Source organism: Photinus pyralis, unplaced genomic scaffold (genome assembly GCF_008802855.1).
Source record: "Photinus pyralis isolate 1611_PpyrPB1 unplaced genomic scaffold, Ppyr1.3 Ppyr1.4_LG5, whole genome shotgun sequence".
In the NCBI taxonomy this organism is placed as follows: Eukaryota; Metazoa; Arthropoda; class Insecta; order Coleoptera; family Lampyridae; genus Photinus; species Photinus pyralis.
In genome coordinates, this window is record NW_022170596.1 from 164,847 (window position 1) to 309,025 (window position 144,179).

The 144,179-nt window shown below is 36.3% G+C and overlaps 2 protein-coding genes, 23 long non-coding RNA genes and 1 other non-coding gene across 33 annotated transcripts in view; 9 read left to right on the forward strand and 17 right to left on the reverse strand.

Moving 5' to 3' along the window:
* The window catches only part of LOC116171757, a 1,017-nt gene extending 962 nt beyond the window's left edge, over positions 1–55 (forward strand). The window contains exon 3 of the long non-coding RNA XR_004145509.1: positions 1–55. This exon is cut by the window's left edge and continues 327 nt beyond it. This is a non-coding gene — a long non-coding RNA (uncharacterized LOC116171757).
* Positions 56–799: 744 nt separating this feature from the next.
* Positions 800–1,267, forward strand: LOC116172161. Its single transcript, XR_004145596.1, has 2 exons — positions 800–891; positions 946–1,267. It is a non-coding gene; the product is annotated as an uncharacterized LOC116172161 (long non-coding RNA).
* Positions 1,268–5,424: 4,157 nt separating this feature from the next.
* On the reverse strand, positions 5,425–5,894 carry LOC116172760. The gene is made up of 2 exons (XR_004145748.1): positions 5,774–5,894; positions 5,425–5,709 (listed from the first exon to the last, which is right to left on the reverse strand). It is a non-coding gene; the product is annotated as an uncharacterized LOC116172760 (long non-coding RNA).
* Positions 5,895–9,072: 3,178 nt separating this feature from the next.
* On the reverse strand, positions 9,073–9,590 carry LOC116171728. The gene is made up of 2 exons (XR_004145506.1): positions 9,430–9,590; positions 9,073–9,364 (listed from the first exon to the last, which is right to left on the reverse strand). It is a non-coding gene; the product is annotated as an uncharacterized LOC116171728 (long non-coding RNA).
* Positions 9,591–12,899: 3,309 nt separating this feature from the next.
* Positions 12,900–13,370, reverse strand: LOC116172845. The gene is made up of 2 exons (XR_004145776.1): positions 13,249–13,370; positions 12,900–13,185 (listed from the first exon to the last, which is right to left on the reverse strand). It is a non-coding gene; the product is annotated as an uncharacterized LOC116172845 (long non-coding RNA).
* A 2,401-nt stretch (positions 13,371–15,771) lies between these two features.
* Positions 15,772–16,233, reverse strand: LOC116172844. Its single transcript, XR_004145775.1, has 2 exons — positions 16,124–16,233; positions 15,772–16,063 (listed from the first exon to the last, which is right to left on the reverse strand). It is a non-coding gene; the product is annotated as an uncharacterized LOC116172844 (long non-coding RNA).
* A 2,851-nt stretch (positions 16,234–19,084) lies between these two features.
* On the reverse strand, positions 19,085–19,571 carry LOC116172114. The gene is made up of 2 exons (XR_004145589.1): positions 19,434–19,571; positions 19,085–19,366 (listed from the first exon to the last, which is right to left on the reverse strand). It is a non-coding gene; the product is annotated as an uncharacterized LOC116172114 (long non-coding RNA).
* A 1,975-nt stretch (positions 19,572–21,546) lies between these two features.
* Positions 21,547–22,033, reverse strand: LOC116171396. Its single transcript, XR_004145441.1, has 2 exons — positions 21,896–22,033; positions 21,547–21,828 (listed from the first exon to the last, which is right to left on the reverse strand). It is a non-coding gene; the product is annotated as an uncharacterized LOC116171396 (long non-coding RNA).
* Positions 22,034–24,859: 2,826 nt separating this feature from the next.
* On the reverse strand, positions 24,860–25,320 carry LOC116171397. The gene is made up of 2 exons (XR_004145442.1): positions 25,192–25,320; positions 24,860–25,125 (listed from the first exon to the last, which is right to left on the reverse strand). It is a non-coding gene; the product is annotated as an uncharacterized LOC116171397 (long non-coding RNA).
* Positions 25,321–28,419: 3,099 nt separating this feature from the next.
* On the reverse strand, positions 28,420–28,886 carry LOC116171398. The gene is made up of 2 exons (XR_004145443.1): positions 28,771–28,886; positions 28,420–28,703 (listed from the first exon to the last, which is right to left on the reverse strand). It is a non-coding gene; the product is annotated as an uncharacterized LOC116171398 (long non-coding RNA).
* A 1,239-nt stretch (positions 28,887–30,125) lies between these two features.
* Positions 30,126–30,642, forward strand: LOC116172105. Its single transcript, XR_004145583.1, has 2 exons — positions 30,126–30,257; positions 30,311–30,642. It is a non-coding gene; the product is annotated as an uncharacterized LOC116172105 (long non-coding RNA).
* Positions 30,643–36,403: 5,761 nt separating this feature from the next.
* LOC116171239 lies at positions 36,404–36,870 on the reverse strand. Its single transcript, XR_004145412.1, has 2 exons — positions 36,747–36,870; positions 36,404–36,692 (listed from the first exon to the last, which is right to left on the reverse strand). It is a non-coding gene; the product is annotated as an uncharacterized LOC116171239 (long non-coding RNA).
* A 2,479-nt stretch (positions 36,871–39,349) lies between these two features.
* Positions 39,350–40,058, reverse strand: LOC116171237. The gene is made up of 3 exons (XR_004145409.1): positions 39,992–40,058; positions 39,416–39,926; positions 39,350–39,364 (listed from the first exon to the last, which is right to left on the reverse strand). It is a non-coding gene; the product is annotated as an uncharacterized LOC116171237 (long non-coding RNA).
* A 1,658-nt stretch (positions 40,059–41,716) lies between these two features.
* On the reverse strand, positions 41,717–42,196 carry LOC116171231. The gene is made up of 2 exons (XR_004145404.1): positions 42,037–42,196; positions 41,717–41,981 (listed from the first exon to the last, which is right to left on the reverse strand). It is a non-coding gene; the product is annotated as an uncharacterized LOC116171231 (long non-coding RNA).
* Positions 42,197–44,447: 2,251 nt separating this feature from the next.
* Positions 44,448–44,940, forward strand: LOC116171228. Its single transcript, XR_004145401.1, has 2 exons — positions 44,448–44,600; positions 44,653–44,940. It is a non-coding gene; the product is annotated as an uncharacterized LOC116171228 (long non-coding RNA).
* Positions 44,941–45,872: 932 nt separating this feature from the next.
* On the reverse strand, positions 45,873–46,363 carry LOC116171240. The gene is made up of 2 exons (XR_004145413.1): positions 46,090–46,363; positions 45,873–46,033 (listed from the first exon to the last, which is right to left on the reverse strand). It is a non-coding gene; the product is annotated as an uncharacterized LOC116171240 (long non-coding RNA).
* Positions 46,364–47,126: 763 nt separating this feature from the next.
* LOC116171232 lies at positions 47,127–47,596 on the reverse strand. Its single transcript, XR_004145405.1, has 2 exons — positions 47,471–47,596; positions 47,127–47,413 (listed from the first exon to the last, which is right to left on the reverse strand). It is a non-coding gene; the product is annotated as an uncharacterized LOC116171232 (long non-coding RNA).
* A 5,446-nt stretch (positions 47,597–53,042) lies between these two features.
* LOC116171235 lies at positions 53,043–53,569 on the reverse strand. The gene is made up of 2 exons (XR_004145407.1): positions 53,420–53,569; positions 53,043–53,368 (listed from the first exon to the last, which is right to left on the reverse strand). It is a non-coding gene; the product is annotated as an uncharacterized LOC116171235 (long non-coding RNA).
* Positions 53,570–53,719: 150 nt separating this feature from the next.
* Positions 53,720–54,200, forward strand: LOC116171229. Its single transcript, XR_004145402.1, has 2 exons — positions 53,720–53,856; positions 53,913–54,200. It is a non-coding gene; the product is annotated as an uncharacterized LOC116171229 (long non-coding RNA).
* Positions 54,201–56,861: 2,661 nt separating this feature from the next.
* On the reverse strand, positions 56,862–57,340 carry LOC116171236. The gene is made up of 2 exons (XR_004145408.1): positions 57,196–57,340; positions 56,862–57,138 (listed from the first exon to the last, which is right to left on the reverse strand). It is a non-coding gene; the product is annotated as an uncharacterized LOC116171236 (long non-coding RNA).
* A 1,536-nt stretch (positions 57,341–58,876) lies between these two features.
* LOC116171238 lies at positions 58,877–59,365 on the forward strand. Its single transcript, XR_004145411.1, has 2 exons — positions 58,877–59,014; positions 59,079–59,365. It is a non-coding gene; the product is annotated as an uncharacterized LOC116171238 (long non-coding RNA).
* Positions 59,366–62,359: 2,994 nt separating this feature from the next.
* LOC116171234 lies at positions 62,360–62,838 on the forward strand. The gene is made up of 2 exons (XR_004145406.1): positions 62,360–62,497; positions 62,553–62,838. It is a non-coding gene; the product is annotated as an uncharacterized LOC116171234 (long non-coding RNA).
* Positions 62,839–66,007: 3,169 nt separating this feature from the next.
* Positions 66,008–66,452, forward strand: LOC116171230. Its single transcript, XR_004145403.1, has 2 exons — positions 66,008–66,147; positions 66,202–66,452. It is a non-coding gene; the product is annotated as an uncharacterized LOC116171230 (long non-coding RNA).
* A 40,100-nt stretch (positions 66,453–106,552) lies between these two features.
* Positions 106,553–106,694, reverse strand: LOC116172873. Its single transcript, XR_004145792.1, has one exon. It is a non-coding gene; the product is annotated as a U4 spliceosomal RNA (small nuclear RNA).
* A 1,241-nt stretch (positions 106,695–107,935) lies between these two features.
* LOC116171247 (mediator of RNA polymerase II transcription subunit 11-like) lies at positions 107,936–108,695 on the forward strand. The gene is made up of 2 exons (XM_031487967.1): positions 107,936–108,210; positions 108,258–108,695. Exons 1-2 carry the CDS (start codon positions 108,135–108,137, stop codon positions 108,611–108,613), a joined length of 432 nt encoding a protein of 143 aa, XP_031343827.1. The 5' UTR covers positions 107,936–108,134; the 3' UTR covers positions 108,614–108,695.
* On the reverse strand, positions 108,624–122,708 carry LOC116171246 (homocysteine S-methyltransferase 1-like). Of its 8 annotated transcripts, none has more exons than XM_031487962.1 (6): positions 122,581–122,708; positions 109,734–109,917; positions 109,521–109,682; positions 109,212–109,474; positions 108,948–109,165; positions 108,624–108,904 (listed from the first exon to the last, which is right to left on the reverse strand). In XM_031487962.1, the coding sequence occupies exons 1-6, from the start codon at positions 122,587–122,589 to the stop codon at positions 108,691–108,693; spliced, it is 1,050 nt and encodes a 349-aa protein (XP_031343822.1). In that variant the 5' UTR covers positions 122,590–122,708; the 3' UTR covers positions 108,624–108,690. The 8 variants fall into 8 exon arrangements, with proteins under 8 accessions (XP_031343822.1, XP_031343824.1, XP_031343826.1 ...); XM_031487964.1 differs by lacking the exon at positions 122,581–122,708 and adding an exon at positions 122,440–122,578; XM_031487966.1 differs by lacking the exon at positions 122,581–122,708 and adding an exon at positions 121,887–122,176.
* Between the last annotated feature and the right edge of the window lie 21,471 nt (positions 122,709–144,179).

Below are 144,179 nucleotides of genomic sequence, written 5' to 3' on the forward strand. Positions count from 1 at the left end.
AAAAAGAATTCGCCAACCACTCACGACGAAACTGGGTACATTGATTAGGGCCGCGTTTGTGCCGACAGCAAAAACGTTAAAACCGGATTGGTTTTATCTTTCAGATTTTAAACATGTACGTACGAATATCTCGAGATCTGAGTGTCCGGTGTCGAAGGAGAACGTAAAATGTAAGGTCTGAGGAGACATATCTTTTGAGGAGTGCGAATATCTACAAAACGGAGTGTCGGAGGAGGGTACTCGCAAAGAGCGATTAGAACGTTTATAACATTTTTGTACCAATGATGTGTGTTTGCGCGACCGTTCCTTTATCCTCCTGTCTGTATATCAACGTTTCATTTAAATTGTGGTGAGCGAGTAGCCCAGCGGGAGTATTCTTGACAGCAATTTCCCAAAGGCGAATTTTGTCACAGAACCCAAGAATGACTTCTGATGGCGACCCTCCGGAGGTGAGCGCACCTGAAGACCACTATTCCATGGACAAGTTTTCTTAATCTCGATCCTTTGTGGGGAGAAATAGACTGAGTATGTTCGACGTCCTTAAAATGTTTCTTGAAAAATCATCTTTTGAGATCCATAGAATGAGTACCTAGCGGGATTTACAAACACTTTTAACCACGACTTTTGCAATTCTATTTACGGTACTGCACTTCAATATATGATTGATGATTGAAGATTTCAATAGAGGTACACTACGTACTGCACGTAATATTTTAGTGTTTTATGGATTGGTTACTCTGTTCGCGCACCATTAATACATTTATAAGACTTTAATTGTTGTAAACTTTTATGATATATCTACGTCAAAATTTTGCAATGAGGTAGGTACACACGCCAAATCTTCAGTTTCTTTACTACTGTACGGCAAGCACATCTTACAAAAGTATGAAGGTTTGTTATATACTACTCTTTAAACTAAATCATCAATCCTACATTTTTCTATAGCATCTTTACGTATTATCTTCATTGGTGATGCTGCTGGGATTTACGGTTCACGTAGCCAGTGACCTCGAGGCAGAACTCACTCTGGGGTGTACATTATCTTGCCCTTTATGGGGTATATGCCTAACTGCAGCTTTGATATTAGGAAATGATTGCGGAAACGAGCCTCGCGGTTGTGTGTGCACAAAATTAACAGTGTATCAAAACGAAGAATGAGAAATGCACGAATTATAGGGTGACAGGGTCTCATATCTTCGTCGCTATTCTATTTGGTAGTAATGTAGCTATGCATAAGTGTGTAATTAAATATAAGAAATGCTAAGGATTGCTAACATCTTAACGTAGGCAGGGCCGGACTGGACCTACCAAACGGCCCGGTCGATTTTGGTAAACCGGCCCACTACCACACCAGATCTACCAATATAAGGGAAAAAAATTTCTTTGATTCAAAGTTAAAACTCACAGACAGCGTGTGGCTTTTGTGATACACGCGTTCCGGCTGAGCGGTCCTTCCGGGAATCTACTACCGCGCTGCTTCCCGGTTGTGACACGACGGGCTTGTTGAGCGACAAGACCGCGGCCCCGGGCCTCGAACTAGCACCGGCCCATCGGGCAATTGCCCAGTCTGACCCTGAACGTAGGTATCCATTGCTGTCTAGTGATGAGTCAAATTTCCATTATGGGTGTTGTCAGGGCCGGCTCAAGGCAAAAGTTACGTGTAAGCAAGGTTTTCGCCTCTAAGCGAGTAACTTTAGCGCATTTTCCATGAATTCATCAGTACTTCCGGACAGGTCATACAACGGACTGTTTGTGTGTACAAAGGAAAATAAGTTATGGCATAAATATTCTTGTAAATAAGAAACTTAAGATTGCGTAGTCTGCGCATGCACACACCTGATGTTTAAAGTATGCGATATGCTTGCCTTTAAGCATCTGTGGTTAAAATTTTAAAGAAATATCTCCATAAATAAGAAAATTGACATCGTGAAGTTTTTGTTATACAGGGTGGCAAAGTTTCAATTCTGTTCTCCCTGTTATGTTTTGGGATAATTGTTTCAAATTTGATAGATTAATTATTTTTTAGAATCTCTACAATAAAGTATCAAAATAGTTGGTCGCAATATACAGGGTGTTGCATTTTGCATCTTTGTCACCTTGTATAACGAAAACGACGGCTTTTAGGTCATGCATATACAGGGTGAGTTTTTTTCATTTTAAGCATTAGGATCTCGGAAACCGTAAGACATAGAGATTCGGTTAAATGAGGAAAGAGTTGCAGTTTTAAGAGCATATTCAAGATATGCTTTTGTTTTTTAAAAAAATCCACAGTTTACTAGATATGAGCGAAAAACAGATTTAGTGATTTTTCATTTAACTGTTGTAGAATCATTATATATAGAAATACAGAAATATGCAAAGAACAGAAAGTGTAGATTTTTTTCCGCTTAATAAGATACATTTATTAATATTTATTCTTCTTTTATAATTTTCGAGTTATAAAGCAAACTTACATTTTTTTAAATGGTAATCATAGTTGGCTGTGACATTTTTAAAAAAAGCATTTTTTTTCTGTTTACAATGATATAAGAATCATTGTACTTACTTCGACAAATAAACATGATAAAGAACTGTTTGTATTATTAAGAGTAGTAAAAACAGATTTTGCCATGGTATAACAGTTTGTTTCGTTCCCTATGTTTCTTCCGTATGTATGGTTGGTTGCCTGTTAGAATAGAGTACAGATTCAGTATTTAAATTTTAAAAACCAGTATTGTCCTTGTCCTTGTGATAAAATTCCTTTACCTTTTATCTTCTTTTCCGGTCACTTTTGATTCTGGCATGGTCGTGTCCAGTGTGCCAATCTTCATTTGTGTAAAAATTTCATCTTAATTAATTATAAGGATCTTCACACATTGAAGTAAATATTTTCTAATTGTTACCCAATTTTGGAGACGTTTTTGGTTCTCATGGTAATATTTTTGGAGTTTCGCCAAGCGGATTTTGGAAGCACATTGGTCATCGGCTTGATACTTTGGCTCGTTTACGATCTTTAGAGGTTTGTACATCTTGTTTTGTTATTCCCAGCCCTTATTGGTAAACTATTATTTTTAGCCGATTTTTACTACCTACCAATTTGTACGTTTTTCGTCTCGTCCATCATTGTGAGGGAAACGCATAGCTTTACCATCGACATCAACCCGTATAAGGAGGAGCCCTGCGCCCCATTCATCGCAGAGCCATCACCGAGCATCCCCTACAAGTGCGTCCCTGTCGTTCTCTGCGTGGCGTCACCAACCCCAATTGTGGAACGGTATTCTACAACGAAAGGTCAGCTGTTTATTACTTGAACCTTCCCGACTACTTTGCAACGAACCATCGAATCCTGCATCCACGTAGAGACACCCTTGCCATTTTGTTCCCTTCCTCTCCTTACTTCCTTTCAGTTCCTTTGTTTTGTTGTAATTCGTGTTTTAATTTCAACAATTTATCACTGAACACTGGTCACGTAAAGTAAAATAAAAACATCGTTGTGCTGTTATTGGTTATGTATTACTTTAAAACCGACAACCCTTCTGGTTGGTCGGACGATTAGAACTACTTTTTTTGGTTGTGCCTACTGCACCGAATTATTGTTTTTGGTACGTTTATGATTGTTAGGCAGTTATCAAGGTAGCCTGTTGTTTTCTTTTTGGTTCTTAAAAAGGTAGAATGCCCGAGGTGAGGTACGTTTTTAGTAGCCCGTGAAAGAAAGGCCTTTGTTTTACCCCCGCACTAATTATTTTTGATTTTCATTTTAAACGCTCTTAGACCCCAAGCGTGAGGATCTAGCGGCACTTGCTACTGCAAGAGTTTATTTTATTTTCATTATTTGTACGTTTGGAACTTTAATCTAAAATTTTTATTAACCGTTCAAGATACAGCGATCCCTTGATATTATAGATATACAGATCTTTAAATTCTATGCATATCAGCAACTAATTTAATAAACGACCAGTTCACCCCCAATAGTTCTTTTTTTTTTTGGATTTACAGGTATGTGTTGTTGTGTGTCCTTTTATCTTTCAGGTTCTGCGTTTCCTGTAGGTATCTTCTTGCATTTCCAAACGTAGTGGCGCTACCCTAGTCAATCAGAACCACGCGAATATATCCCTGAAATCTGAACCGCCTCGCTCCTGCATCAGAGCTAGACCGGAGCAATACCGGCATTTCTTTTTGCGCCCAAATGAAACCGTTATAATGGGAAACATTTTTGTTCTCTTAAAATTACTGTCTATTATAATATTTAACTTGCAGTTAGTTGTGAGCAGGGTTGCCATCTCAAAACTCTACCACCTAGGACAGGAAGCGTGAAAACCCCGGATTTAGAGATTATAAACCCGAACATATCAACTGAATTTGATAGAAAATATTTTCTAAAGAAATAAAACAAACAATTAATTTTTCTAAATAAAACAAGGCGTACTCTAACACGAAATTAAATCTTTAACTGTTAGGAATCAGCAACGGCTTATCTTCATTTTTAAATTCTTTAAATGAAGCAATAGTATACTTTTTTAACAAAATAAAATAAATAATAGTTATAAGAAGCTAATAACAATAATTTTTAAATCAAACAAAAATTTGGTCTTTTAAAATACATACATACAAATCCAGGGTAGGTAAGACAATCTTAAGTAAAGGCGTAAGTTGTTATTCCCAATAAAAAGATGTACCTACAGCGTCAGCCTGAAGGTTCTGGTCCACATTGTGTGAGACTCCCCTGAAAGTGCAGACTTTCCACGACGCGCGTTCCATATACCGCATGATATGGTGCAGCTCCAACTGAATCCTCTCGCTTCTACGCGCCCGAGATGGGCAAAAAGTACCATCATCATGACGAAAGTAGAAATCATAACAATACTCGCATCTGTCAATCAAATTAGGAATTTAATCAGGCCAAGAGTGGACTTTCAAAGTTGCTTTTTTCGATTTTAATAACCCTTATGGACATTTCAAGAATACAAATATGAAATAATTTTTAATTTCTGATCGAATGACAATACCAAATCTGTAAGTGGTGTAGTTGCTTTTGTGATTGAAAAATTCATTTCGAACTATCTAACGTTTACCACTTCTTCCCATTTAAAATTTTTCGGGTGTAATTCACCCCCTTCTGAAGGTTAAAGTCGTATTATTTAATTTAGGTGTCCCCTTCAAAACTAAAGTTGACATGTTCAAGCGTTTCAAGTAAAACTGCCGTTAAGTGGACAAAGTTGGCATTGACTGTTTTCAGTGGGCCACCCTGTATTTGTAGAACAAGCTTTTCTGTCTGATTGTTATGAAAAAATTCTCTTCTTTTTCAAACTGTGCAAGATGCTCACAATTTTCCCGCTATAGTGTAATGCCCCTGCCAAGAACTATACTACAGGAGAGTATGTCTTTGCTTTCACGTACACATACAATGTATTCGGACTGAGTAGTGAGGCTATCATAAGTAAAAGCTTAAATCATACATTTTTTATTAAAATAAATAATCTTAAAATACAAATAAATAATGGCTGCACAAATACTGATTTTGCGTTACTCCCAATAAAAAGATGTACAGCGGCAGCCTGAAGGTTCTGGACCACATTGCGTAAGACTTCCAGAAAATGCGGACTTTCCACGGCAAGCGTTCCATATTCCACAGGATATGGTGCAGCCCAAACTAAATCCTCCCGCTTCCACGGTGCCAAGATGAGCGACGAGGACCATCATCATCACGAAAGCCGAAATTACAACAATCTTCTGTTAAAACAAAGTTTTATGTTAATTATAAAAGGTTTAGAACAATTGGGTGTTATCGTCTTACCTTCATGTTGATTGCTAAATGGTGATAGCTCCTTAAACGATTGCGAATAACTGATATTTAGTGTTCAGGATTTGATGCTTTTATATCAAGCAATAAAGTGACGTACTTTGATAATTTGCTAATATAATTTCTCTTTATAAGATGTAAATAAGTACATCCCCGCTATCTTTCGTTTAGTAACGCTATCGCTTGACCTGTTCACTTTTTTAGTTTCACATGTTCTAAAGGTACACGGGGAATTACTTATTCTTATTCAGTATCGACAATTGACACGAAAAGAGGGCTAAATGGATTTTTTAATTACAGGACGGCTGTATAGTCCAGTCAATTTGTACTTTCTGATTACAAAAGTTCCGGCAGAAGTTTTATTTTTCCGACTTGTTTAAATGGTAAAGAGAGAGAACAATCTAAGTTTGCCAATTCGGCTGACGTCGGGAAAAATTTTTGTGGTCAAAAATCTGCAAAAATTTCTGCCCTTTTTAGATTTTTCTCAAATAACCCGCCAACGGCAATACTTAGGTAAAATCATCATTATTAAAAACTGTAGTGTATAAAAGTTTAATTTGATATTTTATTTGGCCCCCTAACATGTGGGTATAGTTTAGGAGATACACTAATTTAAAGTTTCGTGTTTATAGTAATTTTTGAAAATAAACCATCACGATCGAGGAGGAAGACTATGATTGGTAAAAGGTAATTCCTTTTGGGGTGGTAGAGGAGATGAAAACAAGCACTTTTTCCAACGTATCTCGATTGGAAGCAACCTTTAAAAATTTGCAAAAATTTGCATTTTTAAAAAAATTTTTCCAATAGGTTTTTTGATAAGTACGCCGCTTTCGATATAGCAAAAATTTGTGCAAAATCCCTACCACGAATGAGTGCACCCCTAAATAGGGGTGAGAAAAAAATTCTGATTTTGACGAAATTTGGTATCTGGGGGTTTTAAACATGAAAATCACGAATCTGAAATTAGTGTTCTTGGGCGGACCACTAAAATGGAGACAATCATTATGCGGGCCACTCTGTAATTGGGCGCAACCCTGTTGAGGGCCCAGAATAAGAGATGGATAATAAATAAATAATAAATAAATTCGGGTAAAAAATATGCAATAAAAGTGGTGAAGAGAAACTGCTGGAAATTATGCAACAGTCATCACTCATCAGTCATGATCAAATATACAATTTTTATTTTTTTGTCTCCGGATTTTGGTTTATTGGTTTTATCGGCGATTTTTTTATAATATAAAATGATTTTAAGACTTAATATTTATTATATTTCTAAAACGAACGTAAGACTATTTCTCTAATTACTAAAACAATTTTTAGGGCTTGTTAAACTATAACTATTTTTAACACAGTTGAACTCGAAATAAACGCCTTCAAATTTTAAGACATAAAGCGGCGTTCTTTCGAAGTAAATCAAGAGTCTTAGATGTTTCGTTGTGGAACTACTCTCCCAAAGGTCCCAAAATTTACGTTCATTTTTGTTACTAAGAAATTTGGAAAGTAACTGATATTCCAAAAAAAAACATGTTTTACCTTTCCGTCTGATGTGATAACTGCAGTTAAAGAAATAAATAAAAAAACGTAAGTTTTTGTTTTGAGGACCACTTTCCGCAGTCAATCTGTTACCACCAAACAAGCAGTTGATTTAATATCAGAATAAAGTATTTTTCTTATGGAGTGTATTACTTTATTTATTTATTTATTTATTTATTTTGCCTTTATTTTTGAGTGGGCGGGGTTTCAGCCAAGGCTGCTCTACCAACCCAACACACTATACATTTACAAATATCCATGCCCGAACCCGGATTCGAACCAGGGACCCTAGCACCACAGTCCAGCTTCAACTGAACTGCGCCACACGGGCCGGAACTTTTGGGCTCGTAGCTCCCAAACGTTTATATGTCTGTTACTGCTCAACCTTTTTTCTGTATACTTACGCATTAGACTGTTTATAAATATACAAACAAGGTCCCCACTTTAATAAGGTTGACTTTCGCAACTACAGCTATAATTCAGCCCTGCAAAGAAAGTACCACTTGTACATTTACTTTTATCGCGTATAACATTGGGAAAGAACCCAGAAATCAATTGGAAGACAAACGTGGGTATGGTTTTCATTACCGGTTTAGTGAACACAAAAAGCAACAAGTTAAAAAGTAATCGTAAACGATTTACAAAAAGCGCATTTCCACTTGCATTCATTTCCCATTTGTAAGATGCAACTTCTGTTAAAATTGTAAAAATCCGGCCACAAATATGATAGATAGCGTTGCAAATGTGCAATCCATTTTTGACGTGCTACTTCAATTTCAGTTTATAAGAAGAATTTCATTTCAATGCTTTTCTAAATAAGAAAGTTGGAACTGCGCATGGGCAAATCTAAATTTTGAAACAAACGTTAGATTTTCCTTTGTTCCAAGCGCCTATGTATCAAATTTCATTTAAATGCTTCCATAAATAAAAAAGTTTGCACTGCGCATGCGCAAAACCAAATTTTGAAACTGGCGTTAGATTTTCATTTATTCCAAGTGCCTATGTATCAAATTTCATTCAAATACTTTTATAAATAAAAAAGTTTGCAATTCGGTTTATAAATGGTCGAGATGCGAAAAGGGCACTGTGAATTTTGAATCGATTCGACTCAACTTTTGACATTGCGTATTATATGACTAAAGCTATGCCCATATTGAATTTCATGCAATTCAGTTCATAACTAACGGAGATGTCAAGGCGATCGGACATTTCTAACCAAAGTTATCGTTCACACGGACAGATAGAGGGACAGACAGACAAACGAACAGACGGACAGATCAACAGACAGACGACAGACAGCAATACAAAATTATAAACGATCTCTAGGATCGTTAATAAACGGCAAAAGTGTAAAATTATGGAACATGTAAAAAACGGTTTCTGGTTTTTTTACAATAACTTTTTTAGCAATAAACGCAGAAAAAATTCCTTCCTTGGTGCAAGACGGACGGACAAAGTGGGCACCATAGCGCATTTTATTTTTATTTTTGTGGAAATGCGCTAAAAATACAGCTTGTTACAACTTGACGACCCGAGAGTAGGTAGCTCAAAAATAAAAACTGCGCTACATGATCTACACCAAAAATTCTTAAAAAAGGGGAGCATGAAAAACTTTTGGTTCTTAGTATTTTTTATCAAAATCTTACACTTTATCTTGCATTTGAAGCATTTCTGTCAACGTTTTATGAAATAAGTCTTTTTGTTTCTAATCAGTTAAGACGAAATCTTTCAAATTGTGCAGGATTGCTTTCACATAGATATTGTTTGCAAATTGAGAAAATTTTTATTAAAATAAATAATCTTAAATTACAAATAAATAATTGGTACAAAAATGTCGATTTTGCGTTACTCCCAATAAAAAGATGTACAGCGGCAGCCTGAAGGTTCTGGACCACATTGCGTAAGACTTCCAGAAAAAGCGGACTTTCCACGGCAAGCGTTCCATATTCCACAGGATATGGTGCAGCCCAAACTAAATCCTCCCGCTTCCACGGTGCCAAGATGAGCGACGAGGACCATCATCATCACGAAAGCCGAAATTACAACAATATTCTGTCAAGCAAAGATATATATGTTAATAATTATAAAATGTTTACAACAATTAGATATCGTCTTACCTTCATGTTAACTGCTAAATGTTGATAGCTCCTTATAGACGACTGCGAGAGTGATTGATATTTACTGTGCGGGATTCGATGCTTTTATATTAAACAAAGTGACGTAAATTTGATAATTTGATACAGACCCCCAGTTTCTATTTATAAGATAGTAAATAAGTATATCCCCGCTATCTTTCATTGAGTAACGTTTATTATCGAATGACCTGTCAAGTTTTTTAAGTTCATATTGTGCACATGTTCTAAAAGTACACGGGGAATTACTTATTTTACGGGACGGCTGTATAGCCGAGCTTGGGGCAATATCGGTCCTGAGAACACACGATATAATTATAACCATATGTCGGTAGGTTTTTGGAGTGCCATTATCTCTCTATATGAAATTATGAGTTATGACTATTAGAAATAATCAGAAGTTTTTGACCTTGGGGGACGTAGCCGACGAACAAAAGTGTTTTTGGGCTTTCAACTTACTTGTAAAAACGCTTTTTTTTGGCTTTACGTATGTATGTAAAAACCTCTACATCGGTATAGCGTTGGCCACAAGCAAATATTATCTATGAGTAATAACTAATAAGCCTATTGAAAATGGGTCAAATCCAATGATTCCTTGAGGCCATACCTCTCTGACTCTGCTAAACGCTTGACCTATTCGGTTCAAACTTTACGCAGTTGACCTATATCGCACATGTAACAAGCCTATTGAAAATTGGTCAAATCCAATGATCCCGTAAGGTTACACCGTAATAAAAAAAGGTTCCTTAACCCATGTATTTAAATTTTTTAGCTGTTAACTGTACACTTTTAGAGCTCATTGGTTCAATTTCCGCTAAATGGCTCCGTTTATAGGAATTTAAAAATTATGTCCTTGTTTTGTAAAATATATCTGGCATGTGCCTTGTTGAAAAACCTGAATTTTCAATCTGGGCTGGGTCTGACTTTCCTGGCACGATGGTTTCTTTTTCGCATATGTAACTTTTGATCCATAAAGCATCTAACATAATAGTAAACTTTGTTTTACAAAATATTAGCGTGCGTTTAATTTTATAGCGAAAATACATCAATAAATAACCTGGGTTTTGACTTTTTCTTTCGCCTAACTCTCCTTCAAAGACCCACGACCAACCAATTTATGGAAAAGAAGTCTAGTTCCACTTTTGTGCTCTGCCGCTCTTTTAAACCGGCAGTAGGGGCTTATTAAGGATCCTCAGATCCTTTATAGTTTTGTATTGTCGTCCGTCCGTCCGTCCGTCCGTCCGTCCGTCCGTGTGCGCTCTAACTCTTTTTAAAAGTGGCCGATTGTGTTGAAATTTGGTATACGGGAACGTTGGACATTAAGAACGGACGCTATTGATTTTCAGGAAGCTGGTTCAACAGGAACAAAAGTTATACGACTTCGAGTGAATCGGGAACAGGAAAAACTACGAACTCAATATAATAAAAATCAACATATTTCATTCCCTAGGTCATGTATCGAGTTCGGACTTTCGCTAGATTATTCCCTATGACTCTTAGATGTGTAACAATTCAATATAACTCTTCTCTGTGGTCTCGGTCAAAAGTTTTAGAGCAAAATGTACCCAAAATTATTCTTTACACATGAATTTAGAGTTGTAAAAGCTTTCAAACGCATTATCTTGATGCTGAAAGAGTTGATAACGTGTACGTTTGATAACCGCATGTGTGTGATTCAAAAATGTTAAATTATTTTTCTGAGGCCACATGGATTTTGATCAAAATATGTCAAAATCGTTAATTATGCACCAAGATCGTTGGGAAAAGACTAGGCGCATTATCTCAATGCCCAAGACATGAATTTGATGCATTTTTGTTAACTATAAAATGTATTTTGTAAGATTAAAATAAATTGTCGTTAAAAGTGATTGTAATACTGAGGATCCTTCGATATTTCGTTGTATCGGTTTATTATACTTGCAGATGAATAAATTTGCCCCAATTAAATAAAAAAAAAAGTAAGTATAACGTATCAATAAATTACCCTACAGTTTAAAATATTTACTACCAAAAAATTCCCGTAGGGACAATTGGCCGCCGGAACAACCAGGCGCCGGTATATCGTATAAATGAGCATATGGAAACTTGATGCCAACACAATCAGCCATGTGACTTATCAGTAACATCAAACTATTATCTGCCAAACAACGTTATTATGCGTTATTTAGTAAGTATGGCCAAGATAACGTTTTCTACAAATAACCTACACGTTAAGTTTAACGTTAGTGACACATCACAGGAATCAGTCCTGGATTGTGGTCAATTAGTCCATGTAAATCGTGTTCGAAGTTTATTTTAAAACAGATAGGCAGGTTCAACATTTTTTATTTTAACTGAAATCGAGAGATTTTGTTATTAAAAAAGGATTAAAAAAAATTTGGGTGTAAAATATTGGTATTTACGTCCACTGTAAGCACTTTAAAGTCAAGGCCGACGTGAAGCAAGAAAACGTACCTACGCGCAAGACTAGACCCGTGACGTCAGTAGCCAGAAACATTTGCGGCCGTGCTGGTAAAGTATACGAATTCACGTAAACTGGGACCGATTTATTTATTGTCTGCACGATGTTGCAAAGTTGTCAAAAAATGATTCGCGAAATTTACCCCATGTGAATGTGGAAATGGGTTTTTGCAGATGAATATGTCTACTTTAACGCCGATGCTCTGAGGTTCATTTAAAATTGCGTTATTAGGCAAAAACTCCATGTCCACATTCACATGGGGTAAATTTCGCGAATCATTTTTTAGACAATTTTGCAGCATTGTGTACATTTCTTGTTTCGTGCCGATCCTTTATTTTAATGTGGTTACAGCGGAAGTAAATATCATCATCAATATTTTTCACCCAATTTTTTTCTGATCGTTTTTTATAAACAAAATCTCTCGATTTTAGTTAAAATAAAACCAAAAATGTCGAACCTCCCTATTGCATCTGTAGCTTATCTGTAACAGCCACATCAGTTTTGAGCGGATAAATGACAATGTTGAAGGAGCTAATCGACCACCCATTTGAGCGTTACAATTCGCACTCGGAAAATACGCACCTAGTGTGACTGGTCTTGAACATTTTAAAATATTATGCACATTCCCTCGGATGTCACTGCAGAAGTATAGTATGCATCAATCTACGACAATTCCTTGTTATATTTTTCTTTATCTGGCTGTCTCATAAGAACTTTCTGTGCACGTCTCGTCGGGTACATATAGTCGCTTCCAAATCTTCTACGAAATCACGGTCTACGGACTACTATACCTTGTAAAATCTTTTTAGCTCTAACTTTTCTCGTATATGCAATTTCTTTTTTACATTCAGACAAAATCTTTTTGGACAAGTTGTGCAAGATGCCCACAGTTTTGCCACTGAGGCGTGATACCCTTACGAGGGATTTTACTCGAGGAGAGTTATGTCTCCACTTACAACAATGCTTTCGGATTAAGGTTAACACAAGTAAAAACTTAAATCACAACATTTTTATTAAAATAAATATTACTAAACTTAGGAATAAATAACAACTTCAAAAATACTGGTTTTGCATTACTCCCAATAAAAAGAAGTACAGCGGCAGCCTGAAGGTTCTGGACCACACTGCGTAAGACTTCCAGAAAAAGCGGACTTTCCACGGCAAGCGTTCCATATTCCACAGGATATGGTGCAGCCCAAACTAAACCCTCCCGCTTCCACGGTGCCAAGATGAGCGACGAGGACCATCATCATCACGAAAGCCGAAATTACAACAATATTCTGTTAAAACAAAGTTATATGTTAATTATAAAAGGTTTAGAACCATTGGATGTATCGTCTTACCTTCATGTTAGTTGCTAAATGTTGATCGCTCCTTAAACGATGGCGAATAACTGATAGTAACTATTCGGGATTCAATGTATTTATATATCAAGTAAAGTGACGTAAATCTGATAATTTGTTGCAGGCTACCAGTTTCTATTTATAAGATGTAAATAAGTACATCCCCGATATCTTTCAGTGTGTAAGCTATCGGTTGACCTGTCAACTTTTTTAATTTCACTGTGCAAATATTATAAGGGAATACGGGGAATTATTTATTCCTACTCAGTACCTACCTATCGACTCTTGACAAGAAAAGTTACTGAATGGATTTTTTAATTACAGGATGGCTGTAGCAGAGTTTGTGTCATTACCCGTGCCAGGGCCGAATTAAGGTTTGTCAGGGCCCTAGGCACAATGAAATTTTCGAGCCCCTTTTCATAAATTATAATAACTCGTGTTCCAGCACAGTTGTGTACTTTTTCGCATATACGTTACACCGTTCGTAGCTCCTTCTAAATATTAATTCAATTAACCGGGCAAAATTTTTTAATTGCAAATTTGGAGAAATACATAATTGTTAATTGTTTTTCCAATACCTAATTAGAGTTAGTTTCATCATAATCATGTTTTATTGAGGAATAAAGGTTTTTTTCTGTGGATGGTTGATTGTGCATTTGTTTGCCTACATTGCCCTTTTTTTCAGCTTAGTTTGCCCGTTTTGATGCATATAATAAGTGCTTATTTTATAAAAATAAATGCATTTTTATCCGCACTCTAGTCATTATTTAATATAGTATATAAATATAGTGCAAATTTTTAATGTAAAGAAATAAAGCAAAAAGTACCTGTACCTACCCCTACCTATATAGTGTAAAATTGTTGTGTTGTGTACTTTAAAATCTCACACGTTACGTTACGTGTCCTTAATTTTTCCGGGCCCCCATCCTTCCCGGGCCCTAGGCACCTGCCTAGTGTGCCTAATGGGTAATACGGCCCTGACCCGTGCTGAGAACACATTTCGTAGTAAGTAATATACTGGTATATCAAATTTCGTAGATTAGAACCCTTTCGGGGTGGGATTATCTCGGTATAAGAATTTTGAATATTAGAAATAATGCGTATATTTGGACCTCTTGGGCGGAAGCTCTCACCCCCCGCCTTATTTGTAAAAAAAATATGTGCTTGATAATAGAAATTCAAGTCCTTCACTTATGAATTAAGGCTTAGACTTTTTTAAATACAAGTAATAAACCGTCACGTAGGGTTTCAATAGCGGAAAAGTTCTAGTCAATGTAGGTACTAAATGAGGTTTACTATGATGCTTAGGTAGTGTCGTAGTATGTAAAACATTAACATCAATGTTCTCGATGTTTAGATTTGGTTTGAAGATTTCCGAAGAGTGTCATGCTACAGATTTTGGTAACCTAAGTCAGATTTGGACCGCGGATATCTTTGCTTATGAACAACTACATCATAAGCAGATGCTCCATAAACCTATTCAGAAAGTGATGGAGTTTTCCATTCGGTTTGAGAATACAGCGTGTGCTAGAATCTACGGTAGCGAGAGAGACATCGGGTCGCCAGCAGGCGCCATCGAGACGAGTCTATTGAGATTTGTGACCGGCGATAAGGGACGAAAGTGAATGATTTTGCGTTCGTCGCGTCATATAAATCTACGTGTTATAAATTTTAGTACAAGTGAGTGATAAACGATAATGTTCTGTTATAAATTAACTTATTCTCTAAGAGTCCCCAATTTGCGCTCCGTTTCTTGTGTAACTCATTTGCAATCACATTGTTTTGCGCTTACAAAACGCTCATATAGGAGACATATTCATTTTATATGTATTTTTTATATATATATGTAGGTATATTTTGATATATTTATTATTTAAACGTTTTTTTAATTTAACATTAAGTTTCGAAAGATCAAGTGGAGCAGGTTGTCACAAACGAAACGCAGTAAGTTGTCACTAGTAAAATAATCTAAAAGTGCTAAAAATCTGTCTTCTACCCAAAGACTAAGAAAAAAGAAATTTTATCAGATGAGGAAGACTGTCTTATTTGCGGAAAACTCTACAGAGTTTCAGTTGAAAGGTGATTAGGTGTACACCTTGCAAACAATGGGCACATAAAAGCTGTACTGATCTGTTTTATGTATGTCACCATTGTGAGTCAGACAGAAGATGATATGTAGAACTTCTTCGTAACTGTAATTTCTTTTTCTGAAAACAACCCTTTATTGATTTCTTATTTTCTTTATTTTTGTGATACTGTGACAATTTGCCCCAGCTAGGGGCAAGTTCTTACAAGAATTCTACTGAATCGTTGGCATCTAAAATTTCAAAAAATTTTAGGCAGTCTACATACCATCTGAGTATTTAGAGTAATTTTGGTTCAAAAATATTAAAAGGCGTCCGAGTGCAAGATGCTCACAGTTTTACCGCTTTAGCGTAATGCTCGTACCAAGGACTATACCTACTCTAGGAAAGTATGTGTTTACTTTCATGTACAATGTATGCGGATTGAGGCTATCATAAGTGAAAACTTAAATCATAGATTTTTTATTAAAATAAATAGTCTTAAAATACAAATAGATAATGGTTGCAAAAATACTGATTTTGCGTTACTCCCAATAAAAAGAAGTACAGCGACAACCTGAAGGTTCTGGTCCACATTGGGTGAGGCTTCCAGAAAAAGCGGACTTTCCACGGCAAGCGTTCCATATTCCACAGGACATGGTGCAGCCCAAACTAAATCCTCTCGCTTCCACGGTGCCAAGATGAGCGACGAGGACCATCATCATCACGAAAGCCGAAATTACAACAATATTCTGTCAAGCAAAAATATATATTAATTATAACATGTTTAGAACAATTAGATTTCGTCTTACCTTCATGTTAACTGCTAAATGTTGATCGTTCGTTAAAGACGATTGCGAGTGACTGATGTTTAGTGTGCGGGATTCGATGCTTTTATATTAAATAAAGTGACGTAAATTGGAGACGGACCCCCAGTATCTATTTATAAGACAGTAAATAAGTACATCCCCGCTATCTTTCATTGAGAAACGCTTATCGAATGACCTGTCAACTTTTTTAGGTTCATTGTGTAGATGTTCTAAAAGTACACGGGGAATCATTTATTCTTACCCCGTACCGACTATCGAAATAAAAATATTTTAGAGAACGGCTGTATAGCCGAGCTTGGGGCAATATCCGTGGTGAGAAAACGCGCTATAACAATACGTCGGTAGGTACTCCTATATCAAATTTTGTAGGAAACAGGATTTATTGGAGTGTCATTATGAGTTATGACTATTAGAAATAATCAGAATGTTTTGACCTTGGAGGACGTAGCCCACGATCATAGCGTTTTTGGACCCTCAACTTGTAAAAAAATGTTTGTTTGGTAGTAGGGATACGAGTTCTTCATGTATCTATGTACAGTGAGTTTTTTTTAAATGCGAACATAGGAGTTTGCATGCAATGTAATTTCCCTATGTTCGATTTAAAAAAAACACATCAATCTATGAGGTGTGCGCTGTTCACATTCCCAAAACGCACAATTTGTGTGACTATGAACAGCAACTCATAGTCTTTATGATGAAGAGCACTCGGTAAGATTTTTTTAAATAAGCCATGTGAGGCCATAGCAACTTTAGGATAAATTTTTCTTAAACTTACGATAACTTGACTTCACATGGCACGCGCTGACATCACAATTCATTGTAAACCACCTTCAATTATTTGTAGGTCATGTGCACCTGGTATTCTACTAATTTGATTTATTCAATACATAAATTAAGAAAATAAGAAAATAAGTAACGAAAACAATTACAATAGATGTTCGAAGTGTCCTCCTTGACATTCTAAGCAATAACCTAACCGATTTCGTAATTAAATTGGACGGCTGTCAATTGTATCTACTACTCATTTGAACTACTCAATAGATTGATGTGTTTTTTTTTAAATCGAACATAGGGAAATTACATTGCATACAAACTTCTATGTTCGCATTTTAAAAAAATTCACTGTATGTAAACACCTCAAAGGTCGCGAAAATCGGTTTTTAGCAAATATTATCTATAAAAATGATCCGTCTACAACACTGAAGTACCAGCGACTGGATGCAAATAGATAATTATTATTTTTGGAGATGAATAAATTTGCCCCAATTAAATAAAACAAGTATAAATTGTGCACAACTCTTGTGCAGATAAAGCGCATTTTTTAACCGAAATAGCTTTTTGTTTTGACATCACCAATGGATATATTTCTTGCAGACGTCTCAATCGCCTTTTGTGAGTACCCTCTTCCGACAATCCGTTCTTGAGGTATAAGGGAATATACCCGATCACGATAAGAGGCCGAGGAGGAGGGCTATGGTTGGTAGAAATTAATTCCTTTCGTTGAGACCTTTCATTAGGGTACCATGAAGGATAAAACTAGTTCTACTCCCCCCCCCCCCTCCACCCCGTACTTTGATAAGAGGACAGAAAGAAGGGCAGTAGTTGGTAGAAAACAGTTCCTTTCGTTGAGACCTTTAATTAGAATACAATGAGAGATAAAATTAATTTTTAACCCCCCCTCCCCCTCCAGGCTCCGTCGCTCACTGATCGCGTAAAAGAGTCGCACGATAAAGTTATAGTTTGTACAAGCCAATTTATTTCGATGAGATCTTTCATTAGAATACCATGAAGGGTAGAACACATGTTTACCCCCCATTTTCTAAAGTTTAACTAATTGGTACCACTAAAGGCATGCGTATGCAAAATCTGAGACCAATTGGTTGTCGTATGTAAAAATTATGCACGTTTTACTTTCAAAAACAGCATCTTAGGAAATAATTTGTGGGAGGGGGGGGGCCCTTTAGACAGCGAGATTTGATGCCCGTCTGGCACACCTTCAAGGTACAGGCTACCTACTGCAAAAAATTCCAGGACTCTAGGGCCATGCCCCTAGAAGTATTTCGCAACGGCAGAAGTGGGTCCGGACGGACGGACAAAACGCAAACAATAGCACATTTTTTTAATTCTTAAAAAAAGCGCTAAAAACAAATAGGTATATAAGTTTTTCAAATGCGTAGCAGTAACCAATCAATAAATAACCTTACGGTTTATAATATTTACTACAAAAAAATGTCCGCTGGGTGAAGGGACAACTGGGCGCTGCCGAGTAATCGTATAAAAATTTGATACCTATTCGTGATTTTATAATTGAAAATAAACTTGTGTCTTAGACCGCTTTCACAGTACATACCTACCTGTCCTCTGCATCATATTCAGCTTTCTTTTAGTATAAAAACAGTCGCAAGTAGCCGCCCCTTAGAAAACTTATGTCATCTTCTTCGTATGGGTTAGATAGAGACGAAAATATAATGGATTAATTTTTGTGCACCTCACAGGCGGCCAGTGCTACAGTTGGCGGCTACCTGCGATGATTGACTTGAATGTTTTTATACTAGAAGAGCTAATAGGTTAACACTTTGCCGCTTTTACAATAGTGTGGGCAAAGACTTTTTTAAATTGAAGTGCTCTACTGTAATTTCTGATCATCCTATTGCTCATTGAATAACCTCCCTACTTAACCCTTTTCTTTGTGCGAAAGAGGAGGTAGGATGTCTAATCTACGACAATTTCTTGTCATATTTTCCTTTATCTGTGCACATCTCCGATCTCGTCGGTTACAGCTCGTATATGCAATATTTTTTTTACATTCAGACAAAATCTTTTTGGGCAAGTTGTGTATGATGCCCCCAGCTTTACCACTGAGGCGTGATACTCTTATCAAAGATTAATGTCCCAGATTTGACCAATAATGCTATGCGAGTTAAGGGTAACACGAGGAAAAACTTAAATCACACAATTTTTATTAAAATAATTATTAACTAAGAAATAAATAACAGCTTCTAAAATACTGATTTTGCATTACTCCCAATAAAAAGAAGTACAGCGACAGCCCGAAGGTTCTGGTCCACATTGCGTGAGACTTCCAGAAAGAGCAGATTTTCCGCGGCAAGCGTTCCATATTCCACAGGATATGGTGCAGCCCAAACTAAATCCTCCCGCTTCCACGGTGCCAAGATGGGCGACAAGGACCATCATCATCACAAAAGCCGAAATTACAACAATATTCTGTGAAAACAAAATTATATGTTAATTATAAATGGTTTAAAACCATTAGGTGTATATATCGTCTTACCTTCATGTTAGTTGCTAAATGTTGGTCGCTCCTTAAACGATTGCGAATAACTGATAGTTACTGTACGGGATTCAGTGCTTTTATATACCAATCAAAGTGACGTAAATGTTTGCTACAGGCCACCAGTTTCTATATTTTATAAGATGTAAATAAGTACATCCCCGCTATCTTTCATTGTGTAACGTTATCGGTTGACCTATCAACTTTTTAGCGCATTTTTGCAAAAAATTTTTTTTGTAAAAAGTAGCTTTTAATCTCACTTTGGCTGGCTGGCTGGCTGGCTGGCTGGCAGCAAATGTGGGCGCGTAGAAGAACTCTTGTAGAAAGGCAACGGGTGTACGTGTATCTACAGGGCCGTGAAATTTGTCAACCTTAGGGACATGGCTACATGATGTGGGGTTGGCGACATCTGGGCGTCATCCTCGAGCGTAGTATACTAACGTGAAGGTTTTTCAGTTTTTTCCTATCTTCTACTACAGTTTTGGTCCGATTCTTTTGAAATTGGTGTCGTCGGAAAGATGTTGTAAACGCGCACAACTCCTGCGTGGCGGAATTTTGTTTTTTGTCATAGGGGCGAAATTAACGACCTTTTGCGAGGCGGCGCGCGCGTCTTCGAGAAGTAGTCAGGCGCCTTTTACCTTCCGTTGCGAACTCACGCGGTTTAACGTTTCGTGAATCTCGAATCGCTGTCTCTCTTTCTCGTGTCGCCAATAGAAGTGAATTGCGAGTGAACGGGACGTCGGAAGTGGGTACCGTAAAAGAGAATGTGGTAGCCCGCGACACGATCTCACTGATGGTGGAGTCAAATCTTCAAACGCGAATTGCGAGTGAACGGGACGTCGGAAGGGGGTACCGTCAACGGGAATGTGGTAGCCCCCGACACGATCTTCCTGATGGTGGAGTCAAATCTTCAAACGCGAATTGCGGGTGAACGGGACGTCGGAAGTGGGTACCGTAAAAGGGAATGTGGTAGCCCGCGACACGATCTCACTGATGGTGGAGTCAAATCTTCAATCGCGAATTGCGGGTGAACGGGACGTCGGAAGGGGGTACCGTCAAAGGAAATGTGGTAGCCCCCGACACGATCTTCCTGATGGTGGAGTCAAATCTTCAAACGCGAATTGCGGGTGAACGGGACGTCGGAAGGGGGAACCGTCAAAGGAAATGTGGTAGCCCCCGACACGATCTTCCTGATGGTGGAGTCAAATCTTCAAACGCGCGGGTGACGGGACGTTGCGGGTGGCCGTCGTCGAAGTGGGTACCGTAAAAGGGAATGTGGTAGCCCGCGACACGATCTCACTGATGGTGGAGTCAAATCTTCAATCGCGAATTGCGGGTGAACGGGACGTCGGAAGGGGGTACCGTCAAAGGAAATGTGGTAGCCCCCCGACACGATCTTCCTGATGGTGGAGTCAAATCTTCAAACGCGAATTGCGGGTGAACGGGACGTCGGAAGTGGGTACCGTAAAAGGGAATGTGGTAGCCCTCGACACGATCTTCCTGATGGTGGAGTCAAATCTTCAAACGCGAATTGCGGGTGAACGGGACGTCGGAAGGAGGTACCGTCAAAGGGAATGTGGTAGCCGCCGACACGATCTTCCTGATNCTTCGTATGGGTTAGATAGAGACGAAAATATAATGGATTAATTTTTGTGCACCTCACAGGCGGCCAGTGCTACAGTTGGCGGCTACCTGCGATGATTGACTTGAATGTTTTTATACTAGAAGAGCTAATAGGTTAACACTTTGCCGCTTTTACAATAGTGTGGGCAAAGACTTTTTTAAATTGAAGTGCTCTACTGTAATTTCTGATCATCCTATTGCTCATTGAATAACCTCCCTACTTAACCCTTTTCTTTGTGCGAAAGAGGAGGTAGGATGTCTAATCTACGACAATTTCTTGTCATATTTTCCTTTATCTGTGCACATCTCCGATCTCGTCGGTTACAGCTCGTATATGCAATATTTTTTTTACATTCAGACAAAATCTTTTTGGGCAAGTTGTGTATGATGCCCCCAGCTTTACCACTGAGGCGTGATACTCTTATCAAAGATTAATGTCCCAGATTTGACCAATAATGCTATGCGAGTTAAGGGTAACACGAGGAAAAACTTAAATCACACAATTTTTATTAAAATAATTATTAACTAAGAAATAAATAACAGCTTCTAAAATACTGATTTTGCATTACTCCCAATAAAAAGAAGTACAGCGACAGCCCGAAGGTTCTGGTCCACATTGCGTGAGACTTCCAGAAAGAGCAGATTTTCCGCGGCAAGCGTTCCATATTCCACAGGATATGGTGCAGCCCAAACTAAATCCTCCCGCTTCCACGGTGCCAAGATGGGCGACAAGGACCATCATCATCACAAAAGCCGAAATTACAACAATATTCTGTGAAAACAAAATTATATGTTAATTATAAATGGTTTAAAACCATTAGGTGTATATATCGTCTTACCTTCATGTTAGTTGCTAAATGTTGGTCGCTCCTTAAACGATTGCGAATAACTGATAGTTACTGTACGGGATTCAGTGCTTTTATATACCAATCAAAGTGACGTAAATGTTTGCTACAGGCCACCAGTTTCTATATTTTATAAGATGTAAATAAGTACATCCCCGCTATCTTTCATTGTGTAACGTTATCGGTTGACCTATCAACTTTTTTTAATTTCACTGTGCAAATATTATAAGGGAACACGGGGAATTATTTCTTCCTACTGAGTAGGTATCTACTATTGACACGAAAAGTGGCTGAATGGATTTTTTAATTACCTTCGGGATGACTGTAGCTGTAGCCGAAGTTACGTCATTGCCCGTGCTGAGAAACATTTCGTAGTAATGTCGGTACCTATATCAAATTTAGAAGAAATTGAAACTTTTTCGGGTTCGATGACCTTGGTATAAAAAATTTGAATATTAGAAATTATGCGTATATTTGGACGAAGCTCTTTACCCCCAGCTTATTTGTAAACAAGTATAAATTGTGCACAATTCTTATTTTTTTTAACCGAAATAGCTTTTGTTTTGACATCACCAATGGATATATTTCTTCCAGACGTCTCAATCGCCCTTTGTGAGTACCCTCGGCCTCTTCCGACAATCCGTTCTTGAGGTATAAGGAAATATACCCGATCACGATAAGAGGTCGAGGAGGAGGGCTATGGTTGGTAGAAATTAATTCCTTTCGTTGAAACCTTTCATTAGAGTACCATAATAAATAAAATTTTAACTTGGAACCACTAAAGGCATGCGTATGCAAAATCTGAGACCAAATGGTTGTCGTATGTAAAAGTTATGCACGTTTTACTTTCAAAAACAGCATCTGAAGAAATAATTCGTGGGGAGGAGCCCACTTCCCCTAGAAGTACTTTGAAACGGCAGAAGTGGATCCGGACGGACGGACAAAACGCAAACAATAGGACATGTTTTTTAATTCTTAAAAAATGCGCTAAACATTTTTTTTGTTAGATAATACAGATTCAAGTCCTTCACTTATGAAGCTTGAGACCTTTTTAAATACTACAGGGCGTTTTTTTAAAGATGGGCCATAGAATGTACACCCCTAGCATAACGCAATGTAAAGGTGTTGAGTTATTTAAAATGGGCCATAGGGAAATTTATATTGCGCCAATTGTTCTCAGATCTTGGTTATATCACTGACAGTTCGCAATCTCATCTGATCCTTCAAACTGCATCAACGAAGCAGCAACATGTATTCCGCCGCTCGAAAATGTGTTCATGTAGTACAATTTGTACAAGAGTGAGCACAGTAGTAGCAGAGTGGTATGCGATCTATTCAGTGCCGAGTATCGGGCATTGTTTCGTTACCGGTGGAAAACAATTCAAGCACCGATTGTAATTTTATACGTTTATATCTGATTTGAATAAATTTGTTGATTTGGAAACAATGTCTACAGTACTGTGGCAGATGATTCGCGAGGAAGCTATGACTGAAACAATTGATGCAATGTAAATTTATTCCCCAATGTCCCATTTTAAATAACTCAAAGCCTTTACATTGTCGTATGGCCCATCTTTAAAAAAACACCCTGTATGAAAACAGTAACATAGCATAAACAAGATAAACATACTGACACCTTCATATCATGTAGGGTTTCAATTGAGGAAAACTTCCAGTCAGTGTAGGTACTAAAAAATGACCTGTAGGTACTACGATGCATAGGTAGTGTGGTATATAAAACGTTTACATTGATGTTATCGATGTTTAGATTTGTGGCCAACATACTATTTCCTTAAATAAATAAGCAATTAGGTTTGAATATTTCTAAAGAGTATCATACTATAATTTTTGGTCACCTAAATCTGAGTTGCACTGCGGATATTTTTACTTATGAACAACTACATCCTACATCATAAACAGATGCTCCAGAAACCTATTCAGAAAGTGGTGGAGTTTTCCAAATCCATTCGATTTGAGAATACAGGGCGTGCTATATAATGTACTGTAACGAATATAATAGAAATCCAGAGGGACATCGGGTCGCCAGCAGGCGCCATCGAGGCGCGTCTATTGAGATTAGTGACCGGCGATAAGGAACGAAAGCGGATGATTTTGCGTTCATTGCGTTATATAAATCTACATGTTATAAATCACAGTGAGTGATAAAACGATAATTTTCTGTTATAAATCAAATTATTCTCTAAGAGTCCGCAATTTGCGCTGCGTTTCTTGTGTAATTACTTTGTTTTGCGCTTACAAAACGCTAATATAGAGACATATTCATTATTCATTTTTGTTTTTAACAAATATAAAAGTACTTTTTTTTAGAAAACGGTTGATCCTACATAAACAGCTTAAATACTTTTCTGTGTAGAACATATTTAGCTGCATTTTGTGTTTCTCACAACGGTTACTGGTATAAATAGGAAAACGTGTTTGGGATGGTGGCCATTTTGTTTTTTTCCCATAGCACTCAAAGGTACCATTGCCAAGAGTGCCACCATTGAAATTATGTTTCTCCAATGGCAAACTAACAGAATGAGACTACTTCTACATTTCCATCTTCAAGGAGCACATGGAGCCTGTTTTTGTACATTTTAGGATGAGGATGGCGAAAAAAGAAAGCCTCGGATAATAGCCGCTACCTGAGGAACGTTAAGCCACGTTCTGAATACAGGGACCATATACATCACTCCCACTCATCTATAATACGCAAAGAGGTAGAGGACTTTCAGATATAAAACTATTGTACCAAACATAGGTATAATGATATTGCGTCATCTATCTAATACTACACTTTCGTTTTTTTTTTTGTATTCGGTAGCTTATGGCACCGACACTGAGGCTATACTAATTTATGTTAGGTAACTGATGTATCAAACATTTTTTTTCATGAATATAAGCATCATGGAACGTTCAAGTGACCGTAGTCTGATATAGGGTATAGATAAGACAGTCTTAAGTAGAAACGTTTATTAATAAATAAGGCTCTAATTCTAATAAAGTAGATCAATTGGTTATTCCCAATAAAAAGATGTACAGCGACAGCCTGAAGGTTCTGGTCCACATTGTGTGAGACTTCCCGATAGCGCAGACTTTCCACGACATGCATTCCAAATTCCACAAGATATGGTGCAGCCCAAACTGAATCCTCCCGCTTCTACGTTGCCAAGATGGGCGACGAGTAACATCATCACAACGAAAGTAGAAATCATAACAATACTCTGTCAAGCAAATTAGAAATTCAATCAAATTCTTCACAGAAGACTTAGAGCAATCGAGTGTCTTACCTTCATGTTGAACAAGTAGATATCGTGACTGCCAATGGTTAGGTACCTACTGATAGTAAGTGTTTTGGATCCGTTGCTCTTATACTCCAAAAAAGGGTGAGATAAATTGGGTGATTAAACTATAAATTTAAAAAGTACCAATTTCTATTTATAGGTTGTAAAAAAAGTACATCCCCGTTATCTCACTGCCAGCTGTAATTATCGAAATAAATTTCATAATTGTCAGCTGTGTGATACTGGTATTCCTATAATCAGGGGTTTTTAGGTTTACTTATTTGCATATTGCACGCGCACATTATGCTTTTTTTGGCCATTTGTACTGTCTCCATAATGAGAAAGGTCCGCTCCCAGCGTTACCCAAGCCACCACTCGCTTGAGAAAAGCGTTTGTAATCTTGGCCACGTTTGACCAAGATTACCCCAACGTGGATTCTGGACGAGTGCTTGTTATGCACCTCCTTTCAGGAGGGAGTTTCGGCGAAACTCATGCGGCGAGATTGTCCTGCGACGGCCTATTTTACATGCGGCAGTCTGACATCGAATCCCATTTAGCCTGGTGTTTCGGCTGCCCATTTTGAGTTATTCGATTAGTTACAATGGATACTGCAAGTAGGATAACCAATTCTGGCTCACAAAAAGAGTTTTGGGTCATGACGGCTAGTTCAGCTATGACCCGAGTTCAAGGGAGTTGCTGGATGATACTTACTTTAGTAAAGTAGGTCTGCTATCACTGGGTATTGTTATTGTTTTGTTCTCAACACTTTCACTGAGAACCTTACTACTAGCACTTAGCATTATTCCTATCAATTTCGTTTGAAATACGATTGAGAATTTGCCTAGTAGTTGGACAACTTGGAAGGCCAGTTCTTTTGAGCAGATGATCTTTGTGTGCTTTCTGCTACTTTCATCTGTGAAAATAGACAGACACATCAGCTTGGTATGTATCGTTCACACCGACATGAATACAGTAGTTCCTCTCTATAACGAATTGAGGAAGGACAGAGTCTGCTCTGCCTTCCAGTGTGGACTGCCACTCTTGACTGTCGCAAACTCTGAACTGGAATTCGAGAGTGACCTCGTGGAAGGTGGATTTTATCGCGCTCCTGCTTTATAGCCCACTTGATTGCAGATACCATCTTCAAAATGTCTCGATTTTCGTCGCCTACTCCGATATGCACCACGAATGTCTTATTTACTTATGAACAACTACGCCATAATTATATGCACCAGAAGCCTATTCAGAAGGTGCTGGGGTTGCCCAGGTCATTCGGATAGAGAATACACGTAAATAAATTTGGAGGGCGAGAGCAACATTTTTTCTAACACAACAAGGGCGCCAAATACTTAATTTGGAAATTACGTCTTTAAGTTTCTCCAATTTGTGTTGCGTTTCTGCTTCTTTCAGCAAGCATAACACAGAAAATGAAAATAACGTCTTCATTGAAACTTTTGGGTAAGGTTTTTGGCAGAATTTTTGCCCCCTTAAATGAGGACACGGAGAAAATTTGAACTAAACGAAGCCTTAAAACTAACGCTTCGGGGTTTAGTTCTTGAACATTTTACTACAATTCCTGGCGTGGTAAACACACCAGAGACGCCTACATACAAATACAAATTTTCAAGAAGTAATTTTAAATTCGTTATTTTCAATAACCTCCAGACATCAAATTTCCATCCCTTGTCGAGGTGATACCTCCTTAGCAGTCTATTTTACACTTTTGAACCAATGTTGCCCCAAAATCACCAATGTTTAGTGATGTTATTAACCTGCGGACGGATATGTTTTATAGTAGTCAGCCTGCCATATTTGGGTACGAACATATGGTTTTGTAAACTACATGGGGATGTCGTTCCTTTACGTTGGAAAAATGCCGAAGACGAGAACGAGCCACCTTGTAGTGCAGAAATACATTTTGCTAACGTAATTTCGGTCTGAATATCTGAAATAGCATTCATGACATGTTGTATGTAAGATGATTAAAGTTTTTCATAAGATCTGTTGAATTGTTTTTCAAATACACAGAATTGGAAAAATTTGTTGAATTGTCATTTTAGTGTTAGTTTTTTATTGTAAATTAAGTTTGTATGATAAATTTAAAACGGGCTACTAAGGGAACATTTAATCGAAATTTTTACGTCAGTTTAAAGCTTTATTTGGTTGTGATGATAAAAAATTGTTTATGGTATACAGTGTACGTTTGGGTTTCAATAAACGAATATTACAGTTGGCGACGAGGAACCGTGTTAGCAAAACAAAAAGGCCTTAGGGTACCCAAAACAGTGCGTGTGGTTTTTCGACCAACAATGTCACGTGCGAGATAAACGATGCGGATGTTTCATCAGTTTTGGCTACGTAGAGAAATTTCGAGAGTCGTCGGGTTAATCACCTCATTTTAGGATGGGGTAGGCAAACACATAATATAATTTGGTAGGTTTGTCTGTCTAACATCCAGAATTTTGTGAAGAGATTTCAAGAAATGTTGACACTAGATCTTCACAATGGAAGCCTAAATGTTTCTTTTCGGAACTACTAGTCCAAAGGTTCCAAAGTTTGCGTTTATTTTTTGTTGCTAAGAAATTTGGAAAGTAGGCAACTGCCAAAGAAAAAATTAAACTAAATCTCCGTTACTTACTCCATGTCTTTTGTATATTTATGCATTAGACCCTTTCTATTTATACCGTGTGTCCAAGGTTGAACACACCATAGGCCAACAGAATTATGTATCTTTTCGCGAATGATCGACGATGCCTTTGATGTGTACTTGAGGTTAGCGTTCAACGTACTATTGCTCTAGCTAGCCTGATGCTAGAAAGTAGTACCATAATATAACACATATACTATGGTAGTACGTTTGAACGCTAAAAGGCCTGCGCGAAAAAATGTTTTGCCGTTTCCCTATGGTGCGTTGTACCTGAGACACACTGTATAAACTAGGTTATGATAAGTAACCACAATTTATGGTCCCGCTTTAATAAAAATCAACGTTCCCATCATTAATAAATTATGCTGTAGGTAATTGAGCGCTTTTATATTTGTAGATTAATCTGTTCTGGATGTTAATTATTAAATAACTTTTCACAAAATTCTTTTCTTTTTTACATTCAGACAAAACCTTTTTTGACAATTTGTGCAAGATGTCCACAGTTCTGCCGCGGAGGCTGATTTTCTTAACAAGTACTCCAGTATGTCTTTACTTTTGTTTATAATACCTGAGGATTGAGTAAAAACTTAGATTACAAAATTTTTATTAAAATAAATAGTCTTAAATTACAAATAAATAACTGCTGCAAAAATGCTGGTGTTTATTACTCCCAATAAAAAGAAGTACAGCGACAGCCCGAAGGTTCTGGTCCACACTGCGTAAGACTTCCAGAAAAAGCGGACTTTCCACGGCAAGCGTTCCATATTCCACAGGATATGGTGCAGCCCAAACTAAACCCTCCCGCTTCCACGGTGCCAAGATGGGCGACAAGGACCATCATCATCACGAAAGTCGAAATAAGAACAATATTCTGTCAAATCAAAATTATATGGTAATTATAAAAAGTTTAGAACAATAATTGGGTGTTATCGTCTTACCTTCATGTTAATTGCTAAATGCTGATCGCTCCTTAAACGATTGTGAATAACTGATATTTAGTGTTCAGGATTTGATGCTTTTATATTAAACAAAGTGACGTAAATTGGATAATTTGCTACATACCACCAGTTTCTATTTATAAGATGTAAATAAGTACATCCCCGTTATCTTTCGTTCAGTAACGCTTATCGAATGACCTGTCAACTTTATTATTTTCACATATATACCTACACTATGCACATGTTCTAAAAGTGCACGGGGAATTATTTATTCTTACTCAGTATCGACTATTGACCCTAAAAGTGCCGAATGGATTTTTTAGTTACAGGACAGTTGTATAGTCAAGTTTAGGTTAATATCCGAATCAAGAACACACCTTATAGTAATATCTCTGTTCTCTGTATATTATATCAAGTTTGGTAGAGACCAGAACTTTTTTGGGAGTGCCATTAGCTGACCTACACAAAGAGTTTAAATCGCCGGTTTGGAACGGGTCGAGGGTCCCAAAAATGGATGGTTTTTTTTGCAAATATTAGTACCAGTACCAGTAACTATACGCAAATATATGGTGATGAATAAATTTGCCCCAATTAAATACAAAAACAACAAATAGGTACCTATATGGTCAAGTTAGTCAAACGCGTAGTATTAACCTATAAATAAATAAAAAAATTTTCTACTCTCATCTTCCATGAAGTAAGGACCCCATAAACCATTACCTGACATGCACATCAAATCCTTACACGATCACTATGCCCTACGACAAAATCAGGTCGTTCAAATCCAAGATAACGATTTGGAAATCCGCTCACAGGATGTTACATTCGTCCGAAAACCACCACATTTGAAAGGAATAGAGAGGCTGAAGTTGCACTACACGACTTTTGCTTGATTTTCTGTATTATTCAAGCGTTTTCCAATCTGTATTTTATTGGAAAAACCACCAATCCTCGACGTTTCACTGAAATCATTGTTCGAGATGTTCTGGGTTCTGCGAAGACTTCTTTTTAGGGATTCTAACACCTGTTGTAATAACCTTCCTTGGTTTGAGTTAGTTGTAACGCTGACTGGACGACCAGTACTGCAGCCTTTTGCGTTGAGGACAGAGGAACGCTTCCTGTGCGTCGAAACTTCGCAACGGCTCTTACCTGCATTTCTTTATTGCCTAGTCGGTGGCGCCTTATGAAACTTAAACCCTTTTTCCTAGCAATGTTGGTATACCTATAGTACTGATGCAGTTTTATTATTTTCAAGATTTGCATATCCTGGTGCAAATTTATAGAAAATAAGGATATACTTACAGCAAGATAAATTTAAACTACGAATCTGTACTGTAACCACTTATAATCTGACCACATCCATGTCGTGCTACCTAAGAGGATGTGCAATTTTGAATAAAACCATACAGTGGAAATTATTCTACTTCAGTTCGCTCACTGCAATTGTTTAAAGAAGAACGTCCATTTCTACAGCATCGAATATGAAGGTAGGCATACGAAATTGCAGTACACCCTCTAATAACGTTTTTGTTTTTCGTAGAGTATTATGATCACGGTTGTATTGTTGGCGGTGGTTATCTTAGCAATCAACCTTAATTCTGTTGAGGGTGGATTCAGCTTGGGTTGCACGCTGTCCTGTACGATATGGAATGGGTGTCGGGTGCGCGCTGCCATTAATGGTAATCTTAGCGGTTGTGGATCAGAACCTTCGGGTTGCCGCTGTACCCAATTTGCATGGGAGAAGTAACTTGAGTTAAGCTTTTATTGTGCCTGACGAAGACGAAGTTTTATTTTCTTTTGCTTTTGCTATGTCAAAATGCTGCAGTTTTATAGCAGTGTGTTAATAAAGTAGACAATAAAAGTGCAACATTATATGTTTTTTCAAAAATTCCCTTTCGTGCCCAATTTTGGTCATTTTATGGTCAATATCTACCAACGCCGAGAAAAGTACACCACTTTGCATAAGTGGAGGATTACATTTCAGTTACTTGCGCTAGCACGAACCACAAGTACCTACACACTAAAATGTATTTCCATTTATATTCAATGCCTTTGTTGCATGTACTCAATCTTTAAATATCTGGCGAGAAAGAATCCTATTGTAAAAGGTATTTTATGAAACACGTCAAGGTAAAAGTTACTGCCGGGCTATTATAAAATCGTTAATGGAAATGGAGTACCTACCTTGTTTGGCAAAATAGAGCAAATTTACATTGGAAGAAGAGAAGGAATTTGTAGCATTCAATTACTAACCTCGTCACCTCGAAAAAGAATAATCATACAGAGGGATCTAAATTACACTACTGTATTCATAAGAAGGTAGTAGATGGCGCTGTGTTTGAAGATAAACACACACAGGAAAAATATGAAACGGCACCAAATTATTGTAAAGTAGAAATATCCAGCACTGCATACAGAAATAAATCTTTGACATTAGAGTTAATGACACTTCAAGAGTTTAGATGGAAACAGAAACTACCAGCTTGCAAAATTCGCCACTCGTTTTATGTTTCAGTGTAATACTGACTCGTATTTTAACCAATCACACTGAAAGTCAAAGCTTCCCTATGCTTTCTACCGCTACCTTCTTAAAATGAATACAGTATATTGTTATTAACAAATCCACATCTTCCCTTTAATATTTACTAAAAAATCAAAAAAGCAAACAAAACCTTTGGAAGCACGGAAGATTGTACAACAATGGTTCCTGGTATTACTTTTCACATATTCTCTACAATTCGCTATCGAGTGGGTGTCATCTTCGTTACTGAAACTTCACATTTGACATTTTTTTAGGACAACCCGAGAACCCGAGAAGTAAGAGCTCTGTTTTTGTAGTTTAACCTTGCGCAATACAACTGCAGACCATCTATAGCTATACGCATTATGTTTCTAAGTAAGTATATACTTTAGTTGTACAATAACACAACTTTTCCGAAATTTGCTGAATGTGGGTTGAACGTACGAGGGGTGTCTTTTAAGTAAAGACGTTTGAAAATAAAAAGAAAGAACATTTTCATAAAACAAATTTATTTTCTTTTATTTTTCAACATACTTGCCAATTTTATTTAAACACTTCTTATACCTTGCAACTCGATTTTAAACAAAAAAACACACAGAAATTGGCCGTTTGCTCCGTTAACTAAGAGGTCCCGGCCAGACCGAGGGCCAAGCCCTGTGAAAGCTACGCAGAGCGATTAAAAACAAAAGCACCACATGGTGTAATGTAGACCGGAGAGCTTCAAATGGAGTCTTTTCACTGGGAAGTTTTGGACTACTCCCCCCTTCGGCGAAAACTTTGCACCTTTTTCGGTATCGTACACATCATCTCTATTTTTGCCATTATTTTGGGCGGGGTTTCAGCCAAGGCTGCTCTACCAACCCAACCCACTATACATTGACAAAAATCCATGCCCGAACCCGGATTCGAACCACAGGGACCTTTAGTACCGCGCCACACGGGCCGCCTTTGCTTAAATGCAATTTTTATTTGTGGTATCGTTTCTGACATATAGTCCAAGGTGTATAATATTTGTTAAGTCCGGAATCATATCACCTATTTTGAATTCAAATTTAATTTATGAATCCCGCATATCCTATCCCAATCCTGCACGAGGAGAGGGAGTGCCGGAAAGAGGGCAGTGCAGCGCGCGCGCTAGAGCAACAAAGTTGGTGCCAATAAATACTGGTTCTTTTGGGGAATTGGGGTAAGTGCAGGTCCTTTTACTACGCAAACAATATTTTTTTACAAAAAAAATTAGTTACCGGGCGAAACCGGGTTTTTCAGGCAGGTGAAATGAATAGAAATTGGGAAAAAATAATTAAAACAGCTGAATTTTTCCGCGGGTGAAATCACGGGGGTTGAAAGGGGTGGAAAGTGGTGTTTTGCAAATTGTGGCAAAACTATTAATTTTAGACGAAAATGTTCAATGTATAAGTTATAGAAATTAAAAAAATGAGCAACTTTTCTGTCTGCACTATTTTCACATAACCTCCAATTTTCCTAGAAAAACCAGAAAAACTGTTTTTCCTGTTTTTTATTCTTATTTTTGCGAAAAAAAGTTGTAGGGGTTTGAAATTTGAAGGAAACATAGCTTGTTTTATGATAAAAAAGAAGATAATTTTTTGGGCCCTTAAAGTCGAACCCCTGGTCCAACCGTTTCCAAGATCTCACGATTTCTGAAAAAAACCACCTCTTTTTCAAGGGGATGAAAAATTAATTTTTTTTCATCGTACAGAAGTGCGCGGGGTAGCAAAATTTTCGGGAAGACTTATATTTTAATAAAAAAATATTATTCCTATAGCAAAAATTCGAGAAAATCGCCAAAAACTGGTAAAACACTTTTAAGATATACACGGTTTTTGACATGATAAATCAACATGTTGGATGTTAATAAAGATTTTTTCGAAATTTATCTTCTTGCTTCTTTTTAATGTACGCTTAAATATTCTCTTTTGTTATCTTATGCTTAACTGTTTTAGTTAAAATATCTTTATTTTTTTTCCGCATTTTTACCGCAATAAAAGCAATTCGAAATTAAATCGGATTATCTTGCTTCCTGATTCCTGAACAATTTGTTTTTGTTCACTGACTCTTCTTCCTGCCTGTTTTATAGCTGATGCAACTGCGGTGGGCCTGTTCATAAACTTACTTACTTCGAATTGCTTTTATTGCGGTAAAAATGCACAGAAAAAAGAAATAATTAAGATGTTTTAATTAAGGCAGTTGGTCACTGGGAATCAAAAGAAAATATAGCAAAAATAAAAATAAAATAGCAACATTAATAAAGAGGCGAGAGAAAACATATTTCAAGAACTTTCTATTAGCGCGGATCCAATACGTTAATTTTATTTTCCATTGGAATAATATTTTTTATTTTTGATTATTAAAATGTAAATCGTTACGAAAATTTTGCTACCCCGCGCACCTCTTTCTCAAGGTAAGATGAAAAAAAATAGATTTTTCATCCCCTTGAAAAAGAGGTGATTTTTTTCAGAAATCGTGAGATCTTGGAAACGGTTCAACTCACGGTTCAACTTTACGGGCCCAAAAAATTATCTTCTTTTTTATATATGTTCCCTCCAAATTTCAAACCCCTATGACATTTTTTCGCAAAATTAATAAAAAACGAAAAAAACAGTTTTTCCGGTTTTTCTAGGAAAATTAGAAGCTATGTGAAAATAGTGCAGATACAAAATATATGCCCATTTTTTTAATCTCTATAACTTTTACATTGAACATTTTCATCTAAAATGAATAGTTTTGCCACAATTTGCAAAACACCACTTTCCACCCCATTCAACCCCCGGGATTTCATCCGCGGAAAAATTGAGCTGTTTTAATTATTTTTTCCCAATTTCTATTCATTTCACCTGCCTGAAAAACCCGGTTTCGCGCGGAAACTATTTTTTTTTTTAAATAAATTATTTTAGATCTGTTTATCCTGGACTAATATCTACAATTGTTTCTTGGAAGTTTTCTAAAATAAAGCAAACGAGGTCGACAAATTCGTACAAAAGATCAGCAATTTAAAGAAGAAAAACGTGGCTCTTCATAACAAATGGTCGAACTCAAAACCAGACTGAATTCAAGTAAGTTGGAGCTTTTCCATACCCAGTTGATCCGAGGAATCCGTCGAGTAGGAAAACCAGATTAGCGAGAGATTTTCAAGGACATTTCCCGTGGTCATACACATTTTGAATATACGATTAGGGGTGAGGAGGGACCCAGCTTTAGAGACACAGACCGTTATACGTTATTATTGTCAACAACGCCAATGTAGCATTAAAATAAAAAAAATTTCTCATGCCGCAACTGATTGCACAATCCTGTTCATAAAATTTGTTCACTTCGCGGCCCCTAAATTTCCCAATACCCAAAACGCAACTACTGTCTAATTAATTCCAACGCCTAGTTCCATAAAAAAAGTCCCGTCGGATTACGTTATACAGGGTGCCCATTATGTATGAAATATAGTATATATCTCGGTAAATATCGACTGTATACACCATTTTTCTATATGAAAGTTGTTTTAACATTTTATTTCCCATAACAAGACAGCATTTCATTGTTTTTATTTCAGAAAACAAATGAATAACGAAAAACAATTGAATTTTTTTAAATAGCAATGCACACTTTTATTAGGTTCATTTGATAGAGATTTTTTAGCGCATTTTTTAAGAATTAAAAAAAATATGCTATTGTTTGCGTTTTGTTCGTCCGTCCGTTCGTTCGTCCGTCCGTCCGTCCGTTCGTCCGTCCGTCCGTTCGTCCGTTCGTTCGTCCGTCCGGACCCATTTCTGCCGTTTCGAACTACTTCTAGGGGAATGGTCCTAGAGTCCTGGAATTTGTTACACTTCTAAATAGCATTATGCGGGTTACTCTGTAATTGGGCACATGCCTGTTGAGGGCCCAAAACAAGAGAGGGATAAAATTAAATTAAATTAATGTTGTTGCAGTAGGTAGCCTATATCTTGAAGGTGTGCCAGACGGCATCAAATTTCGCTGTCTAAAAGGGGGCTCCCCACGAATTATTTCTTGAGATGCTGTTTTTGAAAACGTGCATAACTTTTACATACAACAACCAATTGGTCTCAGATTTTGCATATGGATTCTCATGCGACTCTTTTTCGAGATCAGTGAGCGACGTGGTCTGAGAGGGGAAGGGGGTTAAAAATTAATTTTATCTCTCATTGGGGGAGGGGGGAACTTTAATTCGCAACTTTGTAGGTACTTGTTAATTAATAATTAAGTAGTAAGGATCTATAACTTTAACTGCAATTTTAAAATAGAAATAACGACTGTATACGCCTGTGTAACTTCGTAGATAGAAGTTATTTATGACACCCATTTATGAGACCCTCGTTTATTACTAATATGCGTAATGTGCATTTTCCAGATTTTTTTAACAAAGAAGAGTTAGTTTCTTACGATCTTAAACACATAAACCAATAATTTATGACATTGGGCATAAACAGAATTCGATTATGAGACTAAATCAATAAAGACGAAAAATTTAAGCGTGGCCAATCGCTTAATATGGGGAATGGTTAGTTTCAGTTTTAACTTGGAAAGAAAGCGTTCGGGAGGTAGTCAAAGACATTTGTAGAAATGTGCAAATTAAAAGAGCAACTTTCTTAGTAACAAAGACGTGGAATGTGAAATGTGATCAGGCATTTTCTTAATTATATTCAGAATTCATCCTAAGAATACTGCAAAGGTAATATCTTTTCATTTCTATTGAATAATTGAATTGAGCCCGCCCGCTTCACGCTAATTGCTTGGCGTTTCTCCTCGAACTTCCCGCTACTTTTCCTTTTTGAGTGACACCCGGCACGCTAATCGTTTCCGTCAATAATAACTAATTCATTGACGGTTATAAATCGACTAATAAATTTTTTTCTTCGAGAAATTCCCCTAAAAACACTAATGACATTCGGAATCAGTAGCAACTTCTACAATTCCGCGATGGATATATTCAAATCAAAACGAAATCCATTCCTACCTACCATTCTAAACACGTGTGTAATTGTCAGTTAGCTACTCTTTAGCCACCCGTCACCTACTGCTATCTTTCAGCAGATTTCTTTTGTGTACCCGTAAGAAGGAAGATTTTGACATTAAAAACCATAATGTATTAAAAAAATGTTTATTAATAGATAAATATAGCACAAATTTATAAATAAGTAATCAATTGAAAAATACTAGTTTAGCTTTACTCCCAATAAAAAGAAGTACAGCGACAGCCTGAAGGTTCTGGTCCACATTGCGTGAGACTTCCAGAAAGAGCGGACTTTCCACGGCAAGCGTTCCATATTCCACAGGATATGGTGCAGCCCAAACTGAATCCTCCCGCTTCCACGCTGCTCAAATGGGCAGTGAGAATCACCATCATCAAGAAAGCGGAAATTACGAGTACGTTCTGTAAAAAATAATGAGAGTTTATTTAATAAAATTAAGAGAAAAAAATGCAAACCTTCATATTGATTGAGGAGGGTATACAAACGTTGCGAATTTACGATTGACTGATACATAAAGTCTAGGTATCTTTGCTCTTATATCAAATGAAGCGATGTAAAATTGGGTAATTTGCTAAAGTTAAAAAACTACCGGATTCTGATTATGGGATGCAGTAAGTATGTGTGTCCCCGTTATCTTTAATTGAACTGCTCATCTTTATTTCACATTACTATATCGTTGATAGTACAAGGTGAATTTTTATCTCCCAAATTATATCGGAGGCGGTTATTGACATGATTATAACTGATGATGGGTTGTGTAACACATTTGAAGGTTAGCAGTTCGTGATGAATTGTATATTGGTATAACCCCAGGTCTCTTTAACGTTTATATATGACGTTAATTACTACGAATATGATTTTGGATTAGCCTTGATGTGACCGTTTACTCCGCAAATAGTCACCTCAATACAGTATAAATCTCTTTAAACTTTTTAATCCTTTAATTTCATTAATTAGTAATTAGTATTTGAAATCAAAAACATTTCCGCATCATACTTACACAGTGTGATACATTGAGAACCGCACAAAGCCATTTCAAATTTCAAACCCACGATGAATGCTGACTATCTATATCTTCAAAAAGAGACCTCGGAATAATAAAATATTTTCAGCTTGGTGGCACTATGGTTATACCGGAAGTTAATGCCAACTTGCTTATTTTAAATTAATAATCCCACATATTATACCATTTGTAGATTTTACGACATTCTATATACATTTCGTGCATGTTTTATACCTAAATTTAGTCCTTTTTGAGATATTTTAATTTTTATGTTAAACATGACGTTTGCAGCCCAAATAATTGCCAAGTTTTCGGAAAAGTTTCTCTTTAGTGGACTGTTGAATCGTTAAGCGTATAGGAGCGCAGATCCTTTAAAATACGAGAGGATAACGAAAATTAAGTATTTATTGAGATTTTTGTTATTGTAGCGAAAGGCGGACACCCTGTATATGAGAAACAATTGAATTTATTAAGTAAATCTGGGGAATTATTTACAAAATAAGCACAGAATTGTTCGGTTCATTTGAATTATGTATCTCAATGTGTTTTTTCCTTTTAGAAATTTTGTAATTTCATAATTTCTGTTGAAATTTGATAGCTTTTGTAAATAATAATAATAATAATAATAATAATAATAATAATAATAAGATGTTAGAAGTAAGACACAATTGGTCATCTGCGATAAGGAGTTTTGTCAGGCGAAAATTAATTAGTGCACGGGTTCTATCACTGTTAAGAGATAACGAAGATGTAGGTGTTTCCAAGATTGCGCGTTTCAAATTGGAGAGGTAGGGACGTTTGGCGGCTTCCGTTGCCATTGACGATTTATTTGAAATTTTTTAAAGGAGCATATTTGAAGGAAAAAGGGTGTACATTTCTTTACGCCAAAAATCGGGCAGTTCATAGGTTTATAATAAGTTTGTGCAGAAGCAAATAACGAAAGTGGTTTAAGAGCGTAACGTTTGTTGTCCGATTATGGAAATGTTTTGTCGATTTTAAAAAGTAAGCATTTGCAGTACACAGCGAGGCCTTTTTTTTAAGGTCTTATTAAAAGTTCCTGCCAGCGAGTGTTTATGTGCCAGTTTTAGTACGCCTAGTATCACAAACCCCACGACCATAAACGACCAAAGTATTTGGATTATTGAGAAAAAAGTGTAACTACTGATAAGATTTTTTAAGTTTTAATTGTCGCCCGACTGCGTGCGGAGTAATATGCCCAAACAAGTTTTGTAAGCATTTCTTTCATTCAGGGATTTGTTTTATTTTTGATGAGTTTCGGAATAAATTTTTGTCATTGTGAATCCATTAATTGCGTGTTTATTCGAATCCATTGTGCGACCCACATAGAGTTTTCATGTGAGATTTTTTTTTTCTGTTCGTGCCCAAGATTTATTTCACGTGTTTTATAGGTAATCATTTTTTTGGAATTTTCGGAAGTTGATCGAGGCTACCTAGTCTGTTGAAGTCAATATTAGGATTATTCTTCTAGCAGATACCGGATGTGTACGAGGAGAGAATATAACATTTAAGTTTCAATTTTGATTTGTTTGAGCTAGCTGGATAGATGTTTTGTGGGTGGTGTAGTGACCGAACATCATTGCACACAGCAGTATATTCATACTAAATTCAAAATATTTGAGCGGAATGTTAGGCTGGCAGCTATTCTTCATATTATCCAAACGCAAACAATCATCTTTCATATTCCAACCGAGGAATTTGTTATCATCAATGGTGCTCTGCTCGCGTAGGTCTGTGGCGTCTCCACTTCTCTCTGTTAGTAGATCTTCGTTTCAAAAGACATTATTCTATTACTGAAGTCAACATTAGGCTACACAGAAAAAGTAATATTGTAATAATCATATTATTTTTATCTGGAGCTTGAGAATTTGCTCCTCTTCAAGTGATGCACTATGCAGGTGGGTAGTGTGAAAATAAGTATCATGATTATCTGTATTTACTAAGCTAGCCACGTTCGCTTACTGGCGCTAACGCCACAGTGTTGTCAGTTCTCTTCTAAAGGCTAGTTTCCACCGGGTAGCACGTATTATTTAGGTGGTGGAAATGATTCAACTAGGAAAATCGATATTAAAGTGAAAAATATAGGCCGACTTGGCGACTCACCTGCGGGGATTTGATTAGACTAGCTGGTAATCAATTCAAAAACGCCCTTTACATTTTAGTATCAGTTTATCCGAGGAACAGTGCAAGTAAATTCGTTTTGTTTTCAAATATTGAACAAATTTGTGTTTCAAACGCAACACTAAACGCACCCAAAAATCAATAAGTAAACACAACTCTTCAAGAAGTGTTTTAATTGAACAGTGTTATAAAGAAATTCAACTGAGTTTTTTTTAAATCAAAGCTGTATTTCACATGTTGAATTTGATTCCGTAGTAAAAATACCATGCGCAGGGTGTTATCAATTTTGTTTTATTTTCTAGCCCCAGTTTACTGTTGCACTACAACCAGTGGGTTTTGGTCCACATTTTGTAACAGCCCCAGGAACAGTCGAGACTGCATGACATTCTTTCCATATTCCACAGTTCAGATCAAAGTTTCTTTTCGCTTCCACGATGCCAAAACTTGCAATTGCAATCACCATCATTACCAATGCAGCAACAATTATAACACGCTGTGTAAAGAATTAGTGTTTAACAATAAACAAAGGGCAAATGTGTACGAGTAATAACGACTTACCTTCATCTTGGTCAAGTAAACAAGGTTTAATAGCGGCGAGTGTCAAGGAACTAATAATTCGTTTGCTATTCCGCGCTTATATGTATATTGAGCAAAAAGGGGTCAAACAGATTATTTACTATCATATAAGTTTAAAAACATGATAAAAGAAATGGAATCCATTTATAGAATTTAAATAATAATACCCCCGTTATGTTGTTTCTTAACTGAAGTCTCTGCTTATTTTAGACAAATGCAATTGATAAGAAGTGTAAAATGTGGTGACGTTGTGAGATGGGTATACTGAAACTTGAAAGCTTATGAGATTTGCTTATTGGTTTCTACAAGAGAAATCATATACATAAGTTTTTGTCTTACGTATGAGAGAAACGTTACGGTAACGGAAGAATGGATTGGGATTATTTAGTACATGATTGACCCGAATCCGCTGCAAACATCTGGTTATAGTATAAGCAATCAGATTCCTAAGGTGTTCATCGTAATGTGGTAATCACATTGCTCATATTAACACTGAAAATTTACTGGGTTCATAAACACACGTGACAAACTTTTTAAAAACACAGAACCAAAATTTAAGGCTAAATTCTGGTCTCAACTGACAGCTGCGGTAAACTTTTTACTACCTAAATCAACACAAATTTCTCTGAGTACTCTATCGTGGAATGATAAAATTAAAATACAAAGTAAAATACAAAATAGAAAAACAAAAGGAAGTAATGAATCCTTTCAACTAAATTGAATATAATTAGCTGCTCATATATTTGGGAAACTTCAATGCTAATTCCAAATAATTGACGTTAGCCGGGCGCATAATTTTGCGCGGCTTAATTTTACCTAATAATAATTAGAGTTGGTCCGGAACATAATTTCGCAAAGACCGAGGCAAAGATTATATGTTAGATTAAACAAAGTAATAACATGGGTGCAAGACATAATTGCGGCAGCTTAAATTTTAATTAAGTCAATGTGTCAATTCAATTAACTATTTGTAAATGAAAAGGAATTACCTTGAAGTATTTTTGTAGTAAATTTGAACTTAATATCATACGAAGGCCTGGCAATCTTGAAGTTTTATGCAATATTTAATTTTTCCTCGACATCTATAGGTACTTTTTGAAAAAGTCACTGAAATTTACCCAGGAATCGAAATATATAATAATAAACAGGGGATTCCATTAAAAAAATGCAATTTTGATATAAACCACCCTGTATAAGAATTGCAATTGAAAATGTTTTTAAGTTGTAGCCTTAAGAATCCCTCAACATGCTCCGACAATGAATTTTAAATATGTGCTGACCCAAATAAACCCACGATCATCCACTAATGCACATGCCTGTTGAGGGCCCAGGACAAGAGAGGGATAATAATAAATAAATAAATAAATAATCGCCCACCCTGTATTCCCTTTTTCTTCTCAACAAATTACATTAATATGCTATTTTTTCTATTTCTTCTTTTTGGCACTTCTGTACTCCTTCCTTACTGTAGTCTTCAAATGTCTCTGAAAAAGGCCGGTTAGGTGTGGGCGTTCCCTTTACTTTTGGAATTTTTAGTGAGTATGTGGATTTTACTATCCAACTCTTTCTATACTCAATGCTTTTTCATTTTATAGATTTATAGTTAAATTGCTAAGAAATTTTGTTTAAATTTGCAAGTCTGCTGCATGCAATTCCGCGGCTACCCGTTGCTATTTTGCATATAGGAAAAGAAATTATTCACAAACATAAATTCTATTGAATGTTTATTAAAATAAATAAGGGCACTTAAAATACTAATTTCTGTTTACTCCCAATAAAACGAATTACACCGACAGCCTGAAGGTTCTGGTCCACATTGTGTGAGACTTCCAGAAAGAGCGGATTTGCCACGGCAAGCGTTCCATATTCCACAGGATATGGTGCAGCCCAAACTAAACCCACCCGCTTCCACGGTGCCAAGATGGGCAATGAGGACCATCATCATCACGACAGCAGAAATCATAATTATATTCTGTGAAAATAATTGAGTTACAAAAGTTAAGCGTGCAGTTTGGCTCGTTACAAACCTTCATGTTGATTGAAATTTGGCGATCGTTGTATAAACGTTTGCAAATGGTAACTGATAAATAATGTTTGGGATTCAATGCTTTTATATCCAGCAAAATGATGAAATTCGATAATTTTCTAAATTGTAAATTTAAAATAACCTACCAGCTTTTATTTTTATAGGATGTAATAAATAAGTAGGTACTTCCCCGTTATTTTTCTTGCGCACCAATCGTAAGATGATCGAAGTCGCCTTTTATCTTAAATTTCCCAAACATACGGCAGCGTTTATAGTATCTGTATAGTAGAAGGGGACTTTGTTACTCCCAAATTTTATCGGTTATTGACTGATTATGTTATGACACATTCATTCAGTAGTCAGATTTAAAAAAAAACAAAACGTTAACGGTGAAAGTACATAATTGAATGAAATTAACAGGGTATTGAATTAAAAAAAATTATTCCGGGGCTGTTCAAAAACTTTTCCTTCCCTCAATTATTCACATTGACCGGTTATTATGAATAATCGCCACATTAATTACTTTGATCGTAAGGCTGTGTATACATTATCCGAACCGAACGTGTAATGTAACACGTAATGTAACAAATTCGTGTAGTTAGGACGGTGCCCCGAGCACGAAACGAGCAGGTTCGCAACCTGCTCGCCCGCTCCACCAAAAGTCGGTTTTTCTGCCTGGTATCTGCATGGGGTAAAATTCATCCCCAAGTAAAACTAGTTATTTGCGTGTTGCAAAAATTTTTGTAGATAGAAGTTAGGAGACTTAAAAAGAGAATGAAGGAAAAGGGAACCTTTCGTCGCGTCAACGGTTAGCAACTAACAAGTAGGAAAAGAGTATATCATGCTCGCCAGGTCACAGAACACCTGATGCCGATGTACGTCCAGTCATCCTATGCCAAAAAAAGGCAAATAGAAAAAAGGTGTGGTTGAAGGTCCGATGATCATTGTGTAATAAAGTCCCGAGCGATTTCGGGGCAGCTGGGGGGAGGCGAGGGAGTTGAAGGTACAGTTTTGCGGTTTTTCGGCTATATTTTGAAAATGGTGGGTTGTAGGACAAATTTTCTTATCAAAATCCAAAGCTGATACAATTTTCTACAACTTTGCTTCAATACTTTTTTTTCCAAAAAAGCCTCGTTTTCCAGCTACGAGCTCTTGAATGTGAGCAATTTTAAAAAAACTCACGTTTTCGGTCCTTCAAGAATCAATGACATGTGTAGGGTTTATGACGGGTGGTGTGGGCTATAGAGCAGTAGTTGCAGTAATGATACTTGATTTGATATACGACATGGGACTGAAGGGATGTAGTGATTTTTTTCTTGAGGTTTGAGAATAGATTTCTGGTGGAATTGTAGGTGGTGGAGATAATTTCACAGTTTACGGTTATTCTAAATTTGTTGGGTGAGTCAATTTACGTTTTTAGGTATTTCTTAGGGTATAGCACCTCCTTGTTCGATCTCTAACAAGTAAAATTTTATTAAAGCATTAAAGCCGTTATTTTGGTATAATGAATGCAGATTCTTCGTGCGCAACTGCGGCTCTGCGATCCTATTCATGCATGTCTTGAAGTCTAGGATGACATTTTTGTTTTGATGTAAGGGATGACTGAAATGATAATTCACATATCGAATCCAGGCCAGTTTAATGATATGTGATAAATCAAATGTCCAGACTCCAGAACGGCAATGTAATTTTCCACATCTATAGTAGTTCAAGTGGAGATGATTGCGGTTTAAATCGATGAAAAGGGTCGTCATAGTTGTAGATAGATTTTTGTGCATACCAAGCAATACGTCGTTGATGTGTTTATGGGTGAAACACAATCCTTTGACTCAATCCAAGAGTTCTAGACCATTGCAGATAATCCAAGGAAAGGTATAGTCACCTAGAACGCTTTCTTTCATTCATTATTTTTGTTTTTCGCTTATAAATCAAAAACCATTAGCCCTACAAAAATACTCCTTCCTAGTATTCTTCTGAAAATGACAAATATTTTCGGGTCCCAGGAACATCTTTTCACAATACAAATTTCATCATCTAAGTGTTCATTATAATTGACCTGCTATCTTTATTTAGAAATTTCCATTATTAATTGTATTGCCACCATTGCTCTTTGGCATGGTTAAACCGTCCTGTTTCGACATTACAAAGGTGGGAGATATGAGCCATCTTCATCATCACTGAAGCAGATATCATGATTGTCAAACCAATAACGTTGTCTAACTAATACCTTCATCTCAGAGATTGTATGCTACGCGTGAATGATGACTCTCTATTTAATTATAGGTTGAGAATAAGTAAATCCCCATTATCTGTTACTATAATTGAATTAAGATAAATCAATCTCCTTTTATCTTGTATGAGTTTTTGTTATTTATATTTTGTTATTTATAACTTAAACAGCAAAGATAAAGGGGATATACTTTTTTACACTATCCAATCACGCCTACCACTTATAGTAACAAGGGCACACAGTTTAATATAAAAGGATTAAATCACGAACATTGAATATCAGTTTACTGTTTACCCACGAGATCTGCACCTCTATCCTCTACACCAAATATGAAGGTAAGATAATTAGTTACTTGCTAACAAGATCGCATAATTTTTTATTTCCTAGAACATTGTTGTGATTTCTGCATTGGTGATGGCCATGGTCCTCATCGCCCACTTTAACAACGTAGAGGCAGGAGGATTCAGTTTAGGTTGCACCATATCTTGTGGAATCTGGAACGCATGCCGTGGCAAGTCCGCTTTTTCCGGTAGTCTTACACAATGTGGACCTGAGCCCTCAGGTTGCCGCTGTACATCATTCGCTTGGGAATAGCTAAAGAATGACTAGAGTTTTATATTTATTGTTGGATTAGTAAATTATTTTTGTAAAATAAAGAAAATATTTTAAAAATTATCTATTCTGTTATACTTACCTACTTCTCGGTCAGCAGTAACAAAAAAAGATGTTATAGTTATACACTTCAAGAGTACTTCCAGCATCGAACGCGGTGTACTTGTATGATGTTTAAATTTAATAGTTTGCTATCCGAATTGTCAAGTGTTTTGACAAAGAATTATTTTACACTGTACACTTACAAACATGTATCCACTGACTCGGATCCGAACCGGAGGCCTTCCGTGTTGTAGTAATCGCCTCCACTTCTTTAAGCGAGCGTGAAAAGCAGTTACGAATTTTAAATGAAGGTGTCATACAGTCAAGCCAAGTAAACAAGTCCGTCAAGAAGGCGATGGTTTGGTGTCGCTGTATTTTAGAAGTACAGTCTGTGTCAATAGTGTTTGGCGGGAAACTTGTTCTATTTTGGCATTTTTTTTAATGCAGCTACGTTTGAAAACTGGAGAAAGAAATTTAGTACAATAATTACAACCCAAAATAACAAAATTTACCTAAGTACTACCTTAGTGTAATTCTATTCTTTACACTATGGTACTACTAATGACAAAGCAGTGTGTATTTAAAACTAATTAAACAGTATCATCCGTCACTTTCCTCTTCACTGATTTTAGAACCTTCGCCTGACGTGCCAGTGATTACCGTGAAAGATAAACTTTTTACAGCTTCATCTAACAATCCATGGCGTTGCCACATTTATTCTTCCAATCTCTTAATGTGGATTATGTCGTATCCAGACTTATACTTTTCGAATTGATGATGAGATGCGCATTTTCAATTCATTTCAATTGATTTCATCCTGCTTCAGTCAGTTTTATATACACCAGGTTCATCTTTTGTTAGCAAGCATTCCATAAAATGGATGGATATAGGTTTCGTCAAAAAATGTGATCTTTACTTTCAATGCGGCCAATCTTCTTCTTCATTTTAGTAACTAAATTATTGATTGTAGAGACTTTGTTATGGATCATGTAAATTTCATTCTTCAAGACGCGTAAATCAGAATTATCCAATGTTATTTTGTAGGAAGTTGCACTTCCTTGCTTCTTTGATGGAAATTTCCATGTCCTATATCATCGGCAAGTTTGACTTCGATCTACAGGATAACAATACGTATTTATTTCAGACGAATATTAATGAAATGCACATTACCTAATCTGGGTTATGAATTTTGTTGGTTTGCCGGGAGCAGAGCTGTCGCAGCAGCAGCTAGCTCTGCTCCCTTTCCCAAAGGAAATATCTACACACCGGCAGCTTTCTCTTTTCCAAAGAATTCCACGACCCTTTTAATAACATTTCTGGCTTCGGAATGCACAATTGCAGAGGTTTGCTTCTCTTTTCTTGCCGTACGGATAAAATTGGTGCAACAAGCGCATTTTATAAACATTTAATATATAAATGTGTCACTGTCACATTTTTTATGGACTGTACACGCCTGCGTTGTTGGTATTGGCTTAACGTTTTCCCGCCACGAAATTTCTAAATTAGTTCGCATATTTTCCGAGGGACTTGTTTGCTTGGTGGAGCTGTATGTTAGGAGATGTGCTTTCGTCCAAACCAATGCTTTTCATTCAGCCATTTCAATGTCAGCCTTTGGATCAATTTAATTCGATTTATTCAAGAATAAGGTAAAACGCAATATAAACACCGTCTCAGTCTCTTGTTCTATGATGCTAATTTGGCGGCACTTCTGATGGCTTCTTTAATAGATGAATTCAGATGTGGGAGTGCTACAGTGTCCACGGAGGTCGACTCCCAGACTACGGTTCTTCCTTTCTTCTAAGGTATTGCCATCCTCGTAAAAAATCCCGGGGATTCCAGAGTAGAAGATAAGCCGACATTAAATTGTGAAGGGCAAAGTGTCGGCGGTGTCATCCTGCGCTTTTTGAGCTTAAGATAGAACACGATTACTCGAAGAGTCTACTTCAAGTTAGACGTGTAGGGTTTAGATAGATCATTTCCAAAATAAGTCACGTCACCAAATGACGACTCAGGTTATTTGAGTTCCCGAAACCCCATCTAATTCAGCAGGGCGCGCTCAATCGAATTGGGAAACGTAAACTATGGCAATCCCCCCCATTTTATACTGAAGGCTAACAAATTAGCTCCGTACTTTGGTGCCGGAAGTACTCCTGAAGTGTATGTATAACATCTTTTTTTGTTACTGCTGACCGAGAAGTAGGTACTAATTTCGAAGGTATATTTTTTATTTTGCAAAAATAATTTACTTATCTATAACAATAAATATAAAATTGTAGTCATTCTTTTGCTATTCCCAAGCGAATGATGTACAGCGGCAACCTGAGGGCTCGGGTCCACATTGTGTAAGACTACCGGAAAGAGCGGACTTGCCACGGCATGCGTTCCAGATTCCACAAGATATGGTGCAACCTAAACTGAATCCTCCCGCCTCTACGTTGTTAAAGTGGGCGATGAGGACCATGGCCATTACCAACGCAGAAATCACAACAATGTTCTATGAAAAAAGTAATTATGCTACCTATCTTGTTAGTAATAATGAATTATAACTTACCTTCATATTTGGTATAGAAGACTGGCGTACTTAGCAGATATGCAGACCGTTGTGGATGAACAGTAACTGATATTCATTGCTCGTGATTTTATCCTTTTATATTAAACTGTGTGACTTCGTTACTAAGATAATTTGGTGGATAATGTAAGTCCCGAGGTAAGTCCCCTTTATCGTTGGCTCTCAGCATTGCATAATAGTAACATGTTGCCTGAACTCGTAAAGCTTTATTAAATAAAAAGATATAATCGGCAGGTCGAAAAACCCAAACAAGATAAATAAAAAAGTTTGTCATCTTAATCGAATTATAGTAAAAGATAATGGGGATTCACTTACTCCCAATAATTCATTCCATTCACGTATGACCATTCCATAAACGCTACCAATCTCAAAGATAAAATTATTAGTACTTTCGTTCGATTAAAGAACGATAATACTTCTATTGTTTATAGACATGAAGGGAAGTATTTGATTGCAATACTACTTTTGGCAGAAAGTTACCTCCCAACAAATTTGTTCGAAACCCGTTTTTACGAATATACTATTTAAGGGCATGCTGGTTTTTTAACATCATAGAACCTCTTAGTAAAAAAATTGCCTACCGAAAGCAATAGATGGGTTTCAAAACCCTATGGTCGATTCTTAATGTCCAGAGGTTTACTTCCTTAATTATTTTCAATTGTTCAAGAATACACTCTCAACAAAAATCAGTTTCCCTTCCAGGCTTCCAGTGGTGTTGAATTGTGGTAAACGGAAATGTAAATAATCCACACCTGGTGTGCCATTTCTCCAAAAAGCTAATAATTAATTAGTTTATGTCATACTTGATCATTATTCAGTTATAATAATCCTAAATCAAGATACATTAAATGACAAATAAGGCACTCCACCATGACAACCCCAATTATGCGTAGCAACGGGCGTTATTTTTATAACGCCCAAGGGCGTTATTTCTGTAAATCCTATAAATATGGAATAATGAATCTGTACGAACTTTTGTATTTTCACCTAAATAAAAAGAACTGTGTTGATGTCGCATTATCCTACTACTATTCTTTGAAGTAAAAAGAACAATTCTGGAACTGTCCAGAAAACACCGCACCAGCTTGGCCCAGACCCATAAATTTTCTCTCCTCAACCGATTCGTTTCTTTTGGGTGACGTATCTTTTTCCATGATCGACATTGCTTTCGTTTCAGTATAGGTGCTTGTATGCACGCCAGCTACGAGACAAGCATTGTTCTGCTTCAAGCGATGACTGTCATCTATATAATCCTTTGCCACTGATTGGCTCTGCCACCCTCCCAATTTCATCAAGTTGGTCATACTACCTCCAGCATCAGAATGGAGAGTGGCACTTGTACGTCGTAGGCAATGTCCTGTAAAACCTTTAGCTTCGGGCAACCCCAAATATGTTGCAATTTTGCAAGGAATGCTTCCAAGTGTGTTTTTGCCCACAGGCTGAGACGTGCAAAGATTTCCCCGCAGGCTTAGGAAGAATCTTTCATCAGACACACCTTCAGGTCGGAGAGATATGTAATTCCGTATTAACTGCAATGCTTTCATTTCAGATTCCTCAATAATAATGAAACTTCGTCCCTTATCAGTTTTAGCACAGATCTACACATACACAGATTGCTAACCTTATACATTTTTTGGGAATAGTAGATTACATACCGAGCTGGGAGGTGGTTCATTACCTACCCCGAGGGCTTAAGGCTTATAAGCGCGAGGCGTTGGTTATGAACCACTGACCAGCGAGGTTTGTATACTATTTTACTCACAATCGATCATTTAAGGTAAAGTATATAATTCAACAAGGTGTTACTTTAACTGTCAATAATAGTGACACCGCCAATGTAACCATTAATGTTTACAACAATAGCAAATAGTTTCGTTCTTCTTCGTAATTTGCTATTGTTGTAAACATTAATGGTTACATTGGCGTGTCACTATTAGTATAAGTTTCATATAAGGATAATATGAATAGCATTTGCAGGTAAGGAAAGTGACAGATGCTAGCCGGGAAAGTGACAGCTAGCCGGGAAAGTTACTTTCCCGGCTAAGGTGAGTAATGAGTCGCTTCGCAACCGCTATGAAGGTTAGGAATTCAGATAATACTAACCGATTGTGAGTAAACAAATTTAGGTATACTTAAAAGCGCCCTCTATTGCGGAGCAGTATAATCATGTACCGTTTAAAACTGTAATATGACGCTTATGGATTTACGCATTAGATGTCGCTGCAAAAAATTTAAAGCGGTAAAGTGTGCATATAATCCAGTTTAATTGTATTTTTACCAGGAAAGTTGTGGGGTAGTTTTGATTTCTTTGATTCTATATGTTTTTTGGGGTGCTGAATCCGAATCTGAGGTTTGCTAACAAAATTTCATGACGCAACATTGAAAAAAATACAAAAAAAGTTGAATAAGATATTTTTTTAGCAGTTTTGTGCTTACAACTCGAAAACTATCAACTTTTCGAAAATAACCTCCCTATCTTATATCTTATCGGCGTGGTAAAGAGTGTAACGTTAATGATGGCAGAGATATACATAGTTTGTAAGTATGCCTTTGCGGTTAGCAATTTGTCAAGACCTTTAAAGCCGCAAATAGTGTCCGCCAACTTCAAAAAACCTTCACGATTCTTTAAGAACCTGCCCTATGTTCGTGTGTATCTGTGACCACAGGGACCCGCTTTTAATAACTTCCTTACGACGAATGAGTAGCTTCAGTGTTAAATTAAAACAATTATGGCTCAACGTACCTCCTATCATATCATACCACTGTAATAATACGAATATTAAGGAATTCGAATTGTGCAAACTTTAGCGCTTTAATTTTGTTTCAGCGACATCTAACGCATAAATCCATAAGCGTCATATTACAGTTTTAAACGATACATGTTTATACTGCTCCGCAATAGAGGGCGCTTTTAAGTATACCTAAATTTGTTTCCCAAAAAATGCATAAGGTTAGCAATCTGTGTATGTGTAGATCTGTGGTTTTAGTAATAGGAATGTCAACAATTATGTGCGTTCCCACATCTCGTACATCTGTAAACTTCATTTTCAAAAGCTCATCTCTTCTGCATGCGCCAAATATCCCCATTAATAATGCAGCCTGTAAATACACGAAGTCTATACCTATATGCAAATCTTATAAAAATAATACACCATACTTTGTACATCAGATACTGCGGATCGGGTGCTATGGCTTCATTCGCTTTTGCGGCTCGCGCAAGAACGTGTGCAGGTAAATGAGACGCGTCGTCTGCCATTTTTCAGAAAGTTTTTAGTATGTTTGACAAATATAATATCTATCTCCATAGTTACGACCATGGATAACTTAATTTTGATGATTCTCATTATCTTCTCTTTCTACCATCTGTCACCGCTAATTCTTGGAAAATCATCAAGTATGACATAAAACGTTGAAGGCACCACGGGCGTTATGAACACAACGCCCACGGTCAACGCTCCCGTCCGAAGGTAAAACCTAGTAAGTCAATTTTTGCTTAAAATTAGACTTTGAGACGATCTGAAAGTACTACTTTTTTCCTTTGTAGAGGTATAAACTTTGTAGATCACTTCCAACTAATAAGCATTCTACATTCAATGGAATTTTCTAGTAAGTGTCATAATCTATATCTTTTCAAAGCAAGAATATAGTAAATCCGATTTGCAGTGGAAGAACCTATCATTTCACTTAAACTATGGCATTTACTGAATAAACAACCTCACCTCCAAATGGAAAAACACAGCATTCATTCTTACTACTTATTTCAATAGCGTTTAATTAAATTGAAGTTATTTTGATTTCTGCCGTTCAATGGAAGAACCTAGCAAAGCAATCTACCGATGGTCTTGCTTCCCGCCAAAAAGTGTAAGAACATAGTAAAGTCATATATTTACCAGAAATTAAAACCACCAGTAAGCATGATACCATTGGAAATAGCTAGCAAAGTACCTTACTAAATTTTTCATGGCTTATAGTGCAACATTTTCAATATTAATAAAACCGTAACTTGACATACTACATATTGGTGTAGTAAAAGCATCATAATTCCTGTTAAAAAACATCGTATGTTCAATATTTTGCAAAATACTAAATATATTATAAAAACAATATAATAATCACAAACATAGCGACCTAAAACACCATAATGCCCATACTACAATTGTCAACTTTAATTGTCAACGTTATGTCAATACATTGTACTATTAATTGCTCTCTTGAAAAGTTCATAAAAATGAGTTACTGGGTTTTACCTTTTTACGGGAGAACGTATAACCCTCGGGCCGGAGGCCCTCGGGTTCTACACTGTTGACCTGGGGCGTTATTTAGTTCATAACGCCCTTGATACCTTAATAACTATAAGAAATTTTGAATCTTCCTTGCTAATGTTTTGTATGGTTTAGAATGATTTTATCTGTATTGTTTCATATTGAATCTACGTGCTATTTCGCTCCATAAATCCAATAATTCCAGCTATCTGTAACGATCCAGTCACTTTTTTTATCGTCACGTTTTATTAACGATCCTCGAGATTATATATAGTTTTGTATTGCTGTCTATCTGTCCGCCTGTCTGTGTGTCTGCCCGTGTGCACGATAACTTTGTGTAGAAACGTCCGATCAGTTTGAAAATTGATACACATGTTCTTCAGGAGATAAGAAAGGTCGCTATTGTTTTTTGGCTACGTAGACCAACGGGCCAACAAGTTACAGCCCAAACACTGCCTAAACCTCCAAAAAGGGTACAATTCTTGTTACAAAGAACATAATGAATGTCCGGTTTTCTGTGTTAGTGGTGACTATTCAGATGAATAAAACAAAATTGCGCATGCGCACCCCAACTTTTGTATTTGTGCAATCCCAATTTTGTTATCTGTTAAGATATTTAAATGCAATTTGGTATGTAGGCATCTCAAATAAAAGTAAAACTAATACCAATTCAAAAAATTTGTTTTACAAGCTACGCTGATCTGGTGGGATACAATCAACCCCTTAAGGGGTATTGTAACAATGATGTATGCGTGAAGATCTCGAGGATCGTTCGGTATTCAGTTGTATCGGATTTTTTCGGTTGTAACTTTATTATTATTATGTACTCTTCTATAGATATAGTCAGCAAAGTTCGCACTTTTTCTGAATCTAAATTTCTTTACGAAATTCTATATTCTTTCAAAAGTTTAGCGCCCTCCCTTATTAAACTTTGCATTGTTTTGAGTATCGATCCGATACCCTCTTGGAAATTTAGAACCCTCCTTTGTTAAAAATTACATTAATTAAGGAGAGACAACCGATTTTTAACAGATTGTCGAGGAGTCCAGTCTGGGGGGATAGCTGCTCTAAGTACCCTAAAGTAAATATATTTAAGCACTTGTCCACCGACCATTTAACATCTTCGCTTTTGAACGTCGCCAATTGCATACTTTTTGGATTTCATGTACAACATTCCACACCTTTCCTTTTTGACCGTTGATGCGAACAGGAAACTTCCACCGAGCTCTAAGCCCTAATGTTTTTGAGTGTGTAAAACCAGCCACGTAAGTTATATTAAAAGTAGAACACAACTCCATTCATCTCTTCAGTTTATTACAAAATATTCTCAAGAATCACAGTATTTTGGCGAAAAAAATAAATAAAACATTCAATAATAAATTATTAGGGCAACTGGTTCAAAAACTGGAACTTATTCCCAGTAAAACGATGTACAGCGACATCCCGAAGGCTCGGGTCCACACTGCTCCAGACTTCCGGAAAGGGCAGATTTTCCTCGACACGCATTCCATATTCCGCACGAAATTGTGCATCCTAAACTGAACCCTCCTGCTTCGACGTTACCAAGGTGGACGATAAGAACCATCGTCATCACCAAAGCGGATACCATAATAATATTCTGCAAGGGAAGCAAAGTTAGTGTGAAAATATATTGCAATTAAAGACTTACCTTCATGTCTTTAAACTTGGTCTCCTTCTTCAAGTGAGTGAAAGTATTTGAACTATAATAACGTAGTCTCTGGGACTAGATGCTTTTATATTGAACGGTCGCGTGGAGAATGGAGATTATTTGCAATTTAATTATAGATTGAGAATAAGTAAATCCCCAGTATCTCTTACTATAATTGGATTAAGATAAATGAATCTCCTTTTATTTTGTATGGGTTTCGTTATTTCGGTACAGACCACGTATTTTGTAACATGAAAGGCACAGATAAAGGGGATGTACCTTTTCACATTATCCAATCACGCCTAACACTTATAATATCAACGTCACACAGTTTGATATAAAAGGATTAAATCACGGACACTGAATATCAGTTTACTGTTTACTCTCAAAGTCTGCACATCTGTTACGAACATCAATCCTCTACACCAAATATGAAGGTAAGATAACCCGTTAGTTACTTACTAACAAGATCGCATAATTGTTTATTTCGTAGAACATTGTTGTGATATCTGCATTGGTGATGGCCATGATCCTCATCGCCCACTTTAACAACGTAGAGGCGGGAGGATTCAGTTTAGGTTGCACCATATCTTGTGGAATCTGGAACGCATGCCGTGGCAAGTCCGCTTTTTCCGGTAGTCTTACACAATGTGGACCTGAGCCCTCAGGTTGCCGCTGTACATCATTCGCTTGGGAATAGCTAAAGAATTACTAGAGTTTTATATTTATTGTTGGATTAGTAAATTATTTTTGTAAAATAAAAAAAATATTTTAAAAATTATCTATTCTGTTATACTTACCTACTTCTCGGTGAGCAATAACAAAAAAAGATGTTATAGTTATACAATTCAAGAGTACTTCCAGCATCGAACGCGGTGTACTTGTATGTATTGTATAATTTAATAGTTTGCTATCCGAATTGTCAAGTGTTTTGACAACGAATTATTTTACGTCAGCCTTTGGATCAATTTAATTCGATTTATTTAAGAATAAGGTAAACGGCAATATAAACACCGTCTCAGTCTCTTGCTCTATGATGCTATTTTGGCGGCACTTCTGATGGCTTCTTTAATTACCCATCCATACATTCCCGTTCTCTGGCCGAAAAGGATCAAGAAACCCTGAGCCAGCCCGCCTCCGGTATCCCTCGGGGTTTCGAAGGAATGAAACACGTTGGCTTTTTCCTTTTTTCCTAATCTGTCAGTCTGCTTTTAATCCTGATGCAAGAATGTCAAGGTTAAAAGGAATAAAGTTGGTATACATCCCCTTAATCGTTAAAAAATGATAGTGACCGCTTTTTTCAGTACCTATGTAATTTATTTCGATTATCCTTTATAGAGGTTTTCTCAAACACTGTGTTTATAAGAGCTTCTTTATCCAAAACTCGTGCGAGAGTCGGCAGAAAATAGTTATTTGTTTCATTAGTACAAAAAATGTCAGTTTTCGGGACGAGGAAGATAGTTGCTGGACGACGCGTTAGCGGAGTCCAGCAACCTTCCGAGTCCCGAAACCGCATTTTTTGTACGAATAAAACATAAAATTTTTTCTCCAACCCCCTTTACTTCAAATTATATTCGAATTTAGATTCAGTCACAGTTTCACTACTAGTATAAGAACTTCTGCTTTCTTGTCCTCAAGTGTCATGCCACTCTAGTTTTTAGGTTAACTTATAACCTATTCGTTCTTACTTCTTACTTCTCACCTCTCGCGACTTTGTAGGGAGCAAATCTTGAGGTAGCATGTTCTGCCGTTTCTATAATCTCTGGCGGAGTGCAATCCATGTCGCTATCAGTTTCAGTCATTTTATTGTATACACAATTTTATTAATATTGTTATATTTTGTATTGAAATAAAAAACTTACCATACAGTTTTTTAATTAAAATTAATTGCAATTAACTTTTTCAAATTTTGAATTCAAAATGACAGATAATAGTGCAATGGGTCTGAAGTAGATGGCGTTACGCGCGACGGCGGGTTGTATACGTATTAAAATTACGTTCACGGAATATGTAAATTACGTTACACATCACACATGGTTTAAATAAAAATAGCGAGCGTAAATCATTTTCAATACATGTACATACGTATAGGTAACATCATTATGCAAAAATATTTGATTTGTATGTATAGGTAGAAATATCTTACAACCTGCAATGTAAAACGATGTCAATGTGACATATCTCCGTGATTGTAATTTTTTAATTGGCCAACTTTCAAGGTCAATTTCTTTTTGGTACTAGGACCAAAAGTATCCACTTTTTGTACAGTTGCCATGGTGAAAGTGATTAATCCGCAAAACGTCAATTTTAGGCTCAAAAAATAGCGTCTTATTCAGGTGATTGGAGAAAAAACTAAATTTTTATTCCGACAAAATCGTGGATGCAGGCGACTGGCGGCGCCGACAAGTCTTTCACTCCGTACACGCTAATTTGAAAACATTATATAATTTCCAAAGCGAGAAGCGCGAGTCGGCGCTGGTAACCGGTAAGCGAGAAACCTGCCTTCACTCTGTTCGTAACCCTAAGATAGAACACGAGTACCCGAAGAGTCTACTTCAAGTTAGACGTGTAGGGTTTAGATAGATCATTTCCAAAATAAGTCACGTCACCAAATGACGACTCAGGTTATTTGACTTCCCGAAACCCCATCTAATTCAGCAGGGCGCGCTCAATCGAATTGGAAAACGTAAACTATGGCATAGATAGGTAAATGTCGTGAGTTTGTAGGTGTTCGGATATATTCGGTGAAGCGGTGCACTGAATAAGGATGGGGTTCGGAAATTCGCGGCCGGGCTGTCTTGCTTCAATGAGGGTGTTCTCAAATTGACTAAGCGCGAGGTTATAATTAAAGTTACAATGAAGTCCCACGTATACTGTAAAAGTGTAAAGTGTGGCAACGAAAACGGGTAACGTCTAATTTGATTCAAAGACGAAAAAGGAAAGGAATGGAACTAACTGAATGTTCAAAATGTAGTCAAGACGGTGGTAGTTTTTGTATTGTGGAAGAACGATTTCTGCGCTTGAAAAGAGGAGCACATACAGTGTCGTACATGTGGATGTAAATTCTTGGTTCAATAAGAAAATAATCTTGCTCTTCTAGAGTAGAATGATTTTGCTATGCTGTCTTTCAAGATGAATTAGGCATATTTACTTTGGTCAAGTAAGCATCGGACAGAACAGATCGCAGCTTCAGCTGTTACTTTTAGCGACAAAAACTTAGTTAGGTATAGGTTAGGTATAAAGGCGGCAATAGTTTTCCCGTTTCTTGCACATAGTTTGGATGTCATGGATCGAAAGAGTATAACTCACATTAATAGAGACAATCCCCCCCAACTTATACTGAAGGCTAACAAATTAGCTCCGTACTTTGGTGCCGGAAGCACTCCTGAAGTGTATGTATAACATCTTTTTTTGTTACTGCTGACCGAGAAGTAGGTACTAATTTCGAAGGTATATTTTTTATTTTGCAAAAATAATTTACTTATCTATAACAATAAATATAAAATTCTAGTCTATTCCCAAGCGAATGATGTACAGCGGCAACCTGAAGGCTCGGGTCCACATTGTGTAAGACTGCCGGAAAGAGCGGACTTGCCACGGCATGCGTTCCAAATTCCACAAGATATGGTGCAACCTAAACTGAATCCTCCTGCCTCTACGTTGTTAATGTGGGCGATGAGGACCATTGCCATCACCAACGCAGAAATCACAACAATGTTCTATGAAAGAAGTAATTATGCTACCTATCTTGTTAGTAATAATAAATTATAACTTACCTTCATATTTGGTATAGAAGACTGGCGTACTTAGCAGATATGCAGACCGTTGTGGATGAACAGTAACTGATATTCATTGCTCGTGATTTTATCCTTTTATATTAAACTGTGTGACTTCGTTACTAAGATAATTTGGTGGATAATGTAAGTCCCGAGGTAAGTCCCCTTTATCGTTGGCTCTGAGCATTGCATAATAGTAACATGTTGCCTGAACTCGTAAAGCTTTATTAAATAAAAACATATAATCGGCAGGTCGAAAAACCCAAACAAGATAAATAAACAAGTTAAAAAGTAATCGTAAACGATTTACATAAAGCGCATTTCCACTTGCATTCATTTCCCATTTGTAAGATGCAACTTCTATTAAAATTGTAAAAATCCGGCCACAAATATGAAAGATAGCGATGCACATGCGCAATCCATTTTTGACGTGCTACTTCAATTTCAGTTTATGAGAAGAATTTCATTTCAATGCTTTTCTAAATAAGAAAGTTGGAACTGCGCATGCGCAAACCTAAATTTTGAAACTAATGTTAGATTTTTCTTTGTTCCAAGCGCCTAAGTATCAAATTTCATTCAAATACTTTTATAAGTAAAAAAGTTTGCAATTCGGTTTACAAATGGTCGAGATGCGAAAAGGGCACTGTGAATTTTGAATCGATTCGACTCAACTTTTGGCATTGCGTATTATTATGGCTAAATCTATGCCCATATTGAATTTCATGCAATTCAGTTCATAACTAATGGAAATGTAAAAGCGGTCGAACATTTCTAAACAAAGTTATCGTTCACACGGACAGATAGATGGACAGACAGACAAAGGAACAGACGGAGAGACCAACCGGCAGGCGACAGATAGCAATGCAAAATTATTAACGATCTCTAGGATCGTTAATAAACGGCAAAAGTGTAAAATTATGGAACATGTAAAAAACGGTTTTTTGTTTTTTTTACAGTAACTTTTTTTGTAAGCGGTACAGAAAAAATTCCTTCCTTGGTACAAGACTCGACACCATAACGAACCAAATAGCGAAAAAGTAGAACAATAGCTCTTAAGATAAAAAACTAGTAGCGTCGCAAAGTTAGCGGACGGACGGACGGACAAAGTGGCCACAATAGCGCATTTTTTTTTTATTTTTGTGGAAATGCGCTAAAAACCGAGAGAAGAGGATTACCACTTTTGCAGTTGAGACTCTTGGGCATTTCAGTGACACTGCCAAGCGATTAGGCAAATGCACATAAAGCTTTTAGGTGCCCCAAAAATCCAAACCTTCCTCAGTCATCGGATCAGCTTAGAAATTACACCTAAGCTGTCAGCATGAAGAGAACCACCCCTTCCATGGGTTCCCGTGAACAATTTTCTATTATAACATAAATCTTAATTTTATAATAATTCATTATTAAATAAACTTATAACAGTTCGTAAAGGTAAAAATTAAATGTTCTTATTGCACTTCACATATTATTTTTGAATAAACTGAACTAAATTGATTTAAAGAACGACACGGGCGGGATGATGAATGCGACCGAAAATTTCCAAAAGTAAAAAGGTTTTTATAAGAATAAATAATTCCCCGTGTTCCCTTAGAATTTGTGCACAATGAAATTAAAAAAGTTGACAGGTCAACCGATAGCGTTACTCAATGAAAGATAGCGGGGATGTATTTATTTACATCTTATAAATAGAAACTGGTAGCCTGCAACAAATTATCAGATTTACGTCACGTTACTTGTTATAAAAGAATCGAATCCCGAACACTAAATATCAGTTATTCGCAATCGTTTAAGGAGCGATCAGAATTGAGCAATCAACATGAAGGTAAGACAATAACACCCAATTGTTCTAAACCTTTTATAATTAACATATAACTTTGTTTTAACAGAATATTGTTGTAATTTCGGCTTTCGTGATGATGATGGTCCTTGTCGCCCATCTTGGTACCGTGGAAGCGGGAGGGTTTAGTTTGGGCTGTACCATATCCTGCGGAATATGGAACGCTTGCCGTGGAAAGTCCGCTTTTTCTGGAAGCCTCACCCAATGTGGACCAGAACCTTCAGGCTGTCGCTGTACTTCTTTTTATTGGGAATAACCCAAAATCAGTATTTTGCAGAAAATATTTATTTCTAATTTAAGATTATGTATTTTTTTAATAAAAATTGTTTGATTTAAGTTTTGTTTATATACCTATCGTCAATTCGCAATCATTAGGTAGACATAGAACTTTCTTTGAATAGACACAAATGTGGCCTTCATTAATGTGATCAATGTCTTCACGATGTTCTTTAGTCCCTTTTTAGCGCATTTCCACAAAAATAAAAAAAAAATGCGCTATTGTGGCCACTTTGTCCGTCCGTCCGTCCCGTCCCGTCCGCTGTCCGTCTCCGTCCGTCCGTCGTCCGCTCTTTTGCGACGCTACTAGTTCTTTATCTTAAGAGCTATTGTTCTACTTTTTTCGCTATTTGGTTCGTTATGGTGTCGAGTCTTGTACCAAGGAAGGAATTTTTTCTGTACCGCTTACAAAAAAAGTTATTGTAAAAAAAACAAAAAACCGTTTTTTACATGTTCCATAATTTTACACTTTTGCCGTTTATTAACGATCCTAGAGATCGTTTATAATTTTGCATTGCTATCTGTCGCCTGCCGGTTGGTCTCTCCGTTTGTTCCTTTGTCTGTCTGTCCATCTATCTGTCCGTGTGAACGATAACTTTGTTTAGAAATGTTCGATCGCTTTTACATCTCCGTTAGTTATGAACTGAATTGCATGAAATTCAATATTGACATAGCTTTAGCCATATAATACGCAATGCCAAAAGTTGAATCGAATCGATTCAAAATTCACAGTGCCCTTTTCGCATCTCGACCATTTATAAACTGAATTGCAAACTTTTTTACTTATAAAAGTATTTGAATGAAATTTGATACATAGGCACTTGGAATAAAGGAAAATCAAACGCCAATTTCAAAATTTGGTTTTGCGCATGCGCAGTGCCAACTTTTTATTTATGGAAGAATTTAAACGAAATTTGATACATAGGCACTTCGAATAAAGGAAAATCAAACGCCAATTTCAAAATTTGGTTTTGCGCATGCGCAGTGCCAACTTTTTTATTTATGGAAGAATTTAAACGAAATTTGATACATAGGCACTTGGGATAAAGGAAAATCAAACGCCAATTTCAAAATTTGGTTTTGCGCATGCGCAGTGCCAACTTTTTTATTTATGGAAGAATTTAAACGAAATTTGATACATAGGCACTTGGGATAAAGGAAAATCAAACGCCAATTTCAAAATTTGGTTTTGCGCATGCGCAGTGCCAACTTTTTTATTTATGGAAGAATTTAAACGAAATTTGATACATAGGCACTTGGATAAAGGAAAATCAAACGCCAATTTCAAAATTTGGTTTTGCGCATGCGCAGTGCCAACTTTTTTATTTATGGAAGAATTTAAACGAAATTTGATACATAGGCACTTGGGATAAAGGAAAATCAAACGCCAATTTCAAAATTTGGTTTTGCGCATGCGCAGTGCCAACTTTTTTATTTATGGAAGAATTTAAATGAAATGTGATACATAGGCACTTGGAATAAAGGAAAATCTAGCGCCAGTTTCAAAATTTTATTTTGCGCATGCGCCGTGCCAACCTTTTTTATCTATGGAACTATTTAAGTGAAATTTGATACTTAGGCGCTTGGAACAAAGGAAAATCTAACATTAGTTTTAAAATTTAGGTTTGCGCATGCGCAGTTCCAACTTTCTTATTTAGAAAAGCATTGAAATGAAATTCTTCTCATAAACTGAAATTGAAGTAGCACGTCAACAATGGATTGCCCATGTGCAACGCTATCTTTCATATTTGTGGCCGGATTTTTACGATTTTAACAGAAGTTGCACTTACAAATGGGAAATGAATGCAAGTGGAAATGCGCTTTATGTAAATCGTTTACGATTACTTTTTAACTTGTTCAAGTATTGACGGGTAGTTGTGGTAGTAATGATACTTTATATGATATACGACATGAGTCTGAAAGAATGTATACTGATTTTGTTCTTGAGTTTTGAGAAGAGGTTTGTGGTGGAATTCTAGGTGGTAATTTCACAGTTTACGGGTTCTTTAAATTTGTTGGGTGAGTGCAATTTACGTTGGTACTTTTTAGGTATTTCTTAGGGTATAGCACCTCCTCGTTCGATCTCTAACAAGTTACGCTGGTGTTAAGCATAGTATTAAAGCATTAAAGTCGTTATTTTGGTATAATGAATGCAGATTCTTCGTGTGCAACTGCGGCTCTGCGATTTTATTTATTCTTGTCTTGAACTCTATGATGACATTTTTGTTTTGATGTAAGGGATGACTGAAATGATAATTCACATATAGAATTCAGGCCAGATTAATGATCTGTCATAAATCAGATTTCCGTTCTATAGTAGCTTTTTGTGGATTCGCAATCCTTTGATACAATCCAAACGTTCTAGACCATAGCAGATAATCCAAGCAAAGGTAGGCACCTAGAACGCTTTCTTTTATTCATCATTTGTGTTTTACTACTACAAAACACCCCTTCCTAGTATTCTTCTGAAAATCGCCCATATTTCCGTGTCCCAGGAACTTCTTTCCACAAAATTTCATCATCTAAGTGTTTATTATAATTGACCTGCCACTTTTATTTAATAATTTCCATGCTTAATTGCATTACCGCCAAATTCCTTAGCCAACCCAGATACACGTAAAGCGTATATCTGGGGTACCAATATCTACAGTGCCCTGTGGTATGGTTGAACCCTCCTGTTTCGACATTACCAAGGTAGATCGTAAGAACCATCACCATGGGTGTCTATTCACAAAAAAAATCTGGATCGTTCTTTAAGCGAGTGAAAGAATTCGAACTAATAACGTTGTCTAAATAATTTTTTCGGTTTTGAGCTTTGAATATAAAATATATTCAAAGGTTTTGAGGTTGTACGCTTCGCGTGAATAATGATTCTCAATACAATTATAAAATGACAAAAAATAAGTCCCCATTATCTCTTACTATAATTGGATTAAAATGAATCAATCGTATTTTATCTTATATGGGTTTTTGTTATTTATGTATAGCAAAGATAAAGAGGGGATATACTTTTTTCAATGAACTCTAAAAACTTTTTTACACCATTCAATCACACCGACGAGATAGTAACAACGTCACACAGATTGATATAAAAGGATAAAATCACAGACACTGAATATCAGTTTACTGTTTACCCACGAGATCTACACATCTGTTAAGTACCTACATCAATCCTCTACACCAAATATGAAGGTAAGATAACCAGTTACTTACTAATAACATCGCATAATTATTGTTTATTTCGTAGAACATTTTTATGATGTCTGCATTGGTGATGGCCATGGTCCTCATCGCCCACTTTAACAACGTAGAGGCAGGAGGATTCAGTTTGGGTTGTACCATATCTTGTGGAATCTGGAACGCATGCCGTGGAAAGTCCGCTCTTTCCGGTAGTCTTACACAATGTGGACCTGAGCCCTCAGGTTGCCGCTGTACATCATTCGCTTGGGAATAGCTAAAGAATTACTAGAGTTTTACATTTATTGTTAGTTTAGTAAATTATTTTTGTAAAATAAAAAATATCTTTTAAATTATCTATTCTAGTACCTACTTCTCGGTCAGCAGTAACAAACAAAAAGAAATTATTCCTTCAAGAACGCTTCCGGCAGCAAAGGCGATATACATGTGTGCACGATGTTTAAATTATTTGCTATCCAAATGTTACAAATGTTTTGACACTAGGTATACACTTAAAAAATACATGTACCACAGACCCGGCTTCTAACCGGAAACTCTCATACATACGAATTTTTAGTGAAAGTGTCATATGTCAGACATGTTCTTTCGTATACATTACATTAGGTGTAGACGAAAATCAAAACAATATACATACGTAAAGACAGGCTACATTTTGCAGCACCTCACAGATTAAGTAAAAAAAATTCACAGATTTCGCAATCCATGCAACCATCGGAGACATTGCAAATAATAATCGTATCCAGGAGTGGATGGGGAACCATAAATCGGTCCGTGAAATATACCTACTCAACGCGCCCTAACTGTTGATAATTATTTTACAACAACATAAATGCTTCTAGATTATTGTTACACAATCTGTTCCTTAATCGATTTTTTATACATTTCAGAATTGCGAAAGAATAAGTTAACAGGTAGGTACTGATGATGGGCATAAGTGAGTGCCGTATATTAGAACGTAAATTTAAGTACGTAATTTATTTATTCACAATTAATTATTTAATCAATTAATTAATTTATGTCTTAAAATGGATTAATTTATAACAGTAATTATAACCGCGAACTATTCATTACTTTGGCGTTGAAATTGGAACTGACCGATACGCATTCAATTTGCTTATGTAGCAAACGCCGCTCTTTCTCGAAGGCTCCCGAGTATTCTAGAATGTTCTTGAACAAACACGTCGTATTTCCCGGAAAGATTGCGTCACATCTGTCTTCACTCTTTATCGCCGATTCATCTTCTTTCATGGCGCCTGGGGATTTCTAGAATATTCGCTACAATGTTTCTTGATATAAATTCTACTGGTAGTCGCATCTAGAACAGTTATGACAACTATCACAATCGGGCATTTTTAGAGAAATCATCTACATTTTGTTTTTTTATCTGTATCGTTCGAAAGCAATGTGGTCGACAATTTTTATACATTTTTTTTCAACAAAATCCGACAGGATCTTAAAATTTCTTCTCGTAATCGAACAGGTGTTGCAAGATCATCCAGTAGATGATTGGGTAATACTTCATTTTTAATATCAGGGTTAAAAAGGAAAGATCCATACATAAATCTGTATTCTTTGTGAAAGTCTACCTTTAATAGATTCAATGGCTTGATTTTAAGAGTCTGAACATAGCAAGATCAATTATCTTCCAATTTATTATTTATTAATATCTTTATTAGTTATTTCATCTTTAGCGCATCTTTGCAAATTTATGTGTAAAAGGTAGCTTTTAATCTCACTTGAGCCACCTGGCTCGCTGGCTGGCAACAAATGCGGGTCTGTCGAAAAACGCTTGGAGGAAGACGAGGAATGTACATACATGTACCTACCGGCGGCGTAGTGTAATTAACAACTTAATGGACGGGGCTACATGATATGCGGTCGGCGACATTTGGGCGCCATTCCCGAGCCTGTTGTACTAACGTGGTGATTTTTCCTATCTTCTCCTACAGTTTTGGTCCGATTGCTTTGCAAGGCCCCTGCCTTCGAGGGATAGTCGACTTTGGGCACCCAAAAGTTTCTTAAGAGCTCGAATCGCGGTCTCTCTTTCTCTCATGTCGCCAATAGAAGCTGTAACTATAAGAAGTGCCCCTAAAATTGAATACTATTTTGTGGGGGATTTTTCGTAAAATCCACCAAAATGTGAATTGCGGGTGAAGGGGACGTCGGAGATGGGTACCGACAAAGGGAATGTGGTTGCCTTCAACAAGATCTTATTGATCGACACGAGGACTTTGATAACTTTTAATTCGCAGGGATCTTCCTACGAATACCCTGGTGTTACTGAATATTATAACGATCTCGACAACATTTAGAAAACACGTGACGCTGTCCTTCTTCGTCCCGAATCATGAACTTGGTTAAACGCACTCCCGCTTGCTGAACTAGGAACTATATTAGACATCAAGTCTACCTTCCGGATAGTGGTCTCCTTGATGGGATGGGAAATGCCTTTTCTAAACCCCACGGCTAACTGCGGACTTGAAGTAGATTCTTCGGGTATTCCTGACCTATCTTGGTCGAAAAATGCAGGATGACATCGCCGACACCTAGCCATTTGCTAATTTACCAAAAACTATGGCATTAAAAAACAACGAAAAATATAGCAGGAGAACATTTGCAAGTTCGATTCTGGAAAAATTACGTTTACCCAAAATCGTCATGCAACCAGGGAGAGTTTAGATTTCATGACATAAGCAAACCAGATTGCTTTTTCTGCCGCCTGTCACTTTACCGGCCGCACCTGTCACTTTTCCGTCCCCACCTGTCACATTGCTAAATTTCTGTAATTATTTATTTTATATATTTATTTATTATCTCTCTCTTCTTCTGGGCCCTCAACAGGCTTGTGCCCTACTACAGCATAATGCTATTTAGATGTGCCTCTGCAGAAGGTCTTAAGTTGTTCTATACTACTCCGGTATTTACCTTACGAATTAGGGAAACTGCAGGAAAACCTAATTCGGAGTAGCTGGCAGAATGCTCGAAACTGGTCTAAGGTAATTCCCATCTCTGCCACAGATGAAAAATTCACCTCAACCCAGGTTCGAACACCCGACCTCCGGATTTATAGTCCAACGCTCTACCACTGAACCATAAAGCCGGATAAATAAGTGACTCCTGTCATCACTGACAGATTGACATTAATCAAATGTTCTGTAAGTATGAAAATATTATAATATTAAAATACGATTTCGGGTAAAATTGAATACAAAACTCGTCAGTAAAATGACATTACTTTACTCGGAAATTTAATATTTCCTCAGTAATGTGTCATTTTCCTGACTTTTATGTAAATAACTATTAAATTTGGGCAGTAATTACAAATTACTTACCGGCCGATAAAAAATTTTTTCATGCGTTTATACTACAGCAGTTCACGTGCAAATGGTTTAACTTCTGCAATGAAGTTCTCGAATTTTTGTCATGTAAGGAACAAAATCTACACGAAATCGTTATCTTAGTTGCTCACTAATCGCTCGTTAAATAAATAATAAGTTGCAAAAGAATAATGGCTTAAGTTAGTGGTTTTTCGTGACGAACGTAACAGGAATTGACCTCTAACGTTTTAAATATAAAAGCGCCCTCGAACAAAAAAACTTGTCATAGTGTGTCAATGTACTGGAGTGAAAGAATAAGCAATGAAGGTTTAAAATGTAAATCAAAGTGATAAACATCCCTTAATCCTTTATGTTTTACAGAATTTTGTAATGGTTGCCGTATTGGCGATGGTGGTGCTTTGCATTGTTCATCTTGAAAAGGTGGAAGCAGGCGGAGCATTTAGTTTAGGCTGCACTATGTCTTGTGGAGTATGGCACGCGTGTCGAGTACAATCAGTGTCCTCAGGAAATTTGGAAAATTGCGGAAAAGAGCCCTCAGGTTGTAACTGCAACTCATTCTATTTCGACAACTAAAGTATGAAAGATTAATAAAGTTTGCACATCCAGCTTAATTTGTTTACCTATGCTTTTGCAATATTTTTGTTTCTATACAGAATCGCCTGTTTGAATAGTTCGAGGGTAGCAGCAGGGAACATAGAAAAACACAAAAACACCTAAGTATTGCTTTGAACCAATAGAATATCGATTCAGTGCGACAAAAAGAAGAGAAGAAACACAAAAGAATTATGTAAATTGTGGAAGTAACTAGTTCTCTATTTTGGGGTCTGTAGGGTTCAAAATCTCCAAAAAACGCAATATTGGCATATAGAACATTTATCGCGATTACAATACTTTCCTTTATACCCACTTTGTAATATAGTCCTTGGGTTTCTCCGGTAGTCCTAGTGAAGGAGAAATACAGCTCCATCAGATCTTGTGTAGATTATCGTCAGATCAACAACGTGACTAAGAAGGACAGCTATCCGTTACAGTGAATTGACGACACATTAGATACTGTTGTTGGATCAAAAATATTCACAACGTTAGATTCACAAAGTGGTTCTTAGGATGTGGAGTTAGCTCCAGAAGATAAGGGAAGACGGCCTATAGCCTTGGATCAGTATTATGGCAATTCACCGTCATGCCATTAGGATTGTGCAATGCGCAAGTCACTTTTAAGCGACAAACCGAATCGGTTCTTAAGGGATTATCCTGGAAGACTTGCTTGGGATGAGGCCCAAAATGTGCAATCTCTTCCGACGCCGCGTGTTATATTTGGAGCAAATTGTATCTTGCGAAGGAGTATATGTTGACTCGGTAAAGACAGTAGCGATCCAAGATTGGTCTGAATAAACACCAACTGAGAAGCTTCCTGGGTTTATGTACGTTACAGAAGACGTTTTATATGGGGATTTGCAAACATCGCGGAGCAGTTTCAAGTGGAACAACAATACTTTAGAGTTATAGGCAATAGTCAAGTCTGTGCAGAAATTCTTGCTAAGGACCGATCATACCGTTTTGAAATGGCTACTGATTCAAGAATCCCGCAGGTCAGGTAGCAAAATGGATTGAACGTCTGCAAAAGTCTGACTTTGACATCGACAGGATGGAAATGTTGATGCTCTTTCAAAATGACCGTGTGCAGAAAATTGTGGACATTGTCGACGAGCCAAGGAGAGACGAGTTGGTCCAAACAACTCAGGTGGCAGATGAAAAACGCGAACCCGCGGAACTAGCTAAAGACCAACCAGAAGAGCCTGACTTAAAATTGTTCGCGGAATGTAAAGCAGCCGGGGAATAACCTTTATGGGACCAGGTGGCATGTAGAAACCATCTCTCAAATCTTATTGGGCGCAATGGGGTTCTATTATTAGGGACAATGATGGCCTTCTCAAGCAAAATCTACAAAGCGAAGATGGTCGCGAGGAAATAAAACAGCTCTTGGTTCCTAGATAGAAAGTTTAACAGAACTCTGGAAAAAGTGTGAGTAAGAGTTTACTAGGCCAATCTGAAAGATGATGTAGCAGAATGGTGTCGCAAGTGTGTTGTTGGCGCTGTTTGGTCCGCAGAGGCGCCCTAAAGCACCCATGTAATAATACAATGTTGGAAGTCCCTTCGAAAGAGTTGTAATAGCCACAGCGGGACCATTTTCAAAAACTGATGGAGGAAACAAGTACATTATGGTTGTGATGGACTGCTTCAGCGAATGGGTGGAGGTCTACGCTTTGCCAAACCAAGAAGCGGTCACCGCAAACGATTTTGTGAGATAATGGATTTGAGGATTTGGAGCTCCTCATGAAATTCATTCGGACCAAGGTAGGAATTTCGAGTCTCTGTTATTCCAGAAGGTCTTCAAGGCTATGGGTATCCGAAAAAAAACAGGACAACTCCATTACATCAACAATCCGATGGATTGGCGGAGAGAATGATCAGAACAATTAATAGACATCTTTCCCAAGTTATCGCTGACCCTGTCTCTGACCGTCAACAAGACTGGAATCAACATCTACAATTATTCCTTACAGCTTATCGTTCTTGGGTGCCCGAAACTACCGGACAGACTCCTTCAAATATTATATTGTAAGAGAAATAAGGTTTCCAGGTGACCTGATGCAAGTCTGGATTACGTGTCCCCGATTATCCCCGAGTATGTCAGCAACCTCCATTGGAAGATGAATGAAGTTCACGATATGGTACGTAATAACATCGAAACAACCAGTGACTGTATGAAAGAAGAGTATGACGTCCGAGCTAATGCAGGTGGAGCTGGAGATTATGTCTGGTTTTTTAATCCCAAAAGAAGACGTGGGGAGGTATTTTCCAAAGTCACAAAAGTCGTGGGAGGGCCTCTGCGAAGTTATAAAGTGATGTAGTTTACTAGATCCCGAAACCGCCTCGAGTCAAACCAAAGTAGTTCATTTTAAAAGATTGACGTCGTAGATAGGTGTAGTAAGGAAGGGCAAGTAAACAAAATGGAAAGACTACGTATGGGACCGGGCACAAAGCTCGTTTTGGCGTAAAAGAAAGTCTCATCTAACTAAAGATGAGCAAAGGAACTACCACGGTTTTTAAAAAGAGATATGAAAGAGTAGAAGGGTTACGTCGGCAAAATCCTAGAGTTGGAAATGTACTTAGTGTCATAAAAAGGGATCGGTCAATATTTCACTTTGTAACCAAAGAACAATCACATGAGAAGCCAATGTACGAATCAATTTGGTTTGTTCTACAATCACTTAGGAATCAACTTGTAGCTGGGAGGATCCATAAAATTGCGTTGCCTAAGATCGGCTGGATGTTGGAGAATATTAACCCCTGAGGTCTTGTTTCAATCAAGATTGTGTTATTGTATGGAAATCCCGTTTAAAAGGTTGTGGGGGTTGCAACCCCTAGTACAGAGTTATAGTTGCAAAAATTATTTTTGCATAGAAATATACCGTTTTTGAATTCTTTTCAAAACATTTATTTCACAGAATGGAGGGTACAAATTTTCGTTAAAACGTCTGGTATGATATAGTAATTTTTAGAAGTTTGAATACTGAAGGAGTAGATTTCCATGTGGTCTGTGCCCTATCATGTGGAATATGGAATGCTTGCTGTGGAAAGTAGACATTTTTAGAAAGTCGTGGACAATGCGGATCGGAACCCTTGGGCTGTAGCTGTACCTTCTTCCACGCGGATTATGACAGATTATGATTATGATTATAATATTATGGATGATGATTATAATATGATTAGGGATTATGGAATGATAGTATCAAATATTATCGTTCATATTCAGGGTGTCTCAAATAAAATTTGTACTGCTTACTAAATCTATTTTCCGGAAAATATTATGGCCACTGTTCCCTCTACAAGATGCCAGTTTTAAATTTTAAATCCGACGTTTCGTCTCCATTTAAGCATCATGAACTGTCTTATGGAAGTCATTTTTACTTTTTGTGTCATTTGATATTTATTTCGAAATACCTTTTTTAATAACTTGGGTAAAAAATAAAAGTGATTTGCAAAATGTTGTATTTTTCCTGATATCTCCGAAAGTAATCGAAATTTTTTGTTTCAAAACTGCATTTTGTTAAACATCAAAATACGCAACTTTGCCAAATTTAAACTACCAACCTATCTCTTACAGTTTCCGAGATTTTCATGGTGGCCCTAGAATTTGAATGAGCTTGTATAGTTACTAGTCATTTTTAGCGGATTTTTGAAAAAAAATACGCTATTATATTCGGTATGGCTGGCTGGCTGTGCGGCTGAGATCTCAGTAATCACAGTAGGTAGAGACTTCAAATTTTCACTAAAAGCTTTCTGTTATAGTGTAGATGTGTAGGCTCTAGTCTATTATAAGTTAGATTACTTGCGAGATCGATAATTTTAAGCTTTGCTAAAAATAATGATCTGAATTACCAAAAATGCGCTTACATCATGCATATATGCTGATTGACTTGTTTGGTTGTAACTCAATAATTTGCTTAACACCTCACATAACTGTTATGGTACCCCATCGTAAGAAAAGTCAAACATGAGAACTAAGTAGACAATGTAGCTATACTAGCTTGGTTTATCGGCTTGTTGTCAATGCTGAAGAGATTTTATTGGATTAAATTTGTAGTGCCAGTGATATTACTTAATGCATAGATCACTTGTTTACAACTACCGAACCACATATATAAATTTGTACTTACAACTGTAAGGGATGCAACTGGTTGGTGGAATACCTACACGATGATCCTACACGTAAGGGAATTGCTATAAAATCGGCAATTCTCTTGCCCGTTTAGCTACTAATAACGAGGTATTGACGATTAAGCTACATGCAAAGCAGATATGTTAGATCCTTCTATGTAATTCGGACGAACGCGTCAATACCCGATAATGAGAGGTGGAGTAGATTAAATGGCAACGTGCACTAAATAATCCTCACACAAAAAATTACGTTTTCCCTTAAAATAGTGGAATAAATTGGTGAAGGGGGAAATAAACGAAAACCATTTAATAACACGCAAACCCAATAAAAAAGAACAAAAGTTTGAAACAAAAGCTAATCAGGAGTCTTTTGTGCGAGTCGCGAACGCCATTGGTGTTGAGCTTTGGAAGCACAGAGCGTTATTTTGTATACAATATCATCGCTTCCTTATCAAGCTCTCTGCCACGTTGTTAGCGATCCCACAGGACAAATAAACACCATTGTCCTCGTAACCATGGTGAAATCATGCGACAGTTTGGAGCGTTTCAGGAACCTATTATAGTCTCGGGACTTTATTCTTGACTATTCCTATATACTTACATGTTTTATTTTTCATACGTTTTTAACCACTCGCTGTCGACGATCGATGTACTTATATGCGTACGAGGGTTGCATAATGCTTAACTATTTACCTTTAGAAAATGAAGTGGCGCTCGTTGCAGCGCATTATGCAGTTTACGTGTTGCTTTCTCGCAATTTGAAATACAAAATCAATTCACCCTTCAGTGGCATAAGCCGCGTGGCGGGTGGATATGTGATGAGTAATTTTATCCATCATCTTTTAATACGTTACAACCACCAGGTATTCTACCACCCATTTCGCGAAACGTATTTTATTATTGTTCTAAGTCTTAGTAAACTTAAACAAAACTGAAATGTAAACGAAGATAGTATGGCTCACCCAAAATATGGAGATGAAAAATAAATCAGAACTCGGTTCCGATTATAATAGTCGAGGGTATTTACCTCTTGTTCTAAGAGCTTAATTGAGTTTATGGGACGCGGACGTATCGATAGGGTAAACACTTTAAAATCGAATATCTCTCATACGTGTCGGAAGAGGGTACTCTCAAAGTGAAAATGGAATTTCTGAACGAGGCGTATTTGTCGCTGAAGCCAAAGATTCACATCCGAATATCTCGAAGATATATCTAAAGGTGTGGTCAAAACTTCAAATCCGAACATCCCTAAAGGATTGTCGGATGGAAAATGAGAGGTCTGAGCTGCGGGCATCGGTCGGTACAGTCCTAGCTTCAAATTTGAAAACCTCGAAAGCCGAGTGTCGGAAAATGGTAGTCTCAAATGGATAATGGAAGGTCTAAAAGTGACATATCTATATATCGGTGGGGTCTAAACTTAAAATACGAATATCTCGAAAAGGAAGTGCATATTTGAGTACAACTTCCATCTTGCTTTCAGGGAAAAGTCTGTAGAAAAATTAAGAAAAGAAAAGATAGAGAGAGGCGATTTTTCACAAGCGATTTACTAAAGCGTATTTGTAACTTGGCGAATCTCTGCAAAAGAACATTTCTTCACACCAATGATGTTTATAGTAAAAGTACACAAAATGGTTACCAAGATCACAATGATACATAACAGCCTTTCTCTGGCAATTCAATTATGCGTTTTGTTGTTTCACTAACAAAATTGCCAAATAAGCTAAATTTTGCGAAGAGTTCTTTATTTACTTCTGTTATTAGGATCTATTTTGAAAACTGTCACCACGTTATAGGTCACTGAAAATGACTTCAAGAGGCCAAAAAAATGGATTTCATCCCAAAATTTAATTGCTTCACTTTTTAAAAATTTTTCTTTTACATATGCTTAAACAACTCGGCATACCCAAATGAACATGAAACTCAAAAAGAAGTTGGCAGGTATCCCTTCAACTTTAATTTTACAATGCTGTGTTACCGTCAACGGTTTGGTGCCAACTAAAAACTAATCTTTCTTTATTTAGACTCAGCAACCAAATCTATGTATATCAACACATATTCAACCTGCTCTTATCTACGTTACAATGACGTCTACAATTTTTTCTTAAATCTTAATTGAAAAACTATTCAGAAAACGAAAGGAAGAATATAAACAGATCAACTCCGCAAATGTAAAATTTCTGTCCTAGTCAGTATTTTTTAAAAACTCAACAAATTAAAGCAACTTGTGTGTAGGCCTCAGAAACACAATCTTAACGTTCATTTAAACTTATCGTCTGCAGTAAATTTGCCCGGGAAACTCGCTCCGGTAAATTGACCGCCGGAATATTCGTTCTCATAAAGATTCGCTCCCCAGAATATCCGTCCTAGGGAAGATTTTCCTTTAGAATATTCGGCTCAAAGATTCGCTCCCAAAAAATTTGTCTTCCGGAAGATTCTCCCTCGGAATATTAGTCTCCGGGAGGTTCTCCCATAGAAAAATGTCAGATAGAAGATTCGTCCTCTAGAATTATTCACCCGCGAAAAGTTCACTTGTAACGCCCCGTTGTTTCGTTGAAAGCACCTTTAGTTTGAGTACTTTTTTGCGAAAGATGTTATCTAAAGTGGAAAATTACAGAGGCATTAACCTAAAATTGTCTGAAATATATACCTAAACGTTTTGACATGAATTGAACACTGATGTATCTTTTCGTGGTAAAGATATTTTCATAGGATTCCTTATTTGGATTTTAGTTTTAGTTTAAATGACTACACTTTAAAGATATCTGTTTTAAAATAAACGATCTGTTGATGTGCGACAGAGATAAAATTGTTCTGCGCACCTCCAACTGTTTATTCAGGATCTATTTATGAAGTTGAAATAAGTTTACCTTATGTACCTACCGGGTGTAACAATTAATTACATACAAACAATGCGATAGAAGAGACCAAAACAAGAATAATTACCATTTTCCGGATCAACCGAAGATCTAAAAGGTGTCGTTTGGGATCTGTGCCCTAAAAATTCCCAAAATTTGATTTTTCTTAGAAACCACAACAGATGGAAGTACGGAGCTTGCGGTTTTGCATAGGTTTTTGCAAATTTCCTTTCTGATTTTGTAAGAGCAAGCACCTTCAAAATAGCAGCCTTAAGCCTTCTAACACCTAAACGGGGGTACAAGGATAATTTTTATCTCGACGAAATCATCTACAACAACAAATTATTAGTCGGACTACAAAACTGGCCAGAGTGTGATAAAACTTGACGAATGCCGTAACGAAGCACCCATTTTCCGCTGTGAGGTCCACCAGCTTTCCGGTACATGAATTACGGTATCGAAACGTGATAAACTTGAGGCACTTCGCTACGAGAAACTGTAGCTTTTGGAACTATGTAGTTCTTTACTAGGAGAAGGAAAGGAAATACTGATGCTGTAACTAATTTTTCGTTTGCAACCGTTCCCGTGGAGATATTTAAATTATCTTTGCGGCATCCGAAAGCTCCCTTCGATTGGAAGTGGGGGGAAAGTTAATATTGTATGGTTTCAACTCCGTTAATTAATTTTAGTTTCCCAATGTAAAGCGAAAACGAGTATTAAAACTGCAGTTTATTTCATTGCCCCAAACCAGAAACTCCATGTAACTGTGGGCATAATTGAACTACCGAATTTCGGAATTTCAACCCAGCTATTTAGTTGAGAATAATTAACTTAACCGTATATTCATGAATTGTGTTGCAGAAAACCTCGTCTGATTAGATTCTGGATAGTGTCAAATAAAGCGCACTTAACTAACATGAATTTCAAGATTAGTCATCGATTTTTAGGATTTCAAGGAGTCTGGTAATTAATTAAAGAAGTTTTAATTTTTGGACGTTATCACCCGAGTACGCCGGCCGACTGGAAATTCCGATTCCCTTTTCGCATCTTAGGAATTCTGTATAACGTAGCAGCATGATTTAGAGATCTTTTTGGCATTTTACGTTTTGCTTGCGTGCATTGTAGGTCGATTTAGTTTTTCTACGGACACCGCACAGTTATTTACAAAGGGGGTTTGTTTTCCTTGTTTGGTTTTTTCGTAGCTACAAAGTTAACATGCTTCCGTTCCGATTTGAGAAATTGCCACCACAACTCAAACGTATCTGCTCCAAATATAACAAGATACAATGAAGCGAATATGATTTTCAGTAGGGGAATTTTTTGACACTCGTATTCGGAAACACGACTTTTAATTCGGCTCATATTCAACAGCACTGATCCTTGAACTTGTGTAGAAATCGACTGGCGAAGGTTTTGACATCACCGTCTCTTTCGCCGTTCACGAGTTAGACGAGGAACAGACGGACGAACAGACGGGCAAAACCATAACGTAAGGGAAATTTAAGAGTGTGTAACTGGAATGGAATGCAAATTTGAACAAATGTAGGTCTGATTCGGGTGATCTTATTTCCAGCTTTAGATTCTCCGGTGCGACTTCTGCCTGTATAATATAAATCGAAGCAACTCACTTAAATGAATCGTTTTATTTCAAACAATCGTAAATTTAGAGGGAAGTATTGATAATTGAAGAAGGGCCGAAAGCTAAACAAACGGCAGTCTAGCTCTATAGTTCTTTCGAAGAATTTATGAAACGCGTGTTGGTTCACACATCACTCCTAGAAGGATCAGCCACTAATCTTCCAGCAAGGGCAAAAACAATCCAACGGGCGACTGTTCCTAATCTACTAAAACCCCAGATTACATTGTCTACTTGATTCCAACTTATATATTAGAAAAAAATAGAAAGGAGGAGCACACACGCTGCCAGTTTTAATTATTTACGTTCACCACTCTCATCGTTTAAATTATGCAATGTAGAAAATCCAAAGGAATAGGAACCTTTGAGTGATGTATAATTAATTTATTAAATGCAGTCGTTGCAATTAAATGCACGGTAACAGGTAACGGTACAAAAGCTCTCTGAAGCTTAAATAGTATCTATTCCAGGAGATGAATACGAGAGGTAAGCAAGCTTGACTGGAGAATGATTGCAGCGCGGTTGGTTACATCTTCACTGATCCGTGAGAAAATAACGACGGCGGAGAGGACTTACACACAGGTGCTCCTAACCTATAGGTGTGCCAGGAATATTCAAACGTAAATTTGCTCAAAACATTTTTATGCCGTTTTTTCCCCTTAACAATGCTGGTTGGTTTATTACAGAAAACCGAACGACGTTTGTTAGAAAACCTCAAACGGCAAAAGAAAAGATTCCAGTAAACGAGGGAAAATTAAATTTCGGTCAGTCATTTGTTTTACAGTTGATATTTCTACAGTTCTCTGAGCTTTCAGAAATATATCAAGTGCACGTACGAATTTACGGCCAAAAGGATATTTTCACAGTATTACTCACATTACGAAATCTACGGGCCATTGAGTTTTATTATCTTAATACTCATGAAAATTTGACGCTACATCTGACATATTATGACCGTCTATATAATTTCCATATAATATGCCAGAAAATTTTAACTTTTATGTTTATTAATTTTCAAGAATTTATAAATATATATCATAATCATATATCAGTAATATTCCTCCTTCATCATCATAATCATAATCATCATCAGGTAGGCCAATCAGAGCTGGTAAACTTTCATTTGTAAATATGATCGTATTTATATTTTATTGTTCAGTTGTTCGATACAATCAAGTCGAACGTGGTACCGTTAGATGAGTCTCAGTGAGACATATCGTGATCTCTTTGAGAGTACCCACTTGCGACATTCTGTTTTCTCTAGCGATCCGACCACGTCGAACGTGGGACCGTTGAAGAAGAATATCCACGACTTCCCGACACTCTTGAGATATTCAAATTTGAAGTTTTGTCTCCATCAACAGATGTGTTTCGTCAACACCTTCATTTTTCTTTCTGTGAGTACCCACTGTCGACATTTCCGTTCGCGAAGTATTCGCATTTGAGAGCCTGGGCCTACCGACAATTTGCATTTGATTTTCGAAAATGGGTTTCATTGATGTTATCCATAATATCAAAATTTCATATAAATCGGTCCATAAATAAGAAAAGTAGTTCTGCACATGCGCAAATCCATTTTATAGTATGTCCACTAGATTCACTTTTTTAAGATGTACTTTATAAATAAATTACCTGTTAAAGGGGACTAATACAAGTATTTCCCTAAAATAAACCAACCCGAGGGTGCAAAATTGGGAGTTACGTCTCCCACGGTCCCAAAATTTGAGTTCCCTTTTAATTCTTTCTTAGCGAGCATAATACGCTGACGAAAGATGCCAGTGGTTTTACCTAGATTCCTGTGTATATACCTTTTCTTAGTTTATAAAAATTCTTACAAAATGATTACCACAGGTGATTCAGCAGAATTTTGGTCGCGTCAACGTTTAGGAGCAATTTGCGAAGTGAATTTTGCTCCAAACGAAATTTAGAGGTTTTCATTATAATAATAATAATAATAGCCTTTATTCCCCATAGGTCTCATATCAAAATTTCACATATCAAAATATAAAAAACGATTATAGTTATTCATAACAATAAAGAAAAACTTCTAAATTAATGATCAAATGGCAAGATAAGAACTAGAAAAGGAAAAGAAGAAGAAGAAATTTAGTAGTACGTATTTATGAGGAATCACACGGTGCCAATTCAAATTAGTAGTTAAACCTACCATTGGTCTTCCATTGGAGCCGTGAAAAAAGATAAGAATAGCAAGGTGAAAATATGCCTATTCTAACTTAAACTAAAATTCTGAGATGTTAGGTCGGCGTCGGAACTAATTTGCAAACAATTATTTGTAATTTATCTTTATGTGACTGATGAATTGATGATGTTATTATGCGTCATTTTGAAGATGTAATAAAGAACGGAACAGTTTTTTTTTGAAGAGAGGAAGAGATGAAGCTTTGAGTTCAGCTGATAAGTTATTATAGACTTTATAAATTTGGTACTGAAAGGTGCGTTCGTATAGGGCAGTGGAATGCTTTGGTGGAGAAATTAAACCGCGGTATCTTAAATTTATATTATGAACATCTGTTCTGAAGCGGATTTTATTAAAGAGATAAGCTGGTGTCTTTGTGGTCAGTACTTTGTGGCAGAGTGTTGCAAACTGAAGTCTTCTTCTATTGCTCATATTCAGCCAGTTCAAATCACGCAGTTTATGCGAAATGCGTTCGAATTTACGTATACCATAAATCATTCGCATGCAACTGTTCTGTACTCGCTGAATGCGTCGTACCGTATCTTGCTTTATAGACGACCAATATAGCTCGGAGCAGTAATTGAAATGCGATAATACAAGAGAGTTACACAACAAAGCTTTTGTTTTTATTGGTAAAGATTTCCTATGTGGATATATTAACTTTAAATTGATTAAACTTTTCTTGAGGTACATATTGATTTGAGTATCGTATCTAAACGAATTGTCCATGTGCAAACCTAAGTTTTTCACTTCGGTTTTAATCGGTATGTTTGTGTCGTTCAAAAAAAAATTTGCATGCTGGTTGATGGCTCGGATATTATCAGTATTTCCAAAAAATATTATTGAAGACTTCGCCGGATTTATGAACAGTGAATGCATACGTGAGACAGCTTCGATTGAACGTAGATCATCATTTATATTACGAACAGCAGCTATGGACTCATCCACGCGAAATGAATGTAGGATTTGGGTATCATCGGCGAACATTTTCATTTTGCAATGCGAAATGTATTCACTAAAACGGGATGTGTAAAGAATAAACATAAGAGGGCCTAAAATAGACCCTTGGGGAACACCCCTAAGAGTTGGTAAGAAACGAGATCGGCGTGACATAATTTTAACGCATTGGCTCCGTCCACTTAAATAGCTACTAAACAAATTAACCGCAGCTGTTGATAATCCAACACTTCCAAGGATACTGAGAAGAACATCATGGTTGAGTGTATCGAAAGCTTTACTGAAATCTAAAAGCCCTAGGACAGATACCATCTTCGAATCGGTGGCGGAGATAATTTCATCCGTGATGTCTATCAAAGATGTAGTACAACTACGATGCGGTCTAAAACCAGACTGATGGTGGGGAATAATATTTTTACTGAACACATATGACCTCAGCTGCGAATTAATTACCGTTTCCACTATTTTAGACATTGTAGGAAGTATGCTTATAGGCCGTAAATCTTTGAATTCCTTAGGGCACTTGATTTTTGGTAATGGTGTTATCACGGCTTGTTTCCATGATAGCGGATATTTACCAGACTGCAGGACTTCGTTTATGATATGGGTGAGGTAAGGTAGAATTGTGGGACAAAATAGTTTGATAATATTGATATTAATATCGTCGTGTCCGGTAGCTGTAGATTTAATTCCCGATATAATTTTGGCGACATCAGCTGTGAGGACTGGTGAGAAATTGAATTGATCCTCATTGGAAAACGGATTATTCTGTTTGTAGAAGTTGACTAAATGGGCTACATCGCGATCATTTGAGTTCGGTATTGAGCTTAATAGAAAGGTATTTATAGCTTCAGGGTCACTTAGATGGACAGGCAATTCAGAGTGCAGATTATTAGATGATAGAAGCTCTTTCAAATCTTTCCAAAGCTGCTTACTATTATTAGCATTGATCTTTTGTTCAAAGAAAGCTGTTTTTTCATGTTTCAGCATAAAGTTTACCTGATTTCGCAGATTTTTGTAATAAGACCAATCGCTTTGCGACCTTGTATGCTTAAATTTCTTTAATGCTTCATTTCTGAGTTGCATACAATTTTTGACAGTGGGTGTTACCCACGGCGCATTTCGTTTAGTTACCTTTATGTTTCGAATGAGCGTATGTTTGTTAATTAAGTGTAATATATTATGGCAGAGAAAATCAACCTTATCATCAACATTGCTAAGATAAAATACGTTCTGCCATGGAACTCTATGCACATCGTCATTAAACTTCACTGCATCCATGTAAGTGAAATCCCGGAAAGATTTGAATATGGCTGGATTATTGATAGTAGCAATATCTAGATCGCAGAAGATTGTTTCGTGATCTGAAGTGATACCGTTATAGTGAACACCTGATGAGCTTACCCTTTCTGAATCGTTGACCAGAATTAAGTCGATTAACGTTGACGATTTTTTAGTGAGCCGTGTGGGTTCGCATATTAATTGCTTAAAGTTAATAGCATCTAACATTGTGCTAATATATTCTGTTGCAGGTAAATGATTACAACTCATATCAATGTTCAGATCACCTAAACAAACAACGAGATCGCCGCTACTGTGCATCAGCGTTAGTGAAGACTCCAATTCGTCCAAAAATAATTTGTAATTTACTGTTGGTGACCTGTAAGCACAACCACAAGCAACACTAAACTTACCAACTTTAATCGATAACCATAACTGCTCAATTTGACTATTGCTCTTAACGACATTACATTTAAATGATTGTTTAACATAGATGCAAACTCCTCCTGCTCTACCATCCCTATCCTTTCGGTATACGTTATAGCCATTAACCTCAATGGCTTCATCTGTTATTCCTGGATGACACCACGTTTCACCAATTGCAAGTACATCATAATTGTTCGCATCTAAAAAACTTCTAAGATCATAGAGAGAGGGTACCAAAGATCTGATATTAATGTGTCCTAGACGCATACTATAAGAAAACTACTTAAATTTAATATTACGATAACAATCCATGATTGAACAAATTTACATATTATTTATTTCAATGTTTACAAATTAATCCTAACAAAACCCGAACAATTGGACAGCCTTGAGTGCGATGTATTCGACGTTGATATCGCAAGTTGAAGAACGATAGCTCGATACCACAATTTGCAATATAGCTTGCTTAAAGGTGAACTCATTGCAGCATTATTCATAATCATTTATAGCAGAAACTGTGCAATATTATATTTGATTTATGTATGGTTTAAGTCACTCAAATTATTAATACGCTTGATGTCGTTAGGCCCCCTTTTCACAAATATTTTACAATCGCTAGTCCAAACGCATTTCGACCCATACCTAGTAGCACATTCCTTGAGTAGCTGCTGCCGAGCCTTTGTTAAGTCTTCCCGAATAACAATCGAACTGCCTTTTAGTTGTTTCTTGGATCTAAAGATTAGATTTTTTGCGTGACGTGAGATGAACTTTACGATGCTGGGGCGGTTTTTTCCTTCTTTGCCAGGTAATCGATGAGCAATATCAATCATATCTGTAGTAATATTGAGATGCATACGTTCGGAACACAGGGTTGCGATCACCGTGGGTACATCCTCTTTATTTATCTCGGGGACTCCAAAAAACCTAAGACTATTGCGTCTGGAATACTGCTCCGTCTCGTCCTTATAGACCCTCAATGCTTCTTTAGTTTCAGCTAACTCGATTTTGACTTTTGATAACTCGGATTCGGTTTGGCTTAAATCATTCTCGAGTCGTACCACCTTCTCCGAAAACACCTTGATTTGGTTTTGGAATTCCTCTGCGATACAAGCACGAATTTGTGTTGACAGGAGTGCTATGAATGATTGGGAAGTAACGACCTTGGATACGACTTTTTCAACGACAGCGTCTTCATCTATATTGGACCTTGTATCAGTAGGCATCTTAACGAGCGATTTAACACAGTTTTGAAAAATATTAAATTTACTGCAACAGAGCGACCGAAGCACGTCTACTCGCGACCGCCACACATCACAGAATCAATTATGAAAATAAATGCAAAATTACATTAGGTTAGAGTGCATTAAAATGGAACTACGGTAGTAGATAATAATAAATAAATAAATAAATAACTTTGTTTGTACGTGTGATGGAGAATTTTGAGGTGGCAAGAGCGGATAAGGTTTAGCAATTTAAGGTAGGACTGAAGATGATTCCGAGGTAAGAAATCTTGTAGGTACCAAAGATGGAGGTGCCCAGATTATCTCTCACCTCGCCCGTCGTTAGTATGACTAGGATTGTTTGGGTTTTTATAGGGCTGATAGTGCTCCTCTAGCGGTTGGTCCACTAGGGGAACATGGCGGGCAATCTTTGCTGCACGGAGACAATTGGCGGGTATCTTGGGACCATTAGATATAGGATTCGGGCAAGTGAGTCACCTTGAAGTGCGCCGGCTAGAGGAGAAAAATATGAAAAATAGAGGGTAGGGCCTGGCTCCAATCCTGATACTCACAGAACTATCAGCAGGCTGCGAAAAGATTATTCTCGTCAGGAAAAGGCCGAAGGTGGCGGATCCTATGGATGGATCCGGCATGCCAAACTCTGTCGGAAGCTTGTTTTATGATAAGCAATACGGTGAGAGTGGTTGAGTTAGCGAATGGGAACGAGTTGGAGAGAAACCGTACCGCTTGAAAAGAAGAATGCCAACAGGTTTGAAATATTCTCTGAAGCGGGTGGAAAGAATGTGGTTGCTCAAAGCTAGATCGGTCGGTAGGAAGCAGGTTTGGTGAGATCTGTTGCAAAGTGGGGTTGAGAAAAGAAAAGCGTCTGGAGGTAGGCAACGATTGGATTGGTCTGTGTTCTGTCAGTTCTCCATCCTTCCCGATCTTCAGCTAACCTTTTCAGACCCAAGCAAGAGGTGCAGCCCATGTCTACCATTATTTTGTCTATATATTTCGACCTGGGCCTGCCCCTAGCATCGGTATCTTCCACAGTACCTTCCAGTAATGTCTTCAGCAAACTTTTGTAGCTTAGAATATGTCCAATCCAGGTGTCTTTTTTTTCTTTTTCAGAGTAGTCCATAGACACGGTCCATCTTCTCCAATCCTTTTACGACCTCTTCATTTCTCACTTTGTTCATCCAGGGAATCTTTAATAATCATCGGTAATACCACATTTCTAGCGCCTCTTTTCTTCTTTTCTCTGATGATCATTGCGATAAGAAGCTTTATCAGGTGAAATTAATTAACTCACATGTTTTGAGATAAAGTGTTAGGAAGGCGAGTTTTATCTGTAGAAGGGGGGACGTTTCAGGCGTTACGTCGTGGCTCGCATTTATCTAATCTAATTGTGATTGGCGGATTATTTGGATTAAGAAAAAAACTATAAGTAATTTAAGATTTTGTTTATCTTTAATTGTCGACCACGTGCGTGCGGGGTAATACGTCCATACAGGCATTGTAAGTAAAGAGAGTTTATAAAATTCTAAGTTTCAATTATGATTTGTTTTGAGAGGTGTTATGTAGGTGGCGTAATAACCACATGACATTGTACAAAGCAATATAAAGGGTACCTTAATCGGGAGTACAAAAAATAATTTGTAAAAATTGTATTCGTTTTAAGAGCATATGGCTCACTTCAAAAATAATCGCTGTAATAAGTTGCCAGTGTATTCTTCAAAACATCAATAAATGTGGCCGAACATTAACATTAAACCGACTTTGTAGTTCAATGGTCGAGCGTTGGGCTATGAAGGGTGTTCGAACCTGGTCTGAGGTAAGAATTTTTCATCTGTGACAGAGATGGGAATTTCTTTAGACCAGTTTCGAGCATTCTACCGCCTACTCCGAATTAGGTTTCCTGCAGTTTTCCTAGTTCGTAAGGTAAATACCGGAGTAGTATAGAACAACTAAACACCTTCTGCAGATGCATTATCCGGATCACTCTGTAATTGGGCGCAAGCCTGTTGAGAGCCCAGAACAAGATAGGGATAATAAATAAATAAATAAATGACTAATTTTGTGTAATATTTTGCATATAATATTTGTTACTTCGAGCTTTTCAGTTTTCATAATTTTTCACTTTATAAGCGTATATTTTTTTCAGGACCGAAAACCGAACCCAAACCGTTATTCCTTCAGAAATGGAAACTTATTGAGAACCGGAACCCTTGTTATTTTTTTCGGTTTTTTACGGTTCTTAACAGGTTATTGCATCCGCATTTATTGAAGGAAATTCCATTTTTGTAACTGGTACCGGCTGACAATCTGTCACTTTCGGGATCTTGACTTTTTAAGGACTTTCAGTTCAGATTTACTATCTTTGGACGTTTCAAACGTTTTGAAGACGACAGAATTATTACAAATTTATCTGGATAATTGGAGTCAATTAAATACGTGTCATTTTTAGGCAGGGGTTTTCAATTGTGTTTTTGTTCTCTAATGGACTATGTCGCCTTTCAGTCGGGCGTAGGGATAGGCCTACATCCGTTTCAACAATACGGATATAAACTTACGTGTCTAAATAAGCATGATCGTGGAAAATGCTTAGGTACCGTTCTGATTTTTAAGATAATTAACAGTCGTTCGGGAATGAGTAGCCAGAGTAAACAAAACATCTTGGCCAAGTTTTTCTTTTGCAATATAATTACTTCGAATTTCCTAAAGAGTTCTAAAAAGGAAATGTGATTGGAAAGAGACAGCATCGTAAATTTTTAATCAATATATTCAAAATGTTACGTATAATTTCATTTGACAAGCAACCTAGTAACTGTGTAAGGAAAAATGTGAAGGAAATTTTCAGGAAAATGGGGAAGTTCTATCGTAAGTAGTTCTGCCTTTTTGTCATTAAGAGCTAGCCGGTAAAGTGAAAGAAATTTAAAGGAAATTTCTATTTTTTAATAATGAATCCATATATCGGTAAGGTAAGAGAGATCAAAACCCTTAAATTAAATAGGAAATCCCTATTTCACAATCTAGTAGAAATCCCTTATTGTTATAAACCTCAGATTTCTAAATAATACTATGAAATTCCAAATTTATTTGAATATTAAAAATATAGTGAGAAATTTTAGTCAACATGGCGCAAGTGCAAACGTCCCCTTCTGTCTTCTATGATACCTGCCGTACTTATACAATTTGTTCCGCTAAATCTAAATGTTGAAAAAGTTCCTTCTTCGCCAAGATATTATTACAACGTGAATCTTGGTACACCTACCTTGCCTTTGATATATGGGCAAATTAAAATTAGAATCGTTTCGATTACGTACATTGTAGGTCCTGTGCGAGTAGTACCTGTTTTTTTTCTGATAACGTTTATAACCTAAGGGTAGATATAATAAATTCCGCATCCATTAGCTTTACCCTGACAAAGGGATAACAGTTTATGCACGATAATATTATAAACGACGATAATGTAAATTTCATTTTGGGAGTATGTGTAGAATAATAAGCTAAAGCTAACATCCCTCATCCAAAAGTCATCCATCATATTATATAGCGATAAATTAAAAATTTAAATTTTGGTGGTCAAAAGGAAATTCCATCTAATTTTCTAACCCATAAACCGTAATGTCATATAAAATTCTGCAATTATAATATAAATAGGTGTCATTACAGCGCTAATAACGAAACACAATCGTTTAGTGCCGGCTTTGCCCCTGGGGTGCCGTGTACGTAATTTATTAATAGACGGTATTAGAACCACCATGCGTATGTCATTTATTTTGCTCATTGTTACACCGAACAAAGAATAGGGGACGGTCTTATTATCGAGCTACATAGAACTGTTATATATAAGTTCCAATTTAAGAATTCGTTACGATTCGTGTTGTTGGGATTATTGCGTAAATTGTAATGGTATCGTTGCGCAAATGGTCGCATATTTGATGATCCATGAAATGATAAAGCGGCAGTGTAAGCTAATCAATATTTTTATGGATAACTACTTGCTTCGTGCATTCGTTTTTAAGGATTACGAATTAAGGTTTCAAGGAGTTTTCATTTTCCTTGTACTGTCACTAAATAGAAGCTTTTAATTTCTTAATGATAAATTTATTATCCGTGCTTCTAGATATTTTGGCTGGTGCGGAACGAATTCCTGCAATAAGTATAGTAATGCAACGTTCTTATACGTAAACTCCATATGTGTGGTTTGGACTGCCAGTTTCTTACCTCAACTTTGAAGTGTACCAGCTTCTTCGGGTGGTCTCCAATGTTCACCTCTGTATTTTTAGCGCATCAACTTTCTTATTTATGGAGATACTTTTGGCGCATTTTTGAAAAAAAGCAGCGTATACAGGTATTCACTTTGACTGTTCGGTCGGTCGGCTGCAACGGTTTTTTAAGTACCTATATCTCTCGAAGGAACCATCGTAGAATGCTCGGGTTTGAAGCGTTAGCTTTGTGTCACAGTTCTTTGCAGATTATACCTACTTCAGCTCTAATAAAACCTCGATCTGTTGCACAAAAACGCGTTTAAGTATCTCGACTCATCGAGTACTTTCTAACTTGTTTGAAATGTTAACCACAGATGCTTCTAGCCAAGACAAACATATCGCAGATTGCAAACATAAGAAGCTGCATGGGAAAACTGCGTACATATGAATAAGGGCAAAGCGTTAGGTAATGGTATTGCAACCGATAAACGCTATCTTAGTACGCATTGTTAGTAGAAAGTATGTCGTTATTTCACGGTTAAAAAAAGGTCTCGGAATTTTTTGCACCATTTTGTTTCAAATATGTGAAATTGCGGTTTTTAATTTCCGACCTCATTTTTGACCCTTCCATCGCATTGCTTGACCACAAAAACGTCGGTCCAGATCCGTGGACAGCAAAAATCGGGCATTTTAGACGGAGAATACGCCAGGGTAGTCCTAAAACCGCCATATTGGCCAACCAGACTATTTTCCCATGATTTTTCCTGCCGCCTGTCATTTTATCGGCCGCACCTGTCACTTTACCGGCCGCACTTGTCACATTGGTAATCTCTATAATGACTCCTGTCATCACTGACAGATACCCATTAATCAAAAGTTCTATATGTAAATTTAAATTTTGTATTGAAATATGATTTCAGGTAAAATTTAATACAAACTCGTTAGAAAAATGATGTCCATTAACCTAGCAGAGCAAGGTCAGCAGAACACAATCAAACATATTACATAATTAGGTGCTAATTAAGTGCCCTATTCCCGAATGAAATGCTCCTTTTTTAAAAAAATGATTACATGTTCTGCCAGGTTCATATGAACTCAGCACCTTAAAAACCCAAGAAAATGAAAAGTGAACTAGCTATAATTAGGTGCTAATTAGGTGTTAATTAAGTGTCCTATTCCCGAATTAAATGCTTCTTTTTTTAAAATTATGACATGTTCTGCCTGGTTCATATAAACTCAGCAGAGCACTACCTTAAAAACCAGGTTAAAAACCCAAGAAAATGAAAAGTCTTATTCCCAAATTAAATGCTCCTTTTTTTTAAATTATGAACCTGGCAGAACAAGTAATAATTAAAAAAAGGAGCATTTAATTCGGGAATAAGGCACTTAATTAGCACCTAATTATACTTAGTTCACTTTTCATTTTCTTGGTTTTTTGAGGTTGTGCTCTGATGAGTTCATATGAATCTGGCAAAACATGTAATAATTAAAAAAAGGAGCATTTAATTCGGGAATAGGGCACTTAATTAGCACCTAATTAGTACCTAATTATGCAACATATTTGATTGTGTTCTGCTGACCTTGTTCTGCTAGGTTCATGGACATAGAAAAATGACACTACTTCCTCAAACCACATTCGAAGCAGAACCATCTGCAATTATTGTTAGGAAACTGTGACGGTGCAATCTACCACTTTGTAGAATCGGAGAAGAAAAGGAACACCGACAATTGCAAAATCTTTTGCAAGATTAATCGAAGATTAGTTAATGACGGGATTTAAATAGACGAATAGCCCCAGCAAGAAACCTCCTGTTTTGACATCACCAATGGATATATTTCTTGCAGACGTCTCAATCGCCCTTTGTAAGTACCCTCCTCCGACAATCCGTTCTTGAGGTATAAGGGAATATACCCGATCACGATAAGAGGTCGAGGAGGAGGGCTATGGTTGGTAGAAATTAATTCCCTTCGTTAAGACCTTTCATTAGAGTACTATAAAGGACAAAACTAGTTCCCTCCCCGCTCCCCCTCCTCTCGCTACTTTGATAAGAGGACAGAAAGAATGGCATTAGTTGGTAGAAAACGGCAGAAGTGGGTCCGGACGGACGGACGGACGGGCAGACGGTCGGACAGACGGACGGACAAAACGCAAACTCTTACGCAAAATTCTTAAAAAATGCGCTAAAAATAATTTTTCACTTTTATTTATTTATTGCAATTTTAATGTCTACTAGGCAGTATTAATTTAAATTATACAGGCGTGGCACCCCAACATTGCATTTTTTAATGGAACACGCTGTATATTATTAGATATTTCAACCTCACCGTTTGCTTACTATTTTGAAAACCTCTATAGATATTTCTAATCCCGATACAGCATGTATAATTGGAAATAGTTCAACTTTTACTTTTGCCTGGGACACCCTGTATATGCAATTAGGTAAACTAATTAACATCGCAATAACTAATTCGCGATTGAGATTAACAGTGAAACCTCTGGTGGCCGCACATTGTAATTACTATTGGTGGGTTAAGACCGCCATTTTATGTAAGTAAGTAAACAAGATTGTAATTTTTACGGCTGTAAAAGTAAATACACTTGCAAAAATGGCATTTGCAAATTACACCTTAAAGGCCAAGGATAGTTTAAAACGTCACATTTTATCACGTTACTTCAAGAATTTTAAATGTGATCAATGCAATTTTGCAACCAACAATAACATTAATTAATTAACATTCAAGGATGTAATGTGCAGTCTGTATGAGGTATGCCACAAATAGTAATAAAACTTTACTTTACATAGGGATTTATGTGTATTGTTTTTACCTATGTCTACTTTTAATTAATGACCACATCGCTTCTGAAGGGCGCCTAATTTTATGCAACCAAAATAACTTCTTAAAACAAATAAAGATCTGGCTGTCACATTAATTAAGTTGAATACTGTTTCTTTGGGTTCCGTATTTATATTTTCATTCGTGTGCGATGTTTTCGACTGAAGGAGAAGTTGATAATTCAAATTCGTATAGTCCCGGAAACAGTTTAAGGAGCGTAAAAGACTTATTTTCCGTTAAACCAAAACAACAGTATTCAAACTATAAATATGACAGCCAGATGTTTATTTGTTTTAATAAGTTATTTTAGATGCATAAAATTAAGCGCCCTGCAGAAGGATTTTGTCTTGTAAAAGTAGACATGGGGAAAAACACAAGTAAATCCCTATGTCTACTTCTTAATAAATATCACTATACACCTGTATATGATCTCCCACACGCCGTTTTTAAGTTTACAAATTTACTGGTAATTGAACAAAAGACGACAGGCAAAGATACTCACACAATATACAGAATAATGGCAATTAAGACACTGAATTAAATCTTTAATCCGTTTAGTTACCAAATCGCCTAATTGCAAAGAAGAACGAATTAAGTGGTATTTAAAAATTGAAAAGAATCCTATCAACTTATAAACAGTTTTTACTGAAGTTTTAAACTGGCTGAATATTGAGGCATGTGGGCTCATACATATTAAATGAAGTTGGGGCAGCGGCAGCGCTTTATTGCTGAATAATTGAGAAGGATATTCTCGCAGGTGCCATTGCTGCTGTTCTCGTGTTTGATACTGTAATGCTGTATCGTTATACGAACGACTTCCTGTATTATTTAGTTCATATTACACTTTGCATTTTCTAGCAGCATGTGCTAAATGGCTTCCGATTACCATATCTTGAATATTCAACGCATCAAATATGAACTTGGGCCAAAAACTTATTTTAGATGAATAGACTGTTGAGAAAATCAACGGCGGCGGGACCTTAGGGGGAAACTAAAGTGTATGGTTTGCACTCATGGAAATCACATTTTAAACGTGCCGTCTCTTAGCATTTTGCGGAATTGTTAATTTTGTCAAATTTAGTTGCTTCTTTTACTCTCTCCGTTTTCCATTTCGGTATTTGTACGAGTGCACAATCCTATGATGTTATAATATGTAGGTAAATATACTACAACCTCCAATAAAATTTCATTAATAAACAGGGTAAATCCAGGTAGGTATGTAAATATAGATCAAATTCACATTGTGGAATCCAGTCTAGAGGAAGAGCTATTATTATTACTATTTGCGTGCATGGAACCTTTGCTTGCAGAAACAACTTCCAACTCAACTTACTCACTGTATAAGTTTGGGGTTGGAATAAGAATTGTTCCTGTAACAGAAATTTCTTATATTTGCTAATTTTGATTGCGTATAATTACTCTTTCTTTTATTTATTTTCCTTTGTCCCTTGGGATACAGGTGGAAAATTTTGAGAACATTGCTGGATATAATGGAGGTCAGATTTCATGGTTGTTTTTGTGTTTTCCCTTTCAAAAATATAAACGTTCAGTATTTTGATTTATAATCTTGTTTCATCTTTTCAGATCTTCGCATTTGGAGCAGGCTACTAGTTTGGGACCAATTTCAGATGTTAACTTATTGCTGAGTTAATGTTAATGGTTTCTGGTGCCCAAATGCAAAAAAAGTTAATTAGTCAGAACACAACCCCTAGGTAAAATCCAAAGCTTCACTTATGGTTGCTCGGAAAGAAATTATAGTAGAAAGGAACAACATTTGAAATGAAACAAGCAATTCAAGAGTTAGCTGCCTCTCAGTTACACGCAGCTGAAGGCAAGATAATTTACAATATAGCGAGCAACTATACAATTACAACAAAGTACATTACATTTGGTTAGGGTTACAGCACAAAGTTTACACGAAAAACTTCACCATCAGCAAATCTAATTCAAGACAAGGCTTTTATTCATATACAGGCCATCATTTATTAAAAGCTACTGATGCCGTGAGGAGTGTAACGTTTGGCGCGAGTGGTGGAACGTGAGGCGTAAAGGCATAAGTACATGGTGGGAGACGTCCATCGTGGGATGCGAGTGGTAGGTCGTGAGCCAAGAGGAGTATGGTGTTAGACGTAAAGCGTGAAACGTAATGACTAAGGTGGAGGCTTAAGGAAAGATGCGTAAAACGTGGGCCGTGGGGCCTGGAGCGTAACTATAATAGTGGGAGGCGTTAAACGTGCGCGTGTGGCTTTGATTAATTACTACGGGGAGCAGGTAAACTCCGGGAGTTTATCAACACAAGGATGCTTTCCGTTCATTTATTTTCAGGACTGAACCAAAGGGACTTTATTTAAAAAGAAATCTTGTACTACCCTTCGTGGTTCCTTGTGGCGCCTATCGTACCAAAGTACAAACGCAAAAGATCGGGTAACGTAAAGCCCGCAGGATGGACGATACCAACAAAAAAGGCAAGTCAGATGGGTAAACTAATCAAAACTAAATATAGAATTATCAGGTCGGGCGCTAATTTATAATGAAATAAACGGAAAGTTCCGGGTTCTAATCTGAAATGGAAACGGAATGATAAATGAAGGATCGATTATGGATTAATATGAATTCTGGTCAGAAGTGAGATCTAGATATTAGTTTCTGGCTGGTAAGTGAATTCGGGGAAGAAGTGTCTTGGTGAATTACAAAATCATGCTCTTATAGGGACAAGGAACAAGTGGGGAAATTAATTTAATTTCAAAGAATGGGAACGACGACAGGAATTTTACAACATATAAAAGAGGGTGTTTACAAATAAAATTTCGGCGTTACCCATATTTTCTTACAATTTAAGATACCTTTAATTAACATGTCTTATCTAAACACCACAAGACCTTTTTTACGTGAACGTTTTGGTAATTTACTTTACTAAACGAATCCAAACAAAAACAATTTTAATTTACAATGGCGCTATGAAACAAAAGTCACAATACCATTTTGTTTTTTGAAATTCACGTTTGCTGTCGGATCCTTAACGAACTAGGTTTTTCGGTAGAATGAAAAACTGCTTGCACCTCTCCGGTGTCGAGTTGATCGAAGATTGAGAACGCCAGCTGCCTTAAAATCGCTTTGAAATTGTAGACTCCGGGGAAAATTTTAAAAATAACGAATGGTTGGGGGTTGTTTTAATGTTATTACTGATCAGGACCTTTCGTCACCTTGTGTAATTTTTTAGTTTACAATGGCTATATAAATCAAATGTCACGATACCTTTTTTGTTTATTGAAATTGACGTTTGTCGTCGGATCCTTCACGAACCAGGTTTTTTCGGTAGAATGAAAAACTGCTTATGTCTCTCCGGTGTCGACTGGATCGAAGATTGAGAACGCCAGCTGCCATAAAATCGCTTTGAAATTGTTGACTTGAATTTTAAAAATATCAAATCGTTGGGGGTTGTTTTAATGTTATTGGTGATCAGGAACATTCGTCACCTTGTGCAATTTTGTAACTAGCGGAAAATGTATTGAATACTGATGGGTTTCGTTTCTTTGTCGTACACTTAGTTTTAATTAATGCAAAAAATGTTCCTTCACAAATCGAACATGATGCGTTGATATTATGTCTTGAAGTATTTACGTAAATGAACGCGGCGAGACAATGGACAATTATTCTTAGTTCGAATCTAAATAATTGTTCTTACAGCGCGTACCTACTAATAATGCTCATTTACAAGATAGGAAATTCGCATTACATTTTGCAATTCAATTGCGCTATTCGAAACCCGGATTTCCTCTTTTGTTTTTAATTCTAAGTCACCGTTACCATAATTTCTTAATTAGGACACGAATTTCACCAAACTTTGTTACGCTCTTTTAAGACAAAGGTGGAATATTTATCGCGATGACTGAAAGGGTACAATACTTCCGCTTCCACTACACAAGGACACTAACATGATTAACAAACCCTGAACTTCCGTAACTATCGGAAAGTACGATTCCCAATCAAAACGGTTTAACTTTTTCGGAAAGGAACGTTAAAACGGCCGCTTCTAATATAATGTGGAAATTAAAGCGTGGTCATCCCAACGACCAAAACGCTGATATTTATTATTATAGGGACCTACTGGTCGCTTTTAATCTCAAAACGTGAATCCCTTTCCAAATCTTCTCCCCCTAACAATTTTTAATTAACCACACCTTTATTCATCATCAGTACTAAATAAACCTGCCATGTATTTCAATATGCCAACTGGAAATATTCTCATCGTCAGAAAAAGGCTGTCCTAATGCGTTCTGGTTAAAAATGTTGATAATTAAGCTTTCCTTTTGTCGAAAGTGCAATCCTGCTGCTATGCCGTTGTGAATGTAACTAAAATCACTGACCTGAGATAAACTTGCGCTATCGCGTTACCGTACCATCCTGAAGTTGTTAAGACAACAAAAGGGACATTCAAAACAAAGTACGTAATAGTTATTTACATAAAAGTCCGGAAAATGCCACATTACTGGCGAGGAAATATTGATATGCGAGGTCCCTTCGGGGCCGAGTACTTTAATTTCCGAGTCAAGTATAATGTCATTTTACTGACGAGTTTTGTATTAAATTTTACCCGAAATCGTATTTTATTATAAATTGTCAATTTTCTTATAGAACTTTTCATTAATGTCAATTTGTCAGTGATGACAGGAGTCATAGACGTTTAGCAATGTCACAGATGCGACCGTTAAAGTGACGGTGCGGTCGGTAAAGTGACAGGTGCGGCCAGTAAAGTGACAAGTGGCAAAGAACGTAGTCTGCTCTGCCTCTGTCATGGAAATTAATAGTTATTTAGCAATGTCAAAAATGCGGCCGGTAAAGTGACGGTGCGGCCGGAAAGTGATAGCTGCGGCCGGTAAGGTGACAAGCGGCAGGAAACGTAGTGTGCTCTGCCTCTGTCATGGAAACTCAAGTTTCCTGACAGAAAGTAAGCATGAAAATGAAAATTTCAGGACGATTTTGGGTAAAATTTATTGACAGAAAGTAGGCATCAAAATGAAGGTTTCAGAACGATTTTGGGTAAAAATACCTTACTACAATCAACCAGTCAGTTCCTTTACATCAATAAAGATCAATATTTGTTTAGAACATACATTAGAGCTATGGTATGTTACAACCAAAAAAATTCCCATTTCTCCTATTTCTACAAAAAAATCGAAAAACTCAAATGCAAACTAAAAGGTTTTGTACCTCCGGACTCCGAAACAATGTCTTTACCTTAATATCACTTCATAATCACAACCTTTCAAACATTTCATTACTTTGCAACAGTGTAAAATTCTCAAAATCTATCTGATCTTTAGTGTCTGCAGTCCTATTTATTAATTAATGTTATGGTTTCTTATATACAAAGTTGAGCAACAAAATAGAGATTGTCATCGAAGATTGCTTGTGGAGCATACTGCAATGTTAACATCTCGTGTAGCTAACACGACTGAAAATGGTACGAATAATTAAGATTTACACTTTTGAGTCATATACAGAGTGCTTTTTTTTCACTTTCAATGGTTAGAAATACAGTCGCTTGTATGAGCAAAGTTACCTATGCTGAATTTTATGCTGATTAATCTCCAGTTCAAAGTTTCTTGTAGCTCTACAAATAGCAAACTTACGTCCAAAAAAACGCAAAATGATATTTTCGAAAATGCGCTGGCGTTCATTTATCTATTTTCGAAGATAAAAAATAATGTTAACAAACCTTAAATGAAAGTGATTTGTTCTCAGCTTTCTGAAGGTGCTAAAAATTGTAGTGACTCCTTTTATGCTTAAATTATTAGATATAAGGTAAGTTGGAAACATGACAGAAGTTTCTAACAGACATCAGGTCCAATGGATTGCGGTATATTATGTATTTAATAACTGTAGGTAGACTGATCATCTTTCCAAATGCGTTGGAATTGGTTTATACTATCTTCCCCTCAATAATTAATTGACAAAAAGTGGTTTACACGATTACGACCTTGGCGGTGCCATACAGCATTCATTCAGTAATACAATAGCAATACATATATTGGTATATTTTATAATTCTGGTCTGACGTCCTGCTTTTCTACTATTACAATTGTTGAGCTAATCTGCGGCAATCTCCTAGATTGCAATTCCGCGATTCGAGTAGGTAAATAGAGAAGAGATCCCAATAATTAAAAAAAGGGAAACTATAGTATGAGGGGGGCCAACACCCGATAATTCTACAACTAGTTACACAATAGAAGCGATTATCTATATAGGAGGTATTGTCGCGGTTTAGCTGAAAAGCTAAGGGAAGATCACTATTAATTTTATTTGGCCGACACTTTACAGGGCATTAATGAAGTCCCTTGTGTAATATTGTCGTCGCGTCATATTTTATATCGAGTCCGTGGGGACAACATGTCACTCGATAAATTGGTTCGATGTCGGCTTGTGGTTATTTGATACGCAGATGTAAAAGATACGGTTTAAGTAGTTCTCAAATCAAACTTAAATCGTACTAAAGGGATTACGACGACTACAATAAACGTAATCGCGTTATATAAAGATAAGTTCCTCCCGGTAATTCAACGTTGAAGGCGAAGCGGCAGTAAAATGTTTGGTGGTTGTGTAAATGTGTAATTTATATTAAAAGTTAGTTTTAACACGTAACAATAACCGAGCGCATTTCGGTCTAATTTTGTCGTTTACGTTAATTACAGATATTTTATGGCAAAGATACAAATCATTTAATTAAGGGACCGAGCCGAACTATGACAATGACAAAGCTTTCGAAACCTGAGCGTCTAATTGCACAAATTGTATCTAATGAATAACATCAAGTTTTGTTCGGATCATAAGGGAAACTTTAAAAACGAATACTAATTGCTAGCAATATTAATCACGAAATTAAAACCTGCCTGCGCTCAAGTAGAGAATGTCAACAAACACGAAGAATTGTAACCAGGAGCTGGGGAATCTAAAAGATTCGAGTTTGCAACCCAAAACCATAATTCTACCTGTATGACAGCTGTTATTATTTAATTGGGAATAGCACTAGTCTCTGTTTAGTAGACTGTTGATATTTTTAATGTAAATACAGGGTGATCAAAAACAAATATTAAAAATTGAATTTTAAAAAATCACTTTTGGTTAGTCATGTGTTGCCATCTGTGAAACTAATAGGAGAATTTTTCAACTACTTTACCATCGCGTCACCGTGTAGAACATTTCTCGTCTCGCGTGCAATTCGTTCAGAATGTCGTTGTTCCAGATGATTGACATAGTTCGTAAGTGACAATTTCGTGGTAAATATTTAATAATAGTATGCGGAGTAATCAAACAACTGCATTTCAATTGACTTGTTCAATTACTGTTGTCATTATTCCACATAACGCGTTTTTGTTTGTCAAGCAATGGTCAATTAGAACTTGAGTCGATCTGATCTGTGCTACAGACCGTATCTGTGGTTTCATTCGAACACACCCTGGATCTGAACCATGTGTAAATTGACAGATTGCAGGAATCTGCCATATCAATGACCTTATAAGTTTAACAAGGGACAGCGTTAATTATTTCTTTTTTAACAGAGAGGGAGAGTCATATCTATCCGTTGACGGTCTGCGGATTGAAGTGCTGGTGCATATTGTCATCCATTTTGACGTTATCGCTGACGTTTTTAAAAACAAAATTTAATTTCTTTATTTCACCATCATTTTTGAACATTTTGGTTTCACAAATAACTACTCGGCTGGCCACAAACAAGATATTCAAAACTGAGTGCAAAAACACACGTGACAAACTCCCTAACATTCCCCAAAATTACTTCCATTAAATCTACCCGAAACAAATTTTATATTCTCAACACACCATAGATGAAAAAATGTCACTAATTGCTCCAAGTCAAAAACTGCAAAATTCTGTATACAGGGTGACACTTTTAAAACTTTCAATGGGCGATATCGTTTTTTATATCAGAGGTATCACAAAATGGCCAAAACCGTTTCGGTAGAATCGAGGGGGAAGCAAAATGGTCGTATAAAGAAGGAACCAACTTCAACCTCGTACCCCCCGCCACCCCCATGCCTAAATTTTGAATTGTGACGTATCACTTGTGATACATCATTGGAAAGCTCTTAAAAAATGCTTTTCAGAAATACCATACACTGGTACATTTAAACTGCCCATTCACAATTTATTACACTAAAATTTGAACTCCGCAAATAAACAACTTTTATTTAATAAAATGTTCAAAATGTTCACCGTTTTGTTCTAAACAATACCACAAACGGTTTTCAAATTCATTTCTAACATTTTTAAACACTTCCCTGGAAAGTGAACGGCACTCCCTGACTATCCGGTAGCGAAGATCATTTATGGAAGCTGGTTCAGTTTTGTACACAACCGATTTTAAATGACCCCAAAGAAAGAAATCCAATGGTGTCAGATCTGGAGATCATGCTGGCCATTCTATAGGACCTCTTCGTCCTATCCACTGTCCCGGAAATTTCTCATCTAAAAATTCACGAACAGCCATAGAGTAATGAGGAGGAGCCTCATCTTGTTGAAAATGTATGAAATCTTCAATCAAATTCATGTTTCCGTCAATTGGATTTATTTGATTCTCTATTTCATGAGTGATGAGAGGCTCGACGGTATTTTGTAGCATGTTTAGGTAAGTATCTCCAGTTAAATTTCCTTCGATAAACAGAGGACCAATAATGCTATCACCTAAGATACCTGCCCAGACGTTAATTTTTTGGGGCCGTTGAGTATGCCCCTCGCGAAAAAGATGAGGATTTTTATCGTCCCAATACCGGCAGTTATGTTTGTTCACATTTCCATTTAAAAAGAATGTACATTCATCACTAAAACAAAGGTTTTTCACCAGTTCCGGATTATTTTGAATATTCTCGGTCATTATTTCACAAAATTGGACTCTTCGATCGGAGTTGTCTTCGGTTAGTTCCTGTACAATCTGCATCTTATAAGGGTAGAATTTGTGCACCTTAAGAGTTCGTCGTACAGTTTCTCGCGAAAGTCCGGTCATAGTCGCTGCTTTTCGAATAGATGATGTTGGGTTTGCACCAAAATGACCTAAAACTTCAATCTGAGTAGCTTCATCCATTATTCTTGGTCCGTCTCTTTTCTTATTTTCCACTGACCCAGTTTCTTCAAATTTAGTCACTAACATTGCAACATAAGTGTGACTGACACGTCGTTCTGGGTGTCGGGCATTAAAAACAGCTGCTGTTCTAAATGCAGATCGCGCTTCAGAACCATAGATGAAAATAATTTCAACTCTTTCGGCTAACATGTACACCATTATGAAATCTTTAGTTAAATTCAAAATTTGTAATTTTCTTGCCAAGAAATACTAAAAACGAGACTAAAATAATAATAACCGATCAACAAATAAAGCAATAGAAAATTATTATTTACTAAAAATTGCTGTCATTGTTTTTCCAAAGCATCACTAGATCTAAGAAATTTTTTTTTATTTCAAACACTGACAAATTCATCAAATACTCAAATTACTCATTTTTATTACATAAATTGTGAATGGGCAGTTTAAATGTACCAGTGTTGGTATTTCTGAAAAGCATTTTTTAAGAGCTTTCCAATGATGTATCACAAGTGATACGCCACAATTCAAAATTTAGGCATGGGGGTGGCGGGGGGTACGAGGTTGAAGTTGGTTCCTTCTTTATACGATCATTTTGCTTCCCCCTCGATTCTACCGAAACGGTTTTGGCCATTTTGTGATACCTCTAATATAAAAAACGATATCGCCCATTGAAAGTTTTAAAAGGGTCACCCTGTATATCATCAAAACAACTCCAAGTTTGTAGCATCCGGCTCGAAGGACCATATGTAGCACTTGACAGGGACCGGAACACTAGTGGTAACGCGAAACCAAGTCGTTGTAAAGACTCGAAGCACCAAACGAAGTATCCGGCTCGAAGAACCAAACGGCACACAATAAAAACACATTAGTTGGAAAGTATATTTGTTTCAATAGCATGGTGCATCGCCACAAAACGCTCTAATATTGCGAGAATACAAATTTCCTGGAAAATGGAAAATTTTTCCGATAGGTACTCTCACACGCTTTGATGTAAATTTAACCACAATATTGCGTTACGACTTGAGAAGAGTTGGATATTTGCTGCGTATACAATTGCGAATTTTCACAATTAATTAAAGACCAAACGGTTACACATTATACATTATAGGCAAAATATATTTGGAATTAAAGTACAGCAAACACTACCTATGCTTTTTAACAATTCGTTTTAGCGAAGAGGAAATCGGCAAAGTAAGGGCGTAAGTAAAATATTATAAGTGGGTGCGAATGAGAGCGTATGAAGCAAGAGAATAGAATGGAACAACTTTCAAATCCTATTTGCCAACTATGTATCCTACAAATCGCGAGAACAGCTCTGGGACCAAAAGAGCTTTCAACGCATAAATCCTGGCTGCGACGTGTAAGGAGCATGGCTCATGAGCAGCGATGCCCCAGGAGTTGCAACCACAAGCAGAGTGCGCTTTAAGAGGTCGCTACCGCACTCCTGATTCACGCTCTCAGACCCATTAAACATTAACACTGCAGGCAAGGATTGCTTTAATACCTCTTCCTTCTCCACAAACCTTACTAAAATGTAGAAACGGAATTAGATAGCTTTCATTAATTAAATTGCATATAAAAGTCTCTATCGAGGGACGCACTTAATTGGTAGACGCCATGTTAATCTTTTATTTAATGTAACCCCCGTGTAAATTTTAAATTATGTCTTCCATTGCGAGTGATTTCAAATACGAGGACTTTTACTAAAGTTGTAGCCATTTTCAGTTTTTATAAAGCTTTTGTTAAGTAGGTTAGGTGTTATTATGTACAATTATGGAGGATTACACATTAGTTTATTAAACCAATGATTAAACATAAAAATTATTTGCATGCTATCTTTCTAACTTAGAGCATTGAATAACGAAATATTTTCATTCAACAAAACTATGAAAGCGTAATACTGATTTTAGTCTTGCACCGTCACTTATTTGATTAGGCGTCCTATGATTGTTATCTATTTTTTCCTTCGTCCAAGGCCTTAATATGACTCGTCTCTTCAATAGGGCGGCACAATTCAACAGCTGAAATTCATAGCATTTTTCTTGTAAACCTTTATTCCGTTCGCTTAGTTTGGCCCATGTTTTTTTATCTTCATTATAACAATTTTTAACACATTTTAGTTGACTAGTTTTTGCGTTTAAGTGCTCATAAAACCGGCTTGACACTAGAAAACGCCCATGTTCCTAAATATTTTCTAAACGTCGCGTCGTCTGCACTAGGTCCATGAAATTGTTACTATCCATTCAACAAAATACAAAAGTGTTATGTCTATAATTTTGAATTGCTTAATTGATCGAGATATTTATTTTATTTTATTTTATTTATTTTATTTATTTTATTTATTTTATTTATTTTATTTATTTTATTTATTTTATTTATTTTATTTATTTTATTTATTTTATTTTATTTTATTTTATTTATTTTATTTATTTTATTTATTTTATTTATTTTATTTATTTTATTTATTTTATTTATTTTATTTATTTTATTTATTTTATTTATTTTATTATTCACTTTCAAAAGAGAGGAGAGAATACTTACCTAAAAAGGGAAACAAGGCAGACTAGGAGAACGACATAATCGAGGGTTATTTTATCAATGCTCTCAAAAATATTACAAAAATGTCACTGTGGTACGAGTAAATAGATTTGCTATATCAATATTTGAATTTAAATTGATTTTTAAGAAAAGGGGAATCAACACGTAGTTAGAGCAAAAATTAGTATCAAAACAGGCTTCCGCAGAAAATAACGGAGCTATAATGGTTAAGTGAATATCAAACAAGTGTAATAATTACAATTCGATTGTATCAAAAACCAGCATGTAATCCAACGTTAATCAAAGTACCTTTGAATCCTGGTCTTAGCGGCCGTCTGAATTTAGCAGGGCGCGTTCTGATTAATTTACAACAGATCACAACACCAACAAAGAAACAAAAGGGGTAGAGTGAATAGCGCGGCATATAAAATATTGCTAAATAGAAATGCTAACTTCTGACACGGAGGCAATCGGATATATAAAACTGTAATTAATACTCAAAAAGAATCAATAATTCGAACGACTTTATACAAGCAAAAGCAAAATTTTGATCGATCATGGATTATTCTTACAGTTTGGGTATAACGTCATAAACATGACGCTAATTTGAAGAAAAATACCCTACTATGCACAAATAACTAAGTTTCGATTCAACAGCAATGTGATGTAATTAATTCAAAATGTAGGCACAATAATATGAGCAAATTCTTCGGAGAAAAACAAATAACGTAACAAAAAAACGGTAGATATCAGCTTCGGACAAAGTCCGGGTAACTTCAAAACCGATTCACAAAGCAACGGTAGCAAATATTGGTATAACACACCTAATCTGACGGATAAGATGTAATCAAAATAACAGAATTAATCTTCGTAGCAATCAGAAAGTAACGTAAACGAAGTCATGTCTCGATATCGGTAAAGTCAAATCTGCGGTAGCGACAAAGACATAGTACGTAGTATCAGATATAACAGAGAGATTTACAAGATCATTAATCTCCATAGGGGTTTCGTTAATACTTGCAGTTACGAAATCTTGAAATCTCCAAGTATAAACAAGAGAGGGATAATAAATAACAAATAAATAGATGTATGCAAGTAGGTTAATTAATTTCACCGGATTCTGTGGGTAAGGTGGAAATTCATCCACGTTCGTCACTGTCGATCCTGTTGAAATGGTGGGTCCAAGTAATACTGCGAAGTCATCCACGTACGACGTACTGCGTAGGCGTAGGGCGTAAGGAAAGGTAAATCAACGTAAATGGTAATCCAAAAGAAACTTAAGAAAAATCTATAAGTGGAGGTTGAGGGAAGGTTACACTTGAGCGAAGGTAAGGCCCTAAAAAACACACGTAATGAGAAAAATGCTGCGTAATAATTTAACATACCTCTATTGTTCATATGCAAATACAAATCCGTAAAAACGATTCAATGGAGCCACCACAGACATCAAAACAAAGAAAGAGAAACTAATCCAAAGGTAATATAGTAAAGCCAAAACAATAAATCCGTTTTTAGGTAGACACGAATTCAGAAAAGTGGTGGCGTACCAAAAGAAAACAATTTGCATATGAGCGATGCGAAGGCGCGGGGAAAGAAATAAAACTGTGCGAGCACGATAAACTTACAGAAATGCTAGCAGTAAGTGCAGAAATGTACAAAGCGAGAGCTCTAGCAACAAGACAAAGAACTAGGTAAAAGGAACCTCTATTACTAGAAGGGCCTCTAGCGGCAAAACAAAGAACTATTATAATAAAAAATCCATAATAACAAATTAACTTACATCTAGACTAGTGGATTACAAAGAAGATACCTAGACGGCGTAAGGATAACAAGTTAAAAAGTAATCGTAAACGATTTACATAAAGCGCCTTTCCACTTGCATTCATTTCCTATTTGTAAGATGCAACTTTTGTTAAAATTGTAAAAAATCCGGCCACAAATATGAAAGATAGCGTTGCACATGTACAATCCATTTTTGACGTGCTACTTCAATTTCAGTTTATAAGAAGAGTTTCATTTCAATGCTTTTCTAAATAAGAAAGTTGGCACTGCGCATGCGCAAAACCAAATTTTGAAACTGGCGTTAAATTTGCTTTTATTCCAAGTGGCGATGTATCAAATTTCATTTAAATACTTTTATAATTAAAAAAGTTTGCAATTCGGTTTATAAATGGTCGAGATGCGAAAAGGGCACACTGTGAACTTTGAATCGATTCGATTCAACTTTTGGCATTGCATATTATATGGCTAAAGCTATGCCCATATTGAATTTCATGCAATTCAGTTCATAACTAACGGAGATGTAAAAGCGATCGAACATTTCTAAACAAAGTTATCGTTCACACGGACAGATAGATGGACAGACAGACAAAGGAACAGACGGAGAGACCAACCGGCAGGCGACAGATAGCAATGCAAAATTATAAACGGTCTCTAGGATCGTTAATAAACGGCAAAAGTGTAAAATTATGGAACTAATGGAACATGTAAAAAACGGTTTTTTTACAATAACTTTTTTTGTAAGCGGTACAGAAAAAATTCCTTCCTTGGTACAAGACTCGACACCATAACGAACCAAATAGCGAAAAAAAGTAGAACAATAGCTCTTAAGATAAAGAACTAGTAGCGTCGCAAAACGAGCGGACGGACGGACGGACGGACGGACGGACGGACGGACGGACAAAGTGGCCCCAATAGCGCATTTTTTTTTATTGTGGAAATGCGCTAAAAATGAGGGTAAGAATACTAAATTTGAATGACGAGCGAATAGAACGTAATAAGTGGAACCGACGAATCGGTATTTCATAAATTTACGCAACAATTAATATTTAATATTCATTTTTGAATTTTGTGTTACATTACTCTTTCCAATTCCAACTGACGTACCCGGCTACATTGTCATCATTGTCATGAGATTTACCCCACATCATCCCCTGAGCATACCCGAGCAATTTAAAGGGCAGATATGGATTCGACGAGCGCGAAAGCCCAGAATGACGACTACCGAGTAATTTCTCGGTATGGTTAATTTTTCACCCCATTGTACCTCTGGTGCCCGGTACCCCCAGAGCATCCCTAGTTAATTACGAGGGTACATATGGACGCTCCCGAAAACCCTCGTATAATGATTTTTTAGTCATTTTATATATGTTTATAATTTTCTATAATCATTTTATTTATTTGTTTAACCAGAAACCATACAGAATAAAAATTCCATTTACATGGCACTGGGGCTCTGTACAAACATTAGGACTTAAGATCTAATTTGATTTATTATTGCATTTAGGGGATCGTGAAAAAGGTCTATATCACTCACTGAGGACAACTTATTTAAAGTGATCAAGATCTTAATAAGTGGAGAAGTTGTGTTGCTAACTGCAAAAATAGTATTATTTTGCCTTAGCTTAACAACCAGCCTTAAGCTTAATTTCTTGAAGTAATTCGGAAGAGTTTAACAAATTGTGTAAAATTTTGAAGACAAAAATTGTGGAGGCAATCTACCGTCGGGTTTCTAACCTCGTTATATCTAAGCCGAAAGTACTATTTAAGTAATTAAGCTGGGTACCGTAAGAGATCAAATGTGGATAATTTTGGGTTGACCTAAAAAACATTACTCGGATGAACTTTTTCTGCACTTTTTCGATCATGTCTGAGTATTTGAGAGTTTGAGGAGACCAGATACATGCAGCACACTCAAGCTTGGATCTAATAAACGCATTATATAAGGTTTGCATTGTCTGTATATTCGTGAAATTGAGTGTATTTCTGAAAACGAAACCAAGAAGTTTGTAATGATGCAATAATAAATACATTTTTGAGCCCTGTACGCAATTTTCCAAAAATGGTGTACAATATTGTACATTTTTCTTCGTATTATTGTGAACACTGTGCCGAAAACCGCATTTTGATACACGAACTGTTACAATTAATGGACAGGATAGCACATATCAGTTCGCGCTATAACGTAAGTTTTGCTGTACTCCTTTGGGTGATTACGTTACTGTATTAGAGCACAAAGGTTAGCCGGCTCGTGTGGCGCAGTTCAGTTAAAGCTGAACTGTGGTGCCAAGGGGCCCTGGTTCGAATCCGGGTTCGGGCATGGATATTTGTAAATGTGTAGGTAGTGGGTTGGGTTGGTAGAGCAGCTGTGGCTGAAACCCCGCCCACTCAAAAATAAAGACACAATTAAAAAAATCTCCAATTCATAATATAAAATTATGTAGCACCAGCAAAACAAATAAGATCGTAGGGCATGATAAGTGGGTATACGGTAGCATGAATTTGGCTGTAGATACCACCCATGATAAGAGGTACCACCTGCCCTTTGAGTTTTGTGATCATCTATTTTTCTTATATCTCGATCAATTGGCTACATCAACGTTTTTTTATTGGCAGAAATCACAAAGCATTAGTATACCACTTTTGCGTTTTGTTGAATAGTACTGATGCCCTCCAAAGAACTGGTTGCGACTCCCGAAATTAACTGACAAGATGGTTGCCTAAGTACAACTGAATGTTACATAAAGCTAAAACTTCATGAAGATATTATACTTGAAATTGAATATGATTAGGCTAAAAATTATGACAGCTAAGTCAGAAAAGTGACAATGTGACATCAGCTAACGAAAGTACAGCGCCAGCGCGCAATTTAAATTCAAAACCCAGTAAATAATTTGGGCGCCTATTAAGAAAAGAATACAAAGTGGTTAATATCTCATCAATTTCTCAGCGGCAATGTTTTATGTGCTGAATATAAAGTGCTACTTTATGCGGTAGAAGAGAATACGCGAAAGATTAAAACATATACGTATCTTGGCAACGGAAATCGTAATCCTGTCGAACGAGAGAGGTGTAAAATCATAAATATATCAAACGCAAAATTTAGAGACATTACCAACTCGTTTATTTTTAATGATTGAGTTGCTTTCAAAGCTTTTGAAAAGACAAATTACTCGCCCAATTATACTCCATTTTTATGTTCGGTGCGGAAAAACGCGTCGTTTGATGAGGAAATGTATGTCTGTGCTGATAAGAAAAGTAGTTTCGTATGTGAAGTCAGCATGTGTTTAATGCCCTACACTTTAAAACCCTAAGCGATTAAATTGATCCAGAATGAAATAACAAAGGATTCAGTCAGACAGTTGACAAGTTTAAATTGCTTTTCATTGATCGCCATTTAAATGTAAATGCCAAAGTTGCACTTGAAAATGTCAAGGAGATATGTAAATAAATTTCGAAAATTATTTACGTCCTTAGTTTCCAAATTTTGACATTACACCTCTCGTGCGCGCGTGCCTAATAAGAGAGACAAAACGAAAATGAATTCTTAATTGAAGTTTTTGCACGTTACAAAAAGTAACGAACCATTTTTGTTATTTATGTTGTACATCCAGCAAAATCGGACCCTTGAAAATCTCCGTATAGAGAGTGTGGAGGGTTCTTGTATAATTCAATTTCATGGTTGAATCCCTTCGCTCGCTTTTGCCCGATCGTTTTATACTCACTGCCCCCAAAACACGCTCCAAATGATCATTAATACCCGCCCGTTTATATTTAATAGGCTTATATTAAATAATCTAGCGGAAAATTGTTTAAAAATTGGTATTACTTTTGCGATTTCAAATTTATACGCGTATATATTGAATGTGGTTAAATTATACTTTGCCGTAAATTTTACGCGATTATCGCAATTCTATCAGCATGGCGATTTAACTTTCGCTAAGCTTATTACCTACCTAAGGACCTAAGACCTATTTACGTAAGTGTGGTGTCACACTATGCGTTTTTACCGCTCCCGCTAAAACGGATGCGGTTTGACCGGATGAGATCTACTTGTCACACTATTCCGGTTTAACGGGATGCGTTTTTGCTATATTTTGGCAGTCTAAGTAGTGTCATGTCTCAATTATTGTTAAAGATGGTTTATGCGCTTAAGGCGGAGGGGCTATTGCGAAAGCAGATATATCGTCAATATTAGATTGATCCTTTTAATTCAGGACGAGAATCTAATTAGATTCGCGAAGTTTTATGAAAAAATTCGAATGAACAAGAAAATTTTTTTTGTATATTACCGAATGTCCAAAAATTCAATTTCTACCCATGATTTCTCCCTTCAGTTTTTATCTACATACTCTTTAGATTGTTTTTCCCACAGTGCAGTTTTTGCATGCACGCATTCGATGAATAAACCGACATCAAACATTGTAAACCTAACAAAACACCCGGTTGCAACGCTCAGTGGGACAACTGATGACAACCAACGTGTAACAACACATGGTTTCATGTCATTGTGGTTGTCATGTTATTCTACGCAGCGGCAGCAGGATGCGGTTGCATCCGGTTGGTGCGGCGAAAACGCATATATGTGACTGGTATCATTTAATAACGTGTGATATTACCATCCCGTCAAACGGGAGCGTTTTAGCGGGAGCGGTAAAAACGCATAGTGTGACACCACACTTAGAGGGTTTTACGGAACTTACCCGGATCATTTCCAAATCGCCTATTGAAACCTCCCCATAAGCAAATAATGACGCTCTGGAAAGTGTCTAAAACCTTCTGAACAATATACAGTACACGAAGGGCTCGAGAAACCTTGAGAGTTTAAAAAGTCAGAAAAATGCGATCAAAAATGATCATCATTAGTCCAGTTTACATACAAACACACACACTGTATGATAATGTGACATTGTCTTAAAAGAATCCGCAGTCATTATGCTTATTTAAAAAATAACCCCCGTAGAGGTTGTCAAAAATTGCCTTAGCGGACGGTATTTCACGTCCACTTGGCGGGGTATTGGTATAAAGTTTTCAACTAGCAATAATTGCACCTCAGTATTCCTTCATTGGTTACAATATCGCCACTGCGCAAAGCTGACTTCATTATTCGAAAATCGTGAATGTTAGCTAACGCCGCCATCTATTCAACTAACAGCAATACTGGGGACGCCATCTAGCGTCAGGGATATTTGCCGCATGATATCAGGCAAAGATATAATACTACACCTTTGTATCAGGTACTTATTTTGTATCATTATCAAGTATCTACCAATTTTGTGTAGGTAATTGAAATAGATCGATTTATACTTTATAAATAAACTGTTTAATGCGTAAATATACTGTATATTATGATCAAGGCTTCTCCTAACAAATTTGGTTACACTTTTAATACGGTCATGAACCATCATGTCATAACAAAATATGAGTAAAAGAACTCGGAAGTGCAAAGAATTTAAAGAAAGGGAAGAATGTGAACAGTTTGAAATAAAGAATCTGGTGGTGGAGCAACCGGAAGAAATGTTTGTTAATTGTTAATATTAGGCAGGTACCTCAAAACTCAACCATATCATTATGAATTCTTTATTTTTTTATTCAATGACCACATATTTGCGATATTCATGACTCTTCTTCCGTTTTTGCAGATTACCCCATTTCGAATGCTTCCAACTGTTTATGGTTTTTCCAGGTTCTTAGAATTGTTATGGATTCAAGGACAATTCATTGTACCGTATCAGTGGAACCTACAAAGGACCCAAAATTACATATAAAAATTACATATAAAATGAATTCTTTGTATTCTTAATGCTTTGTTTTTTTTCCGAATCACTTTATATTCAATAGGAAATGCCTACACTTCTATGAGATGTAGGTAAATGTAGGTATTACTTCAAAATACAGATACAGTTATTTTAATTATTAAGAAATAATGATTGCAAAATTGCAGTAATACATATAGCATATATTATAACGTAAATTTAATTAAACGCTTTATTTATTCAACTAATTAACAATAAATTTATAACAGTCTTAAAATGAATTAATTTATCACAGTAATAATTATTTATCACTTTTTATAAGGTAACTCAAGCGGATCGAAGTTAGAACTGACTAACTGAACTGAAATACGCTACAACTTGCTTATACAATATGAAATTATATAATACAACAAACCCAGACAACAAACTAGATCCGAATGAGACCATAAATAAGGTGTTTGTATATTACTACAGTTTTTATCCACGATCGTCGTTACTAAATGAATAAACAGATCTTACTGTATATTTGAACTTGGTGTAAACGGCGCATTATTTGTAGGAAATTATCCATGGTTGTCAGTTTATTCACCAAACTTTCATTTTGAGGTTATGTCGTAAGATTTATTATTTTTATATTTTCCATAAAGAAAACATCTAATGGTTATTTTCAAACGTAATTACGCGATTTATTTCTCACGTGTAGCTATTAACAATAGCAGTTATTGGAACTTTCTGTACTAATTAACTAAAATATATGTTGAAGTTGAAGTGCTATTAACCATGACTGCTCCTATGGAACGAATACAAGTATTAGACTCGATTGAGAAAGATATAATAACATGTCTTCATACTGCAGGTAATTACTGAATAAGTGGAACTTGCTGTTAATTTTTTCATTTATAGGGCAAGCATTTGTGGAACTTAGTAAAGAAAAGTCCAGTTTAAAACAGGCCGAAAACCATACACAGACGTTTCTTAAAACATTAGGCGTTGTAGAGACTAAACTTACTGATCAGATTAACTATTTGACCCAAGTGTCTACGGGTCAACCACACGAAGGCTCTGGCTACGCTTCCCAGAAAGTTTTACAAATGGCATGGCATAGATTGGAGCATGCCAGATCCCGAGTAAACGAATTAGACAGGCTTAAAGTGAAACATTTACAGGGCAGAACATCACGTAATCAACAAGCCATTACTAATGGTATCGCGACAGGCCCAAGCAGCGCACCTACAGCGGGAATGCCATCTTCCTCGTAGAGTAGACAAATTACACAATAGATTTTTATTTATAAAATTTGATGCAAAGTACATAACAGGTAAAATTAAAAGATTTATCATAGGTGGTTAGTGTTATTTTTGTGTGATCCATTTTCTGTTATTCGGTTTTGCTCTTGGGCATGTTGCCACTTCATAACTTCGCTCTTTATCCTAGTAATGTCAGACGCATACGTGCGGCAGCAGCCACCTACCCACGTCGCACCCAAATCCAGCCATTTCGGGATATACGACACTAATGATTCGCATTTATCACGATTTATCCACCTATCTCTATTTAAATTAGTTTGAATTTGTGCCATCTACATTAACTTACCCTAAATCGACACTGTAAGTTTCGCCGCTGTTTGGATAAACAATTAATGGCACTGGATTTTTGGGACGATTTACGTTAAAGTCTTTAAAGAGTGATTCGACTAATTTGGGTGCCAAGCAGTTGACTCCCACAGCTACAATTTGTTCGGGGTTAAGGTCGTAACATTTTCTTGCAGCCTTCTGGAAATTATCTCCATTTACTAGACATTTTCCATCATGCTACAGTTAGAAGACGGATTAAGGTATTAATGACTGATATACTCACGTTACAACTAAAGGCGACCCAAGCTTTAACATCTGGATACTCCTTAATTAATTCCACGAGCATTTCAGCCTCGACACAACACGGAATTGTTTCAATACCAAGCATGCGAATGCCAGCATCCACCAACGCTTGAATTCTTGGTCTATGCCATTCTCTCATCACTTCTATTGGAGTTGTAGCACCATAGGCCCCCGTATATTCGGAGCCGTCATGCAAGGATGCCCCGTATGGTCCCACAGATCCCACAATGAGTGGCAGTCTTGCTGAAAATTGTTATGCTTACTTCGTTCAATCTGAAAATTGTATTACAGTTATCGGAAAACTCCTCTTGAAACCTATCACACGCAATTTTGGCATAGTTGACCGCTTCCTTGATTAGATCGTATCCTTCTTCTGCTGACAAATTTAGATACTTCTGAAACCCGGGGATGCTAGCTTGGTAGGTGTTGGTCATAATCACGTCGGCACCGGCTAAAATTAGACGTTTTAGACATTCCCAAGACACATGTATGATAAATGCACCTCTAAGAAAATCTAGATGTGTGTCAATTACTGCCTGCGGCTGCGTTTTTAAAAATCTTGCGCTCCAAAGTGGATCACCATCGATGTGATCCACAATGTGACATCCAAGTTGAGTGGCAAATCCTCCATCTAAGACGTGAATGTTGTCCGAGTTAAGGTTTGTAATATTGAATGGAGCCATGATCTGAAATAGAATAATTTTAACTGAAAGATAGTTTGTATCGCGAAGTGCGCCAATTTTAAAGAGAGACATACATATACACATTGTAGATAGGTACCTTTTCGATCACAAAGTGAATGGATCATATCAGTGACACTATCATGAATAAATCCCTTATGTAATCATATACTTTGGGAGTCCAAATAATCTAAAAGGCACAATGGGAACCTCATAACGAGTACTTATACACAATCAAACATGGCAAGTAGGTAACTGTAGCTACTGATATTAAGACTTTATCTTTCCACACTAGTTTTACAGATCTTTTCCATTTTTTGGACTTTTATGACTAAATTTTCCTTCGAAATTCAATTACAACTTAACCTAAAATTTCACGTCACGTGACAGAAGAGCTCTGCGCAGTGCCTGTGGTTCCTGTGGTTAGAGTCCCTCTAGTTTAAATACATTTTTGTTATATCTGCTAAAATAAAGACGGTTTACTCTTGATTAATTTTCAGAATTCGGCCCTGTATATTCATTGATTTGGGGCTAGTGATGTTAAATTACACGTTTTTTTTAAAGTGCGTAATATTACGTGTAAAATTACCAATTGTTTATGTTTTTTGTTTTTTTAAATATTCCATAAACCTTTTTGAATTTTGCGAGTGTTTGAAAACAAAAACACTGTATCCTCTTCATTAAACCAAACTAGATTCAAGGGTGAATCGTTTACGTTGGTATAGTACCGTTGATGGTCTGTAGTAGTACAGATCAAAATGTATCAAATAGGTATATTGGGAAAATGAAAACAAAGTTTGACGTTTTCAGTTTCTTGGTGGAAGCTCAGTTATTTCCAAAGATTTTTCAAAAATTTCTAAAGCGTTCTTTTAGTCACAAGTTTTGTCCTCATTTTAGCCTACACTGTTAACGTACAGTGGACTCTCGCTCCGCATCATTGTTTTTTTTGTAATTACGCGACTATTTATACTACTCCCACCGCTCTCATGCTCTTGTAACTTGTTACCTTCTGACAATGCCCTTATGAGGAATCATTGCTAACATTCCGCTCCACAAGTGTTGAATGTATCCAAAGGGCCTCTAGGTAAATGAAAATAAGTTTACTTTTTATGTTATTTTAAACTGTTACTAGAGGTAATTTATTTATTTTTGGTATGTACATTATTATAAACTTTCAAAAAAGCTTTGCTTAACACCCGGTATCGAGAAGCGTTGTAAGTTTGGTGATTCGATAGTAAGGGGTTTCTGAAGTTAATTATTAGCTCGAGTAGTGTGATATTTGTGTTTGCATTTTTGAGTAATTGTTTATTATACCACCGCTAAGCACGTAAGTTTTGTAATGAATTTATCAGGATTCAAACCGTTCAGGTAGGAATTTTTGGATGTTTTTTTTTGTAACCGCCGAATGCTCTCTTGCCAGGGAAGAAGCGAGTCAATTAATAATTTAATTATATAATTAAAGCGCCGTTAATAAATTATTAATCATTTTAGATTCCCATAATAAGCGAAAACCAGGATAGAAACGAGTTCCAAATCGAGTTATTTACACGTTATCAGTTTTGAAGACATACCGGAGTGTAAATAATGACAACAGTTGTTGCGCCGGGAAATTACAGTCAGGTCTAGGGATTAATGAGTATTGAAGTTTGAATGCGATTAATTGGGTATGACGTTTTGATGAGTTGTAGAAAAAACGGGCAGACGGAGTTCAAAGTTATCTCAAACTAAGCGCGCTTAAAAAATGGGAAGTCCGATGTCCATCTAATATTTTTCCGATAGTTGCTGGCCGAGCAATTAATTAAAAACCGAATTAATTTGAGTCATAAATACAGCGAGGAGCGGGAAATTTCCAACTCTACTTGCCCAAGCTCTGGATTTCTTTAAAAGCTAATGCTAGATTTTGTGGGTATCTTTTGCCATTTTGCGTGCCGTAAGTTAGCTCTTTTTCTGCTTCTGCATTTTTTCAAAGAAATGCCTCCATAAATAAAAAATCGGTATTGCGTAGCCTGCGCACGCGCACATCTGATATTTACTCAGTATGCGATATGTTTGCCGTTACTAGAAGTATCTGTGGTTAAAATTTGAAAAAATATTTCAGTAAATAAGAACGTTGACATCGGGCACTCTGCGTATATTAATCGTAAAGATTTCTCTTGTCTCAGATCCAGAGCTATAAATTAAGCTACTCAATACAAATAGAATGACTTAAATATATTAAAAACTGGAGGAGTAGTTTGGGTCTCGGACGGACGGACAGCCAGACAGACTGCCAAAGCGCACCCAATTTTGTTGTAAAATGCGCAGAAAGGAAAGGTGCCCACGTAGGCCCACCATTGGTTACGTGCTCGCATATCGTAGTTTTTTGTGTGTAGGCAATAAGGGTCTTGGGGAGTGGGGGACTCCACAACTCCAGACAATTGCATTTGTCATTAAAACAGTGAATATTTGCGCTATAATATGGCCACTCGCCTCCGTCCCCATGCACACAAATAGGGAAAATGAACTTGTACTGGGCCATTTCTGGCACTCAAGCCGATCACGTAACATTTTGTTATCATCTCCCGCACTGAGAGGGATTTAAAAGCGATATTTCAAGTTCACTTAAAAAATTACAGGGTGTAAGATGGGACTTTCGAGCTCCAGAGGGATTGAGCAAACAGAGAATCGAAGGTAGAAATTTAGATAATTATTGCCTCTATCTAGCATACATTGCGTAAAATGAAGGGATTTTACCACAAGTAGAATCCTTCGTAAATTAAATTGAGCAGGAATGCTGCACGCTTCGCTTGGTTAATAATAAGTAGCATAGTCACTGTTCGTGCTGCACTTGCATCTTATGATCTTAAGCGTGCTCGTGGTACCACCACCGGATGCGAAAGTAATCACGGACTAATTTAATTAATTTTCCTCCTAAAACACCGCATAATCAAATGGGGAATTGTAATTGCGGTATCTTTTGATTATAGAGTGTAAGTAAAATGGCATAGGTAAAATTCCAACTCTTTGTTAGGGATAATTATATTCTGCAACGTTTAATTAAAAACCTTTTCCCATAGATTATACGTGAAAGAAAAGAACGTAATAACGCGAACACATTTTCTAGAAAATTGGTGTTTCAGCAAGATGCATATTTTCCGCTTTAATTCCTCGAGGTAATACCCATCATGTTTTACCCATACGCTTGACATTATGGGTATGGCTAAAACACTCATAAAGGAGGAAGTTCTTTCACATTTTTATGGGAATAATATATTATAACGCCGTAACAAATTACTTAACTTTTTGCAGTGTTATGAAATTTTAACGAAACGAGGAATGATTATCATGCATTTAACGTCTCCTGTGGGGTTTTCGGCCTTATGAAAGAAAATGAACATGTTTGCGTATGCAATTTCTCCGCCTTTCATAGTGGGGGATTAATTTTTGAACAGCTTATCACGTCGACGGAAGCATAATTAACACCAGTTGCTTGCAAATTTCCTAGTTAAAAATCGAAAATAGACATTGTTTAAACATTAGGTATATCATGCACGGGTTCAAATGAAAGGCCCAATTTGCTTTTGTAATTATTCTATGTTTATGAGAAGGGCACGTACAAATACCGACCTTACGTTTATTGAAAAACAAATTATTCTACAGCCATGCATTATGTATTGACGCAAGATGCAATGCAAAATTCACTGGTGAGAACAAACCAATTTCTCATTCCTTGGAAAAATGTAAAATACACTGTAGTTTAACAAAAAGAAAGTCGTAAGGTGAAGCGAAATTGAACGTCATTCTATATGACATTGTATTTCCCCGAGGAATGCAATTGTTGAACGATTTAATCTCCTCCAAATTGCTTTGGAACATGCTACCTACCTATATCTTTGATCGAGACTTCGGTAGTTGCTAAATATTTGTTCGACATTTTCATTGAAACTTGAGGTACCGTAAGTCTGCTTATTAAAGATGACTAATTTATAGTGTAAGTTTCAGGTAGGTATAGGTAACTCCAACATTAAATCATTTTAGATCACATAAGCTTCATTCTTGAGATTATGTAAAATATGGACTCGAGACAGGACATGCATTTTAATTTTGTACGTTTTTTTAGGGGAGGAATATACAAATGTCTTTTAGTTTAGATCTTATTCGCTTTCTTTTGATGGCCTTTTTCGTATACAAATATTGTTTTAAGCCAGTTATAAACGTACATAACGTATTACGGGCATATAAAGACAAGCCTACTTTGGGACGAGACGCATTTTTCGAAATAGAAAATGCGATATCATTTTTTCCGCTTTTCTTTCTATGCAATCGTACAAGGACAGTAGAAATCTTGTTAATGTTTCCTTTGATAGAACTAGAGGTCGGTCCCTCAAGGAGCAGGTATAGCTGTGCCAAATAATTTCATGTTTCCTAATTTGATATTTTTTTTAGCCGCTCAGTTGCAAACCATTAAAATCAAACAATATTGTATCAAATACTCGAGACAATGGTTTCGTCCGAATTTCGTCGTTTTCTTTTCCTTGAGACTTCACTTAAAAATATTGGTAAAGTTTAACAGTCGTTGTATGCATTTTTTTAAAATTCAATGTCGGTTTAATTGCAATTTCTGGCGATTAACTGAATTTAGTGTGATGAAGACCCACTTTTCTCTCATGCTGGAGCCTATAATTTGAATATAAGTGGATGCATACGTAAGTACGACCATCTTCTTTAAGCACCTGGATATCTCGTGTGCTCTTTTTCGGATTTTTCCATCTGAAGCTACTATTGCGCTCCAGTGATCTTGGCCACGTCACTGTACCAAATATACTCTTCGTTGTGTTGGCAGCAAGTAATTACGCCAATAACATATGTTCAGCTTTTTTGAGCTCAAAACATAGCTTTGTGAACATTTCCAAATTTGGATCTTAGTTTATTTATTTATTTATTGTTCTTCTTTTTCTGGGCCCTCAACAGGCTCGCGCCCAATTACAGAGTGACCCGCATAATGTGTTTAGGGGTGCCCCTGCAGAAGGTTTTATACTATTCCGGTCTATATTCCGGTATTTAGCTTACGGATTAGGAAAACTGCAGGAAAGCGTAATTAGGAGTAGCCTGCAGAATGCTCGAAATTGATCTAAAGAAATTGCCACCTGTACACCTTTTCATTAGGCTCATTTTATAGAGATTTTTTTTCTCTTTTCGATGATGTAATATGTTAGTACCCTAATACAAGAAAATTAACATTAACAATAACACTAATATAAATAAGGTCGACAGATACAAACAGGGAACCGATAAATATGAGTGAAGTGTTCGCTAATGGATTGTCAAGATCTCTATGGCAGGGGCGAGGATTCTATAGCCGGTCCGTGCAGAGCGCAGTTGGAGGGCCAATTTTAATTCCACGCCAAAGAAACGTTATCAGCGAGGATTGTATAGCCGGTCCGGACAGAGCACGGAGAGGACTGATTTTATTTAGATTGAAAGCCGTCACCAGAACCCATCTAGAACTGGTGCACAAACAATAAATGTACACTCAAACCGGCTCGGGAAAGCGGACACGAGAGCGGAAGCGGTACGGATGCGGGATATAAGGCAGATTTATAAACTTTACGTTCTCGTCCGTCGTTGCAGAGCTTACTTCGGTTTAGTTTACAGTTTGTTCATGAAAGGGACCGGAATTATTTCTGTGAAAGATTTATGATGAATGAGCATATATCAAAATCTTATAAAGGATGTTAATACACTTCACACGCCAAAATGAGTAACTTTGACAGTTGGAGTTTGACACTAATTTGCGTGTCAAATGGGTACTCTTTTTCCATTAGTCAATATCTTCGGTGAACTACGAACTGCCAGCGCGAACGCGGGCGACAAAGTTTATAAATCGGCCTATATTCCTACAGCGGTAGGTATATGGGTGCGAACTTGAAATAAAATAACCTTACCTTAACCAAATTTGGCATTCTCGTGGATAGAACCAATGTCAACATTTTTTCTGAATAAACCTAGCATATAAAACGCATTTTCCGATCTTGTAAAAAGTATTCCCAAAATTCCTACCCTAAGATCTGAAATTTCATGCCTGAGCATATCCGTGAGATGGTGAAACCACTCGACTTAAATTTTGTAAATTTGAAAACAGATTTTAAATATTGTTCTTATTTATGTGGCCAAAAACTCTTACCCCTTGCGTTACGCAAACCTAGTTAATTGCTGTTGTAAGAAATTGGGTCAGGTTAAGTACGAAAGTATGTTCTGCACATTCAGTTTTCAAACTAAATGATGCAGAAATAACTCGATGGTACGAACCTAATGCTGAAAACCCCCAGATTCTGCCGTACGTCGTTGTCGAGATCTCGATTGATTTTTAAAGAGACATTTAAAGATGATTCATAAATTATCGACTTCAGGAATGGCTTACAGTGATGCAGGGATAGCAGTACAGTACCAATATAATGCCGAAAACCCGAAAGGTATATACGATATTCATTTGGCGAAATCTCGATAGATTCATAAAAGGCACCCTAACACCCGACAGTTAGTGAAATAATAATTTTCTTGAGAATCAAAGAAGCGCTAAAAATAATTTTTTTTTCAAAGTAGATACAAAGCATATGTCACAAGAAAATTACTTGATTGATTGCGATGCCATAATCGGCACACCTTTCTTATAAAAGGCTCATTGTTCTTAAATACCTAAGGAGTATACACGGATGCAGTGAGGTGAAAAATTAACAGTCCCGAGAAACTGCTCGAAAATTCTTACTTTGGGATTTTCGTAGTTGCCAAGTCAGATCTGCCCTCAAAATTACCCGGCCGGGATGTCCAGGGGTGGAGATACGAGGGAAACGGCGGTAATTTTTTAAGAGAAAATGATAATTGGGAAAGGTAGATTATTTTTTTATACACAAAAACCCCCGACTAACGATTTTCGATTAGTTTCTCGGTTTCGCGCCACCCCTCAACATCCCCGCGCAATTTAAAAGGCAGATATGAACACGGCGACCGCAAAATATATATGTTTATCATTTTGCAAAATATAATGATGCAATAATAAATATATTTTTTGCACTCCTTACGCAATTTTCAAAAAATGTTTCAACCAGTGTCACCGGAATTTTAAATGAATCAATGTGTTTCAGCGCGATAGAGTTAGATCACACGTTGTGTCAAGCACCACGTGCATGAAAGATATCTACTTATCAGCATTTAATAAATGTATTGTTTATTAAATGTTATCAGCGTCTTTTTAATTTTTTTAGGAATAAAAAAATAGCGCCTCCCCCTGTATACACGTTTATCATATTATAATATTATTTTTCAAAAACTGCAGCTTTTCTTGAAAACCTTCTCAAATTACTAGAAAAATATCGAGTGAGTTGTGATATACCGGGTGATATAAGCATGTAAGAAAAATTGGGTGGTAGAGTGGATCAAAACAAGCACTTTTTCCAAATAAACCGAGGGTCTTACGTGTTTCGATTAGGAACCTGCACTCTCAAAAAAGCAGTGAAATTTGTATTTCTTCTTTAATTGTTTTCTCAGCAACCATAAGAGTTACAAAGACCGGTGACACGTCTTTAATAGGTTTTCCCTTTCCGCAAAAATGTTTCAAAATTCCTACTACGAAAGGGAACACCCCAAATAAGGCTCCGAAAAAAAATTTTTGATTTTGACCAAATTTGGTATCTGAGGGTTTTTGAATATGAAAATCACGAATCACTGCAATTCTTGGCCGGGCAATTAACATTTTTTTCTCAGCAACCATAAGTGTTACAAAGACTATTCCGATTTTGCAAAAAACATTTCAAAATTCCTACCTGAAAGGATGGGGGTGCTAACAAAATTTGATTTCAACGAAATGTCTGGCAGTTTTTGAACAATAGAGCGGATCCCTAGGCCTAATCCACCTGACTTCAGCAATGTTCAAATACATTATAAGCATCATGGATAGAATGAGCCGCGCTCCGTCAAGTTGAGACCAGCTTTTCCCAGGCAATGTTTCCAAAGATGGTACAATGACATCTACTAACGCATTTATTTCAAGGCCTCCTAAGAAAATTATGCATAGGTATACCTAACGGTCACAATTTTTTTTTTTTTTAATTTATTGTTGCGCGCTTCAACTGCTAAGGTTATTAGTGCTTTTAAAATAACTTTACATTATGTTAAATAGTAAGTGTAATAGATGTAAAAAAATTAATGATATTCAATTCTTGTTCCTTTTGATTTCCGAGTGCCTCTGTGATGTTGTTCGGGATATTGTAGGTTCTTCTCTGGTTGTTGTATTTGCCACAGTCTATTATTATATGTTGTATGGTAGATTGCACAAGTCGCAGTTAGGGGGGTTTTGTTTTTGGAGTAGGTGATCGTGTGTCGTCTTGGTGTGTCCTATCCTTAGTGGATTCAGTTTTGTTCTTACGTGTCGAGGTTGGTTGTTCGTTGGAATCCATCTTTTTGTATCGGTTTTTATGATTCGCAGTTTGTTTGATTCTACTGCCTGCCAGTCATTATTCCATTTATCCATTATTTTGGGTTTGATGGAGTTTTTTACATCGTCCATGGTGCAGCTGTTTGCTATTTCATTTAGAGTTGTAGCTAATTTGGCTTTTTGGTCGGCTTCATCATTTCCTCGAATTTCTTTGTGTGAGGGGATCCATAGCACAGTTAATTTTGTATTAGTGGATTTTATTTTGGTAAATAATGTGTGTATGTCGTTTACGTGAGGGTTGTCACTATAAATGTTTTTAATGCTGTACACGGCACTTAAAGAGTCTGTTATGAGCAGATATTTATGTGGTAGGTTTCTATGGATGTGTTGGAGGGCAATTTTAATGGCGAAGAGTTCTGCAGTATGGATCGAACTTATGTCACTCAATTTATAGGATTCACTATAGTTTGTGGATACGAATGCGCTTCCTACACTGTTATTTATTTTAGATCCGTCCGTATATATTTTTTCGTAGTCAGGGTAGTTATTTAAAACTTCGTAAAACATTTGTTTATATATAGTGGAGGATGTTTGTTGTTTGGAGAGGTCGGAGAGAGATATATTTATTTCTGGTAGTTCAATAAGCCAAGGTGGAGTTTTTTCGGTACAAGAGTAAGTAGGTGGTAAGTTGATGGTAAGTTTATTCATAATTTCTTTTGTTCTAATAGGGATAGAGAGAGTTGTTCTTGGTTTTGATTTGTATTTATTTTCGTATAGAGAGTGTTGTAATAAATTATGGTTAATATGATTTGGATTTGCCTTTGGAGATATGAAATATTTAATAAGCTGCTGATTTCTTCTAAGATTCGGAGGAAGTTCTCCAGAAATACAGTATATACTCAGAAGAGGGCTTGTTCTGTGCGCCCCAGTTACCATTCTTAATCCTGCGTTATAAATTGCGTCGATTTCTTTTAATGTCTTGGATCTGCTTGTGGCATATATTATACTAGAGTAATCAATTTTGCTTCGTATAAGAGCTTTAAAGAGTTTTCTATGTGGTTCGTATTCTTGCCGGACATATAGATAATAAGGTCATCTGCATAAAGCAGGGATTTTACGGGATATGTAATATTTGTTGTTATATCATTCATTGCTATTAAGAACAATGTTACACTTAGAACTGAACCTTGAGGGATTCCTGTGTCTTGTGTATATTTATTAGAATGTATGGACCCTACTCTAACTTGGAAGGTTCTGCCATTTAGGAAATTTTTTATAAAATATAACATTTTCCCTTTATGTCCCAGTCGGTTAATGTCTTAAGTATTTTTCCTTTAGAGACGGTGTCATACGCTTTTTGGATATCTAAAAATATGGCAACTAACTGTTCTTCATTTATAAATGCATTTCTTATGTCTGTTTCTATCTTCACTATATTGTCCAAAGTGCAATGATTTTTGCTGAAACCGCTTTGGTATTTGTTAAATAATTGTTTGTATTCTAAGTAGTATGTTAGCCGCTGGCTCACCATTTTCTCAAAGATCTTGCACATTGTACATGTTAGGGCTATTGGCGGTAGCTTGATGCTTCGGATTTATCCTTACTTGGTTTCAATATTGGAATTATTATCGCGTTTTTCCATCCCTGTGGAAGTATTCCCTCTGTCCAGATCTGGTTGTATAATTTTAGTAATGCTTCCTTGTATGATTCTGGTAGGTGTTTAAGCATGTCATTGTGTATGTTGTCTGGTCCTGGTGCAGTTTTGTTACAGTTGTCAATGGCTGATTGTAGTTCGAGTGTTGAAAATGTTGAGTTGTATATTTCATTATCCGGTAATGTCTGTATTTGTAAGGTGTCGTTTTCATTATTGTTGTTTCCAATGGTTTTGAATTGTATAGAGCTAATATTTCTGCTATTTGTTCTTTTTCAGTTATTATTTTGTTGTGTTGTGTTTTTAGTGCTGTTATATCGAAATGTGAATGTCTACCTTTTAAACTGCGTATTTTTTGCCACACGTCTTTTGTTGAAGTTTGTATATTTATGGTACCTATGTAATTTTTCCAAGATTCTTCCTTACTAGTCTTAATTGTTCGTCTGGCTATAGCTCTTAGTTTTTTAAAATGAATTAGATTCTCGATGGTTTTATATCTTCTATATATATTGAAAGCTTTATTTTTTTCTTTGATGACATCGGCGCATTTTTTATTCCACCATGGAACTTTATATTTATAAGGTGAGCCTTTCTTCATAGGTATGGTTTGTAGAGCCGCATTTAAAATGTTTTGTGTGAGTGCTGAACATATGTTATCCACTGTTTCGGATCTAGAAGCTTTCGGTGGGTTATTTTGCAAGAGTGATTTGTATTCTTCCCACAATTTTAGAAAATCTTAAATAAGGCATGTAATATGTGATCGATGTAGAATTTTTGTCCACATTTGAAACTGCAAAAAAATAAAGCAGGTTTCATTTGAAAAAATCAACTACCTATATTACGTTCGAAGTTATTAAACTTGAGTATTAATTTTAAAACACCCTGTAGAAGGGCGATCAAAATTTAAATCATTCGCATGTAACATCACGTCAGTATTGTTGATTTTGGAAGACGTTTTGAAATTCAAGTCAACGGAGCCATATTTTTGGAACAATCTTGAATAACTTGAAAACCTTTGCTAGGTATAGGGAAATGTGGTATCAAACGAGGTAGATTTTCACGTAGATTTCAAAAATGCAATCAAATCTGGGGTGCTCCGACACGAGCATGATAATATTTTCTTTCGATAGAATATGAAAAACTATGTTGGTATGCACATTTTTAGATTTAAATTATTAATGGGGGTCTTTTAATACTTTTAGGTAACGGTCTGCGTGAAACACCTTGTATAATTACAGGAAAAATGATAGACGTATTAATGTTTCTTATTTTTCCATGTCCGTGATGGTATCTCTTCCATAATTAGGTAATTATGTTAGCGACACCTTTTGTGATTATGAGTATTATCAAAGTGTGGTTTCAATATCACTAATAATTGCCTAGCTTGATCGGATACCAGGATCCAGCTATGCTTCTGTATTGCAACAAATAAAAGGGGAATGAACAATCTCCCAATGGTCAAAGAACATTTCAACTATTTCTAGGTATAATACCCGAACGGAGTGTAGGTATTTTATTATCAATAAGACAAATTGAAAGGTTGGAACGAAATGACTAAATAGAAATTAATTGAGGTGAGGAGTTCAGGCAAATAAATGTAGAGTTTGTGGGACACTCTCAACTTTGTTACATCATGTGATTATATTGACCAATGTTGGTCACTTAAGGGAGAAACCCAGAAGGTGACATTTCTCCCTCACCCTCACATTAAGACCCCTTCAAGGGTTTCAAACGCCTTAAAAAATAAGACTTTGCTAATTGGAGACAAGTTTACACCTACCAGTTTCAAAATGTCCTCGCAAGATGCACCTATCTTTAGGTTTTCTTTGCGTTCTTTGAATACTCGGTTAGAATCATATTAAATGATGTATAAATAATTTCTATTCCGCGCTTGCTAATCAATTATCTACTGACCTTGTTAATTATTTTTCAACATTCGCAATTAGAATGCAACAAACTCAAGTTCATGGATTTACGATCACAATTCACCAACTTTGTCTTTTGATTGTAGGTAGGTAATAGTTTAAGTTGTTTCAATCAAACTAATCCAGGCAAAACAGTTTACATGTCAAACGAGCACAAAAGTTAACCTTTTTGTATATTGTTGCCCTTACACTACTTGAATTATTCATTCATTGAAGAACATTCGTATGACGAAGAACCAATAAACTTGATTGCCTACTATTGTACTTGCAGTATTATGTACATATTTATGATCGGAAGATGAGCTTTGGAATTTAACTGCTACGTTACAAAGAGCATTTTTCAAAGATCGGGTCATTTAACGATAAAGATAAAATATTCTATATGGCCAGTGCATGCATTGTTGTTTCACACTTTTAGCATTATCGTAGAACACGCGGCGTGTTACTGTTTGCTCTAATTTAAGACCTCATATATTTCGTACACGTGCCAAAACTAATGCAAAATGAAAAATGACGTGCTAAGACTTTTGGTATACACTTACTGCTCAATATTTGTTCACTTTAACAAGTTTTGCAGCACAGAGAACACGGTTATTATTGGACGCGCTGAACGTCCAACACGCGCTGCCGATAAACTACCGGATTAAACGATTTTGTATCTGAACAATCGCTTGGCTGCTTACCAATTTCATAATTGCCTTTCATATCTGTTTACAGAAAATATCGTGGAAAAGTTATTGTTTTTGATGAACTACCATCGCGAAGTTTACTCCGGCCACGCAAATATTTGTCAGGCTGTTATCAAAAGAGCACATACGAACAAGCGGAAATTGTAAATAATACGTCATGATAATAACAAATAATCCCTATTCATAGATATTTAGACGCGTACAAATGTTTACTATAGAATTAATTTAGTAGCACTGTTGCCAAAAAAAGAGCAGTTAGTGTTGTTCATAATTTTCAATAATTGTCAATAGGTCATACCAGGGGTCATACGATCTTAAATTTAATGTGAATAATATAATAAACGTGTAAACAAATATAGAAAACGAGCTCCTGGGTATGGCTATAGCATGTGCAAAACCAAATTCTGAACCTGGTGTTAGTTTTGCCTTTATTTAAAGCGTATTTGTATGAAATTTCATTTGATTGCTTCCATAAATAAGAAAGTGGGCACCTAGGTTGGCACTGCACATCATGCACAAAACCAAATTTGGAAGCTGGCGTTAATTTTGCTTTTATTCCAAGTGGCTATGTATTCTAATTTCATTTAAGGCTGGGATACTTCAAATATATTCTTTACATATGATTTCAAATTCCTAAACGAATACATACAATGGCGGAGATTTAGGACGTGTAAGATATATATTCAACTTAGGTCTGGGTATACATTAAACACTTACCATCTTTAAACTTGTAAAAAAAATCAATAATTTTGCGTGCCGCATAAACTCGACATTGTGAGGCTATAAAGTAATTATTTCTAATAATTTCGTAATATAATTGGTATCCACACCTAAGTTGGAGGCTTCTTAAATGATAACTGAAGAAATCATGTAAATTAATGCATTCGTTTGGGTACTGGCCTTAATCAAAATTTATTTGACACGATTTGGTATATTTAAGAACGGTTCGTAACTTTACTACACGTACCTAAATGCTCATTAATTATTCGAATTACTTGGGACATTCTATGGCAGATGGCTCTACTTTCGATTAACCTTTTACCTGATAATAAGTACGGTAATCACAGGTCGTGGGCGTTAAAAATTTTATTTATAGTTCCAAGGAATGGATTCCGGATATAACAGCTGTATATTCATATTTACAAAGATAATACTACTGTTTCTTCATTCGAGTTTTAATTGATTCCTATCCTAAATTATAGTAAAAATAAAAACTTCATAACTTTGAGTATGTTCGTAAAAGAGTTCACTAATTTTTGCAAGTTTGAAGTGAAGAGTAAAATTAGAATATAAGTACATACATGTATACCCAGGCGGCCAGACCTAAGTTGAACACAGTATTCGTATTCTATCTGTCTGCTATTAATTACAATTATGCATACGCAACGTCTTCTTTTCTTATGTACCTATACTTCCGCATGACCGGAAAAAAATGCATCGTAGGTATTTCTTTATTTGTGCAAGTCTACTAAAATAGAATAACCATGAGTTTTGTTTTATATTTTATTTAATACAGGAATGAATGGATTGACTTAAAATGTTGACAGTAGGTGGGGAATATCCTAAGAATCAAAATGTATATTATGAAATGGTACTTTCAACCCTAGGGAGTGGTTGCAATAGATAGAAAAATTAATTTTAATCACAAAGTGCTCTATAATTTTTTTAGTGGACTTTCAAAAAATAAAAAGTGCACTTTTGCGCTCTTGATGTCCGTCTGTCTGTGTGAGTCACAAAGGCTACGGAACTACACCACGTACACTCGTACAGATTTGGTATTGGTGTCATTCGATCAGAAACTATTTCACGTTTGTATTCTCGTTAAGGCATGAAATGTCCATAAGGGCTATCCAAATCGAAAAAAAAATTTGAAAGTGCACTCTTATTTTTTGTAAATACTTCGTGGCCTGAGGTATCAGATTTTCATAAAGAAAGTCAATGTTTTAAAAAATTGGTTATTCGCGAGATCCAACCAAAAATTATAATAATTTTCAAACGGACTGTCACAAAGTTTCAAAGTCAAATAACAGGAAACTGTGCGTTTTTTGAGAAACACTTATATGAAGTATTTAAAAAAACCTTTCTTCTTTTAAAAAAAGTATTTACCATAAAAACTGAGCGAATTATGATGCAAATAAGATCGATCCCTACTTTTTTCAGCGAAAACAAACCCCTAATTACCATTACCACCGTATTTAAAATTAGTCGTTTCCCTTTTTCAGTTTTCATTATTTATGTATTAATACTACATTCTAGAAGTTTGACCAGTTTAGAATACTTACGTAATTTTGAAATAATTTGAGGTAAAAGTGAAAAACGAATTCCTGCAATTTTGTGAAAAATATGCCTTTCTTCCACATACATAACTCTAAATCAACTGGAGGTAGGTACGTAAAAAATGCTACAGTATAAAAGTGTAGCTTTTTAATTCCAAAATTTTGCGGACATTTTCTGTACGACAGAAATTAAGTGAGATGTAGACGTTTAAAGCGTGACGACGACTACCTTGTTTAAGCCCTTTAAGCTCAACCCTTTTGAAACTAAAAGTTTTAAAGGGATTTAATGTAAATAGGCTTATATCTTTTGCAAAAGGCTGCAAAATGGGTTTTAATGTAGTTTCTAGCTTCAAAAATAAAGTGATTAAAAAACAATCACAATTTTTTTTAGAAAAATTCTAAAAGCACAAATCAGAGCATCATGTTGCTTTTAAAGGATGGTTCATTAAAATGAAAGAATTGCCTGCCCCTGAATATGTGTATGTAATGTAATTGTACGTATTTTTTCTATTTTTATCTACTAAAATAGTTTTTAAGCATTGCAATAAAGGGTGGTTTTTAAGGTATGAAAAAGTACAACATTAAATTACTAATATTTTAAGCAATCATTTGACGCTAAATTTCATGCTCTTTAACTTTAATGGGAATAAAATTTTATGTGAGATGCTCCGTTTTCGAGTTATAAGTACAAACCTAAAAAAAGTCTAACATTTTATGGTTTTTCGGTTCTCTATTGTCCTTTAGTTCCAGCTTGTGCATATTTAATTGTCAGAAAAAGACTAATTTTCCTGCTCTATAAATTATGGACAAAACTTGTGTTTGTATAATCACTAACGGAAACTATAAGTAGCATAGCTCAATTAAAAACATCATTTTTTGCGCGATCGGTCATTTCTGACTATTTACCATGTGTGTTTCCATGACAGTAAGTTGAATTTACCAGTTGCTATGATTACGACGACGTCAAAATTATTTACCGATCTAAAAACAGAACAGCAAAAATACTTACCGACGCCTTTTTAAAAACAATCAGTTCAATATTACATTTAATCTTTAATTATTGTTACATTAAATGTACAATTTGTGCTGATGTTTCGTATACAAAGAACACGTCATTTAAACCTGAAGCAATAGAGATCAATGTGTTTAAAGTTGTGCTTTCGTTTTTCTTAATACATTCCAATTACAATTTTGTTCTGTAAAATCTTCGACATACCATTCGGCCACCGGCGAATACCTCGCTCATAAAGTTATAACGGAAGTGCAAAGCTAGCAAACTACATCAGACACATGCACAAGAAATTATTAATTTCAGTTTTGACAAATAAACTGGTTACCTAGTGATGTACACCATACCACTTCGATCATTGCAATTTATTCTGCTCGCTAATTTCTTAGTGCATATTTATATTGGTTGTATAATTTTAATTTCGATCGCGCAAAAAATGTTATAAGCACGTCGAACGTTAAGGGTTACCGTTCTCAGACAATAATTGGAGTCGTCGCTCCGCTCCTCCTCCAAACAATTGTCTTCGAACGGTAAAAATTCCTTACCGTTCTCCATACTTAATATACTATTTCGTTGTGAGCGATTCTATTCAAACTTTTTACTTCACAAAAAATTTGCAATTATTTTATCATAATAACTGAAGTGATGTGTACATTGCAGTGTCAGAAGAGATATTGTTACATATCCTTATATTTAGCTTATTGGTTATCTACGTAACTATAATGTTTACTTGCTTATTAAAAAAAAGCGAAAGTGAAAACAATTTTAATCAACTTGAAAATTAAAGGGATATTACACATACTTGAAATATAAACCGGTTCATTTAATGTAATGTAAAGCCAACGCTACTGTAGAAGCGTGTGATATGATTATGAATACTACCCATTGTCAGACATACAACACTACACCTTTGTTTCATTTTCTACTACTACCAAATAAATTTAAATTTGAAATCATAAAAACCGCGAATCCTTATAAGGTGAAAAGAGACATCTATTTTGTAAAGGCCAAACGCTAACTAAGATTGTTTTTGATATTTTTTACCAGAGGCAGGACTTACTCTATGTACGTAAGGTTGAAAATGGAACAATTTTTACGTCTCCTGCCCCGCTTCCTTTTTGCCTAGAAGCTAATTCTTATACTCCAGCCTTAAATATCTCCATAAATAAGAAAGTTCGCACTGCGCATGCGCAAATCAAATTTTGAACCTGGAGTTAAATTTTTTTTTATTCCAAGTGGCCATGTATAAAATTTTATTAAAACCCCTCCATAAATAAGAAAGTTGGCACTGCGCATGCGCAAAATCAGATTTTGAAACCGACGTTAAAGTTGCTTTTATTCCAAGTGGCCATGTATCAAATTTTATTTAAATCCCTCCATAAAAAAGAAAGTTGGAACTGCGCATGCGCAAAACCAAATTTTGAAACTGGCGTTAAATTTAAGTTTGCAATTCGACCTATAAATGGTCGAGATGCGAAGAGGGCACTGTGAATGATGATCGAGTAGACTCAACTTTTGGAATTGGGTTTTATATGGCTAAAGCTATGCGCATATTGAATTTCATGCAATTCGGTTTATAACTAACGGAGATGTCAAAACGGCCTTCGTTATTTTTTTGTCTACATTGCTAATTCACGAACTCCGATCTACAAATTTGATAAAGAATCCACCAAACGCCAAAGCTACTGAACGTCTTTCATATCCATTTATTGAAGTAGTCCAATGTATCTTGGAAGTAAAATTTTGTGGATGTGTTGGTACAGTAATGCCCTCCCTCAGATATCTCAACTGTACAAAAAGTACTAATGTGTATGGTCCTCCGTGATTTAGTTCAATTTCATTTCAATCTCATTTTGAAAAGAAGCTTAAAGCTTCTGGTATATTAATTATGTACTACACTTGAGCATCGAATAAAAAATTTTTTATTCAGTGACTTGAAATAAACGTGGGACGTTACTTCTGACCAAAAACTTACCTACTTGAATAGTTTACATGTTGACACTCGATGAAAATTTGAGTTGCTTATTAATAAATTAATTAAATTATTAATTTAAAAAATACTTTATTTGACGTACGTGTTAATCATATCAACAAAAGCAGCACTTTCGCCGGCATAACAAATCACATAGGGATAATTTGATGGACAGTTTTGGCTTAATTTTTTTGCCTGAACACTTTGCGTGGCCGTACCCGGATTTTCCGTATCCGTCACAGCCACATTTTCCCCAATGGTCATCGTAACCCCATTTGCCACATTCTCCACATCCTCCGTAGCCTCCATATCCTCCGCATACGCGACAGCCGTAAGAGGCAGATATCTGCGAAAGATTATAGTAAATTAAAAAGGTTCTTAGCGGAAGTGCAAGTGAATAATGTTACTTACAATGCATGACACTACTAAAAGAACAGCGAATGTGTAGATCGGTTTCATGTTTGTGATCGATTGTGGATTCTTTGATCGACTATCATTTTTATACTAATTTTGTTGTTGATTATTTTGATATTCATTGGAATGATGCGTGGGATCACGTTTTGGAGTTATATTTAAAGGAATTAAGTTGCGACAATAACCTCTTCCTAAGTAACAATGTTGTACGTGACTTTCCTTCTGTAATTTATTTGTTTATTACAGAAAGTATGGATAGTTTTGCGTAAACATGGTACGCACTTTAAGGATACATTTTTATTGACTCATTTTATTTCCACACTACCTACTCCATGTTGTAGTATTCGTTTGCTAGATTGTCACTTCAGGACAGTGCATGACGCAGAATATGTTATTATCTATTTTGGAACATAAAATCTATGTACCTACCTAATCTAAAAGTTACGGTTCACGGTCCCAAATTCAGCAGAGGGAGACCTTCTTATTGATTTCAGACTTGCCCTTTCTTAACATTAGGGATTTTGGAAATGCGTTATTGTAATATAGTGTTCCGTTTAAAATAGCAGTTCATATCACATTTATAGACCGCTCTGTATATTCAAAAATAGCGTTGCGGCCAATTTTGTATTTCAACTTGGACACCCTGTAACAAAATTTGATACACAACTTTAATTCCGCGTATGAGTTTTGTATACAAAATTTTAACAAAATTGTATGTCAGTTATCACACATTCAAAATATTCGTTTATTATTGTGCCCTTTAATTGCGTTAAAAAGTTTATTAGAATATTTTATTACTCAGGGCGCGAGTAAAACTCTGTTTTCATTCAGGCTTTGAATATATTTATATTCACAGATTCAGGTCAGTCACTAACAATTTTGATTGCTTTGGCAACTCTGGAAGCAGAAGGCTTTGTAGCGCCAGCCCTACAATAAAAGATATGAAATGGTATGCAGATATTCTACAATATGGGGATAAAGCGGAAGCAAACTACTGTCACGTCCTGTGATGTTAGAACATAGGAACAAATACGCTTGATCAGACGATTATTACCTCATGCAAGTTATAACACGTTACATACACAACACGTGACCGCACGATTCAGATATTCATGCTGTCACGAGCTGTTCAAAATGTGACGGGAGAATACTTACCAAAAGAGATCCTTGTTCTGTTTCTGTGAAGCTAAAGGAATAAAATACTTGATAGGAATAGAACATAAACACTAATTTATTGACGTCACAATCGATGGTGGTTTAATCAAATGATCACTGTAATATATAGATCTGCTATGTCAATATTGGAATCTACATTAATGATTAGTAAAAAAGGAATCAACACGTAGTCGGAGAAAATAACGGAGCTATAATCGTTAAGTGAATACCAAGGAAATGTAATAATTACAATTTTATTGTATCGAAAACGTTAAATCAGGAAATCGACGAAAATAACTAAATTTACCTTTGAGCTTCGGGTCGCAACCTTGTGAGCTCAGAAGGGCGCGTTCTGCAAATCTGTAACAGACAACACAAACAAACAAATAAATCGTGCTGCAAATAATATTGCGAAATAGCAATGCTAACGTCTGACACTAAGTAGGTAAATCGTATACTAAAACTGTAAGAAATACTTAAAAAGATTGAATAATTCGAATGACGTTACACTAGCAAAAACAAAATTTTATCGACTACGACTGTCCTTACAGTCCAGATATAACAGCATAAAAGTGTCGTTAAATTCAAGAAAAATACTTTACGATACACAAGTAACTAAATTTCTAGGCAATAGCAGTGCAATATAATCAATTCAAAACATAAAAAAAGATAAAATGAGTCGATTTTTCGGAGTAAATCAAATAACGTAGCTAAGCATCGTAGATCTCGGCATCGGACAAAGTGTCGGTGACTACAAAAACTCATTTACAAAGTAACGGTAGCTGAAAGCTCAAATAACACAGCTAATATGAGGGATACAACGCAATCGAATTAACAGAAATGAATATCGTAGTAACAAAAGTAATCGTAGACAAGTACCAAGTATATTCTTCGGCAACGACACAGGTAGTGTAAGTAAAATCAGATGTATCGGGGCAATTTACAAGATCGTTAACCTCCAAGGTGTCGTCATACTTGCAGTTACAATTCACGAACACATATCGAAGTGTATAGGTCAACAAACTTCATGTAATTAAATTACTGGAAAAATCAGCCGTTTGGTAGAATTGAAGTAGAATTTTCGTAGCCGGTAATGCAGAAACATCCACGCGTCGTTCTCACTCTTGCGAAAATGGTGGGTCCAAATAAAAATGCTAAATCATCCACGTACTGCATCGGTAACGTGTAAATATCCAAAGCAGGTTAAACGTAAGTAAAAGGTAATTCAAAAGAAATAACGATAAGAACGTAAAGGAAAGAAAGGTGAAAAAGAGCGAAGGTAAAGCCCTAAAAATACATATCTACGTAATGAGACAAATATTCTGCTCCATCATAATGTTACATACCTCCAAGTGATTAAATACAAAACACTAATCCGTAAAAACGTGTCGATGGAGTCACCAAGACATCAAAGAGATCAATTGTTACTAGAATATTAGTCACGCGCATCACATGCCTATTGATTAGTATCTGTGTTAATTGTTATTAATATTAATAGCGCCTGTTAAATTTGGTTAGTTGAGAAAGTGGAAATTCTATTACAATTTACATTCCGCCGACTACTATGTTTAATTTTGAAAAGCACATTCATGTTAATGATTGTTCAAGTTACAACATTTCCGTTAGAACCTTCCTTTAGTTTTCCTTTAAATGAGATTCCGTTCGAAATAATAAGCGTATGATACAAGTCTTCAGATATTTTGGTCTTATGCAATATAGCAATATTTCGCTACTTTACCTTTTATGAAAAAGCGCGCACAAAATTTAATAACAAATAATCTCATTTATTCGTAAACGTTTAAAACGTTTTGATCTTTTCTCACTGATTTTCAAGCTTTACGTGACACACAACGTAGCAGTCCTTTGTGTGGGTACAATTCAGCCTTAAGGCATCCCACATCGTCATGAAAATGCCGCTGTTCATTTTGCAGCTCTTCTTTTTATATTTTTCATTAGATGAAGTGTCTTGTAATGAATAGTAATACATTTTAACGATTTGTCAGATTGTTTTAATTAAACTTTTCGTCTAATGCAGCTCTTGTGTTTTAACGACAACTCGCATTTAATTAATGAAGCACTTGCTTAAGTGTCCGTAATTCATGATACGCAATTCCGTTTTAAGCGATATCTGGAGATTTTGTGCAGATTGAAGGAATGCGAATGTCACTGTAGGCGAATACTAAAATTGTTTTGACGTATAATGTGAAGTGAAATGGAAAAGCTTGTGATGTCGCGGGTTAAATTGTTTCTGTTTTGTGGGGTAGAATGGATAGCACGACCGGTGCACCTGCATTTCCCCTGAAAGCTATACTTTCTAGTCACTACGATCAACTGTTTGCAATGGCTGACATTTACTTACCTACTTTTAATTTATATAAGTGACAGTTATGAATAACTCCATACACGGGTGTGGTTTGGTGCCAAACTGTGATAAGTCCGTTTATACGCAACGAATCGCTACAACCCTATTAGCAGAAGATCAATCTATTCATCCTTACGCGATAGTTGATTCACATTCGCAAGCAAACTCCAGTAGGTGTGATGCAATAGAAAGGAAACCTGGCAGAGCAGAATCAGCCGACACAGAAGAAGAAACTGAACGTGGTGAAGGCTCGGTATATTCCTCATACGGACTTAAGTTATCTAAATATCCACTGAAAACGTCTACCAGAATATTAGACTTTATATCAATGTGTTTTTGGAAATGTTCACCTGGATGTCAAGAAATACCATAACTCTCTAATCTAATCCGTATCAACTTCTTAGTAAAATGCCCTTGATAAAATACTGAAGGAAGTCTATTATTTAAATTTAGTAAGAAACGTTAAACAAATAAACGTTCTTTTAACGTTAATTTCAACTTTTCTTTTACTTTTTACTGTAACTAGCTATATGTATAGTTAAAATTAAAAAAAAAAGTGTGTAAACATTTAGTTTCTGCTATATGCAATATGTTTGTTTTTACTAGAAGAGTATGGTTAAAATTGCTAAGAAATAAAAATGGTGACATTGTGCAATCTGCGCATGCGCACATTTGATACTATAGGCGATATGTGTATAAATCGAGGTGAAAATTTCAAAAAAATATCTCAAAAAATAAGGAAATAGACATTACGCAGTCTCCGCATGCGCACACCAATCGTCAAAACTTTTCTTGGCTCAGGTGCCAGTGCTATAAGAAAAGAACTATAGTTACAAGAGCGCCCTCAATGTTGGAAAAGTGTATGTAACACAATTTTAAGTTGCCATGTTGGAATACTTCATTTCCACCAAAATAAGAATAAAAATACGCAATTTGACTTGTTGTTTACTCATATTCCGCATACGCATTGTAACCGTTTATTTTCTTCATTACAAAGCAGCCATTATTTACTTATGAAAGATCCTCGTGACTGTCGTAACCTTCGAGGAAATAATTTCACAAAGCATTAGCGCGCAGGTGTTTCGATTTTCTTTTCTGTCGAGAACCTTTTATGCAGCAAACTTCGTTTGAACAAACAGCTGAGGCGGTAGCGAAAACGCATGGAATTTTAATTGCCGCGATCCATATTTTAGTCATCTTTGGCGACTGAATTCATTTAATTGGGGGATTCTACAGTATTGGACGGATTTACCTTTATCTTTCCGGCTGATATTTGTTATACAATTTTCCATCGAGGATTGTTGCATTCGTCTATACATAGCCCTTTTATTTAAAGAGGCATTTACATTTTTGGTTATCAACGGATAGGATTACCTTTGATTTTCTTTTAGGGTTATAATTGTAGGATTCAAATCCTAGGTTGAATTTTAATTACCAGTTTAAAGGACCATCAGCTTCAGTTTCGGAGATGCTTTACGTACGTATCATTATGTCGACGTACGAGTTTGGATGTGATAACCTTGGATTAAGTTCAGCTTTGTTTACGAGTGCCAAATCTTTTGGCATATCTACCACCTGCTGATAATGGGCGGCCATTTTCTGGAATTGGGTCACTGGGTCATGCATCAGATTTGATAGCAAGGATTCGATCCTCAACAAAGAAACCGCCACTCCCTTCTGGAGAGGTTGGTCGATTTCAGTATCGTGCTTATCATAGAAGCTTATTACGAGTGAAGCTAGATTTTGGTATCTAAATTGACTTGTACTATTTTTAATCTCCTCAAACCCTCTCAATTTCATAAGGGGAGTTAACCTAGAAATTGAGTGGGGCTCAACCATTGATACGTGCAACGAAGTTACAAAGATAATTTTACTCAGAAGCAGAAGGCAGAACGAACTACCGCCGTGGAAGATTCTCAAGCTGATTGATAGCTGCTATGGCCTAGCAAAGTATTACAGTTAGGTACTACAAAAAAAAACAAACTGTAATTCCTAACTTAAAAAAAATCCTCACTGGCCAGACATTTACCTTATCCTAACACGGATATGTATCACGTATAAAAGTTTCACTGAAACAAGTAAAATCTATCAAGTTTATCTGGAGGTAAAGATTGACAACCTTTGATCTTATTAATTTATTTATTCCTACACCATTTCTTTAGAATTAGTCGTCAGGCATGTGGCCAGAATTATCACCCAATATTAACATACTCTCTACCAGTATATAGAATGATTTCTGTAAATTTAATAAGACCACCTAAATACGGATATTATTCGACAGATGAAGAAGGCTTTATATCAGATCTCGAGTTTGACAATTTCGACTGTATATTTTATGATCATCAGACCTCGTGCAGAAAAAGATGCATTTAGTTTGGTAAACGTTTGCGATTATTTCATTTTACAGCAATGCTTAAAAGATAAACTTTAATATAAAGAAAACACCTGCAAATTTTATACAATTTAAACCTGTTGTCAAACCAAACAAAGCAATCAATTAATATCCTACATTAATCAATGAAAGACTAGCCTTACGTGATCGAAGTGTTTCTTAAAAATACAAAAAAAACACAGTACAGTTTTTTTTCCTGTAACGTAACAGGGACATATGAGCAAACCATTCTGTGCAAAGGCAGATTTAGAACGTTTTACCAGTATCTACAATTCAATTCAAAGCATTTCCGAATTCCTTGTTTTTTTCGTAAAAGTGAGTAGCAAAACCTAAATATTGGATTATAGTGTTTAATCAAGAAACTTGCGATAAGTCGATCAGAAGCGCACTATATTTATTGTAGTATTAATTGATTGAGTATAAGTAGATTGGCTAGCCACAAATCATACCCATAGCAGTTGACCTCCGATGGTTTGATTGGCGTAACCTTCTTTCGCGGTGTGAACGATGAGATAAAGCATAAATTCAAATGAACTAAATCAGGTCCGCACTTAGATTGATTCTAACAGGGTAAAATAATGTATAAGCAGTTGATGTGGTCTCACCATTTTTTTAAACATTCAAAGTCTAAGGATTCCAATAAAAACCTAAACGAAGCCAGAAAGGAGGAGAACGATAAAGCTTGTTTCACACTAAAGCGACGCTCACGCTCCATTCAAGATACGCTTAAAATTGATACAATAAAACAAATAGGAATGTTCACACTATAGTTAGCACCAAGCTCACGCAGATTCTTATTTGATTTCATTGCATCAATTTTGACCGTACCTTGAGTGTGAGCGTGAGCATTGCATAGTGTGAAACAAGCTTAATGAAAAAATGAAAAAAATAGGATCGATCATAAGAAAGATGGAATTCATATTTTAGGTAATACATTGACCACTTAATAATAAAAAAAAACCAAAATAGGTACAGAGGCAAATGAGAATATGTACTATTTTTTGGAACGTAAGAAACGAATTGGTCTTTGGTGGGTTAGCGTATCATTCATATAAATTACACAAATTTATTCACGGTATAAACTCTCGTGGGTCGCTCTCTTCAGGAATGTTAAATTGACTTTGCTCAAAAATTTATTATACAAAATCCCTAAAAACGGCCGATACCTGTTTCTACACAACACAAAAAATTCAAATAACTACATTTGTCGATGTATCGAGGATTTCTCATTATGAAAGGTAGCAACAACTCAATAAATTGGATGGTGGAACGTCTTGTGCAATACAATCGGACCTTTGTACTGCTTGGTAAAATTTGCTTACTCGTTGAAAATTAATTTCGAAAGATTGTTGAGGCAATTTGATTCAGGAACAAACTGTTTTTCGCTGTTTATTATTTGAAATTTGATTTATTATAGTAATAAATTCTCAATATTCCGCAAATCTCAAAATTTATCCTTATTCACATAGGGTTTGCAGCAAAAAAAAGCACAAATTAATTGTCTTTAACCTTTTTACCGGTTGCCGTTTTATTTATAATTGTATTAGCATCTCGTTTAAACAAATTAGGTGTCTAATAAGTTTTTTTTAACGTAACTAGCTACTAGAAATATAGCGCAAAATGAAGCGCAGTTATAATTTATTGTTATGCAAAAGCGTTACTCCTACAATGCAACGAAATGAAAAATATTTGCGTACGTCTTCAAAAATATCATTTCGCGTCATATTTACGGTTAAAAATGAAACTGCCAGCCGAGCGCCTCCGCTACACAAGTTCTTTTTTCACAAAAATGAGCCAGCAACAAATTTAGAAGGCATCCACGTCAATAAATTCGTCGAAATGGAGCACTAGTAATTCAGTTATTAATTTCAACATTCGCAATACGAACCGATACGATTTAACACAAACTTTAGGGCATGTAAAAAATGTCGCGCTTGAGTTACATAGCTTCACCACGACAGCTTGGTGGAGATTTCCATTTTACGCGATCTATTTCCGCGCTTACGTTACGTAGGGTTGCCTCGAAAGTCTGCCTAAGAATTCAATGCGTCATCGAAACTAGTCTCACTAAAAGTATCTTTGCCCCACCCGATTTTTACTTAAATACTTGTTGAATCCCAAATACGAACCGACCCCAACGCAACTGAAGCGTCCACTTTCTTTTTTTACATGCGAAGGTATGGCAGAAACATCGTCCTCCATTCTCCGTCACGACGGTTTTTAGAACCGGCAACACTGTAGTCTTTCGACTCCTTAGCTGCTTGAACACTCGTTTCTTATCTTAACGCGCTTTATTTGCTCGAATATTGGTTATGTTCTCTTTCGTTATGAAGCGGTACACGTATGCAATTTCATATTTTCCATTTTCGAATCGCTTCCAAAAGCTTTTCAGCCCTCGAGACCATCTGTTTCAAATTTCAACCAAATCGGTCGGGTAGTTTCGGCTGAGCCTTGTTTACAAGAATCATGCCCTACGCACACACATAAATACATACCTACATACAGACATTTCTTAAAAATCATTTTTTTACTTCTAGCCTAAGATCTTGAAACGTAAAAATCTGGAAAAATGTTATAATTTTGAATTTTTTTAAATGTTAAAAAGCTGTATCGTCATTCAATGCCTTAATAGCAAATTACGTGTTATTATTGCAAAGCAATTAAAATATGTGCCTACAATCTGCGTTTATGTGAAATTTGTTGGTTTGCGCGATTAAAGCTAATTTCATGAATCATTCAGCACACATTTGTCCAAACGCATTTCGTGGTGATTACTCACAAAAAATAGTCTCGTAACTCGTTTTTTTTTGTATATCTAAGTGTGTCCAAAAAAACCAATTAAGTTCAATCCCTAGAGTCTTATTAGGATATTTGCGATCCACATAAGTTTCGGGATTAGATGTATTTTATTTAAACTTTATTAAAATGAGCAGAAATATTTAAATCTAATTGGTCTCTGTAGACCAGAAAAATAATGCGAATTAAAAAAATATTCCAAAGGGAGTGCTATTTTGTTTGTGCGCATAACGCGTACAGAGTAACCATAAAAATAATTTTAGAAATGTATGGCTTTTTAATATGGTCCGTAAAGATCTACGTACATTTTACGAGACCAATTATGTAAATGGTTCCGTTGTAAAGCAAGAAGGGTTTTATCAAAATTATGTTATGTACAATATATTCAGGAGCGTGTTGCAATTTAAATCTCATTTATATGGTCCTTTATTAAACGGAACTTGATGAAATTAACTTATAATGCATGCAGGCCAATTTAGTGTGAAGGAATTCTGGAAAGAATGTTTCTCTTACACACTTTGTGTTCCACCTTCGAAAGTAACATAATTATCTTATTAGCGTAGTTAATATCAATGGGATGTACCGAAATTATTCAAGATCCATCCCTCTATAACAATTGATTGTGGATGTGAATAAGAGAATATTTTCGGGTCAGTCAATTTGTTGGTAATTGGTATTTCACCGGGTGCTACATTTGACTTGTGAAAGAAATCAGCTGGTAGAGGAGACCACAGCAAACCAGCCGACAATCGTAAACGTTTTGTTCGGAAGGTCCCCAAAATCGCATTTCTTTATTAATTTGTTTTCTTGGGAGCCATATAAGCATTAAGAAGAAGACACATATCATAGATGCTGTAACGGGTGACCGCTTTGTAGTTTTCAAATTATTTTTTTAAATTTGGATATCGTTCAACATAATGAAAATTTACATATAAACCGCTTCATAGTAAACATGAACGAAAGTATGTCGGGAGATAAAAGCGATAAAGGCGTGGATTTCGAGGAAAACGCAGGGTGGTTTTAGGTAAATAAGAAAGTTTAAGTTGCGCAGTTTGCACACGCAATTTTTACAATATGCGATATGCTAGTACCATCTGGTTAGAATTTCAAGAAAATCTCCATAAAAAAGAAAGATGACATTGCGCATGGGCACATTAATTTTTCGTTTACTGGTTTAGGTGCCAGAGATCTAAGGAAATACAATTTCAAGAAACCTACTCGAAGAATTGAAGAAAAAAATACTATACAAGAATCCCAAATTCACGATATCGATGAAGGGAATTGCTAGAAGGGGTGAATCCAGCAATACGAGCAGTCCAGAGCAGGCTAAGAAGAGATCGGCTGTACTACTTAGTGCTAATGAAGATAACCTGCCGACCCCGTAAGCAAGGGAAATCCAGTGACTGGTAAACATAATGGGGACGCTGAGCAAAGTCCAAGAGATGAATAGCACAAAATTAAGTTTTTTTTAGGTTAGGTTATTTTTTAATCTAATTTTTCGCTTATAAAAGCAAGAATGGATACTAGGATGGATACTGTAATGATGCCCTTTTGATGGTTGATTTTTTAAATTTTAGTAGGGTTAGAATTGAATTTTGTTAGGGTAGCTCAGTGTTAAGAAGGGTGGTCTCTTTAAGGGGCTGGTATTCCAAATTTTGATATTATTCATTTGCTGTTATCTTAGTCAATAATTTTCCAAATCAATTATTGGCTGTTTATTCCGGTAATGACATTATAACATTATCAGTTGCCGTTTGGCGCGAGAAATTTATTCGAATATCTCTCTCATATGTAATAAATCCCATATGAGGTGTGCAATTATCGCTCAATTACCTACGTAATTGATGTAAGATAGTTATTTAATTGTCAGTCGCCCGAGGGTTAAATATCGAGTAATGCCTGAGTTGCATATACTCGTAAAATTTTATTTTTCATTGTTCCAAATACAAATCCAATATGCAAATATAATGATTATTGTTTTCCCAACATTAAAATGCTTCATATAGCATATTTTTTTATTACATAATATAACTCCATCGATATATTTGACGGGTGGTTTGAGGGCATAATTAATAATAATAATCTATTATGCCCTCAGGCGTAAATATCTCATAATATGACATATTGGCAAATGAAAAATTAAAAAATTAGAGACCACACTACAAGCACTCGATCGATACAGATTAAATAAAGTCTGAATTACATATTGTAATGTCAATATCTTTATCCAATCCATCTATCCAGCCATACACTGCGATTTCCATCAGACAGACGCGTTCAAACAAAAACACTAAACTGAATTCGCTTCAGAAACTTCACTTTTTTACTACTACACAACACTTACCTCCAAATACTTGACACAAAACTTCTCGTTAACTCGAAGTGGCCTATTTAATTTAACACGGCGTATTTAAAAACCGTTAATTCACTAACTTTCTTCAATAAACATGTAATTACACAAAGTGACTGTCTTTAGTGCACCAAAAAACCGAGAAGCCGGGGGCACGGCTCAAAGAAATGTGCCCGACAGCACCCAACGGTCATAGCGTGGCGGCGGCGACAAAAGCAAAGGCCACAAGCAAAAATGCATGCTACAACATTTCCTCTTCTATTTAACACCTCCCACCTTCCCATTATCTATTCCACTTCCTTATTCATTAGTTAAAATACGCAAATGCTTTTACCTAAATCGCGCACCTGCGATAACATCTGTTTAAAAATGAATATTAATTACCACTCCAAACGATTTAAGAATTCCCCCCCCCCCTCCGTGTATGGAGGATGAATTTGAAATCTCTTTAACCCACACAACACAGCCACCGAAGTACATTAAAAGTCCACTGTATGTAAATACATATATGGACCGTCTGTACATAGTACGTACGCGTATACACAGAAATTGTACATTGGACGTCCATTGTAGTCCAGATATCCAAACGATATGGACAGTTTATATACGTACATACTGTACGTCCTATAGACGTTCGTTACCTGCCGTTTTATTGAACTAGATTAACAATTAAAACAGCTACTTTGAAAGCGATATAGATATCAAACACTGTTAAAAAAGCGGGATATAAAGTAATATAAGTAGATAACAAGAAAAATTCACTTGCTTTCCTTTGCCCTTTTGAGCCATTTAAAAATTGCTTTTTTGGAAATTGTCCATATATTAGGCTTATTGAAAAAACAAAATGCCAATGTCGTCGCACTGCGCAGCCGAGCGTATCTGTATTCGAATTTGTGCGCGCCATAATTGGAACATACGTCCATCGGACGTACATTGTAATTATTTTATAGACTATCCGTTAAATATTCCATAAGAGAGAATAATCGGACGTCCACTGTACGTACACTTTTGCTGCATGGACGTCGTAACCTAAAATGGATCAATTATGGACGTCCAGGTAAAGGACTGTCTTGTGTGGGAAAAATGCGTGCCCACCGAAAAATCGTCACTGGCTCTTACACTTAACCTTATGTGATTTTCAATTAAATATGGTCCAGTATACCTTGCTTTTGTACTTTTAATCACTAACTTTGGTGCTTTGTGTTATTTTGAAATTTTCGCAAAATAACTGTCTTTCAGTGGTGCTTTTCTTCTAATGTGTGATTGTCTCAATCTTCCATAACTTCGTGCGGTAAAACAATTAGATTTTTTTATTACACTGCAATTGAGAACAATGGCTATAATATAATTGGAATTTAAATTTCATTTATCGACATCGACACAAACGAAATCTGCTACCAGAGCATTGTCTATTTTTTAATTGGCTAACTTTTACACATACTCGCATATCGAATCAAAAAGAGTAGCAACAAGTAACGCATCATAATTTGCCATTGGAGACTTTTAACCTATACGCTTTCCATTTCCATTTCCATGTCCGTTGAATAATTTTCAGCTGTTTCAGTCAAATCAAAATAGCTTTGTGCAAATTTTACAATGCGGATTGTTCATTAACAACTTTGGCGTGCTTATAAACTCAGCTATAAACCTAAAAACCTCTACTAAAGGATATCGATTGATTCTTTTACAATTAACTTGTTTTTATCGAGTCTTTTCATTATTCTAATGTTCCACATTATTATCAAGTTTTATAGCGTCAGCTCATAAACAGAGACGTAACCATTCATTTCATTCCATGCATCAGTCTTAATCGATTTTATTGCAAAGTTTCTCCAAATAAACAGATCTGTTCTGTAAATTGGGCGAGGATGTGCATCTAATATGTTTAAACAGTATATTTACATATAGGTGTGAACACCCTTAAGCTTGTGGACGGTGTTGTAGGTAAGCTCAGTTTATGTCTTAGGTGGAAGTCACCGTAAACAAAATCCCCAGATGTAAATCACGAACTTTATGGTATTGTTAGTTGGGGGCCTAGTATACCATAAGTCATTACATAACTTTCTAAGGAGGCTTACGAAAATGTATTACTGATTTGCATTTTCAAACAGGGATTCTGCATAAAGTTATCCAATTTTTTCCCACTTTGCATACGCTTTACATACGAAAATAAGTTGCCATAACTTTTCTTATAATATCTTTATCAATAAATGCCAATTCGAAATATAAATAATCCAAATGCTTCCGAATATATCGTCGAAAATTAAATGCGAGTTCCCTTATTCATCTGCCTCTGTAGAGATTGAGATTCGGATTGAATCCGTAATACTGAAATGCTTCGTTCGGTATTCATTATCTAATGATCACAATGTTCATTCCGGCAAAAGGGTAGGGGAAAAATCGAGGGGTAAAAAATCGCGCCCTCGTATTTTAATCAAAGTTGAAGAAAACGTGCTCTTATCGATCTCTTTGTTGATCATTTAGTAAGTTATATACCAAAGTTCATAGTCTAACGTGGTGAACGTGCACGTTACGGTTCCGAAGCAGTTGTGAGGTTGAAGTGGATGATATTACAATACCACCAAACAGTATAAAAGATATTTTTCGAGATTTTTAAGGGTGGCGTTATTAATAGAATTGGCGAGTTGTATTTTTATAGGTAACTGGTGTGCGTTGACCGCTTAATGGCTTAACCGGTCTGTCAGAGCGATAATACTATTTTAATGGGGTTTACGTGACCAAAATATCCCAGACAGTATTATGCACAATGATACCATGCGAAGCGCCGAATTTGCAATATTAAATCACCGTGTGTATTTGAAAATGAACTTCGGGCGCTTTTGACTAAGTAGGGGTAAGCATCTATGATTCGTCCATGATTAAATATTTCTGCGTTAAATAATTAGCGCCATTGTTTGGGGCGTGCCAATAACTCGACAACACGAGTAGAAATGAATCCAGGCGATAGAATTAGAGGCATTCGGTTTTGGGCCGTCATAGGAAAAAAGTCTAAGTTTGTTATTGCTGCAATATCTTGTGGCAAGTAGTAATATTTCATAAGAGTGAACAGGTCAGAATTTAATCATCATGTCTGCATTTTAAAGTAACGGCAATTAATTAAATTTTCCCCCGTCTCAGCAAACAATTCTTTTAGGCCAACGGAAATAACAAACTTATTTTCCCAAAGTGAACAGTTTCCTCATTTCCACATGCCCCGCTTCTGTTCAATTTGTACTCGTCCTACCTACCTTCCGTCGTAAAAACATGTTCAGTTCACATGTACGCCGATGATTTACAAATGTACTACTCGTTTGATAGTGAAAATAGCACTGAAGCTTTAAATCTTATTCAAAGTGATCTAAATGCACTTGCTACAGGCTCTTTACACCATTCATTAGTAATCAACCCCTCAAAATCGATGGCTATACTTTTTGGCAACAAACATAAACTTGAAAGGCTAAAGGAGCACTCAAGGTTATATATCGGTGATCAACAAATAATCATATCAGATGAAGTCAAGAATTTGGGAGTAGTAGTTGATAATACCTTCAGGTATACGAAACTAATAATGAATTTCATTCAACGAGCAATCATCAACCTTAAATTAATCTTTCCCCACAGACACTACCTTACACAAACATTAAAAGCAAATCTTTGTAATTCCTTAGTGCTGAGTCACTTCAACTACTGTTCCCAAGTTTATGGCCCCGTTATCACACAAAATATTTCGGCCAAAATACAACGTATTCAGAACTGTTGCATTAGATTAATATTTGGAATAAAGAAGTTCCAGCACGTGTCACATAAATTAAAAGACTTATCTTGGCTCAATATGGCAAACAGAAGACTCTTAAATGCGGCATGCTTGTACCACAAAATAATGCTAGACAAATCCCCGCCATACTTGTATAATAAAATAACGTTCAGATCTGACGTTCATAATCTTAATATTCGATTTAGAGGGAGAATAACGCCACCGATACATCGTACAAGTTTGTTTAGACGATCCTTTACGTAGGTATGACTTTTATAAAATTTATTCCTCTATTTCGGAACCACTGAAATCACTACCACTGTGTACCTTCAAGAAAAGAATGCGCCAGAATCTGCTAGACAGTCAGTTTAAATAATTAAAACGTACAAACATTACCACGTCTGGGTTCACCCAGAATATGTAGGTACACTTTTCACTATAACCACCTGTTATATAACTAATTAATCTTTACATCGCTGCACCGACATCCTTCATCCAATTATCATCTGACACCATAATTTAAGTTAATTGGCAAAATGTTTACAAGTTCAGTTTTGCACGATGAACAATCTTTCACTTATTTTGTTCAGGGAATTGGTGGTAGATCAGAACTTGCATTTATTTGCAACGACTGAACCAATATCCCCTGTGATTTTCACCATACAGCTTAGGTATATGCATTTGTCTCCTTATTACACTCTCAGTCTTTGTTTCTAAGTTGTTATGACGTGAAAATAAATGCATTATTATTATTATTATTATTATGTACATGTGCCGAGAAATAACACTCGTTCGAGATCCTGTAGTAAAGCAATAGTTATAAAGAGAAATATATAGCTTAAATTTGACAGTGTAGATTTAGAAAATGGCGATTAATAACCACTGAACCACAAACAGTAACGAGTATACGCGTCGGTTCTTTCATTTTGTTTTTCAAAGCGCATCAAATTAAATTGACCGTAAAAAGTACCCAATAAGAGTCTGATTAAATTTATTTCTTTCTATGTTTTGTGCGAATTATTCGCGTTCAGAAATATGCATTTTTGCCAAATTGCCCACGGCACATGCAATTTCTGTTTTCAACATTTACACCTACCTACCTTTAAATGAACT

Coding starts and splice junctions, on each gene's coding strand:
- LOC116171247 (XM_031487967.1), top strand. CDS start 108,135: ATGACTGCTCCTATGGAACGAATACAAGTATTAGACTCGATTGAGAAA. Junction 108,211..108,257: donor AACATGTCTTCATACTGCAG/GTAATTACTGAA, acceptor TTTCATTTATAG/GGCAAGCATTTGTGGAACTT.
- LOC116171246 (XM_031487959.1), bottom strand. CDS start 110,039: ATGATCCATTCACTTTGTGATCGAAAAG. Junction 109,475..109,520: donor AGAGGAGTTTTCCGATAACT/GTAATACAATTT, acceptor AACAATTTTCAG/CAAGACTGCCACTCATTGTG. Junction 108,905..108,947: donor ACTTACAGTGTCGATTTAGG/GTAAGTTAATGT, acceptor TAATTTAAATAG/AGATAGGTGGATAAATCGTG.